This window comes from Rhinolophus sinicus, chromosome 4 (assembly GCF_057876585.1).
Source record: "Rhinolophus sinicus isolate RSI-liver-muscle chromosome 4, RSI-T2T, whole genome shotgun sequence".
In the NCBI taxonomy this organism is placed as follows: Eukaryota; Metazoa; Chordata; class Mammalia; order Chiroptera; family Rhinolophidae; genus Rhinolophus; species Rhinolophus sinicus.
Genome location: NC_142504.1, coordinates 66,506,621 through 66,650,799, shown reverse-complemented (window position 1 = coordinate 66,650,799; position 144,179 = coordinate 66,506,621). Strand labels below are relative to the sequence as shown.

The 144,179-nt window shown below is 41.7% G+C and overlaps 1 protein-coding gene and 2 long non-coding RNA genes across 4 annotated transcripts; 1 reads left to right on the top strand and 2 right to left on the bottom strand.

Annotated features, from left to right (window-relative positions):
* Positions 1-69,044: 69,044 nt before the first annotated feature.
* LOC148758398 (uncharacterized) lies at positions 69,045-95,049 on the bottom strand. The gene is made up of 3 exons (XR_016020985.1): positions 94,824-95,049; positions 72,290-72,364; positions 69,045-69,569 (listed from the first exon to the last, which is right to left on the bottom strand). It is a non-coding gene; the product is annotated as an uncharacterized LOC148758398 (long non-coding RNA).
* Positions 95,050-103,981: 8,932 nt separating this feature from the next.
* LOC141573073 (uncharacterized) lies at positions 103,982-108,459 on the bottom strand. The gene is made up of 2 exons (XR_012498642.2): positions 107,164-108,459; positions 103,982-104,243 (listed from the first exon to the last, which is right to left on the bottom strand). It is a non-coding gene; the product is annotated as an uncharacterized LOC141573073 (long non-coding RNA).
* A 9,579-nt stretch (positions 108,460-118,038) lies between these two features.
* On the top strand, positions 118,039-133,587 carry LOC148758397 (uncharacterized). Of its 2 annotated transcripts, XR_016020984.1 has the most exons (3): positions 118,039-119,428; positions 130,994-131,185; positions 133,297-133,587. XR_016020984.1 is itself a non-coding variant. In XM_088797600.1 (2 exons), exons 1-2 carry the CDS (start codon positions 118,749-118,751, stop codon positions 130,995-130,997), a joined length of 684 nt encoding a protein of 227 aa, XP_088653726.1. In that variant the 5' UTR covers positions 118,039-118,748; the 3' UTR covers positions 130,998-132,419. The 2 variants fall into 2 exon arrangements, 1 of the variants encoding a protein (XP_088653726.1); XM_088797600.1 differs by lacking the exon at positions 133,297-133,587 and having other exon boundaries at positions 130,994-132,419.
* The last annotated feature ends 10,592 nt before the right edge of the window (positions 133,588-144,179 follow it).

Genomic DNA, 144,179 nt, shown 5'->3' with positions numbered 1-144,179 from the left:
GGCATGGTGGTCTCTGCCCTCCTCCTTTTCCCCTCCACATCTAGGTGCTCCATCTCAGGGGTCCAGCAGCCCCGACATGTTCCAGACCCACTTTGGAATCCTACCCCAGGGAAGGATACTGGTATGACTGAGCTCAACTTGTATCAGTGGAATAATATGAGCCAATCAGGAACCCATTTATAGTATTTATTAATTTTTCCATTTCCCCCACTATTTATAATATAAACAGGAATACAATAATGGGAAAGTTTGTCAAGTGTTGGATAAATCCAGCATCAAATGCCACAATGACCAGTGGAATAGTAACTATTTTCATAGTTTAAATATTACAGCAACAAAATATATTTAAAACATTATCAAAAATTTGAGGGACTACTTGAAAGACAACAAGCAATCACTGTGTAGATTTCTTCTCTCTCTGTCCGTCTGTCTGTATCTCTTTCCTTCATTTGTTTTACGAACTTTTAGGAGAAAGAAATAAAGAACAGCAATATAGGCAGAGTTTCTCCTTTGGCCTCTTGGAAAAGCCTCACGATTTCCTGGGACAGAAGCATCACAACTAGAAGCATCGCAACCAGAAGGCTCCTCCCCTGGTGGCTGACAAGCTGCCGTGGGCAGGAGCAGCGCCTGGGTGCCAGTCTGGGCCTGCATGTTGTGACTGTGAGCCAGAGGGGCATGGGGCCCTCACGGACGGAGCAGAAGCTTCCTTCCAAGGTCTAGACTGACTGGCACACTAAAGGAAGCAGAACATAGCAGTGATGCTGTTTGCTCTAACTTACAGAGCTTTTCCTGGGCAAAGACTGAGCCTGTTCATCTCTTTCCTTTAATTTGTAAGTCATACAATTTTAGGACATTTATACCCTGTGAATCATTTAGTAACAGAAACAAAAGCAGCAGTCATAAACCAAGCATTTAAAAAAAACAACAGGTATTTTGATTACAAGATTTACTGATATTCTAAGATATTCCAATTAATTAAAAATATTCAACATACATTTCTTCTATATCTGAAAAAAGTGAATAAAAAGAAGCTGGAGTTCCTATTATTCTCAGCCAAGGATAAGCTACAACTTTTACTTTTTCAAGATGGATTTCAAGTTATCCTTGCTTTCCTGCATTAAGTGCAACATTTTTATGATTTGTTGTTTTCTTTTTTTTTTTTTGTACTGTGAACTTAATTTCTCCATGTTTTATTTGAGAACTTTGCATATTTTCCTAAAAGTAACTAGGCCGTAGTTTCTTTGCACTGTACTCCCCTGTAAAGCTACTGGGGGCTGGTTCCTTAGGTATGGACTTTTGATTTCTACATCAGTTTCTGTAATAGTCCTGTGTTTATATGGATTTTCTATTTTGTCTTGAATAAAATTTGCATTCATATTTATATTTCACTTAAATTTATGTGTAACTTTATATTTTTCTGGAAAATTATCTATTTCTTTCAAGTTTTCAAATTTGTTGGCAGAAAGATTTTCATAATTTTTAACATCGTTAAGGTATTCACTTCCACATTACCAATATTAGTTGCTGTGTATTTTTCTGTCTATATGAGTCTGGCTACATGTTTGTCCTACTTAGTTTTTTCAAAGAATCGGCTTTTGTTTTTGTTGATCTCTATTACATTTTTGTTTTTCATTTCATCAATACCTGCTCTTATCTTTTTTTTTTTTTAATTAAATTTATTGGGGTGACAATTGTTAGTAAAATTACATAGATTTCAGGTGTATGATTCTGTATTACATCATCTATAAATCCCATTGTGTGTTCATCACCCAGAGTCAGTTCTCCTTCCATCACCATATATTCGATCCCCCTTACCCTCATCTCCCACCCCCCACCCCTCTTATCTTTATTATTTACATTCTATACCTTCTTTGGGTTTAGTTTATTATTCTTTTTTCAAGCTTTTGAATTGAGCAATTAGTCCATTAACATGGATTCATTCTTTTTGTTTTCAGGGTTTTTAAAATTGTTTTTGCAGGAATAACTGAAAATGGATCAAAGACTATTTTTTTTTTAAATTAAAGTTTATTGGGGGTGACAATTGTCAGTCAAATTACATAGATTTCAGGTTACAATTTTGTAATACATCATCTATATATCACATTGTGCATTCACCACCCAGAGTCAGTTCTCATTCCATCACTGTATATTTGATCCTCTTTACCCTCATCTACACCCCCTTCCCCTTTACCCTCTGGTAACCACTAAACTATTGTCTGTGTCTATGAGTTTTGTTTCTTCATTTGTTTGCCTTCTTCTTTTGTTGTTTTCAGTTTTATATCCCACATATCAGTGAAATCATATGGTTCTCGACTTTTTCTGTCTGACTTATTTCGTTTAGCATGATAATGTCAAGATCCATCCACGTTGTCGTAAATGGTACTATTTCATCTTTTCTTATGGTAGAATAGTATTCCATTGTGTATATATACCACAACTTCTTTATTGAAAGACACTTTGGTTGTTTCCATGTCTTGGCCACTGTAAATAAAGTTGCAATGAACATTGGAGCACACTTGTCTTTATGGATAAATGTTTTCAGATTTTTTTGGTAGATACCCAGGAGAGGGATTGCTGAGTCACATGGTAATTCTATTCTTAATTTTTTGAGGAACCTCCATACTGCCTTCCATAACGGCTGCACCAATCTGCATTCCCATCATCAGTGTATGAGGGTTCCTTTTTCTCCACAGCCTCTCCAACACTTGTTACTATTTGTCTTGTTCATGATAGCCATTCTGATTGGGGTGAGGTGATATCTCATTGTGGTTTTTATTTGCATTTCTCTGATGATCAGTGATGTTGAGCATTTTTTCATATGTCTATTTGCCATTTGTATGTCCTCTTTGGAGAAATGTCTCTTCAGGTCCTCCGCCTATTTTTTCATTGGATTGTTTGTTTTTTTGTTGTTGAGTTGTATGAATTCCTTATATATTTTTGGTATTAACCCCTTATCAGAGGTGTTGTTTGCAAAAGTCTTCTCCCATTCAGTTGGTGGCCTCTTTATTTTGTCGTTGGTTTCTTTTGCTGTGCAGAAGCTTTTTAGTTTTATATAGTCCCATTCATTTATTTTAGCTTTTACTTCCCTTGCCTTTGGAGTCAAATTCATAAAATGCTCATGAACCCAAGGTCCATAAGTTTAGTACCTACCATGTTTCCCCGAAAATAAGACCTAGGTGGACCATCAGCTCCAATGAGTCTTTTGGAGCATAAAGTAATATAAGACCCAGTCTTATTTTAATATAATATAAGACATAAGTGTTATAAAACCTGGTCTTTATAATATAAAATAATATAATATAATGTAATATAATATAATATAGGGTCTTATATTAATTTTTTTTTTTTTTTAAGATTTTACTGGGGAATGGGAACAGGACTTTATTGGGGAACAGTGTGTACTTCCAGGACTTTTTTCCAAGTTAAATTGTTGTCCTTTCAATATTAGTTGTGGAGAGCGCAGCTCAGCTCCAGGTCCAGTTGCCGTGGCTAGTTGCAGGGGGTGCAGCCCACCATCCCTTGTGGGAGTCGAAGAATTGAATTGGCAACCTTGTGGTTGAGAGCCCACTGGCCCATGTGGGAATCGAACCGGCAGCCTTTGGAGTTAGGAGCATGGAGCTCTAATCGCCCGAGTCACTGGGCCGGCCCCCTTATATTAATTTTTGCTCCAAAAGACGCATTGGAACTGATGGTCTGGCTAGGTCTTATTTTTGGGGAAACACGGTATGTTTTCTTCTATGCAGTTTATTGTTTCCAGACTTATGTTTATGTCTTTGATCCATTTTGAGCTAATTTTGGTGCATGGTGACAGATAGCAATCTAGTTTCATTCTTTTGCATGTGGCTATCCAATTCTCCCAGCACCATTTATTGAAGAGGCTGTCTTTTCTTCATTGAATGTTTTTGGCTTCTTTGTTGAAATTTATCTGTCCATATTTATGTGGGTTTGTTTCTGGGTTCTCAATTCTATTCCATTGGTCTGGGTGTCTGTTTTTCTGTCAATACAATACTCTTTTGATTATTGTTGCCCTGTAGTACAAGCTGAAGTGTGATACCTCTTCCAGCACTGTTCTTTTTTCTTAGGATTGCCTGGCTATTCAGGGTCTTTTGTGATTCCATACAAACCTGATGATTTTTTGTTCTATTTCTTTAAAAAATGCCATTGGAATTTTGATGGGGATTGCATTGAATCTGTATATTGCTTTGGGTAATATGGCCATTTTAACTATGTTGATTCTTCCAATCCATGAGCACGGAATGTCTTTCCATTTCTTTGTGTCTTCTTCAATTTCTTTTAAAAATGTCATATAGTTTTCAGCATATAAGTCTTTCACATCCTTGGTTAAGTTTGTTCCTAGGTATTTTATTCTTTTTGTTGCAATTGTAAAAGGAATTGGTTTTGTCATTTCCTTTTCTGATATTTCATTGTTATTATATAGGAATGCAATGGACTTTTGTATGTTAATTCTATAGCCGGCAACTTTACTGTATTCGTTGATTGTTTCTAATAGCTTTTCGGTGGAGTCTTTAGGCTTTTCTATATACCGTTTTTTCCCCCAAAATAAGACCAGGTCTTATATTAATTTTTGCTCCAAAAGACTCATTAGGGCTTATGTTCAGGGGATGTCATCCCGAAAAATCATGCTAGGGCTTATTTTCTGGTTAGGTCTTATTTTCAGGGAAACACAGTATATCATCATATCATCTGCAAAAAGTGACAATTTAACTCCTTCATTCCCAATTTGGATGCCTTTTATTTCTTTCTCTTGCCTGGTTGCACTGGCTAGGACTTCAAATACTATGATGAAAAGCAGAGGTGATAGGGGACAGCTCTGTCGTGTTCCTGAATGTAGAGCAAAGGGCTTCAGTTTTTCACCATTAATTACAATATTAGCTGAGGGTTTGTCATATATGGCCTTTATTATGTTAAGGTATTTTCCTTCTATATCTATTTTATTAAGTGTTTTAATCATAAATGGATGTTGTGTCTTGTCAAATGCTTTTTCTGCATCTGATTTCTAATATAATCATATGATTTTTGTCCTTTATTTTGTGTATGTGGTGTATCACATTGATCAATTTGCATATGTTGAACTATCCTTGTGCCCCTGGGATGAACTCCACTTGGTCGTGATGAATAATCTTTTTAACGCATTGTTGCATTCGATTTGCTAGAATTTTGTTTAGGATTTTTGCATCGGTATTCATCAGAGATATTGGTCTATAGTTTTCTTTCTTTGTGTCATCCTTACCAGGTTTTGGTAGCAGGGTAATGTTGGCCTCATAAAATTAGTTAGGGAATATTGTCTCCTTCAATTTTTTGGAAAAGTTCCAGCAGATCAGGTATTAAATCCTCTTTGAATGTTTTGTAGAATTCACTAATGAAGCCATCTGGTCCTGGACTTTTGCTTTTGGGAAGGTTTCGGATGACTGATTCAATTTCCATACTGGTGATCGGTCTATTTAGATTTTCCAGTTCTTCATGATTCAGTCTAGAAAGGCTATATGTTTCTAAGAACCTTTTAATTTTATCTAAGTTAGTGAATTTGGTGTCATACAGTCCTTCATAGTATTCTTGGATGATCCTTTGTATTTCTGTGGCATCTGTGATAACGTCCCCTCTTTTGCTTCTGATTTTGTTTATTTGTGTCTTTTCTCTTTTTATCTTATTGAGGCTATTCAAGGGTTTGTCAATTTTATTAATCTTTTCCAAGAATCAGCTCTTTGTCACATTAATTTTTTCTGTTGTCTTTTTGTTCTTTATTTCATTTATTTCTGCTCTGATTTTTACTATTTCCTTCCTTCTGCTGACTTTGAGTTTAATTTGTTCTTTTTCTAGTTCTTTAAGGTGTAATGGGAGGTGGTTTATCTGGGATTTTTCTTCTTTCCTGAGATAGGCCAGTAATGATGTAAATTTCCCTCTTAAAACTGCTTTTGCTGCATCCCAAAAATTTTGGTAGATGTATTTTGGTAGATGTATTTTCATTGTCATTTGTTTCTATGTATCTTTTGATCTCTCCTCTCATTTCTTCTTTGACCCAGTTTTTAGTTAAAAGTATGTTGTTTAATCTCCACATATTTGTGGTTTTTCCTGCTTTCTTTTTGCAGTTGATATCCAATGTCAAAGCCTTGTGATCAGAGAATATGCTTGTTATGATTTCAATCTTCTTAAATTTGCTGAGGCTAATTTTGTGTCCCAATATATAGTCTATCCTTGAGAAGGTTCAATGTACACTAGAAAATAATGTATAGTCTGATGTTCTATGATGAAGTGCTCTATAAATGTAAATTATGTCCATTTCATCTAAAATGTCATTTAGGGCTGATATTTTTTTATTTATTTTCTGTTTGGATGATCTATCTATAGCTGTCAATGATGTATGTAGGTCCTCTACTATAATTGTGTTTTGGTCAATTTCTCCCTTTAATTCTGTTAGTAGTTACTTGGCATATTTCGGTGCTCCCTGATTGGGGGCATAAATATTGATGACTGATATGTCTTCTTGTTGTATAGTCCCCTTTATCATTGTGAAATGCTCATTTTTGTCTCTTGTTACCTTTTTTATCCTGAAGTCTGTTTCATCTGATAGCAGCATGGTTTCTCCTGATTTTCTCTGGATACCATTTGCTTGGAGTGTCAATTTCCACCCTTTCACTATGAGTCTATGTTTGTCTTTGTAGCTGAGATGTGTCTCTAGGAGGCAGCATATGGTTGGGTTTAGTTTTTTGATCCAATCTGCTACTCTGTGCCTTTTTATTGGTGAGTTCAGTAAATTTACATTTAGGGTTATTATTGATATGTGAAGATTTCCTATCATTCTACCTTTGGTTTTCTGGTAGGACGTTGTCTCCATTGTTTCGTTGCCTTTTTGTTGCTGTCTATTATTTCAGTGTGGTGGTATTCTATGATTTTTCCCTCTGTCTCTTTTATTTTGTTATATATTTTAGTTCTCGGATTTTTTTTTTTTTTTTTTTTTTTTTAGTGGTTACCATTAAATTCATGTAAAAGAAAGTTTCATATTTAGAGTATTCCATTTTCTTCAGCATGCTTAGTTTCTCCATTCCCTTATGCCGGTTCAGACCTTTACTCCCTCCCCTTTTATATTTTTATCGTCACAAGTTATCCCTATTTGTGCTGGTCGAATAGCCTCCTTCAGTATTTCTTGTAGTGCAGGTCGTGTTTTAGAAAATTCCCTCAGCTTCTGTATGTCTGGAAAGGTCTTTATGCCTTCTTCATATCTAAAGGATATCTTTGTTGTATATATTATTGTTGGCTCATAATTTTTCTCTTTCAATAGTTTGAATATTTGGGTCCACTCCCTCCTGTCTTGTAGAGTTTTTGTTGAAAAATCTGATGATAACCTAAGGGTTTTCCTTTGTCGGTTACCATCTTCTTTTCCCTGGCTGCCTTGAGGATTCTTTCTTTGCCGTTAATTTTTGACGACCATGTGCCTTGGAGTAGGCCTGTTGGGGTTGAGGTAATTAGGTGTTTTATTTGCTTCTTGGGTTTGTAGATCCAGTTCTTTCCAGAAGTTTGGGAAGTTCTCATCGATTATTTGTTTGAATATGATCTCTTCCCTTCTCCTTTTCTTCTCATTCTGGTATGCCCATTATTCCTATATTGCTTTTTCTGATGGAGTCAGAGAGTTCTTATAGAGTTCTTTCATTTCTTTTAACTCTTAAGTTTCTCTCTTCTCCCATCTGTGTCATTTCCAGGTTTCTATCTTCGATGTCACTGATTCTTTCCTCCATCTGGTCAGCTCTATTACCTAAGCTGGTTATTTCATTCTTCATTTCTTTTATTGAGTTCTTAATCTCTTGAAATTCTATTTGGTTCTCTTTTAAAATTTCAATCTCTTTGGTAAAATATTCATTTTGTTCTTTGATTGTGTTTCTGAGATCATTAAACTGCTTGTCTGTGTTTTCTTGAATTTTGTTGAGTTTTCTTCAGAACTGCAATCTTAAATTCTCTGTCATTTGTGTCACATATTTCCATGTCTTTAAATTCATTTTCTGGAGACTTTTTATTTTCTTTCTGAGTTGTCTTGTTACCTTGGTTATTTATGGCAATTAGTGAATTATTATGTCTCTTCCTAGGCATCTACAGGAGTGGGTTCTGCAACAGGTTGGTAGGAAGTGGTCTTTCCTTTGCTTTCTAGTAGGTGTTGGTAGAATGCTTTATTTTCTTTCCAACTGCAGCCTTTAATTCTTTTTCACACTATAGTGTTATATTTTCTCCACACTATTCTGGCTTCTCACACAATAGGGGGATTTCCTGGAAGGTGAGCTCTCCTCTGTGAGCAGGTTGTCTGGGTCTCAGGGCACTGCCTCTGTTGGGGAATGTGGCAAGCTTCTGAAGTTCTAAAGCTGTTCCTGCACTAGATTCAGGGCCTGTGTGTTGCAGCGTCTCTGTCTACCCCTGTATTGATCAGCCCAGATGGGGGGGCGGGGCAGGGTGGGTTGTGAGAAGTGGCTGTAAACAATGGCGGCAACCAATACCACAGCCCCCAGGGCTCCCTAGTTCTTCACCAGAACTAGTTGGGCTGTGAGTCTGTGGCTGTGGGCTGCAGTTCTCAGAACTGCAAATATTCTGTTTTTTTGATCTGACACTGCTACCATTCCACTTCTAGCCCTGGGAGGATGAGGGTGGGGCTAGCTCTAGGAGGGTGGGGAGGGGTTGGCTAGGCTCTGTGCCTAAGCCTTCTGCCCTCTGCTTGGCAGTGAGGGCTTAAACCACTGTTTTCACCCTTCTTCCCTCAGCCTTTGCTCTGAGGTCTCTGTGGTGAACGTTGGGTTCAGCCATATTTTATGCTGACCCCTCAGGTGAGACTGTGGACCATAAGGGGAGCCCTAGAAGTCCGAGTTCTTCCCTCTTCCATGGCTAGGATAGCTCCGGAATACAGGGATCTCGGAGCTCCAAGCTAGGTCTATGTCCTGTGGCTGCGCCGGCTGCGTCTCTGCACTTCCTGATTCCCTCCTCCCCCACTCACCCAATGTGCCCACCTTTAGATGATTTCAGTTGCACATCTCTTATGGAGATGCTAAGGGAGTCCTTTGTGGAATTATACCTAGTTGTTCAATTTGGTGCAAATTTCAGGGGAGATTTCAAGAGGCTCGCCTCACGCCACGATTTCTATGACATCATTTCTTTTTGTTTTTTAATACATACTTGAAGGCAATAAATTTTCCTTTAGGTACCACTTTTAATAGGCATTGAAGTGTTTTCACTTCCATTCTAAATTTTGTAGTTTCTATTATAGGTTTCTCTTAACCTGGAGTTATATAGGGTGCAATTTTAGTGTTTTTAAATATATTTATTGAAACATTTAAATGTGGATTTCTAATATAATTGCAAGTTTGTCAGAGAAAAATTCTCTGACATTTATTAACACTTCTTTTGTAGTTAATGAGTGGTCTTTTAAAAAAAAATCGTTGCGATTTTTTTTTTTTTTAAGACTTCCGGAAAAATGGCGGCGTGAGGTGAGCCTCTGTAAAACTCCCCTGGAATTTACAATGAATCAAACAACAAAAACTCCACAAAGGACTCCCTGCACAGCAGACAGGCAAGATGAAGAGGCCCACTACCGACTGAAATCACCTACAGGTGGGAGATTCGCCCGAGTGGAGGGAGGAGGAAAGGGAGAAGTGCGTGGAGACGGAGCCGCGCGGGCGCAGGACGCAGACCTAGCTCAGTGCTCCGAGCTCGCTGCTTTCCTGGAACCACCGCAGCTGCGGGAGAGGGAAGAACTCGGACTGCTAGGGCTCCGCTTGTGGTCCACAGGGCTGAGGGGACAGCATATACCACGGCTGAACCCAATGCTCACGGCAGAGACCTCAGAGAAAAGACTGAGGGAAAAAGGCTGAAAACGGTGGTTTAAGCCCTCACTGCCGAGCAGAGAACGGAGCCTTAGGCACTGAGACTAGCCGCCCCCTCCCACCCCTCCCAGAGCTCGCCCCACCCCCACCTGCCTGATGCTAGAAGCGAAACAGTAGCAGTGTCAGATCAAAACAACAGAAAATCTGCAGTTTTGAGAACTGTGGGCCGCAGACACAAATTCACAGCCCAACTAGTTCCGGCAAAGGGGAGGGAGCCGTGGAAACAGGACCGGCTGCGGTGGTGGTTGTCGCCATTGCTCTGGGCCACCTCTCACAACTTACCCCGCCCCTGGCCCCACCTATCTGGGTGGATCCCTGCAGGAGTAAACAGAACTGCTGAAACATACGGGCTCTGAATCAGGAGCTGGAAGAGCTTTGGAACATCAAAAGCTCTCCGCATACCCACCGGGACACTGCGCTCTGTGACCTAGACGAACTATTAACAGAGGAGAAGCCCGTCTCCCAGGGAATCCCCCCATTGTGTGAGAAGCAGGAATAGTGCAGAGAAAACAGCACTACCATGTGGGAGAAGAAAAATAAGTTGTAGTTGGAGAAATAATAAGACATTCTACCAACAAGTACTGGAAAACAAAAGAAAGACCTCTTCCTATCAACCTGTTGCAGAAATCACTCCTGTAGATGTCTAGGAAGAGAAATAGTAAACCAGTAATCGCCATGAATAACCAAGGCAACAAGATAGCTCAGAAAGAAAGTGAAAAGTCTCCAGAGAAGGCACTTAAAGATACAGAAATGTGTGACTTAAGTGACAGAGAATTCAAGATTGCAGTTCTGAAAAAACTCAACGAGATACAAGAAAACACAGATAGGCAGTTAAATGAACTCAGAAACTCAATCAAAGAACAGCATGAGCATTTTACGAAAGAGATTGAAATTTTAAAAAAGAACCAAAGAGAATTTCTGGAGATTAAGAACTCAATAGAAGAAATTAAGAATGAAATAACCAGCTTAGGTAGTAGAGTTGACCAGATGGAGCAAAGAATCAGTGACATCGAAGATAGAATCCTGGAAATGACACAGATAGAAGAAGAAAGAGACTTGAGACTTAAAAGAAATGAAAGAACTCTACAAGAACTTTCTGACTCCATCAGAAAGAGCAATATAAGAATAATGGGCATACCAGAAGGAGAAGAAAGAGAGAAGGGAACAGAGAATATATTCAAACAAATTGTTGATGAGAACTTCCCAAATTTGTGGACAGAACTGGACCCTCGAATCCAAGAAGCAAATAGAACACCTAGTTACCTCAATCCCAACAGGCCTTCTCCAAGGCACATTGTATTGAAGCTGTCTAAAATCAACGACAAAGAGAGAATCCTCAAGGCAGCCAGGGAAAAGAAGACGGTAACTTACAAAGGAAAGCCCATTAGATTATCATCAGATTTTTCAGCAGAAACTCTACAAGCCAGGAGGAAGTGGAACCAAATATTAAAACTATTGAAAGAGAGAAATCATGAGCCAAGAATAATATATCCAGCAAAGATATCCTTTAAATATGAAGGAGGAATAAAGACCTTTCCAGACATACAGAAGCTGAGGGAATTTTCTAATACACGACCTGCACTACAAGAAATACTAAAGGCTATTCGACCACCATCAACAGGGACAATTTGTGGCAACCAAAACTCAAAAAAGGGGGAGAGTAAAGGCCTGAACCGGAATATGGGAATGGAGAAAGTAAGCGTGCTGAAGAAAATGGAATACTCTAAATATCAAACTTTCTTTTACATAAACTTAAGGGTAACCACTCAAAATAAATCCAGAATTGAAATATATACTGAAATAAAAGAAGAAACAGAGGGAAACATCATAGAATACCACCACACAGAAATAATAGACAACAACAAAAAGGCAAAGAAACAATGGAGACACAGCCTTACCAGAAAACTAAGGATAGAATGACAGGAAATCCTCACATATCAATAATCACCCTAAATGTAAATGGACTGAACTCACCAATAAAAAGGCACAGAGTAGCAGATTGGATCAAAAAACTAAACCCAACCATATGCTGTCTCCAAGAGACACATCTCAACTACAAGGACAAGCATAGACTCAAAGTGAAAGGGTGGAAATTGACACTCCAAGCAAATGGTACCCAGAGAAAATCAGGTGTAGCCATATTGATATCAGATGAAACAGACTTCAAGGTGAAAAAGATAACAAGAGATAAAGATGGACATTTCATAATGGTGAAGGGGACTGTACAACAAGAAGACATAACAGTCATCAATATTTATGCCCCCAATCAGGGAGCACCAAAATACACCAAGCAACTACTAACAGAACTAAAGGGAGAAATTGACCAAAACACAATTATACTAGGGGACTTAAATACATCATTAACAGCTATGGATAGATCATCCAAACAGAAAATAAATAACGAAATAGTAGCCCTAAATGACACATTAGATGAAAAGGACATAATTGCCATTTATAGAGCACTTCATCCTAAAACATCAGACTATACATTCTTTTCTAGTGTACACGGAACATTCTCAAGGATAGACCATATATTGGGACATAAAATCAGTCTCAACAAATTTAAGAAGATTGAAATCATACCATGCATATTCTCTGATCACAAGGCTTTGAAATTGGATATCAACTGTAAAAAGAAAGCGGGAAAAAACACAAATACATGGAGATTAAACAACATACTTTTAAAGAAGGACTGGGTCAAAGAAGAAATTAGAGGAGAGATCAAAAGATACATAGAAACAAATGACAATGAAAATACATCCTACCAAAATTTTTGGGATGCAGCGAAAGCAGTTTTTAGAGGGAAATTTATCTCATTACAGGCCTATCTCAAGAAAGAAAACTCCCAAATAAATAACCTCATGTTACACCTTAAAGAACTAGAAAAAGAAGAACAAGTAAAACCCAAGGTCAGCAGAAGAAAGGAAATAATAAAAATTAGAGCAGAACTAAATGAAATAGAGAACAAAAAGACAATAGAAAAAATTAATGTGACAAAGAGCTGGTTCTTTGAGAAGATTAACAAAATTGACAAACCCTTGGCTAGACTTACTAAGATAAAAAGAGAGAAGACACTGATTAACAAAATCAGAAACGTAAAAGGGGAAGTTATCACGGACACCACAGAAATACAAAGGATCATCCAAGAATACTATGAAGGACTATATGCCACGAAATTCAACAACCTAGAAGAAATGGACAAGTTCTTAGAAACATATAGCGTTCCAAGGCTGAACCATGAAGAACTGGAAAATCTAAACAGACCGATCACCAGTAACGAAATTGAATCAGTCATCCAAAACCTTCCCAAAAGCAAAAGTCCGGGACCAGATGGCTTCACTAGTGAATTCTACCAAACCTTCAAAGAGGATCTAATACCAATTCTGCACAAACTCTTCCAAAAAATTGAAGAAGAGACAGTACTCCCTAACTCATTTTATGAGGCCAACATTACCCTGATACCAAAACCTGGTAAGGACAGCACAAAAAAAGAAAACTACAGACCAATATCTCTAATGAATACCGATGCAAAAATCCTAAATAAAATTCTAGTCAATCGAATACAACAATGCATTAAAAAGATTATTCATCACGACCAAGTGGGGTTCATCCCCGGGGCACAAGGATGGTTCAACATACGCAAATCCATCAATGTGATACATCACATAAACAAAATAAAGGACAAAAATCATATGATTATATCAATTGATGCAGAAAAAGCATTTGACAAGATACAACATCCATTTATGATTAAAACACTTAATAAAACAGGTATAGAAGGAAAATACCTTAACATAATAAAGGCCATATATGACAAGCCCTCTGCTAATCTCATAATTAATGGAGAAAAACTGGAGCCCTTTGCTCTACGTTCAGGAACACGACAGGGATGTCACCTATCACCTCTGCTTTTCAACATCGTGTTGGAAGTCCTTGCCAGAGCAATCAGGCAAGAGAAAGAAATAAAAGGCATCCAAATTGGGAATGAAGAAGTTAAATTATCACTCTTTGCAGATGACATGATGCTATATATAGAAAACCCTAAAGACTCTACCAAAAAGCTATTAGAAACAATCAACGAATACAGTAAAGTTGCCAGCTACAAAATCAACTCACAAAAGTCCATTGCCTTCCTATATACTAACAATGAAATCTCAGAAAAAGAAATACAAAAAACAATTCCTTTTGCAATTGCAGCAAAAAGAATAAAATACCTAGGAATAAACTTAACCAAGGATGTGAAAGACCTATATGCTGAAAACTATAAGACATTTTTGAAAGAAATTGAAGAAGACACAAAGAAATGGAAAGACATTCCGTGCTCATGGATTGGAAGAATCAACATAGTTAAAATGGCCATATTACCCAAAGCAATATACAGATTCAATGCAATCCCCATCAAAATCCCAATGGCATATTTTAAAGAAATAGAACAAAAAATCATCAGATTTGTTTGGAACCACAAAAGACCCCGAATAGCCAAAGCAATCTTAAGGAAAAAGAACAATAATGGAGGTATCACACTTCCTGACTTTGGCTTGTACTACAGGGCTACAATAATCAAAACAGCATGGTATTGGCAGAAAAACAGACACACAGACCAATGGAATAGAATTGAGAACCCAGAAATAAAACCACATAAATATGGACAGATAATTTTTGACAAAGAAGCTAAAAACATACAATGGAGCAAAGACAGCCTCTTCAATAAATGGTGCTGGGAGAATTGGATAGCCACGTGCAAAAGAATGAAACTGGACTGCTATTGGTCACCATGTACCAAAGTTAATTCAAAATGGATCAAAGACTTAAGCATAAGACCTGACACAATCAACTGCATAGAAGAAAAGATAGGTACTAAACTTATGGACCTTGGGTTCAAAGAGCATTTTATGAACTTGACTCCAAAGGCAATGGAAGTAAAAGCTAAAATAAACGAATGGGACTATATGAAATTTAAAAGCTTCTGCACAGCAAAAGAAACCATTGACAAAATAAAGAGGCCACCAACTGAATGGGAGAAGATTTTTGCAAACAGTGCCTCCGATAAGGGGCTAGTATCCAGAATATACAAGGAAATCATGCAACTCAACAACAAAAAAACAAACAACCCAATTGAAAAATGGGCAGAGGACTTGAAGAGACATTTCTCCAAAGTGGACATACAAATGGCAAATAGACATATGAAAAAATGCTCAACATCACTAATCATCAGAGAAATGCAAATCAAAACCACAATGAGATATCATTTCACCCCAGTCAGAATGGCTATCATCAACAAGACAAATAGTAACAAGTGTTGGAGAGGCTGTGGAGAAAAAGGAACCCTCATACACTGTTGGTGGGAATGCAGACTGGTGCAGCCGTTATGGAAGGCAGTGTGGAGGTTCCTCAAAGAATTACGAATAGAATTGCCGTATGACCCAGCAATCCCTCTCCTGGGTATCTACCCAAAAAATCTGAAAACATTTAGAGATAAAGACACGTGTGCTCCAATGTTCATTGCAGCTTTGTTTACGGTGGCCAAGACATGGAAACAACCAAAATGTCCTTCGATAGATGAATGGATAAAGAAGTTGTGGTATATATACACAATGCAATACTATTCGGCAGTAAGAAAAGATGATATAGGAACATTTGTGACAACATGGATGGATCTTGAGAGAGTAATGCTGAGCGAAACAAGTCAGACAGAAAAAGCAGAGAACCATGTGATTTCACTGATATGTGGTATATAAACCAAAAACAACAAAAGAACACGACAAACAAATGAGAAACAGAAACTCATAGACACAGACAATAGTTTAGTGGTTGCCAGGGGGTAAGGGGGGTGGGGGGTAGGGGTGTGGGAGATGAGGGTAAGGGGGATAGAATATATGGTGATGGAAGGAGAACTGACTCTGGGTGATGAACACACAATGGGATTTATAGATGATGTAATACAGAATTGTACACCTGAAATCTATGTAATTTTACTAACAATTGTCACCCCAATAAATTTAATTAAAAAAAACAACAAAACAAAACAAAAAAATCTTTGCTGTGTATTTGAAAGAGTGTATTTTTCTTCCTTGGGTAAGTAATATTTATATTTATTATATAATATTATATTATGCTCTTAAGTTTCATTGCGTAAAACATTTATAGGATACATAACTTTTGTTGATTTAGCTATTAATTAATCTATTAATTTCTCAGAGAGGCATGTCACATCCCCTACTATGATTATAGATTTGTCAATTTCTTCATAATTTTGAACACTTTTTCTTTGGGGGAGGGCAATTATGTTGGTTCATGATTGCTGTATCTTTTTGATGGATTATATTATGATGCAAAATTAACTGTGGTTTTTGCAATTATTTTTAACCTTTTAAACTGCAATTACTTTTGCACCAGCCTAATACTTTATAATTTACAGATATGGTGTCCTTGTCACAAATGATTTATCGTTCAAACATTACATTTTTATTTCAGTGCCTGAATAAAAAAAGTCAACCCTTTTATTGGTAGTACTCAGCAGACAGAAATGGTGGCAAACATTGGGAGAAGGGGGACATTTGCTTCAGGCTACTCTGGGTGCAATAGATCCTTTCCCAGAGCAGGCAGCAACGTTTGTAATAGGCACTGTCACTGACTGACTTCTCTCTCTGTCTCTCTCTGTCTCTCTCTCTGTCTCTCTCTCTCTCTCTCTCTCTCTCTCTCTCTCTCTCTCTCTCTCTCTCTCTCTCTGTATCTTACTATAAATGCAGAGGCTCCAATAGGTTTCTGAAACATAACAAACCTTGAGTGGCTAGCGACCCCACACCCTTCTGGGATCAGAGTGGCCACATTGCACATGTGGGCTCCTTGATGGCCCAGGGCTCTGCTGCTGCTCATGTTGCTGTTGTTGGAGCCGGGAATCATCAGGGTTGTTTTCTCTTGGTAATCTTTACAGCCAGTGATACTATTTGGACACTTTGCCTGTTGAAGCATGGATCAGTTTTGTAGGAACTGACAAGATTCATTTCATAAGCCTGTCCCTTTGAGTGGGGGAAAAGAAAAGCAAGTCCATTGGAGAGTATCTGATTTGGCACTGGCTACTGTTTTGCTACAGCAGGGGCTGCGAAAGGAGGTCTCTCAGCAGGTCCTTAGTGAACATCCACAGGCCCAATGGGGAATGGTCCAGGATTCCTTACTTCTGTTATATTCGCATGGAGACTCTCAACTCATCGAGGTCCACTCAGCAAGCATCTTGGACAAGTGGTTCTGGTAGAAACAAGGACTCGACCAATCTTACGAGAGATGGAGCATTTTCAAATGACATAATGATTTTATTTTTCTTAAAATAAACGAAAATATTAACCATTTTTTATAAGGTATACTGACCTCAGACCAAAAAAATAAAATAAAATAAAAAGAGTTAAAGCAGATATTTCATGAGCATCCTTGATTTTGGTAGCAGGCTGTCTTGGTTTGGTTTCTCCTAAGATGAGATCTTGATAGGAGGACTTAAGTCCAATAGTTATTTGGGTGGGGTAGGGAATTCCAGGAAGGACTGGGGATGTGATACTAAGAAAGGGAGGCAGCCAACACTACTGAGCCAGTTACCACAGCTGATAGCTGGGGTGGCACCACAGGAAAACAGAAAATCTGGGGAAATGGTATGAAATTTACACCTCCTGCTGATCTGAGGTGGAAGATTCTGGATTAAGAGTGGCCTGTGAAGAGAAGCTTCTGGGGTTATTAATTGTCTGCCACCTGGGGCTGACACATACATGCTCTCAGATCCAGAACAAAGCTTTTGGGCACAGAGAAGCCAGTACTTGCCCTTGGAAGTCAGCTGAGTGCTGCGAAAGGTCCCCATGGTTTTGCACAGGCCCAAACGCAGGAGACTCACAGGAACACCATAAGATGGGTGCAGTATTCACCTGAAGATTGTTTCCATATGGAGTGGCCCGGGCCGCTTTTCAGATGTCTCTTTTCTTCTTTGAAGAAGTATCTCTCTAAGGGTTGGGTTTCTGTACCGGGTGGTACAGGCCAGATGAATTTAGTTTTGCCCAGCACACATTAATGGACTGGTCTGCACCAGCTCTGTGCTCCTACTCAAGGCCGGCAGGTGAATGTACTCAGGGCTGTGGCTGGAGGATGGGGCTCTAGTGAGGGGAGTGGAGGCATCTATAGAGGCGGAGTTTCCACTGTGGATGTGCTATTAGGGGCGCAGGCACAAGTGGGAGGATCACCAAGCTGACTAGAGAAGCCAGGGCAATAAAGACAGAGATGTTGTAGTGGTGGGAGTGGCATGGGCAAAGGCACAGAGGCAGGATGGTACGGAGCGTGCCAAGGAAATTGTGTATCTGTCACCTGGAGCACACAGAGCGGTGTCTGCAGTGTTACTGATGTGGGTGGATTTCTGTTCAGGAACCTGGCTAGACCTTGTGGGACACAAGAATAGTGAGGGGTCACGGTTAGATTTACATGTAAGAAGAACCATTTAGGGCATCCCATGCATACAGTTAGAAGGGCCAGACTGTTTGATACAGTCAGGTCACCACTCCAGATGCTTGGGCCACGTGGATGGGTGGCTGTACCAATCTCTCCAGCCCTGGCTGAAGACTACACTTTGGAAAACTTGCTCCCTGGAGCAATGTTGTGCTTAGGCCCAACAACTGGTGCTCTAGCCAGAACTCCACAGCTCAGAAGTCCCCCTCTGTTCTCCTGGCTGTGCTCTTTTCACAGGGCAAGGGGTACCAATGCCATGGAGGCATGCTCCCCCAGAGCCCATGCCCCCTCTTCTAGGCCACGGTCCTGGTCTTCAGGCCCGGAAGCCTCTGCTCAAGCTCCTCTGAGCGTACTTCTCCACCAAGCCACCCATAGGACTGAAAGGTGTAACCCCTCCTCCCTCCGTAGGTGCTTTTCAAGGGGACAGGAGGGACAGAGCTTGTGTACATTACCCTGAGCAGGCAGGATGGAGGAAGGCAGGAAGAAGAGAGGAGGACAGGCCACCACTAACTCTTGCCCCAGGTCCTGCCCACAGGAAGGGTGGGGGACCTGCCTTAGGGCTTAGGGGAAGGAGACTCTGCACCAGGGCCAGCCTACTTGTCTTCTTCCAGCCCTGGCAGTGCCACTTGCACCTGTTTTAGTCACAGTCTTTAGGGTAAGACACAGTTTGAATAATCACTCTGAGGCAGAAAAAAAATACATTTGCAAAACCACTGGGCTGAATAACCTTCCCAGGGCTTTTCCAAGTAGAAAACTCAATTTGAAAAGGTTTAGCAAGAGCTGAATAGGAATGTCATCAAAGCATCTCCACCCCTGCGTTTCTCCAGCCACTGCTGAATTTTTATCAACAAAGCGCGGCTTGTCTTCTCCACATTTCGGAAACATTTTGAGGAGCTTTTGATCTCATCGTCACCACCTTTCACTCTGATTTCTTGTCCCCTGAATTCCTTATGGTTTTCACAATTTGTCTTCTGTAGTGATTCTCTGTTTTTTTCTCAGTGTCAACTTCAAGTTGGGACAAAGCCCTTTTTCCTTCAAGTCCCCAGGCAACTGCAACTCAGGCTGCTGTGGCAGCACTGCGAATGTTGGGCTGATCCGGGGGATGGGTAATGTGTGAGCAGCTGAGCACCAGGGGTGGTAGGCATCAGGGTTCTTTCCTTGCTCACTCACCCCAGAAGGGATTATACACTCACTGACTTCCTTTTCAGGGTTTTGTCTGCTGTGTTGCTCAGAACTGCCTCTCTCCTCCTATTCGGCCACAAACCACCTTACATCTCCTGCCTTCTTCCTGTTTGCTAGAAAACTAATTTCTTTTCTTTCTTTATTCTTTATAACAAACCTGCTGTATGTTATCTTAAACACAAAGGCAGCTCCTGTGTGAGAAAGGCATTGACTCATCCCTGGAACACAGCATCTACCCTTTTCCATGGAACATTCCTTTCTTCCTGCCTCTGGGACCTGAAACCTCATGCTGACTGCTACGTTGTTTCATCCCCTGGTGCCCGTCACCCCTGCTGATGCCAGCTCTGCAGGTTCTCTCTCTGTGCCCAACCTGCTTTCTGGAGATGCCCGTTCCCTGGTGTTGATTTACTCCAGGTACCTGGGGTTTGTATGATGAGCCCTGTCTCTTCTGCCTAGAAAAAATAATTAAAAATTAAACCTAGCATATATATGCATAATGGAATATTATTCAGTCATAAAAAGGAAGGAGATCCTGCCATTTGTGACAACATGGGTGGACCTTGAGGGTTTTATGCTAAGTGACATAAGTCAGACAGAGAAAGACAAATACTGAATAATTTCACTTACATATGGAATCTAAAACAAAACAAAGCAAAACAAAAAACAAACTTATAGAAAAAGAGATCAGATTTGTGGTTACCAGATGCAGAGGGTAGGGGGAGGGGATATTGGATGAAGGTGGTCAAAAGGCACAAACTTCCAGCTAGAAGATCAATTAAGTACTGGGGATGTCATGTACAGCTTGATGACTATAGTTAACACTGTGGTATATTTGAAAGTTGCTAAGAGAGTAGATCTTTAAAGTTCTCATCACAAGGGAATAATTTTTTTTGTAATTATATGAGGAGATGGATGTTAACTAAATTTATTGTGGTTTAGTTTTTTTGGAATAATGTAGGTCAAGTCATTATACAGTACACAGTAAACTTACAAAGAGCTGTATGCCAACTATATCTCAATAAAACTGAAAAAAGTTAAACCTAGGGTGGGAGCTCATTTTTGGAGCTGAAGGCAACGCATCCAGGAAAGGGCCAAAAGAACAATGGAATCCGGTGTTTTTAAAGCCTGTCAGGAGTTAAACCCTGGTTCTAAACTCCAGCCCCTACCAGAATCTCAGCAGCAAAATTTACCTAAAAGGGAGTGCAAATCCTCTGTATAAAATGCTAGAACTGCTAAAATTCCTCTCTTTGCCAAAACCTCTATTACCTTTCATCTATTCCTTAAAATCTCTCTGGTCCTTCTTCCTTTCAAGGAAGATGCCTCACATACTGTTCATGCTCATCCACACCGAGACACATTTACTGTTTGTACGCATGTACCACAGCCATCCTGAGTGGCACTGCCAGACCTGTGGTTCCCATTCTCTGCAGCTTACACCTGAGACCTCTGGAGCCACCTCCCATGTTAGCACAGTGCTGGTGGGAGGGGCAGTCCAGACTCCACAGAGCAGCGTTTGGGGTCTTAGTGAAGTGCACTCCTCACCAGCACCTCAACTTATAGACTGTTTCTTTCCTCCTGGAAAGTTGTCTGCTTAAACACAGCACAGGGAGCCCCAGGAACATGAGGAAGAATGGCACCCTGTGTCACGAACGAGCCCAAAGGCCAGCGGGGAGATTGATGACCCCCTTATTACCCCCATGTCCAAGCTCTTCTCAGTACAATCTGGGCTTGCCCCTGTGCCCTGGCTTAGATGACTAAAGTCTGCCTTCACCCCAAGCTCTGTTTCCCTCACCACTCCCAGAATTGATAGCTGGAATTTTCTGTTGCTTCCTGTGCCTAAGGATTGGTCTTGGGAACATGCCTGAGCCCCAAGTCCTTGAACTAACATCCTGCCCTGTAGTTTCCGGGTTCCACTCAGCCCCCTTCCCAAGACAAATTTTATTATACCCCAGCTGGTCGTTCTGCCTCCTACTTTATTAATCTATCAACACCCCACTGACCAACGAATCTTCATAAAACCTCAAAACATAGCCTTATGTCAAGAAGGCATTTTAGAACAGAACCACCCTAGCCATTATGATCCTGCCTTTTTCCTGCTCAGAAATCTTCAATGCCCTCCCCTAGTCAACCAACTAAAGCCCAAATCCCTATAAATCAAACAGGCCTTCAACAACCTGATTTTCCTGTAACTTTATCTCTTTGTAAAGTTTTGTTGTAATTAATCTGGTGGCAAAATATTTTGCTGCAGAAAACTGGATACGCATAAAGCATCTAGAAAAGTGCCCAGCACAAAGAAGCAACCACATAATTGTTTATTAGCACAGCTCCACAATCCCTTATTTGAAACCCCTGTGTTTCAGAATTCAGAAATTTTCAGATTTTAGAAAGGGAATATGATACATATGACATATATTATATAGAACTTACAGCAAGGTATGGGGCTTCACCCCATAAGCAAACATGTTAATATTTCTGCAGAGAAACGTATGGATGGTCATACTAAGTAGGATATATAAAGACTATAAATAGCCTCATGGTGATTCAGGTCCCATTTTGCTGCCAAGTGAAGTACGAAAATCTGGTGTTTCAATACTTCGTGAATTTCAGACTGCTGGCAAGAACACCATGTGTGTGTTCCGTTATTATCACTGTGAGCTGGGAGGCTGAGGCAGGGTGGCCAAAGGGAGGTGAAAGGACACCAGCTGGGGCTTAAAGGATGGTAGGCCCCAGATAATGGGCAGGTCAGAGAATGTTCTGGGCAGGGGGCCTGGAGGACAGAGGGCTGAGGGAGGGCAGCTGCTCATTGGGCAAGGGCCCATATGCTGGGGACCAGGAAGGCGCACCAGAGATGCATTGTCTTGGGTAACCAGGGTTACTCTGGGGAGTATAAACATTTGGCACAGCCAGGCCCTGCTGAGGGATGCTTGCTGTGCCAGAGACAGGCTGTTCTGGAGAGCCAGCATCTCAGAGTGTCACTTGGCCATTCAAAGTTTGGTTCTTTTCACAGAGTGGCTGGATTCTTCCCATATATATTAAGAGAACTTGGGCAGAGGGTGAAGTCACTCACCATCAAAACAAGACCAGGACATAAATGGTGCTGCCAGTGACAGCCCAGGGAAAACCTCATCCTGCCAATGCCCAAACCTCCCTCCTTCGGAGTCTGACCCCATCTGAGTCTGCTGAGTTTTATGAATGTGCAGAATTGACTTTTCTTCAGTCATAAGGCCCACACTCTGAATATCAGTTTTAGTTATTAGGGGATACATCATTTTGAAATATGAATTCAAGTCAGTCTTTTTAAGTGTATTTAAGTTATACCTTAGTACCAAATTGTCTTTACATATCCTTTCTTATCTCATTCTAGCAGAAAGTTCTAAAGAACAGCTTGTCCTCCCCTTCCCTCTCAAAGAGAGGAAAGATGTTTTTTGTCTCCTTACAAGTAGGCCAGGCTACTGGGTTCCCAGTACAGGAAGGGAGGGGGCCTGGGAGAGTCCCAGAGCGTCTGCTGTGCAGGCGCACACACCTGGAAGGTGTGCTGAGTGGGGGAGGGGGCCCGCTAGTCAAATCCGATAGATGGGGCAATTTGGCGACCATACAATTTAGTCTCCAGCTCTTTCATCTTATTTATGTACTTGGCATTTCAAAAAATGCATATGCTGCTTCTCATTAGCAACATAGCTAGTAATGAAAACGCATGGGTTGCTGATGAAAGGCATTAGCATTCATGCCTCTCATACTAATAACAACCATAATACATAAGCGCACTTAAACTCTTGCCAACAATTACAGCAAACGTGCAAGAAGAGAGGTCAAGCAGCCAGAGCACATTCATCTGCTGATCACCGTGTTCTAAAAGATACGGTGTCATGGCCCATGAGGGACCTCCCAGGGAGGCAGGGGCCTAGGGTTCTAACCTGAGTTACTGGCTGCATATTGGAATCATATGGGAGACAAGTGAGAACAACAACAACAAAACATCAAACAAAACACTGATGACTGAGTGTTACCCTCCAGAGATCATCATTTAATAATTAATAATAAATAATTGTGAGTTAATAATTAGATTGTGATTTAATGATTATTTAGTTTGGGGTGGGTCCCCCAAATGGAAAAATATAAACACTTTCCAGGTAGTTCTAACAGACTGCCAAGGCAGATACCCATTCTTATTTTTCTTATTACCTTGTTCCACAAAGTGAAGTTCAGGCTTGATGTGTCAGAGTTGATTGGCCTAAATGAGGGATCAAAACTTAAAGTCTGATGTGCCATCACTATTGTAGCGTCACCAACTAGCCCTGTTTGTCTGGGACTGAAGGCTTTTGAGATGCAAGACCTTCAGTTTTGAAACCAGGACCCCAGCTCGGATCTCCTTGAACAAGAACAACAGTCTTGCCTTCAACCAGGTGGTGCTGTGGCTTCTAAGAGCTACTTCTCTTTATGTGTGTGGCATCTTGAGGTTCATGATGTACTTTAATCTATATTAACTTATTGGATGCTTGTTACAGCCCAGTCAGATACACAGTGCAGGTAACACTGCCCTCATTTTACAGATGAGGACACTGCCATTAAGTGACTCCCACCAGCTAGACAGACGGCAAATACTCAAAGCCAAATCTCTTCATTTATATCACATTTTCTTTCTACTAAACCACAGCTCCACCATCTCTGAGACTCTACACTACTAGCAGTCCGGTCTGTAAGTCATTAAAGCATTAAATGTCAGATGCATGCCATTCTAAAAACGAAAAACCCACAAGCTTCCTTTTTTACCTATAACTATATAAGACACTAATAGAAGCTATTGCACTTACAGGTGACAGAGTGTGTTGCAAACGTAGAGGTCCTTTGTAGGGAGAAGCTCTCTCTGACCTTCAACGGCTGAGTTAGGGACCTCTCATATAATGAGCACCTCCGACTTGGCCCTGTGAGGGCAGAGCCCCGGAAAATAGTTTCCAGGCTCTCGGCCTCACATAGACAGATGCTGGCTCAGGTAGTAAATGGCCATCAACTGTGATTGGATGGCCATCAGCTGTGGCTAGTTGGCCGTCAGCTGTAACCAGTGAGCCATTGGCCACTAATATAACTGCTGTGGCTACGCTAGCAGAGAGAGGAGAAGAATGGGGGCTAGCAAGAAGATGGTGGCTGGGCTGGCAAGCGCGGATGGTGGTTTGCAGAAAGTGTGGATCCAGCCTCCAGTGAGAGTATAGTGCCGCCAGAGAGAATATAGTGGTATGACTCCCCTACCTATGGCTCCGTGGGTGTTCCTTTTTGGCCTCACCATATCCTGCGTTCTCTTGTGGGGAGCGGGAGCAGAGACCTGGCAGGCCGCCCTGCACGACACCCTCTTGAAGAACTTATCACACTGGTTACTTGTTCTCTTCTCTCTCTAGAATGTGAGCTTTGTGAGGGCACAGTCTCCCTTGCTTATGGTTTTATTCTAAGTGCAGAGTGTGGGGTGATGTCAGGTCTTGGTGACCAACATCTCCCAATCTCTCTCTGTGCTGAGACCACACTTAACAGAGTCTCCACAGGGCCCATCAGCAGTATTAGAAATAGTCTTTTCTCTCCATAGTCCTTGTGGGGACAGAGCCCCAGAGAGCAGTTTCCAGGCTCTCGGCCTCATGTAGAGGGGTCCTGGCTCGGGTAGTAGATGGCCGTCAGCTGTGGCTAGTTGGCCGTCAGCTATAACCATTGAACCATTGGCCACTAGTATAGCTGCCACGGCTACGTTGGGGAGTCGAGGAGAGAGAGTCGGTTGGTTGGAAGAAAAGTGGACTGTAGGTCGCACGTCGTGTGAATCCAGCCTCCAGTGAGACCATAATGGTATGACTCCCCTACCTATGGCTCCATGGGTGTTCCTTTTGGGCCTCACCACATCCTGCATTCTTGTGTGGGGAGTGGGAGCTGAGACCGCACAGGCTGCCCTGCGTGACAAATAGTGCAGCGAGCAGGGTGTGGTGGCGGCCGAAACTCTCCAGAATGTACTGGAGCAGTTTACACGTATAAAAGCTCAATTTCGTAAGCAGGGTACGGTGCCAGCCACAACCTACCAAAGCATGGTGGAGCAGTTTGTGCGTGTGAGAGCTCAGCTTCGGGAGGCCCATGAGGAGCGACACCGGGAACGGGAGGCGAGGTCTGTCTGGGAGACTCAAGCCTCCAGCTGGCACACCACCCTCTTGGCCATAAAGGGCGCTGTCTTCATTTTGGTGATCTGCTGTGGCCTTAGGCTCCGAGGGCTGTGGACATCTTACATGGAGGTCACCACCCACTCAGACACCTGGCACGGTGAGCAAAATTCTGACCAGGTAGGAATGGTGTCTGACTCTGGGCAGGAGGACGTGTGGCCCACACACAGTGTGTGGTGCCCGGTGGCCACTGTTCTCAGGAGTTGGACCCCCAAGGAAAGGTGGGAGGACATGGATGGCTCTCCGGCCAGTGTGGAGAGGGCCCTGCAGGCTCTGGCTGAGCGGTTGCCGAAGGACACGAAGGCTACAGCCGGTTGCGTGGGCTGGATGTTCCTCACGGCCTTGAGTCTCAACATGGAAAATGCGCCTAATGAAATGGCCCAGGTGCCGGACCAGGTGTTCTGGTTGGAAGCGCTGGAAGCCCGGGTCCGACTATTAGAAGAGGGACCCCACAGTGGAGACTCTGAGGCAGAGGTGGAGGAAGCAAGTGGAGACAATGTAGCTCCCAGCTCCGAAGCCCGGCCAATCTTGAAGCAAAGGGTAAAACATGAGCAACCTTTGGGCCCCGGGGGCGTTGCTACAGGCAACCCAGCTGTGACTGAGTTCACAACCTACACCCCTTACACTCCCACTGAGTTGCAGGAGCTGGGGAAGCGGTACCGACAGAGCCCTGGAGAGCCAGTCTCGGCTTGGCTATTACGTTTATGGGATGAGGGAGCAGACAGCATTCTCTGCTCCCCAGGTAAATGGAAAAGCTAGCCTTCGTGACAGTGCATCCATCCCTGTGACAAAGGTTACAGAACTGCCATAGGTTGGCCCACGACCAGGGCAACCATTCTCTAATGGCGTGGCTCACGGCTGCGGTATGCACCGTATGGGAACAGGCTGGCGAGCTGCCAGACGCTGTGAGTCAATGGCAGTCATATACGGAACTTACTCAAATCATCTGTGAAATGGGTATGAGACATGCTATTTTTAACCTTAACATGCAGGGGCTGGATGACGAGCTTTTTACTGCCAGCATGAGAGATCTGGTTTTGGACACTGCACCTGTGAGTGCTTTTCGATCCTTGGTTGCTATTCTTACACCCTATGTAGGGCGACAGATCCATGAAGTTACAACTGCCATGGCCACCCTAGGGGATGTTGAAAGCCGGAGGCGAAGGAAGTTAAGACAGGAGGTCCGCACATTTGAGACCTGGAAGCCCAAATCAAAAGTAAAGGGGCGAGGTCGCGGGCCACAGAGAGTAACACGCGCACAGATGTGGCGTGATCTCGGGGCAGCAGGGTCGATGGGAAGAAAATAGACCGACAACCCAATGCACTCTTGTTGGAACTTTGGAAACAGTTGCATCCAGAACAACAATTCCAGAGGAGCCTAAAGGAGAAGTCTGGGAAAGCGCGACCTGTGTCCCTCCAGGACTTCATGCAGCCGTTTGAGGCCAACCGCTTTCAGCTTGATTAGAGGTGGGGCCAAGGTACCTGGTCAGAGGGGATGGGCAGGGACTGGAGGCCCCACGTGGAACTGTCCATACATTGGTCCCCTTCTAATATGCAGAGGGTTTTGACCCTAGTTGACACTGGCGCAGACTGCAGTCTTGTGTATGGGAACCCAGAACTGTTCCCCGGACCAGTAATCTGCATTGATGGTTATGGGGGAAAGACTGTGACTGTGAAAGCTTTCCTTACCACTGGGTATAAGAAGGCTTCCCCCTTGTACCTACAAGGTTTATGTCTCCCCCGTTCCGGAGTATATTCTAGGGGTCGATGTGCTACGTAGCCTCAGCTTACAGACATTGGTAGGAGAGTTCTCTCTCCGGATCTGGGTGGTGAAAGCGGTGACACGCGTGCATGCTCACCACCCTCCTCAAGTGTTGCCACAGCCCTGGCGCGTGGTTACAGTGCGACAGTACCGCCTGCCAGGAGGACAGGAGGAGATTGGTCGTACAATATTGGAATTGGAGAAGGCACATATTGTGAGGCCAATGCACAGTCCCTTTTACTCCCCAGTATAGCCTGTCAAGAAGCCAGATAGGACCTGGCAAATGACTGTGGACTATAGGGAGTTAAATAAGGTGATGCCACCGTTGCAGATGGCAGTACCTTCAATACACGATTTGATGGATCATCTGACTGTCAACCTGGTAACATCACTATGTAGTGGACTTGGCCGATGCTTTTTTCTCCATTGACATTGCACCCGAGTATCAAGAGCAGTTTGCTTTTACTTGGGACAGGCAGCAGTGGACTTTTCAAGTCTTTCCACAGGGATACTTGCACAGCCCCACTATCTGCCATGGGCTCGTGGCCCAGCATTTGGCACAGTGGGATCGCCCATCCTCTGTGGCCTTGTTTCATTATGTTAATGACATTCTGTTAACCTCAGATTCTCTTTCTGATTTAGAGCAAGCAGCTCCCTCTCTTCTCTGCCACCTGAAGTCATGCGGCTGGGCGGTGAATGAGGAAGAGATCCAAGGCCCTGGCTTATCCGTCAAGTTTTTGGGTGTTGTGTGGTCAGGTAAGACAAAGGTTATACCTGAGGCAATTATTGATCAGATACAAGCCTTTCCCTGGCCAACCAAGGTCTCCCAACTGCAGACGTATTTGGGTCTGCTAGGATATTGGTGGGCGTTTGTACCCCATTTGGCACAAATGGCAAGGCCCTTGTACAATATGATAAAAAAGGGGGCCTCATGGGATTGGACAGAGGCTATAGAGCAAGCCTTCATTGCCACAAAATGGGCAGTGCAGCAGGCACAGGCTCTGCAAGTAGTGGACCCCGGCCGCCCATTTGAACTTGATGTTCACGTAACCCAAGAGGGGTACGGACGGGGGCCTCTGAAAACGGCAGGAGCGTCTCCAGTTGCCAGTGGGATTTTGGTTCCAATTATGGAAAGGAGTGGAAGTCCGCTACTCTCTAATAGAGAAACAGCTGGCTGCTGTGTATGCAGCCCTAGTGGCCACAGAAGCCATCACAGGAACGGCATGGGTGTTGGTTCGAACAACCTATCCTGTCCAGGGGTGGGTCCGTTCGTGGACCCAGGGACCCAAAACAGGGGTGGACCACCACCCTCACCAAGTGGGGTGCTTACTTGGAGCAATGTAGCACCCTTAGTTCAAACCCTTTGAGCACAGAGCTACAGCAAGTCCTGGGGCCTGTGGAACTTGTAACCCAGGCTAAGCCAAGTGCTCTGACTAGAGGCGAGGACTTGGAGCCCTCGCCCTACAAAGAAGGACAGTCCCCAGTACCTGAGGATGCCTGGTTTACTGATGGTTCTAGCCGAGGGGCTGTAGCTATTTGGACGGCTATTGGTGTGTAGCCCAAAACAGACACCATTTGGTTTGACACTGGGACGGGCCAGAGTAGCCAGTGGGCTGAGCTACGGGCTGTGTGGATGATAATCAGCCACGAGCCCAAGCCCCTAGTTATTTGCACTGACAGCTGGGCAGTGTTCCGGGGCCTAACGTTGTGGCTCCCTACGTGAAAACACCAAAACTGGTTGGTAGGACACCGTCCATTGTGGGGTCAAGCCATGTGGCAGGACCTCTGGGACCTAGGGCAGAGAAAGGAGGTGACCCTAATGCATGTCACAGGTCACTCCCTCTTAGTGTCCCCAGGTAATGATGAAGCAGATGCCCTAGCACGGGTCCGATGGTTAGAATGGGCTCCTGCCACTGATGTGGCCTATTGGCTGCATAGGAAATTGCAGCACGCTGGAAGCTGAACCATGTGGCAAGTGAGCAGATGCTGGGGTCTGCCTTTGAAATGGCAGGAGATAGCAGATGCCTGCTATGACTGTGCCGTCTGTGCCCAGGACAGCCCCCAAAGGCGGAGGCTCCCCTGGGAGACACAGCAGATTATGCGAGGGAGGGTGCCCCTCACTCGCTGGCAAGTGGGTTACATTGGACCCCTGCCTAAGGCCTGCAATGTGATAAATGTGTTCACAGCAGTGGACACTGCTACGGGGTTGATGTTTGCTTGGCCCTGTCTGGCTGCAGATCAGTGACATACAGTGGTCGCTCTTACATGGCTGTGCGCCCTCTATGGGCGCCCCCAAGTTATTGAAAGTGACAGGGGTACCCATTTTACGGGGCAAGAAGTGCAGCGCTGGGCTGCCAGGATGGACGTGCGATGGTTGTTTCACACCCCGTATAACCCACAAGCAGCTGGCATGATTGAACGCTATAATGGCCTTTTGAAACAAGGTCTCTGGGTGTCAAAACACCCTCCCACAATGTGTGACTGGGCCTCGCGTCTGTGGGATGTCTTGAGAATCCTGAATGAGAGACCACGGAAGGGAGGGCCCGCACCAGCAGAAGCTCTGCTACATTGAATGGCCGCTTCCATTCAATTACAAGTTACCACCAGTGAGACTGTTAAAGCCAGGCTACGGCAGAAATGGAAACATTTTGCTGCCAGCACCCACATGCTTGGAAGCAGGGAAACGACAGCAATGGACTTGGCCCTGGCAGGTCAAAAGCCCCCACTATCGATGGTTGGGCATGATAGCCCCACGGGGGGCTGGTTTGACTCATGATTTGCAAGTGACGCCAGGGGTGGTGGCTGAGTGGCCACTGCAAGTGACTGTAGTATACAGAGGTCCTGACATCAGGATGATTTTGTGGGGAACCTATGTGCTCTCACTATGGCCTATTATGGGGTCCCCTGTTCTGTTACATGTTGAAACTATGCAAGGGACCCCAAGCACTGCCTTAAAGGTCTGGTACCACAAACCGGGAAAGGTGCCAGTGGCAGCGACCCTCCTTTCCCAGGACAAAAAGCTGGCGTGTATCCTCCGAGATGGAAAGGATTTGCTATTGTTGGTTCCTAAGACTACTGTTTCTTTTCGTCCGTAGGTGCTGATAGGCTAATATGGCACAGGGACCCTCACGGAAGACGCTTGTCACGTAGATTGTGAGGCGAGACCCTGTAGGGGTGGAGTGTGGGAACAGCCCCAGAGAGCAGTTTCCAGGCTCTCAGCCTCACGTGGAGGGGTCCTGGCTCGGGCAGTAGATGGCCGTCAGCTGTGGTTAGTTGGCCGTCAGCTGTAACCCTTGAGCCATTGGCCACTAGTATAGCTGCCATGGCTACGTTGGCGAGTTGAGCAGAGTCGAGGGAAGTCGAGGAGAGAGAGTCGGTCGGTTGGCAGAAAAGCGGACAGTAGGTCACACGTCGTGTGAATCCAGCCTCCAGTGAGACTATAGTGATATGACTCCCCTACCTATGTCTCCATGGGTGTTCCTTTTGGCCTCACCACATCCTGTGTTCTTGTGTGGGGAGTGGGAGCTGAGACCCCGCAGGCAGCCCTACACGACAGTCCTACTGGGGCAGTCTCAGGTCCTTCTAGAGTTTTCATTCTGCCCTGGATAGTCCAGTGAGAGTGGTGAGCTCACATGAAGATATTCTTGATGTTTGTGGGAGAATGCCCTTCAGTCATTGGTGCTCAGATGAATCATTTCTCCTAACACCTATGGTAGCTTACAAAGGGGTTTTTAAGAATGGTGAGAGGTTCTCTGCCATTCTCTCAGTAGAATCTGATGTCCAAATGGTGCACGAACTGATGCCAAGCCATGTGTATAGCAGGCCTTTATAGTTACTCCCTATCTGTTTTCTTCCTCACACTTCTTACAGCTATCATGGTACCCTCAAGAAATATTTTCCCAAGGCACTAACATGACAGAAGACATTGTAACCAGAGGTTCTCACTAACATTCTTGTGAATAAATGAGACTGTGTGCTTCTCTTTGTGCAATACATGTATTTCTGGAAAGGCGTTTGTAGGTAAAACTTTAAAAATATGTATCATTTCCCCAGTAATTGATCATTTATGAACTTTCCTTGGGCCCCTGCGGGGACAGAGCCAGGAGTGCAGTTTCCAGGCTCTCGGCCTCACGTGGAATTGTGCTGACTCAGGTAGTAAATGGCCATTAACTGTGATTGGATGGCCATCAGCTGTGGCTAGTTGGCCGTCAGCTGTAACCAGTGAGCCATTGGCCACTAATATAACTGCCGTGGCTATGCTAGCAGCAAATGGGGGCCAGCAAGAAGATGGTGGCCGACCTAGCAAGAGCAGATTGCAGTTAGCATGGCAGATTGCAGCTAGCAAGTGGGGTTGGTTGGCAGAGAGAAGTGGACGGCAGGTTTCAGATAGTGTGGCTCCTGCTTCCTGTGTCTCCAACCCAGTCGCCAGGGAGACCATAGTGGTATGACTCCCCTATCTATGGCTCCGTGGGTGTTCCTTTTTGGCCTCACCATATCCTGTGTTCTTATGTGGGGAGCGGGACCAGAGACCCCGCATGACACCCTGCATGACAGCCTCCCAGTGTCAAAGAGACATGAGCGAACCCCCATCGAAGAAGACTGAGAGGGTAGGAGGCCAAGGCTATCCTCTCAGCTGGGCGAGCACCTGTCCAGGCGAGGGAGTGCTAAGGTGCTGTGCCATGTGCTGGACACAGGCTCATTGTCTTGGGGCAATGGGGAGTCTTCAGTCTGGTGACCCGTAGGGGTGTTGGGGGCTGTTGGCACAGGGGCCCCAGCGCTGCTCAGTGCCTCTGAGAAAGAGAGCACTGCTTTCCTCCCCTGAGTAGTTGTCCATTGGTCTGAATGAGAGTTTGGGCAAATGCCTCAGCTTCATACCTCAAGGTGACTCTGAGGATGGCTGCATCCCATAGCCATTCTTGTTCTAAGGCATTTAATGAAATATAAAAGGCTAAGACACCTGGTGAGAAATTCACTTGGCAGGAAAGGTGGCACTCTCCAAATATATTAAATCTATAAGAATTCAGATAAATGAGAGAAAACAATTCTCTAAGAGAAAGATAGGGTTTCAGTGTATTGTTGAAATATAACACTTTTCCTGACTCATTGCCATTATTTTTTCTTTACTCTGACCCCTTCAATTCTTTTCCGTTTGTATTATATGCCTTGCTATAAGCTGTATCAAATCCCTTGAGAAGAGTGGCAGAGTGTAAATGAGTAAGTAAAGGCTCTTCATATAGGAATAGCTATTATGTGCTCAACTAAAAATAATCACAACACAATGTAGCTACCTAGGAGAGAGGTAGCATGGTGTGATGGGAAGACCACAGGGTTTGAGGTCTGTATTGTATTTTTTTTATTTGAACCCCAGATTTTTAATTTTAGAGGTTTGTCAGGGGTTGGCAAACTTTCTTTGTAATGCACTCTACACCTGAATCTGAAGTAGAATAATATTGTATGTCAACTATAACTATATATTTGTGTGTGTGTGTGTATATATATATTCATAGGATGTGGAGTATAGCATAAGGAAGATAGTCAATGGTATTTTAACAGCTATATAAGATATCAGAAAGGTAGTAGCTTGGGGGGAGGGGTTATCACTTTGTGAGGGGTGTAAATGTTTAACTATTACGGTGCTTTGTATACCTGAAACTAAAAGAAAAACAAAAAACAAACAAAAACCCCCTTTCTTTGTAAAGATCCAGAAAGTAAATATTTTCTGCTTTGCAGGCTATGCAGTTTCTGTCTCAACTACTCAATTCTGCCTTTGTAGCACAGAGCAGCCAGAGACCATATATTTAAAAAATGGGTGTGGCTATGTGCCAATAAAACTTTATTTACAAAATCAGGCACTGGGCCAGATTTGGTCTGCAGGTTATAATTTGCCAACACCTGAGAAAGAGCCTTAGGTTTTTTTTTTGCCAGATGGATGAGGCATGCTCATAAGACCTTATCTTACAACATTCTTGTTGGGATCAAATGATCTAATGTATTTGGAAACTGCATAAATTCCCAAATACTTTGACATTGTTAGTTTTTATTTATTTATGCCCCAATCCCTATATTTCAGTTTTTACACTCACTAAAATTCTGTGTGATGGATAGGAGCTGCCCATGGTAGTTCATGTTATCCAGTGGGTACCAGTGGGTTTTTTGGCCAGTGAGTAGTAGGTGACCAACTCGGTAGCAGGTTCTTAAGGGTCAGGCAAAGGCCATGTCACCCATGGCTCAAAGACAGCAGCTTGAGAGGCCAAGAGAGACACTTCAGCTGGGATAGCTTGGGAAGAGTGCCTGTCTCAATGATGAAACTCTGAAGACTAGAGCATGGTGTGCCAGCCAGCCAGCCCATGGGCAACCCTCTTGCCACAGAGCAGAGCCACATGGCTCTATAGGTCTGCAGTGGGATGGAAGGACCAGCATCTTGCGTCTGTGGGTTGGTTTGGCTGTGGTCCTGCAGGATATCTGCTCAGACTTCTGCTGGGGTAAGATCCCATAGCCTCCTACCGTCCTTGGGGAGGTCAGTCTTGCTCATCCACTTGGTAAGGGTAAGGTAGAGGTCTGTGATGCCGGGACTGAGATACAGGGATCCTGAGATGACTTTGGTGTCGCAAGGGCCAAGTGGATTTGGGGAGCGTGCTGCCCTGGGTGCTTGGAGCTGTGTATGCTGGGTCCAGCTTTGATGTGAAAGATTTTTATGGTCTCAGACAAGTCAGTGTCTCTCTGGGCTGAGTTCCTCACCTGTGTAATAACAATGTTTGAATTGGACCAGCAGTCAAAAAAGGTGGTCCAATCTGGCCTAAAGTCACGCTTGTTTGGTCTTCACATGATTTATTATATTTTAACTTTAATTTTTTTATTGTGGTAAGATATATATAGCATAAAAGTTACCTTTTAAATCATTTTTATATGTACAACTTGGTGGCATTAAGTACATTTACATTGTTGTGTAACTATTATCAGCAGCCATTTTTAGAACTCTTTTATCATCTCAAGCAGAAACTCTGTATCCATTAAAATCTAACTGCCATTCATTCAGGTCTCCAGTCCACCACACCCCTCATCCTGCCTGTGTAAAGGATTCCTATTACATGTCTGGCTCCTGTCGGCAGTTCAGTTGGATCAGACTATCCTATTCCAGCTTAGCCACTCAAACTTTTTATTTCAGTGCTCCATACACATGAGTCTTATGAGTGTGGACTGCCTGTTTGTCTAATTGTACTGTTCATATGGAAGAGAATGTCCTTGATTTTAGAAAATACCTACTGAAATATTCAGGGGTAAAGCGACATTATGTCTGGAACCTATCTTCAAACAGTTTAGGAAAATAATAATAGAGAAGTGGAGAGAGAAAGATAAAGCAACTGTGGTCAAATGTTAACATATGGCATTTGGGAAATCTGGGCAAAGTGTGTACAGGAATCCTTTGAACTATTTTTGCAACTTTTCTGTAAGACTGAATTCTTTCAAAATAAAAAGTTAAAAAATAAATACACAGATGCTGTCTGTAGAAAAGCCCACTATGAATAGTTGTTTTTAAAAATAAGACTATATATGCTGGCACATATATAATTTCTGTTTTGAGAGAACGCATGAAAAAACGTTAGCAATGATTATCCTAGGGAAGAGAGGTTTCACTTTTATTTAATAGCTTTCTCTACTGCTTGACTTTTCTGATCATGTGTATATATTGTTTTTATATTAAAAAATATATATATATCAACAGAGATCATCCAGGTAGAGAAAATATAGCCCATTAAAATGTCTTTTCTTCTTGGTTAAAAGAAAAGTCCCAAATAAATGAGGAGGGTCGTGACTGAGTCCAATTTGCCATGAAGGTGAAGACGGAAGGTATAAAGGGTGAGAGGAAATGAAGAAGAGAAATGCGCGATCCAGGCTGTGGTAGGGAGTGTTCTTTGAGTGGTGAGCAGCAGAAACTGACCAGCTAGCCCAGGACAAAGGCAAGTGCAGACTGGGCTTCGGAACCTGGGCACCTCACAGGATTTCTGTTTGAACAAGGTAGGAAATGTGGGCAGCACAACTCTCAGGCTTAGTGCCTCTTTCTTTCACATTCAAACTCCTTGCAGGCAAAATCTGACAGGGCTAGCTAGCTAGCTCTGCTGGGACTCCTAGCTTACTTGCTGGGGACTTAAAAAATGCCATCTGCTCTGGCCATGTGCTGGGTCAAAATGTATAGGCTTGGCTGCTGGTCCAAGTCCTGTGGTGTCTGAAAAGCCCATTCCAGAGACGGGAGGAGAGACAGAATCCTCCAAAGAGGTAAGTGTGCACCAGAAGGGAGGGAGCTAGCACTGGTGTCCTACTGTGACCCTTGGACCTGAAACCCTTTTGGGTTTAGCTTGGGCTTGAGCCTACATGAAGTAATCAGGGATGTTTCAGACAAACAGAACAATTGTGAATATTCATGCCATTAGAGAGAAGGAAGGGGAGAAAGATGAGAAGGAGGAGGAGGTTGAAGGGGAGAGGGAAAGGAGGGGGAGAAGAAGTGAAAGAAAAGGAAGCCGGCAGGTGTGAGATCCCAAGTCCAGGTGTCCATGTTTACTCCAGGAAATTGGTCTTGTGCTCTGTAGTTCATAGTCCATGCAGAAAGCCCTCATTATCACAAGTAGGGTTTGAATAATCAGCTTGATGGAACTGGGAAGCTAAAGATAAACTGTATTTCTGAAGTAATGGAATTTTGGCTTTCAATGCTCTCATTTTGCACATCAGATTTTATTTCATCATGCCAAATAGATATTTTCAAAATTGGCACAGAGCTTTTTCTTTTCTTTTTTTTTCAGTTTGCTATGTACAATAAAGGATATTTCCATGAGATTGTTTTTACATGTTTTTTAATTTTTAAAAATTGCTTTTTATTGTGTTGGCAGAAAAGAGAAAGATTTTAGGGTAATTCAGTATAACAATTGTTTGAATTTTCTAAGACATCATGTTGTTCTACTTTTATATTTGCTACGAACCCCAAGGAAACTGATTGCGGAGTTCTGTGTGGAAAAATAAAGAGATTCTTTGCAATGGGAGATGAAAAGATCAGTTAGGTAATTTTGTCCAATATGAGAGGGATCGCTCCTGGGCATTTGTGGACATTTTGTCTGGTTTCATTTTAAATTACTCAGCTAATGAACTTTCCATAACCTGCCTTTGGAAAAGTGTCCACAAACCTACAGGTTTTCCTGATTAGGAAACACTTTTCCTATTCTGATGAATTTTCTTGTGATTCCATGTTATCAGCTGACAATCCCTCTTCATGCTGCTATGGTGGTTTGGCTAATTTGATCTTCCCAATATGGTATTCTAAAATATTTTAATTTGTGTCTCTGTGATGTTGCACTAGCATAACTTTTTGATTGTTTTCAAGTATACCTCAAAACTCTTTTTGACTTGCTAATTGCTTCCCTACTACCAGAAGGCATAGAGCTAAATTCTGACTTCTAGGTGATCTGAGCTGAAGTTCACGGCTAGTGCTATGTTCCAATCAGAATGAGAATTATATAACTATTGGCATATTCTAGTGATGAAGGAGCCAGGGACTGAAGTTTCTCTCGTCAAAGTCTAGCCTGCCTCTCATGAGCTGCATGACCTTGAGCAAGTCACATGACTTTTCTGAATCAGTTTCCTCATCTGTAAAATAGAGATAATCATAAGTGAAGGATTACCCCATAAGCTGTTACCAAGATAACTATATAAAGTATTTAGTACTGGGTCTAACTATAGTAAATGTATACTAAATTTAGATATTACCTTTGCTGGAAATATAATTCAAGATCTTTAGAAGTCATTTTCTTGGAGTTTGGGGCATTAGCCATCTTGGTTGCCTTCCTCTCCTCTAGTTCATTCCCCTCTCTTGTGTAGAGTGGTCTGCTCCTTCTGAAGTAGTGATTATTCCAGCCTGACCCAGAGAATTTTGATTAAGACTGGCGTCTCATTACACCGGATCTTCTTACCGTGTTTCCCCGAAAATAAGACCTAGCTGGACAATCAGCTTTAATGCATCTTTTGAAGCAAAAATTAATATAAGACCCGGTCTGGGGTGGATGGGTGGCTCAGTTGGTTAGAGCACGAGCTCTGGGCAACAGGGTTGCTGGTTCGATTCCCACATGGGTCAGCGGGCTGCACCCTCTGTAACTAGAATGAAGAAAATGAGCTGCCACTGAGCTGCCACTGAGCTCCTGGGCGGCTGGATGGCTCAGCTGGTTGGAGTGCGTGCTCTCAACCACAAGGTTGCCAGTTTGACTCCTGCAAGGGATGGTGGGCTGCGCCCCCTGCAACTAAGATTGAACAACAGCAACTGGACTTGGAGCTGAGCTGCGCCGTCTACAACTAAGATGGAAAGGACAACAACTTGACTTGGAGCTGATGGGTCCTGGAAAAAACACACTGTTCCCTAATAAAGTTCTGGAAATACGCACTGTTCCCCCAATAACCCAATAAAGTCCTGTGCCTCTTCCCCAATTAAAAAAAATAAAAATAAATAAATAAATAAATAAATAAATAAATAAATACACACACACACACACACACACACACACACACACACACACATATATGACCCGGTCTTATTTTACTATACTATAAGACCGGGTCATTAATATAATATATAATATAATATAATACCAGGTCTTATATTCATTTTTGCTTCAAAAGATACATTAAAACTGATTGTCCGGCTGGGTCTTATTTTTCAGGGAAACATGGTACCAGCTGCTAAGCAAATGCCGCTTTCTCCACATTATCTCATCGGCTCCTCTCCTCTGTGGCCTCCAGATTAGTCATGTACCTGGGGTCATGGCTGAGGCTGCCCCTTGGAGGGCCAATCTATACAGTCTGGAGACACCCTCCTCCCCCGCCCCATTGTCTCTGAGGACTAGAACCTGTCTCTCTGTCTCTGCACAGGTAACGTGTCAGCTGATCCTCTCTTCTACTTCAGTGGTTTTTACTCCATCATGGTTGGGAGAGTTGTCCTTCTCTCCTCTCCTCACTGTTATCTTCCGCTCTTAGGCCACCAAACATGCTGCCTCTGGACCTCAGTGTTATGTGAATCCTGGTGCCAAAGATTCATCCTAATTAGCTCTCTCACATGCCTCTGCTTTAGGACACCAAAACCACTCCAAAGGGATTGGGTGGGATCCTGGGGCAATTGGTGAGCTCTCACCTCAGCTCCAACTCTTGTTGTCACATCAGGAATGATTCCTTACCCTCTACAAGGTTGGGAAAGGCAAAGACTCATCTTGACCCCAGCAGCTAAAAGTTCTTAGCCTCAGAGTGTTAGCCATTGATCTTTAACCTGGGACACCTGGGTACCTCCTGCTGCCTCCAGCTATGCTTAGACACGTCTGTATTAGCAGAAAAATCACTTTTCTAAGTTTACCAGCTCTACTGTTTTCATCTTACAAGGGAAAACCTGTTCTCTTTCTGTGACATTTGGACACTGTATCAAGAGAGTTGACCTTCAACTTTTGCAACAGAGCTTCAAATTTTCCTGGTTGTGATTCAAATTAGACAGGCAGAAATACCTGAATCCAGGTGTAGCCATCATCATCCTGGATCAAGATCACTGCCAGTGCAGGGTCTTCCTGGGCCAGGCTGCAAGTTGCAAATCTTTGGTTATGGTACTGGTATTGTATTGGGGCTGTTCCGATTCAGTCATCACTGAGTAAACTTAGTCTTACACCCTTATTGAACTGTGTTTGGCTAAATCTGCCACCACTTCCTGTGTGATATGCCAACGTGGTTTTGGTTCCATATGATCTTTTGGTTTTCTAATGCATTTACTAATATTCATTCTTGTGAGAGGAGTCATGGTAACACCTTAGTCATCTAACTTGAACATTGATTCCTCATGGAAATACATTAGGACTATCCTTTTGTGTTTGAAAAAGCAAACTAATGTGAGCTTTCTCATGTAATCTCTAAAGGGACAAATATTCATCTCTGAAGGAACAATGCACTCAAAGTAGTCTGTAAAATATAATTAGCTTCTAAGGTGTTTCTGCCTTAGAAGCTCATCTGTCCATCTGTACATTGGAGGACAGTCCACTTGATATAAACACACAAATGTGACAGAGTAAGAACAAGTTTTCCCTTGAAGGTAAAAGCAGTAGAGCTGGTGGACTCAGAAGTGAATCTTCTGCAAATACAGATCTGTCCAAACATGGCTGGGGGGCTGCAGGAAGTGTTTAAATAAGTCCTGAGGAGAACATGGAGGACAAGGTGAAGTGCTATTGGCCTTCCACCTCCTGGTACCTTTGTGAGGGCAGGACAGCTCTTGTCTAGTGTGTGTGTGTGTGTGTGTGTGTGTGTGTGTGTGTGTGTGTAGTTTCAAGAAAGTTTGAATACCATATTCAGTTCTATGAAATAACTAGAACTCTGTGTAATCCAAAATGACTCAGGCATGATTCCCATGTGTGAACAGTGGGTTCCAGGGGATGAATCCCTGCATATACTTCCTTTATTTGGAGACTTAACAAATGATATTTCTCATACTAATCTCAGATATATATATAAATACAGTTGTAATTGATTAATACAAATCCATTTTAAAATTCATGAGAGCTTTTTGTCATGATTGTCATCGGTATTTTCCAATCAGTGTATCCTAGAGATATAACTACCACTGTGTAGAGTACACAGACATATTTGTTGTTCAAGTGGGATATTCAAGCTTAGAAAGTTTGGAAACTCCTGCCTTACCTTATTTAACTCTTCCACCATTCAAACGAGCAAGTAATTGTTGTCTCACTTAACAATCCTTTGTCTAATTATTTTGTTTCAATATTTTGGTGGGACAAATCAGCAGTAACCATTTCATTGGCTGACCTTGCACAGGAATGGCCACTCCTGCCAGTCTACTACATTTGGTGACTATATTTGGTGAGCAAATACCCTGGACCTTGTCCCTAATGCTCTTGACCAAGGCTTCTTTACATCTGACACAGGCACTTGAAAAGGAATCCAAAAATAAGACAGCCATGGTCCATCTTCCCCTCCCTGTCCGAATCACCATCCTGGGCCTCCTGGGAGAAGTGGAAGGGTGTTTCCAGGTGCCGCACCCTTGGGCAGAATTAGATTCATTTCCTTCCCCTCCCTTGGCATCAGAGTCAGCTGGAATGTGGGTGGGAGGTGTAGACAGTTAATATACACTCCACCAGTGCTACTTTGTGGATTCCACAACCTCACACAAACTGGCAGCTGGCTAATTTCAGACATGAATCCATTTCCCTGGGCTGCTCTTGAGCATTCTTGTAGATAGCAAACCAGTCCGTACACATGACCTTCATAGTATTGCACATTCAGGCTCTGAGGTCATTTTTCATTCTAAGTTTACTTTCATTTCTACAATATGATGAAGGGAACTTTCTGAACATCGTTTTCTAACTTGTTTTTGGATATCTCATGGACAATATTCCTTGCTGGGTGCTTGATAAGACACGGACTACTCTGTTGAATCTCCAGTTCTGTTCAGCAACATATCTGCAAGAGTAAAAACTAAAACATTACATCACTAACTTATATTTTCCTAGAAGGAGGCAAAGGGGCAAGATTGTAGGGTAAGAAAAAATATCTTAAGCACCTACACTATGAAGGAAGTGGTGCTGAGATATTTGACTTCAGCAAATCAGTGGAAATGCTGTATTCCCCAATTTCCTTCAGGATTAACCCATTCCTCTTTTCCTATAAAGTAGGTCATGATATAGTAAACTTCAACCATGATTCTAGATACATTTTTATTTCTAATAATTTCTAATGAAACTACCTCCAACTGCAAACCCTGATTCATGTCATGTTCCCAGGTAGAATTTTCTACTTTGATTTTTGAAAAGTAGAAATGCTCCCTGTACATTCCAGGACATTCTAGTTTAACATGTATTATGTGTACATGATCTCTAAATATCTCCAGAAAGATATTTTATCTGTCAATGAATATTAATACCATCAAAAGGATTTGGAACTTACAAGGAGATTTATTCTAAAAAGTGATAGAATTGAAGCCCAGAACAAAGAATCTGGATGATCATGTTCATAAATATTCACAGTCTTTATAAAGCTTTAAAGAAAATTACTTGGAACCACGGAAAACAAAAGAAGGTGGAGTGAGCTTTGAGCATAGGAAGCAGAATTAGATGGTTACTCCTCCTGAATATTGGAAGAACCACAACATAAAATCCACTTCCCTGCTGATTGGTGAAAGTGTGACCTGCCCAGGTGTCCGGGATGGGCATGGTGTTTTAGTCAGCTGTTTCTAATAATCAGGAAAAGCTTTTTTCCTTTAGTCCAGTATTTTATTTATGCAGAGTACTTTAGATTCCCATGGAAAAACATTCTTCCTAGAGAAAACAAATGAGAATTATACCCATGGCTTGGTAAAGAGTTCAAATGAAGACAGCTTATGCAAGTTTGATTGTATTTTCTTGGACCATGAGCAGGGCAAGTAAGCTAAAGCTCGTAGGTATTGAGAATTTGCTGTGTACTTGAAAAATCAGCCTGGTCATTGTGTTTCAAATACACTGTGGGAACCAGCGATACTGTATAAAAGGGCCACTGGTGATGGATACTGCTTTCTTAAATCTCCTTTTGGGGGGAAAAAGCAGTAAATATGAATAAACAACTTTGATTTAGCTCAGTCACTGAAACAAACAAGAAAATATTTTACTCTATTTGAGTGACGTGCATTGAACAAAGAATTGCTCTAACTTTGGGCTTCCTGAAAACCCCTCACTGGCCTAGACACTGAGCTGACAGGACTGAGGTGCTCTGAGGGGAGGCAGGGCCATGTCCTCACACTTCTGGGGAAACTCCCCTCATTGTAAGAGGCTGGAGACTTATGGCCTTTCTTGACCCTCAGCACTGGGCTTCAGTGGGTTGAAGGAACATGGCCCAGAGGGTGCAGGGCTACAGGGTGAACCTGGATGACCATCCTGGGGGGTGCAAAGTTGGAATTTTGGTGTCATCTTTAGTTGTCACCTTCAGTCTGCACCTCTGCAATGTTGTCCCTTCCACTTTTGGAGTTGAAATCATTACCTCTTCTCTAGTCCTCTTATCAAAATAATTCTTAAAACAGCCCACAGCCATAATTTACACATTGATGCAAATATAAATTAGTGGGCTCCCAGCACTAGGCATTTAGACCTTTGGGGCATGGGGAGGGTGTTTTTGTAGGTGGCAGTTGTGGAGAGGGACAGTGCTTGGAAGTTTCAGAGCGCAAGGAGAGGCTGACTTGCCTGGGCAGGCTTTGGGGTGAGTTCAGTCTCTTCTAAAGAGCCTGGGTTCACCTGTACTGGTCCTTGAATGACTGAGACCCACACAGAACTCACACTTCCACCGAATGGGGTCCAGCCTTGATTCAGGCTGGCTGTGGACTCCTAGACTAATCCTGTTGGATTCACATCTCCAAGGCAGCTCTGGACCTATGGGGAAGTGGAAAAGACTTTGCGGCCTCATCAGCTGAGAACAGCAAAGCATAAACCCACCCACCCAAAGAAGGTGTCAGACCTGATGGCAGTTGAAACAAAGAGGCCCTGGGGGGAAGCTGTGGAGTGGGAACAGTTTTGCCTTCTCTAGTTTCCTCTTCCACATTCCAACACCCTCAGCTCAGTTGGCCCTTTCCAGGGAAACTTAGAGGAATAAATGGAGCTGCTACCTACTCACTTCAAAAGAAAGAGTTTCTTTTATCTTCAGTGGTAAGATTAGGAGGCCAGGCACATTTACTTCTGTCTGAATACTTTAAACACACTCTTGGGAAAACATAAACAGGATTTATATGAAACGCTTTAATCCCCCCCAAAGAGCAATGAACTCTTATGAAAGGGCACCAGCCATTCTAAAGTTGAGTGAGATAATATTTGCTTATGTCTGTTTCTCACCTGTGACTTGGTAGTAGCCTAAATGCAATCACAAACATCTCCCGAATACCTCTTGGATCCAGGTGCTGCACTCGGGGAAACCAAGAGAAGCAGAAATGCTCTGGGACTGTTAAGGGCTCAAGATCTCATATTTATAAACAAACCTCACTTTTTGATTTTTAATTAATCTGACTTTCTTCTGGCGAGTCTAATTGATTCTCAGTAAGTTCCTTATAGGATTACCATAACCCACATGTTCTTAAAAATACCAGTATGAATGCAGTTTTGGCAGGTTCAATCATTGATCAATATGACCAGTATGAGTGCTGGAAGGTGGACCCTGCCTCCTGAAATACAAATGGCTAAAGGTCTTTCTGCGTACAGGGCTCTGACTGCAAATCCTTAGGAAAAGAAATGAACCCTTCACATACCTGTTTAGTAAATCAGGACTTTTTCAGCCTCCTAGAACTTACAGGAGAGTGGATTTCAAGATTGTCTTCTGCAAGGGGCTTGTTTATGGATGAGAAAACTGGTGCTAGGTAGGTTGAAGGCTCTGTCACACAGCAGCCGTAGTCATGTCCAGGCTGTGTTTAAAGCAAGATATTTTGTGTGTAGACCCAACATCGTAGACTGTGATCATGCACTGGAATTTCTGCATCATTTCAAGGGACAAACTAAGGCTAGCAGTTTACAAACGTCATGGTAGGAGAAAAGATACACATGCGTGTGTGTACCCATACGCATTTAATTTTACACAGGAAAAGGAAATTGGGAAAAGAAGAGTTAACTCCAAATCTCACATCCTTAGAAGGGAGGGCAAGTCCTACATTAATTAAAAATATCTGAAATATTAATTTTGTTTTCCTAAAATTGCTTAAGTTCTTAAAATAAAGTGGAGATCAATTTAAAAGTCAGGTGGGACAGAAGAGGAAATGACCTAAATATCTATTTTTCCTCCCTATGAGTTAATGTCTCCGTTGTCCATGTTCTATTATGTCTTTGGAAACAATAACACTGGAGGTTTATTTTCATTTTATTTATTTATCAGTTTATTTTTTGGCGGCTCTGTCTGTCGTCTGTGGCCTGTGCTCACCGGGACTCGGGACTGGGCGGAAGGGCTGCAGAGAGAGTGTTGTTTGTTTTCTGCATCTGAATGGACGTCTGCAAGAAACTCCCAGCCTGGAGTCATCTATTTGTTTTTAGAGTGTGATCATTATTTTTTTTGTCAAATGGCAACCCCCACCTCCTTCAGCCTGAGAGATTTTTGTCCCTCCACATCAGTGATAATGATCCAGGGCACCCCCGCTAGCATTTAGCATTTTCTTCTTTTGATCCAGGGGCCTCTGAGCTGTTCCTGATAGAGTGATGGTGGCTGGCAGTCATTTAGTGTCACCCTGGTTTCCAGGGATGGAAACAAAGCCAGAGGACCCTACCTCACAGAGACACAGTTCCTTGGGCTGTGTCCCCAGCACTAAAACATAAATCACAGCATGACAAGTAATGCAAGTGGGACAAGCCTTAGAAAGGGTAGCTGGGGTGCCAGTGCAGCTGAGCCCCTCCAAGTGGGAAGGGCTTATCTGCCTTAGTACAGGCCTCTGTGTCACTTCAAATGGGACTGAAAAGCAATGCTCTAAATGGATTAGGCCTAGAGATTAACTTGAGTATCCTGTGTTGAAAGGCTGGATCTCACTCTCCTGTGAGTCCCTAAGGATTTTCAAAGGACCAGTGTTTCCAATACTTTCACAGCAGCTGAGAGATGGGGAGAAGGAAGGAGGACACCATCCTTTCACTCTGGTTTATCCACTCACTTTGTTGTCATCCAGAACTGACCCATCCTTATGTCCCAGGTGACCAGGCTGCTGTTGATCATTCCATCTTGATGAGCAGGATGAAAAGGAGGGGAAGGCAGTAGCCAAGAGAGACATTTCCTGATTTCTTCAGGGTTTTTCTTTCCTGGCAAAACCCAGAAGAAGAAGGAAAGGGACTCTTTTCTTCTCAGGGGTTGAGGATGTTATTGCTCTCAGATGCCAAGGGGGCAGATGTTATTCACCAAGATGGAAGCGGCTTGCTGGACATCCTGATGTAGATGAGGCCTTCATTAATTGTGTATTGTTTTCATAACTCCTACCGGAAGGACAAGAAATGGAAGGGTGCTAACATTCATCAAGTGCCTACTGTGATTTATGTCTTATAGGGGTTTTCCATGTAGTTTAGTCATATGTCTTCATAGCAACGTTTGTGGTAGAGAAAGTTAATTCCATTGTGCAGATCCCATGTGAGGAAACTCAGCAAACTTGTTTAGGATTACTGCTAACAGCTGACAGACCAAGGATTTGAACCCAGAATTTTCAGCGTTTACCCAGGACGGACTTACTGCTGTGATGCCGATACTGTACACTTATCAGACTGAGGATGTGGATTTTCCACTTCAGTTGTAGAATCAACATTTGGCTCAGGGAAGACCAGCTCCCTCCCCCGTGCTTCCTTTTGCACATGGCAGCCAGCTGTGTCTCCCACTCTGGGTGGAGATGGAACAAAGCCAAGACCGCACATCAAAGACTAGCAGGGAAGTGTGCACTGCTTCTTCCTGGCTCTGTTCTCAACTGCATGCTTTTTGGGCTCTGAAATTAACCATGGCAAAAGGATTGGGAGGTGGGGGGATCCTGTGGTAGAGGACAAAAACTGTTTACCCAGCTTTGTCCAATCCAGTTAAACTGGTGATAGGTATGCAGGTAGTGGATGGTGAAAAAAGCTGTGGAGGTTTCTTTTTACTGAGTTCTTATACTTTCACTGGAAAGAAAAGAATTCTGACCAAACAGTTAAAACTGCTTAAAATTAAAACAAAACAAAACAAAGCCCCTCCCCCCACACCCGCGAGATCAAAGTAGTGTAAATTCTTAGTCATTTAGCATTGTCATGGAATGGGATAATCTGACCAATTTTTCAAAGAATTAGAAGAGCATAAAATATCCTTAACAAAATTCTATGGAATATAATAATTCAGAATAAAAACCCTACTGAGCACCCACACTGTGCTTTATGTAAAAGGTGCACAAAACACCAGAGAGCTATCGTGGAGTGGGAAGACAGACACTTAAACAATTGTATCCTCAGACAATTAAGACTACTGTTGAAGTGTGCACAAAATGCTGTAGAAACAGAGGGATGGATGACTATCTTTGGGGGAGAGGGGAAGATCTCAAAGTCTTCCCCAAGATGACGATATTTTAGCTGAATGTTGAAGGATGAGTGGAAGAGCAGTAGTGAGTAGGATATTTCAGGCAGAGCAGGAAACATATGCACAAATGTGAAAGCAAGAAATGGCCTGATGTATTTGGGAACTGGCTTCCAGACCATTATTTTGAATACAAATGATCATTGCTCCTTACTGTAAATGTAGAGTATAGAATTCTAATTTATTAGAAGATAAAATAAATTTTATTATATAGTATCAGGATGCATAGGCTCTGGATTTCAAAAGACTGGATTAGAATCTGGGCTCTGCCATGGCATGCATGCATTCATTCATTCATTCATCTATTCATCCAACTACACAGTCAGGTCATATGCTTGGTCCTAGACATACAAAAATGAGTGAAGACATAGTGGCTGTTCTTAAAAATGTGACAAGTGTTGGAGGGGAATAATAATGTAGAAGGGTACAGAGCAGGGAATTTTCTTGAGGGTTTGTGAGGGCAAGTGGTGGAAGGGAGGTCTTCCTAAAGAAAATGATCTGAATTTTAAACCTCAATGAAACCTGGAAGGTTAGAGGAAGGGGACAAAAGGGGAGGAAAGAGTATTCCAGGCAAAGGGAAAAGGAATGGCGATGAGGAACAACCCATGTGTAGGAGAAACTAGAAACAATGTTCTTGGAGTAAGTAGGGAAGGGCAACAAGGAGGTTTAGTGACATCTTCAGGGACAGGTGATGGAGGGATCTGTATAGCATGATCTCTATGTTCCACTCTGGCTGCATATTAAACTCATCTGAGGGAACTTAAAGGTCCTGACTGTGTTGTTGTTGTTGTTGTTTGTTTTTTAAGTTGGGTGACTGACGTGCACTCAGGGTTGAGAACTGCTGCTGGAGGGGTTGGGGAACCACTGAAGAGTTTACAGTAAAGAAATTAACATAGTCAGCTTTGTAACAGAGAAGAGTCTTTCTGATAGAAGTCTGAAGGAACTAGCAACATGAGAAACAGAGAAAACACTTTGGAAATCATCATCCACACTAGGGATGATGAGGGCCTGAGTTGGGGCAGCAGTTGTAGAAATGAAGACAGACAGGTGGAGGTGTTTTTGAGAAGTATTCAGGAGGTAACATCAGCAGGAGTTGATTGATGATGTAGCGATGGGAGGATTTGAAGACAATTCCCACACTTGTCTGGTAGGATTGCCAAATCAAATAGAAGACACCTAGTTCAGTTTCCATTTCAGATAAACAATGAATACTTTTTTTACTATGAATATATTCCCATGAAATATTTGAAACAAATTTATTTAAAAAAGTATTATTATTATTATTTTAAAATTTGACAATCCTTGTCCTTGGGTTTAAGGTGAAGACATCAGCTAAAGAGAATATAGGAGTAGGAAAAACTTTGAAGTTGTTTTGATGATAAATTCAGATCTGGACTTGTGATCTTTGCAATATGCAGATGGAGATATCCAGTTGGCCCTTCGATATATAATTCTGAAGTTTGCAGACATATTCAGGCTAAAATCATCAATATATTTTTGTAGAAGTTGAAACGATGAAATGTGGATGAATTTTCTCAGGCACATTAGATAGAGTGAGACAAGTGGTAGCCCAGGGTGGAACCAAGGTTTCTAGGTGACTTTGAGCAAATTATTTAATTTCTCTGAGTTTTAGTCACCCATCTGTAGAATGGAGAATAATAAAAGCTGTGTCAAATAATTAAGTATAATACCATTTAAAAGATCCTTGTTACTTTGCATGGTTCTTATTATTACCATCAATTGTCATTGTCATTATCCGTATCATTTAAATAGATCATACAAGCCAGTGAGCAAAGATAAATCAGTGTCTATAAAGACAAATGTCAAAAACACTACCAAAGTAATATTCTTATTAAAAGTAAAGAAAAAATTCAATGAAAATAACCACAAAGCCCTAAACTGTGAATTATTTTATGCAGTTCAAATAGGATAAATCAGAAGGATAAATCCTCTATTACAAAAATATCAATTTTTGTCAATTATATTCTCCAAAGGGTGAAGTGAAGAAAGATAATTTATACCTTGTAATACCACCCTACCAACAGTGTCTTTAGTAAAGAATTTATTTTCTTTAGCCTTTCTGGGAAGCAAATGTTTAAAGATATAAGTGATACTCATTTTCTATAGCAGGAGAAAGAATAATTGCCTGAATTGGCACACAAATATATACAGATTGTGCGTGCGCACACATACACACAAACATACACACACACCCCCGATCTCTCTTCATACTTTGTCTGGACACGTTAGCCACACAATGAGTCACTGTTTGTTCTGTACATACAGAAAGAAGCAGGACCACCAGGGCTTTTTAATCTTGTACCAAAGGTAGGAAACTAAAGCCTTGATGAAAAGGAAATGGAACATAAAAATGTTTGGAAAAACTCAAAAAACTAATTCCTCAAAGGACACCCTTTAGCTCATCTTGCATACTGTAAACAGGTTTAGAGAAATCTATATTGATACATCTCAAACACTTATTTCAGGCTCTATTTGATATACATTTTCTGTTTGTATTCCAATAGGTAACAGAATAGTACCCTTTCCCATTCCATTTGTCAATCAAATAGCCAAAATTTATTAAATAACTTCATAGTGCCTTACTTTACTGTAATAAATTACTATCAGGAAATAAAGAAGAAACACAAGACTCAGACGTAGTCTCTGAGATTCTGTGTAGGGAATGAGGGTGGGGTTGGAGGAAAGAGAGTGGTTTAAATATATGAAAACAGTTTCAAGGTCCTTCCATACTAATGTATGGAAAGAAACACAGAAGAAACAGGTAGCTCATTTGCTCATTCATTTCATACCAATAGGTATTAAAGACCAACCAGGGCCTTGTGAGGTGGGAATGGGGGTAGACAGACAGGTAACCACCTTCGTATTATACAATATGATAGGGTTCTACTTAATATAAAAAGAACAAAGTGCTGAGAGAAGACCCTTGGATTAATTCTGCCTGGGTGGGTACCACAGGGCTTATCCTGAGTTTTCCAGTTGGTTGCTCATACAGTCTTGAATTTAGAGGATTTAAAAAAAAACATTGCCTGATTCGTTATGGTTCAATACTCTCCTGGCAGAGTTAGCCTCTGCTTCCCCTAGGCAACCCCCACTCTTATTTTTTGCCTCCACAATGGCTGGATTCCTTTGTGTCTGTCTACATGGTTACTGCCAAAAGCGCAGGAGTGTGCTTCACTCACTTTCACCTCCCAGCACCTTGGTACAAGGCACACAGTAGGTGTTTCTTACACTTTTGTGTTTGCATGAATGAATGCCAGTGAGGAGCCACTCTAGACACAGGAGTTCGCTGGTGTAGGGATCCTTTCTCTCACCTCTGCCTCCACTCACGTTTTGTCTCTGCTAACTGAAGGCAATGCAAACATCTAGAAGTTTCAGGAGTCAGAATATTTGATGTTGTTAGTTGTCAGTTTTGTCTCTTTGCTGTGAAGATATAGCCTGGAGTAGGGGGTGATATGATGGATTCCAACAATGGCAAATGAAACATGAGGGACTAATTGGCTTAACCAGTGAATTAGAATTGTAAGGGGCCTTCTTATTATTCCAACTGTCATGAACCATTGATGGCCTACTAAGAAGACTTCCATCCAAGTGACTGATTCTCAGTCCATGAGCAGGCTTCATTAAGGAGGAATCACCATGTTGTATTGTGTTAAGTGAAATAAGTCAGACAGAGAAAGACAGACACCACATGAATTCACTTATATGTGGAATCTAAAAAAACAAAACAAATGAACAAACCAAACAAAACAGAAATAGACTCTCAGATACAGAGAACAAAATGATAGTTGCCCCAGAAGGGGATGGGGTGGAGGCATAGGTGAAAAAGGTGAAGGGGAATAAGAGGTGAAAACTTCGAGTCATAAAATAAATAAGTCACTGGGACGTAATGTACAGCACAGGGAATATAGTCAGTAATATCATAATAACTTTGTACAATGATGAATGGTTACTGGACTTGTCACAGGGTATATAAATGTTGAATCACTATGTTGTACACTTGAAACTAATATAATATTGTACGCCAACTATCCTTTAATAATAATAAAAAAGAAGTAATAACCATGTTGTGAGCCCAAGAAGCCATACTGTTGCTTTTCTACTCTTATTCTCTTGTCTCTTCTTACCCAGGCCTCTAAGCATTCTTTTGAAACACACACACACACACACACACACACACACACACACACACACACACTATAATAAAGTAAGCAGAATTCAATAAGGGCACATAAAAATTTAAAAACAAGCAAACACCCCAGATTTTCCTTCATACATAGTGGTTTAAAAAAGCCCAGTCTGAGAAATCCTTTGGGAACTGTAATCATGTCAGCAATCATTTTACTTGGTTTAGCAGAGAAGCAAAACATAGTCTTTTAGACTGACTAATTAAGCCACGTGGAAGAAAATACGGCAGAGAGAGAAAGGTGATGGTAGAGACTCAGAGCACATACCACTTCAGTTCTCTCTGCATATTACATGTCTTCTTTAATTAGTCCTCTGATGTAGCCATAACAACTCTGTGTGGAACCAATAAAAAGTTTCCAAATATCTTCAGATCTACAGTTTATTCTGAAGCCCAGATATCATCATCTCATGTGTTCTGTGCTTCTTTCTTAACAGAGTTAAGAGTCTGCACTTTCCAGACTTCTAGACACAATTCAACACGGGATGTGAGGAGAGGAAAGAGCTGGGATTTTCCCACACTCACAGAGGAAGATACGATTTTCATCTTGGGCCAGGTCCTCAATTTCAACACTTTTTTCCCATCTCCCCACATTCAAAAAGGAAGAGAAAGAAAATAAAGAGAAAACTTAAAGCACTGAAGTCAACTTTACAACCGGGGCAGAGGCAGCATGAAGAGCGCTCTTCCTACTACGTTTGTATTTATTATCTTTCTGCCTGTAATGGGGTCCCTGCGTGGATCTCATCCTCCTTCACTCTGGCCTCCATGTATTGCTGCCAGGACAGGGAATGTGCTTTCTTAGTCATCAGCTGCACAGCCTCCTGCAGACCTCGCTCCAGCCATGACATCCAGGTCCCTGCACATGCTGAAACTTACCCAAAGTGTCATGCTCTCCTTTCGAATTCCTTTGCACATTCTGTTCTGTCATGTTGAAGTGGTTTTTCTTTCTTCCTCTCTTGTGGTAATAGTTTCTAGACTGTGTTTCAGGGTTTCCTGAAGTCTGTCCTTTCACTTCTGTTCCTAATATGTCGCAGCCCAGAGACCAAAACAACTGTTTTCAGGCAAAGCAGTGAGGGGGTAGTGCATTTCTATGGAACGTGCCTACTCAGAATCCCAGAATGTCAGTTATCAAGGTCAGATAGGTCTTCTTTATCCAAGTGTCTATGTTAAAATCATCTTGATGGACTTTGTTAAATTAAGACTTAATTAAGAAAGCCAAGATATTTGTTATTCATGAATAATTGAAATGAACTAATGAGTTCATTAACTAATGGTTAAAGCTAACCACCAACAAAATACGTCAGCAGCAGCAGATTCATAGCAATCCTCTAAAATCTTCTAATCAATATATACATTTAATTTAGAATTGAAAATGCCTTTTTCCATCACTAATAAGAACATTTCCATATTAACAGAGGAAACATTAATTTACATATTTTCTACATGTTATATATGCATATTACATATATGCACATATGTGTGTGTATATGTATATATACACATTATTATAAATATGGGTGTGTATATCTCTTCCTTTGGAAAATAGAAAATCATTATTTTCATATTACACTTCTGACTTATTTTTAAAAATATATTCTCCAAATTAAAGTTTAGTAACCTACAGTAGTATTAAAACCTTTATGAAGATATTTTATTTCATAAAATAATAAGTCTTTAATACAGTCAAATATCACCAGTGTTCAAATTTCCAGTTTTCTTAAAATTGTGTTTTTCTTTTATAGTATCTACTCCCCCCCCCCCCCCCTTACATCAGTTTTGATAAACAATAGTTTTCTGGCCTTGGATCCATTTAATCTAAAGTTCCAAAAATATTGATATAAAGATGTTCATAAAACTTTAATTATCTTTTTAAAAGTCTGCAGGCTCTTTAGCAATACTTCCTTTTCCATTTCTGATATTAATTAGTTATACCTCTTTTCATTTCTTAGTCTCACTAGAGGTTTGTCAATTTTATTAACCTTTTCAAAGAACAAACTTATGGCTTCATAGATACTCTCTTGAATCCTTTTCTATTTTATTAATTTCTACTCTCATATTATTCTTGGTTTTAAATTGCTGTTTTTTTTCTAATTTCTTGAAAGAGATGACTGATTTTCATCCTTTGTTTTTCTAATATGTGCATATAAGTCTATACATTTTCTTTCTTTTTTTAAATTAAAGTTTATTGGGGTAACACTTGTTAGTAAAGTTACAAAGATTACAGGTGTACAATTCTGTAATACATTATCTATATCTCACATTGTGTGTTCACCACCCAGAGTCAGTTCTCTTTCCATCACCATATATTAGACCCCGTTTACCCTCTTCTAGAGCCCCCCTCCCCCCTTTCCTTCTGGTAACTCCTAAACAATTGTCTATGTCTATGAGTTTTTGTTCCTTCATTTGTTTGTCTTGTTCTTTTGTTGTTGTCAGTTTTATATACCACATATCAGTGAAATCATATGGCTCTCGACTTTTTCTGTTTGACTTATTTTGCTTAGCATTATAATCTCAAGATCCATCCATGTTGCCCCAAATGGTACTATTTCATGTTTTCTTACTGCCGAATAGTATTCCATTGTGTATATATACCACAACTTCTTTATCCATTCATCTATCGAAGGACACTTTGGTTGTTTCCATGTCTTGGCCACCGTAAATAAAGCTGCAATGAACATTGGAGCACACGTGTCTTTGTGTATAAATGCTTTCAGATTTTTTGGGTAGATACCCAGGAGAGGGATTGCTGGGTCATATGGTAATTCTATTCGTAATTTTTTGAGGAACCTCCACACTGCCTTCCATAACGACTGCACCAGTCTGCATTCCCACCAACAGTGTATGAGGGTTCCTTTTTCTCCACAGCCTCTCCAACACTTGTTACTATTTGTCTCGTTGATGATAGCCATTCTGACTGGGGTGAGGTGATATCTCATTGTGGTTTTTATTTGCATTTCTCTGATGATTAGTGATGTTGAGCATTTTTTCATATGTCTATTTGCCATTTGTATGTCCTCTTTGGAGAAATGTCTGTTCAGGTCCTCTGCCTATTTTTCAGTTGGGTTGTTTGTTCTTTTGTTGTTGAGTTGTATGAGTTCCTTGAAGATCTTGATTAAACAAATTTACTAGACTGGTGGCCATTGTTTATCCTTATAGAGACTAAATGCAATACAATTACAGTAATTTTCTTTGATTCAATTATTCAGAATTGAACTTTAAAAATCAGGTTTCTACTTTTATCTTCTAATGAAGATTTTTGAAGATTTTAACTTCAAAAATGGTTTTTAGAATACTGTAGATTATTAATATAGGTAAAAGCTTATTGCCATGGATAGTAATTCATGAAAGGTTTTAGGGACTATTTCCACGTACCCCTACCTTCAGGAATGGTACAATAAGGGATTTTGTTGTTGTTGTTCCTTACAATAAATAACTTAGCTTTCTCAATTTCTCTATGTTCAACAGTCATTCTGAAATAACTTAAGATTATGTGGCACTTATCAAAGGATAACTAGTAAAACCAAGAAAGGTATTAAACTGAGTTAATTTTTTGCATGTATATGTTTGCTTTGAAGTAAAACTAATTTTCAGATTTTCAAATATATCAATCAACCACATATACCACCTATCAGAAAATGCACATGCATTCTAAAGCCACATACAACAAAACAACAAAAAAAATAAATATGACATAATCCCGATGTTTAGAGAGGTGAATTTGTTTGATTCCTCCATCTTTGCACTTGAGGGTTTTAAATCTTACTTTTTACTTCCTATTTGTAACTACCATTAATTGAGTATGTAAAGGGTAATCTCTAGCAGAGTAATAATTATAATATAACTTGGGAATTATAAGCTATGAAAGAATCTTGGAGAAACACACAATAGTTTGGTTACCCTGTGAAGTTCTTTCAACTGGAGTTTGCCCTCAGCACATGGAAAACCTCAGGAAAGTGCCAAGGACTCAGGGATAAAGACAAAAACTATTCTGCAAAATGCCATCTCTTCTTTTCAAAAAAGTAGCTGCAGAAACTTAAAATAATAATTAAAATAATCTCAGAAACTGTGAGCTAATGTTGGATCTAGAAATTTGTGTTTGCTTTTATATGCACACAGAATCTGTAGATATCCTTCTTATCCCCTTTCCAAGATAAATAGATTCGTGGTTATCAACACTCGTTAATTAAATTAGGAATTATATATTCAATAGAATCAATTGTTTTCCACTTAAATGGAATCTTTCAAAATCTGAGATACAATGAAACTATTTTTAATGGCTCTACATAAATATCTAAATGGTTTTATATTAATTTAGTATAGTTCTACTTTATGATTTTCTTGTGTAAATGTCACTAGACATTTTTAAAGCTCTGAAATATTTTCCTGAAATTTTGCATTTATAATAGCTGAGAAATTTTATTTTTTGGACATAGAATACATTTTATAGTCATTTTCATCAGATAAGTGTTATGGATAAACTCTAAATCAATTAAAAATACTCATGTGGAAGATATATTATAAGCTGCCATGAGAAGTTTAGGACGACTCAAGGTTTAAATTGTAATCTTGATAATCAGAAGACAGTCAATTAAAATCATGTGGAGTCTCAGAAATAGACTAGCAAAAAATTCTTTTCAAGGAGGGAGAGTTAGAGGTGGTATGACTTTTAGAGTTTATTTTCAAAACACCAGAAGAAACCCAGGGGGTCACTTTAGAAAAGGAAGAAAAAAAAGCACAATGTTACAGACTATGGGAGATAATCCTCAGCAAATCTTCAGTTAGGAATGAAATGAGATCCTTCAATTTCATTGTCACTTCTAACTCTTACTCGTATGTGAATCTGACAAGTTATTTAACCTTCCTATAAGGGAGAGAGCTGGATTCCTTGTTGCTGCAACATTCTATTGCCCCATGACTCTGTGGCTGAATCTATACAAGAGAGTGAGGCCATGCAATTCTACAGGCTAGAATTAGCCCAAGTTGATGTAACCCTGCAAGAAGAGTAAGACAAGTACTTGTATTATGCTGGAGAAGTGAATACCTGTCAGGATAAAGATCCTGGTTTTAGAATAGCCGAGTCCCAGTCCCTTCACCTACAGGGATATGACCCAAGAGGAGTTCTGTGGTCTCTGTGCATCCATGGCCTGGTCTATCACATGGGAACAACAGCACTATGGCCTTCAAGTGTGATGATTGGATCACACATCTCAGGAAGAACCTGTATGAGAGTGCTTGCCATATAGTAAGTAACCAATGCATAGATTAGGAACAATTTCCAAGTTCAAAGGAGCCCGTCAGTTTTGCCATGCAGAATGCAGACAGCTAGTCTGACTCGGGCTACTTGGTTTCAGGTCTCCTGTCAGTTCATCTCAATTTCCTGGCTGTGCCACAGGCCCTCACGCCTCTGTGTTAAGACGGCCATGTCAGTTACCACTCGATTCGATATATGCAGAAAACAAGGGTAAGGTGATATTGACTTGGGTTCTGGAGGTTTTTAGATGGGGACAGATGTCATGGTATTTGTGTTGTAGGAAGTTCATTGGGGTGTATGTGGAGAGTGACTCCATTCAGGGAGAAACTGGGGTGGTGGGACCTGTGAGGAGACTGATACAGAAGCCTAGTGAAAAAGGGTAGAGGGATCTCCTTCAAGGACAGAGAGAAGGTGCCAGACTGGAGAGAGCTGTTTGTGTGGATGCAATTAGACACTGGAAAGGGAGGGGAGGGTAGAGCCTCAGAGCTCCTCTCCTTCATCCTAATCCCTCCTCTCTCCAGTCCATTCTCCACACTGTCACTAGAAGTGTCTATCACCTCCCAATTCAAAGCTTTTTACAGCCCTCTGTTGCCTTTCTCATCATCCTCTGTTACGCAGCCAGTATGGACGTCGTCTCCATCAGATTGGGTTGTTTCTACTTTCTGATTGTAGACTTTTCCTGAGCTTTGCCTTTTTTCTCTGGGGGTCTTTAGTGACTTCTTCCTTCTTACCTGTTAAAATACTACTCACTGTACAAAATGCAGTTTACAGCTCACCTCCCAAACTCACCGGACTCCCACCATCTTGCTGATCAGCATGAAAGGATTTGTTCTTTCATACTTTGTTCACAGAAATTGTTGAGCTATGTTATAGGTGGTAAGATATGTGGCTTTCTTCTATTCAGACCAAGAGGTCTTTAAGGATAGGGCCGTGATCTTATCCTTCTGTGCATCTTCCACACAGAGCCAGAGCTCGAGAAAGTTGGTAGAAGGAAAAGAAGGGAAGTCAGACACTAGAGGGCAGGCCTCAGCCTGAGCAGGGAGGACTGTGGGATGCCCCCTTTCCTTTATGGACCAAGTCTGTGTGGTGGTGGTGGAGGGATCAGGCTGGGGTGGTGGTGGTGGGGAGAGAGCAGGAAGGGGAGTGTAGAGTAGAATAGGCATGTTGAAATCTAGGCTGCTCCCGGTGTCGTTAGAACACACTGTAAAGATAGACGTAGGGGTGTGGTTATTTGTAGATAGAAAAGGAGAGAAAGAAGGACTTACAAAGGCTATTACCATAGTGTTATTACTTGGGTTCTCTGAGGGCTCTAAAGGTGAAAAAGATGCTCTGAAGGAGTTTATAACAGACTGCCAAAAACTGGGTTGTTTATGAGGTCAGACAATTAAGTTCATGAACTCATCCTAGAAAAAGTGCTACATACATCATTGCTGAATATCACTACAGTCACCTTCGAAGTACTCCCCTTGGGAAGCTATGCACCGATCCCAGTGCCTAGTCCACCCTTCAAAGCAATTTTGGAACTCTTTTTGTGGAATGGCCATCAGAACTGTCATCCTATTATCCTTGATGTCCTGAATGTCATCAAAATGTCTTCCTTTCACTATTTTCTTTATCTTTGGGTAAAGAAAGAAGTCATTGGGGGCCAGATCAGGTGAGTAGGGAGGGTGTTCCAGCGCAATTATTTACTTACTGCCTAAAAACTCCCTCCCGGACAGTGCAGTGTGAGCTGGTGCATTGTTGTGATGCAAGAGCCGTGAATTGTTGGTGAAAAGTTCAGGTCATCTAACTTTTTCACTCAGCCTTTTCAGCACTTCCAAATAGTAAAATTGGTTAAATGTTTATCTAGGTGATACAAATTCATAATGAATAATCCCTTTAATATAAAAAAAAAGCTTAGCCATATCGTTGCAACAAGTTCACGAACTTAATTGTCCGACCTCATATAACCAACAGAAATTTATTTCTCATAGCTCTGAAGGCTGAAAGTCCAAGATCAGGGTGTCAGCATGGTTGGGTTCTGGTGAAGTCCCTCTTCGAGGCTGCAGATACTGACTTCTTGTTGCATCCTCACACGGTTGAGAGCAGAGACAGAAAGCAAACTCTTTTTTAACTCTTATAATGGCACTGATCTCATCATGAGAGCTCTACCCTAATGAACTGATCTAACCCTAAGCACCTCCCAAAGGCCCCCACCTCCTAATACCATTAAGGGGTAGAGTTTTAGCATATGAATTTGAGGGGTCACATTTAGTCCATAACAAGAATCTACCATGTTTCCCCGAAAATAAGACCTAGCTGGACAATCAGCTCTAATGTGTTTTTTGGAGCACAAACTAATATAAGACCCAGTATTGTATTGTGTTGTGTTGTGTTGTGTTGTGTTGTATAGTATTGTATTGTATTGTATTGTATTGTATTGTATTGTATTGTATTGTATTGTATTGTATTGTATTGTATTGTATTGCATTGTCTTGTTTTGTATTATATTACATTACATTACGTTACGTTACATTACATTACATTACATTATATTATATTAAATAAGACCTGGTCTTATATTATAGTAAAATAAAACTGGGTCTTATATTAATTTTTGCTCCAAAAGATCCATTAGAGCTGATTGTCTGGCTACGTCTTATTTTCGAGGAAACATGGTAGAATGATGGCCCTAAAGTTTCCTTTTCAAGATGCAATTTCACTTTAGTCAGCCATACCATTACATAATCCACTGGGCATCTCCTCTCAGATTCTTACCCTAGACATAGATTTCTTAATAAAACTTCCAAATTGGTCTCTCTGAAGTAACTAATTTCAATTTTAATTATCCATTTGTATCCATGAAGCCTCTCTTGTTTTTTTAGAGTATACTGAAGTGGGTTACGGGTAATATATATGTCAATAGTCTGCTAGGAATAACATGACAATAACCCTTTACTCTTGAACTTTCTTGCACAGCAGACAGGAATGGCTTTGAGCTGACAGTCCTTGCAGGCTTGAACTGCTCATTCCTGTGGAAATCACCAAAGTTAGGGTTATACTCAAAATGATAACTTTCTTTCTTTTGGGTTGGTGAAAGGAAACAAAAGATTAAAATCCTAGAATATTTAAGTCACATTTGTCCCTCTTTTTCAGAACGTATAATGGCATGTTGTGAACTATTATTATGTTTAAAGAAACACTGGCGACCCCATCCCTTCGTTGAGACAGCTGCTTAAGAAGAAGGCCCGAGGAGAGTCCAGCAAGGTAGTTTACCCCAAGTGTGATTTATTAGCCCAGACTTACAGCTTGTCTCGAACCTGATGGGTGTGAACAAAGTTTTTACTGTTATTTTGAAACACCAGCTGTCACTTGGACTCCTCACACGGTATTTTCTCTTTGTCACAGAAAAACACTTTCCTCCATGATTTGTCATATGTCAGCACCCCTGCCCTAGCTTATCTGACTGAAAGACTTGGGAAATAGCAAATATGAGAGGACAGAATGGAGAGACCGGAATGGATCCAGAGTTCTGCCTACACAGACCTCCCTTTATTTCTGTTTATTTATTTCTCTAATAAAGCCAGGCTACTCCCTGCCATTTCTGATCCCAGTACTACAGGAAAAGAAGAGTAGGTATCATTGGAGCAGCCACATCCAGTTCCTGACTCAAATGGAGCCTTGCTGTGATTCTGTGGCCCCATCAGGTCACAGGGTTGTTGCAACTGAACTGCTGTTCTGCCCTCCTGGCAGCCAGACATTTTGTAGGTCTTATGTGGGCATTCCTGCTGCACACACGGCTCTCATTACATGAGACTACATCCCTTTGGCACTGTACCTGGCACCCTTAAACCCCTAAGCCTGGCCCATATTGTTCTCTCCCCCTGGAATGCCCTGGCTGATACGTCTTTGTAGAAATATGAACACCCTCACTATGGATTTTCCCCCAAAACATCATAAGAATTCATCTCTCCCTCTTCTGTGTTTGCAGACTATTTCCTATATAACACTTTCTTGTTCCATGCAGACTTGTTTGTTCTTAAATCATAAGCCCCTCTTGGGTGGAGACCATGGCATATCTTTGTTTCAGTCATCAGCACCAAGCACCCTGCCTAGGACACAAGGTCTGAGCTGGATAAGTTGTGGTTAAAGGTTGGTCATTCCTCCTACTCCTGAATGGTCTGTTTTCTTAATTAGCTAATTGTGAGCAGAAATAATTTTGTGTGTAATTACACTGAGTATTGATACAAATAACAAAGGGCTTATAATTACCCTTGAAATATATGAGGTGTGATTAAAATATGGTGAATGTTTAAATTAAAAAGGACACACTGTCATTAATCCCCCTCAAACATACTCCCCCTCACTTAGAACACACTTATCCCATCGTTCTTGCCACTTTCTGAAGCAGTTCTGGAAGTCCTCTTTCATGAGTGTCTTTATTTCATCCTCCATCATGACAATGCTCCATGTCACACATTACTTCTGGTATGGCAATTTCTGTCAAACAAAAATATTACTGTGTGTCCTCATCCACCTTACTCACCAGATCTGGCACTGTGCTCTTCCCCAAAGTCAAAATGACCATGAAAGGTAAATGTTTTGAATTAATTCAGGACATCGAGGCAACCATGACAGCACAACTAAAGATGATCATGAAAGAAGACTTCCAGAACTGCTTCAGAAAGTGGTAAGAATGATGGGGTAAGTGTGTTTGAAGTGAGGGGGAGTATTTTGAGGGGTATTAATGACAATGTGTCTTTTACTGTGATAATTTTTTTTTAATTTAAACATTCACTAGAACATACAGTTCACTAAAAAAGAGAAAGGAGAAGTAGAGCAAATAAATACTACCATATTTGTTGCTTAAATCTTGTATTTGTTGAATCTGATATTTTGTCCACTTGCTTTCACCTCTCTCAGGCTAAGAATTTTAGGACAGGTCATGGAGCTGAACAACCTCTGTTAGGGTAATTCTGGGTAGGCTCTCTCCAATGCCCTACAGCAAGTTGCTCAGCCTGGGCTGCTTAGAGTGGGACCAGGGTTCCTGTTCCATGATGCAGAGAAGCCCACACCTTCCCATTCACTAATTACAACTAAAAACTCTGGCAACACACAAAAACAACTATTTGAGGGCTCTGAAAAGTAAACAAAAGCAGGCAGATTGTGGAAAGGTGTCAAACTTGGAGACATGACCCCACACGTCAGCAGGTCCCAGTCATGGAAGCCTAAAACTTAAATAGAAACTCTATCTCTCTTGCCAGAAGAACTAGGAAAAGGACCTCTGCAGATGAAAAAGGGGGCCTTGAAAGGAAAACCAAGACAAGGATCCCCTAATCCTATGTATAAATCTATACAAGCTTCAATTTAACCCCTGAACCACTCATGTGAAGGATAGATCCAAACTAGTATAATGGATGTGTTGGTTTCCTGGGGCTGCTGTAAAAATCACCACAAACTTGGTGGCTTAAACTAATAGAAATGCATTATCTTCCAGTTCTGGAGGCCAGAAGTCTGAGGTCAGTTTTACTTGTTATTAGCTAGACTTCATCAAAATTAAATTCTGTTTACTTCCAGAGATACCATTAAGAACATGAAAAAGCAAGCCTCAGACTGGAAGAAAATATCAGACAAAGGATTTGTATAGAGAATATATTAAGAACTCTTACAAATCAATTATAAACAACCCAATGAAAAAAACGGGCAAAAGATTTGGACACTTACAAAAGAAGATACTCAAATGTCTAGTAAGCACATGAAGTGATGCTCAACATAACTTCTATCAGGGAAAGACAAATTAAATGTACAATGAAATACCACTCCTTAAATTGTTTACAATTTTAAAAACTGAGCATGACAAGTGTTGGTGAGGATGTGGAGCAACTGGAACTTTCATATTCTGCTTGTGGGAATGTAAAACAGTGCAGCTGCTTTGGAAAACATTTTGGCAGTTTCTTTAACAATTAAACATACACCTAGTTTCTGACCCAGCTCATCACTTCTACTCATAAGTCCTTATTCAAGAGAAACAGAAACATATGTCTAACATATGAATGTTCACAGCAGCTTTGTTTGAAAGAGCCAAAAACAAGAAACAACCCAAATGTTCATTGTAAATGTAAATGAAAATTATTTTATTTATTTATGAAGGGCAAAGAAACCATTTCCCCTTTATCCTCATCTTAAAATGTTTTCTTGAAGACATAGTTGTTGACCAAAATCAATTTTAGACTGCAATAAAGAATCAAAAGCATTTATTTGGGCAAAAGGAGTTGCAACCCAGGAGGTAGCAACCTAAAGGGTACTCTGAGGAAGACAAAGATGGAGCTTAGAAAGGCAGAAACCACAAGCTGGAACAAAGGAAACTTTTCCTACTGCGCATTTAACATAGCTAATGCAAAAAGGATTGGGCAAGTCTGAGGTAAGTGTAGACATGGAAACAAAGGGGGTGGGCAGGTTCCAGGATGTGTTTCTACTGTAAGCAGAAAGTCCAAGAATTCCAACCTGTCTGGCTGTGGATGTGTGTAAGTCTGGCTCCCTTAATGACCTCCTGACTCCATTTTAGGGTCTTGTGTTATTAGTGACTCTGTTTTAGATATTTTTGTTCTCATAGTGAATCTGAGTCCTGGTTCTGTTTGGAATAGGAGTACATTTCTCTAGGGAGTGAGCTGGTCTCCAGCATTACAACATAAAGATATTTCTCCAGCCCTACCAAATAGACAGAACTTGGGAATTTGCTCCAGGCTCTCTCAGGGGAACTGTGGCAAGAAGTGGTTGTTTAGTCTTTGAAAGATAAGAGAAGTTATTGTTCTTTCTTCTCCTTTTGTGCACAAAATATGTCAGATCTTCCCCTAACTTTGGTCATTTTGGGCTGCCTTATATGCATATAAATTTATTAATATTTCCTCAATAATCAAGTGTGTTTTTATTTTTCTATTGATATGGAGGGGTCTTTTTGTCAGCCTGATTATTTCCCCAACATTACCCACAGATGAACGCATAAGCAAATTGTTGTCTATTCATGCAATAGAATACCGCTCAGTATTAGAAAAGAATGAATTGTCTCATGGAACAGCATGAATGAATTTTAAAATAATTATGCTGGAGTCAAAAAGTGAGCCAGGTCTCTCAGTCCCATCCTCTGGGCTCTCGTTTCAGCCTTAGTTGTCTTAGTATCTCCCAGCACAGAGCTCTTGGACCAGAAACAGTCATAGCCAAAGTGGAATTTGTAATTGGGGGGAGGGGAGAGGAAGGACCTCAATCTCATTATTTTAAAAACATGCAGGGCCACGGGCCAGGGATCTTGGAATCAGGTCTGAGTTAGCAAACAGGGTTAACTGCAGAACTGCCTCATCACCACCAGGGGATTTTCCTAAAAATAGCTTCTAGGAAGTGTGATTTAATCTCTGTGAGGTGCTGCTGGAAATCTATATTTTTATGAAGAGTCTTAGGTTATTCTAACATGCAGCAAAGTGTGGGCACCATGGCTGTGAGGGTAACTTCATTAACTGGAAAAATCCCATCTTTTTCTGCTGTTCTTTCTTTTGCCTTCATCAGCTGGCTGATGCCTGAAAGTGTCTCAAAGGAGCTTACAGCAAACTGCAGCACAACTGCCAAAGGCTACTCACAAGCTACTCCCATTATTTTTGCACTTGGTTTTTACTTTTTTAACTAAGTCCTTGATGTCTACCAAGATGCAAAATCACTTAGACAGATGTAGTGAATAAGTGATGGCCAACATTTCTTTGCCATTCCTCCCACCGAGAGGTGAGGTCTATGTCCCCTCTGCCTTGAATTTTGGATGACTAGAATATAGCAGAAGCAATGCCATACCCATCCCTAGGACCAGGCCTTAAGAAATTGGCAGCTGCTATGCCATGACGAAGCCCAAGAAGCCCCCTGGAGAGGCCCACATGGAGAAGCTGGGCTACCACAGGAGCCAGCCATCTTACAAGTGGATTATCCTGCTCCAGTGGGTCAGCCCAGCTGATGCCACGTAGATTAGAGAAAGCTGTTCCTGTTCATGGTGTGACCATGGGCAAGTGGCTGATCTTTACGAACCTCAAATTTCTGCATTGTAAACGTAGGGAAAACTGATATAAAGATGCTTAAGATTCGATGATTTTGTGAAACTTTTATGATTTTTATTTTCATCTATCAAGCATTGGTGAGTAAATTTTTTTAGGGGGTAGAGAGTGTGACAAGGCTTTCATTTGTTGAGGAAATCTTCCCTGGTACCCCACCCCACTGCCTTTGGGACAGGTGTGGGTCCTGAGTCAGCGCACACATTTACCATAGGATTTACTACAGTCTGTTAAAATTGTCTCTGTTTATCTTCCTCTAGAGCAAAGATCATGATTTATTCTATTCTATCTCTCTAACACCTTGTACCCAGCTTAGCAAGCAATAAGTACTTGATAAATAATTGCTGAATGAATAGATGCATGTAGTACAGATAGATAGATGTTGAAAACAGGTGAAGTAAAAACCATTAATAAGAAAAGGGATAGAAATCCTAGCACAGTTGTTCTTAAGGAGGGGTAGTAGATAGTGCCTAACAACTCATATGGGTTTTTAATCACAAAGTTTGTTTTGATATTTAATAAACCCAAAAGGAGTGTATAAGATATTGAGTCATCTATAGGAAGCATGTTGTAAAAAGAAGTAGAGGCATAGTGTTCTAGCTACTTCAATTCTGCCTGGGGCTGGCCCTATAATTGCTACCTTCTGCCTCTCAGTCAGACATCACTGTGTTACCCCAGATAAGAATTTCAGAATGTCTGGGAGAAAACCTGGGGCAGTCAATCTCATTTACCAGGCTACCTTAAACTGCCCCAGACACATGCTGTGGGACTTGGCCTGAAACAGGTTTAATTCTTTTATTTAGTGCCATTGAGGGCATGGCAGGGGGGTGTCCACCTGGCCTCTAACCAAAGAGAACCACATAATAAGGCTTTTGGGTTCAGGTGCTACTGTTGCCCCAGAAAGGAAGTTGTTCCCAACTGTCCTGGAAAGGGCAGCCAGAAAGGCTCTCATTTGGTCTGTCAAGGTCGAATGCAGTTAATAGTCGGGGGATTTCCTGTCTTAAGAGTAAAAAGGTATAGCCGTGCCAAGTATAATTAAACACTTACCCTCAGATGCTTTTCAGAATTTATCCACAACACCAACATGTGGTTAGTGTCCTACTGGGAATTTAAGGTTATTGAATTGAGAAGGAGGGAGAGTACTTTTTTAGCCCCTGAAATTTCTCACTTGCTTCTGAGTTGTACAGTTTTCAACAGGAAAGACTGAGTTTCATAATAACTTCTGAGATGTCACTCCGCTCTCTTCCTTTTTTTTTCCCCTAACATACTGAGGGATTCAATATTTCAAGGCTACATGGAGTTTGGTAGTTACTTTCCAGTTTGTCTAAGAAGTCTGTCCATTCCTCTCTTCCAATGGACTTAAATTTCAGACTGATTAAGATTTTGGGGGTCGGCCTGGTGGCTCAGGCGGTTGGAGCTCCGTGCTCCTAAAGCCAAAGGCTGCCGGTTCGGTTCCCACATGGGCCAGTGGGCTCTTGGGTTGCTGGTTCTGCCCCCTGCAGCTGAGATTGAACATGGCACCATGAGCTGAGCTGCTGCTGAGCTCCTGGATGGCTCAGTTGGTTGGAGCGCGTCCTCTCAACCACAAGGTTGCCGGTTGGACTCAACTCCCGCAAGGGATGGTGGGCTGTGCCCCCTGCAACTAACGGTGGCGACTGGACCTAGAGCTGAACTGCGCCCTCCACAACTACGATTGAAAGGACAACTTGACTTGGAAAAAATCCTGGAAGTACACACTGTTCCCCAATGGGGTACTGTTCCCCAATGGGGTACTGTTCCCCAATGGGGTACTGTTCCCCTTCCCCAATAAAATCTTTAAAAAAAGAAAAAGATTTTGGGAACCCCCCTTTCCTTTCTGATTCCTGAGATGAACAAATGCTACACATTCTTTCTCTGTTTTTTATTCTAGACAAAGTATTTAAGACTTTTGGGTTTAAAGTATTTCTTTTATATCTGTGTTGAACATTCCCTTCTTCATATTATGCTCTCCTATCTTTGCTGAAAATAAATGCCAATTATTTATGTTAATTATAAATACAAATTCATGTTTATAATAAAGGGAAAAAAATGAAACCCAGGTGAGCTAGAGGAGCAGAGTAAGAAAAGTAAATGGAGATGTGTGAGTAAACAGCTGAAACCAGGGTTGAGACACAGAAATTTAGGACTGACACACCATGTGTATCACTCAGGATGGGCTAGGTTATGCTGTGATAACAAACAGCCCCACTAATCTCAGGGCCTTCAAACCATATAGGTGTATTTCTCATGCATTAAAATTCCTCTGTGGTCTGGGTAGCTTTCTAGAGCAGTCATCCGCATGTCACATTTTATCAGACAATGCAAGACCAAAGCCTAATTTCAAGTGTGTGGGGATGGACAATCTTCCAGTGTTCTGGGAGCAGAGAAGAACTGGATATCAGTGAGCAAAAGTAATGGTTGCCAGGGAAAATAGGAGGGAAACTTGAGAAGTGAAGATAGGTAGCAAACCAAAGTAGAGACCCATTCAGGAGCACTTTGGGGTATGGAATCAAGATTTTTGCGTATGAGGACTCAGGGTACCTTTGAAGGGGCCTAATGAATGTCACCCTTTTTCCTACCCAATTTCCAATCAAATTGAGAAATGAGAAGTGAGAACCTGCTGATGGAGAACTGAAAGATCGCTTTCATTTCCAACAAAGCTGATTCTGAGGACTGATTAGCCTGTCCTTGTACTGAGCCCTGGAAGGAGGGCTCCCACCCTACTCATGTACCCACCCCACTCATGCACACACCCACTTGTGCAGCTCAGAGCAAGCGACAGAGCATAGCCTCTGAGGGGCAGACAGGGATAGGGCTTGCTACACACTTTCACCCGTGTTAGGCTATTCTTTTCCCATTGGGAGGAGCAAGTGTGGAAGTTGGGAGAGGCAAGTATGTTAAACTAATGCAGATCCCTCCAAATGAAGGAAATATTGGGAGGAAACAAGAATCCCTTCTCCCCAGCTGAAACTTGGAGAAGAAGAAGCCAGCTCCTAGTGAGGTGGTTCTGCCTAAATGTAAGTGTGTGCATGGGCCTTGTTTCTCAAGGACAGGGGCAGCTGAGAGAGAGAAAGTGAGACAGACAGAAGCAGATAAAGACAGAGATAGGAAGAGTTAGGGAGAACAAAAACAGAGGAAGAAACACTCAGGAAAAGAAAGAGTTAAAGGAACTGATGAGATAGGGAGAGGGAGAGAAATAAGGACTCAATGAGAAGAAGAAGGAGAAGAAGGGAAAGAAGCAGAACGGGGAGGAGAAGACAGGGGCAGGGGGGAGAGAGAGAGAGAGACAGAGAGAGAGACAGAGAGAGAGACAGAGAGACAGAAAGAGAGGCTTTCTGGTGAACCAAGGCGATACAGATAAGCCTTCTCTGGCTGGGTTTGGAGGACTTAGGGTGGCTGGAAGGCAAACTGAAGGTGCATGTATTATAGTTCGTCTGTATACCCGGTTTGTCCTCCAAAATCTTCACCTTGTAGCATTCTCTCTACAAAGCTCTAAGTATGATGTTGTAGGCAATTCATTGACCAGAAGATAATGAAGGGCCTGTCCCAAGACAGGCCTTGTAGGTTAAGAGTAAGCCTTTCCTTGGTTCTTGGAGGCCTGGTCTGGAGGTGGTGAGTGGCCAGGGGAGGCAGAGCAGCAGGCCTCCTGGGGTTTTGTCAGCACTTTATCACTTGGCCACCTGGCTGTGGAGAGCGCCTCTTTGGGTTTCTCTTTCATCCATTTTGTCAACAACCTTTAGAAAGATTGCTAAAATTTGGCGTGATTAAAACAGAATCCACTTATAGCCACACAACTTCAATAATTTTTATTTGCTTGTTTGTTTATTTGCCAGTTAAAATCATGTAGCAAACCTTTGCATTGATTCTCCCATTTGATATTTTTCAACTCAGAATTTAAAAAAAAGGGGGGAGGTGGAGTGGGAATGGATTTATCACAGAAAACACTGAGTTAAATTCTAGTTTCCCGTGTTTGATAACTGTAGGCATCTTGTCTGTGTATATTCTTTTTGGCTGTTTTCAAAAATCACTTTCCTGGCCTTAGATAATGCACGAATGCACATCATCTTGGTGAGGTTCCCAAGCTGATACATTTGCAAGACCGTATACACAACCCCATAAAGCACTTGCCTTGAAATGCTTGCTCATTTGGCATTTAGAGAATATCTGAAGTAGTTTATATCCTTTTGGCCTTGACAAAACCCATAATGTATTTTCTCAAGCACTTTGCCCCTTCATTTTTAAAGTGATCTACTTTCTCAGGGAAATGCAATCCATATGTTTCTGACTCATTTACACTTAACTCATCAGACTGTTGTCTGGTAAAGGCTATTGGTGTTCAAGGCGCCGGAGGAAGCTGTCACCGAGCTTCATGGAGTATGGGACACACAGTGGCTGTCTCATCCTGAGTCAAACCAAGACTCCTCCCCTCAGTGTTTAAACTCAGAACCTAATTGTCTTGGGCTAAACTAACTGCATCTCTGCTTTCCTAAAATTTGTGACTGATCCCCTCTAAATCCTCATAAGGACTTAATAAGAAAAACATGGGCTGATTTCCCACCTCCCACCTCTCCACTTCCCCTTTCCTTAGGAAATGCTTTGTGTTACAAATAAATTTGGGGAGACAGATGGCTTTAAGGAGTTCTGGCTTCAGTCTGATTAGTATGGCCCAACTTGGTCTTGGGTTCAGCTGAAATTGGGTTTCTGCTATTTATGCGACTTTCCCTCTATTTGGAAAAGATGAATGTGCATCATAAATGAAAAATAAACAAAACCTGGATTAACTAGAAGCCAACCTTCCACTGGGAACACAGCCAACCCCTACACATAGTTCCCAATCTGCTTTGATAAGTAAAAGGCAAACCCTAGTAAAGTGCTTGATATCAGAGATTTATTTAAAACAAACAACCGACAAACTTGTAGGGGTCATGCCTATTCCTGGGTCTGCAAGAATTTTCACATCTGCATCTAAGTGCTGAACAATGAGAAGGCTTTACTCTCAGAATGATTGCCCAGGGCACTGTAAGATCCTTAATCATTACAGAAAAAAATCAATTGTGTTCAGTTCTATGGCAAGAAGATAATTGCACCCATACATTTTAGAAACATCTTCCACATGGAGGATAGAAATAACTAGAATTTTCTGGTTAAAACAAACAACCCCCCAAATTCAAGTAACCACAACAAACCACTGCCTCCAATATGAAAAAAAAATGACAAAAGTCACCATTTATTGATTGCTTATCATGAATCAAAAACTTTACGAACTTTAAGGGTAATTCCTTAAGCCTCATAGTTCAACCACTTTCAAGGTTGACATCGCCTCTGCTGTATAGATGAGAGAATTGAAACTCAGATGGCACTATTAGCAAATGGTGATTCAGGACTCAAGTTGTTTCCTCCACATCACTCTGCTTCTCCCAAGACATTTTTATAGAGGCTTAAATTTCTTCACTCAACTTCTGTTTCTGTTGGAAAAGGGATTCCAAGTTTTATTCCAGGGTGCCATATTTCAGCCTTCCTCCCCAGTTTAACCCAGGATTAAATCAGACAGCAACCATCCCAGGAATCAAGGCTGAACTCTTTCTTTGGTGGGTGCAAGGAGAAATCATGGAGAACTAGCACAAGTTTGGAATTTCCCTAATACTTCCCTTAAAAATGATTTCAGAGAGGCAAGAAGTGGGGTCGGAAAGCAGGGCCCCCTAATCATGGGGGCTGGGTGTGTGAAGGGTGACACGTACACTTAACTGTTAGAGGAGGCCACTGGATTTTAGAGGCAGCCTCAGCCTAATGTTCTTTCATCCATCTAAGGATGGGAAATAACCATACCCATTTTGGGGGCTGCCCTAAGGCGTAATGAGATAGCATGCAAAATGGCTTATCGTAATGCCTGCTCAGGGTCGTGGGCCCTATATGTTGAATCTGATTCTGTAAACAGTTTAACTTTGACCAAGGAAATGTTTTTCTCGTCATGGAATGGCCATTTTGGTTTTTCAGTATGGCAATCAAGGCTCTAATCAAGGCCAGTCTGTGGACAGGCTTCTGGACAAGATCATTTTCCTCCCTTTCCTTGGTTTTCTGGGCTTCATTGACATGAGTGATAGAATTACACTGAATTTAAGCACACTTTGAAACTGGTCTGCACACAGTCTGAAACTGGTCTGCAAACTCAAGCTTTAACACACATTGAGGATGGTTCTTAGCCTTCTTGTTGCTGGTCTATCCAGATGCCTTGCTCATCCTGCTTTTAAGCCTGTTAGAGATACATATGTTCAGATACACGTGCTCCAAAAATCAGACTAAAAGAAAACCTCTCTGAACAATTTTTAGTCCCCTAAAATGTGTGTGGGTTTTGAAAAAAAAGTAAAGAGCTGGTTTTAATACTGGCTAACTGAGGGAAACAGTTATAGTTGCTTACCAGCCCAATTATCTATCAGTAGGAAACTAACTCAGAGAAAAATTCATGGCCACCGTAAGGTGCCTGGAGATTGCTAGGTAAATACCAACATTGTATTCACATTTTGAAGCCTCTCTTCCCCAATGCAGTGCAATGCCAGAGAACTCTGCACAGTCTATTTCCCATGTATGGGTGACAGATTCTGCTAGCTACTTACAGTGCAGGAAGTCAACAAGGAGGGAAAATTGATACGTTAGTTGGGTTTTTGACATTCTGTTCTAACTGGGAGAGGTTGAGCCACCTGTAGTGTGTGTGTGTGTGTGTGTGTGTGTGTGTGTGTACTTGGTACTTGTGTGTGTGTGTGTGTGTGTGAGAGAGAGAGAGAGAGAGAGAGAGAGAGAGAGGAGAGATGGATTCTGCCATTCCCAAAGATATCCTCAAAACATGTGCTCTGTCTGTGACGGTCTCAGAGCCATGCGGTGGCCTCTATTGCTTTATAGTCTTTCAGATGAGGTCCAGATGACAAAAGCAGACATGGTTTGAAGCCTTGTGGAAAGCAATGTCACTAGAACGAAGAAGTGAAATGGGAATTAAAATTCGCAGAACCCGTGACCCTGCTTGATCAGCAGGAAAGTCCCAACTTGGCCCTAACCTTCAAATGTAAATTTGTTGGTACTCATTTAACAGCACTCTGTGCAGTGCTTTGATCTTCTTACATGAGAAGAGTAACTTAAATTATAAAAGATTACTTCTTATGAAAGGAATAAAATTGATCTGCTTCCATTGTGCTGGGCTTTGCATCCTCCTGTTCACATCCCTGAGCACTGAGCTTCTCAACAGGTATTCTAGTGCTGGCACCTCAGGGGAAAGATGTGTGTGAAAAACCAGATCTGAGCAACAGGAGGCTGACAGCAGATTCTCCAAGTTACTTTAATTTTAATTTTGAACAAGCATAAGGAAATGCCTGGTCGTGTGCTTTCCAGCCATATGTACTGATGTACAGCACAGAAAATAAAGTGCCAGCACATGTTTGGGTGAGAGAGTTTGCTGCTGAGATGAAGAAAAGTCTGAAGGGAGGTGGGGAAGAGGAGGAGGGCAGATTAAAACAGAACTTCTAAGGCTCTTTTAAATTGTACCATCTTGAGCAAAGAAAAGTCTAAATTATGTAAAAGCTGGCCAGGTGCCCACATCTGGCAATGGTCAGATTGTTTTGTAAGCAGGCAGTTTCCACACAGCACGCGGAGCCAGGTCCGCTCTGGAAAGAATGATGAGTCTGAAGAAGTCCCTGGGACCTGGCGGCCAGACGGGTACCCCAGGCCCGAGGGGAGCATTTCTGGTCATTTGATCTCCCAGTGCAGCCAGGTGAGATGAGTTATGTCCTTGCTGCTAGGGCTTCATCAGGATTGTTTCAACCTCATGCTCATTCCTGTGTGAATTGAAAACCATGCCTCAGCTCTGGTGTCAGGCTTTGAAATCAAATTTTCTCCAGATCTTCCAAAGGTTCTTGGAGGAAATAAGACACTTTCCTGTTTCTGCAACTTTAGTCTTTCTGAATAGACCCCTTCCGTGCATTCCATTTGTTCCTCCTTCCCCAGGCTGCAATGGATCAGTCCTGAAAGCCACAGTCCCAATGTGGCCCATGTGTTGTGAACTATCTTCTGTTTGCTGCTGTTAGGCCTGGACCCTGCCAGGTCTCATGGGAACCCTGAACCAGGGGTCTGAGAGCACAACCAAGCTGCACCCACCTGGGTTTTGTAGGTTGAGCGGCCGATCTTGCAAACTAGTACTCACCTGACCCAGTTTCTGCAATTCGGACCCAACAAACCAGCTGTGGTAAATGCAGAAGTTAAGATGTGCATTCTTTTCCTAGAGGAACAAAAGAAGAACATGTGTCAGGGAGCACTTGGTGAACGATTTGATGCAAGCCTGTAGCCTAGCCGGGGCTCTCTGGAGTGACCAGAGGCAGCCACAGACAGGAATGTACCAACTGCAGGCCAGGCTTGCACATGTAGAAGCACACAGCTCTGTAAGAGAAAAAGGTCTTGGGGCCTCTTTTCAAAACCAACTCTGAAGTATCCGGTTTGATTTACATTTGTTCATAAAAACAATTCAGTTGTTTCCTGTTAAGTCAATAGTTTGTTGGATTGCTTCTCAGATATTTTAGCTTTTCTAGTATCCTTTATGACATTGCTGCATACATGCTGCATCTCACAAAATCTGGCTAGTTCTACTATTTTTCTTCTTTCCATCAGAGAACAGATAGAGAGACATGAGTTGAGAGTATACTTATCCAACTCTGATTTTCACTGCTAATCTCATACTTCCATGCTGAATGACTTAGCTGCTACTTTAAAGGCCATCCTCTGTATTTTCTCTTTCCTACAGTTTTTATTTCCTATAAAAACAGTTTTGGAATGTGATGTAAGCTTTAACTCAATAGGCTTACCCCCACAGGGACCATTTTCAATGGCCCGGTTAGAGCCCCCAAAGGGAACTACATTACAAATGAGTAGTCTCAAATGTATGGAGTTGTCTACCACACATGGTGATCCACTATGTATCTATGCCTGAATGACACGTGGAAAAGGGTGAAGGGAGATGGGTAATTTCCTCAAGAGCTTCACCACTTTGCTCTGGGAGTTCTATCAGTCCATGTAAAGACTGTTTCTCTTCTGGAGGAAGCTACAGTGTAAAAATCATTCAGTATAATAGGAATTAGGATTCCAGTGGCAAAGCAGTAACAGTGAGCAGCATTGTCTCAGCTTTCTCAGAGGCAGGTCAATTGACTGGAAAACCAAATTAGGCCACAGCTAGATACTCATGAATCCACAGTAGAACTTCATTTTTTGGTTTTTGGAGTCACAGAGATCCATTTCAATAATTGGTAAGTTTAAAGAATGCTTCAGAAATACTAGCAGCGTGTATTTTCCTAACAAATAAAGCAAATTGCCTTAAGTCCGTGCAAAGGCGCTCAACTGGTTTGCGCTTGTCATCATCTGTACTTTTGTGACATGAGAGAGTATGGCAGAATCTGCCAATTGGCCCCCAATGTTCATTCCCCCCTTTGTTTTCTTAGTAATAGAGCTTCAGGAGTTTTGTTCTGGGCATATGGCTGCTTAGACAGACGACCTCTCCTGGAATCTCATGGAGCTAGGGGTTGCATGGAGCTAGTGCAAGTGATATGTACAACGTGGTCACCCCATAAAAGAAGCCTATCGATCTCCACTTCCTTTCTGGAGGGCTGGAGAATGGATGGTGGTGGTCAGCTGGTCTTTTCTGTGCAGAGGGGGATGACACGCAAGTCAGGGGCTCCTAACCTAGGTCCACATTCCTATGGGAAATTCATGAACTTGGATGGCAGAACCACATCTTGACTTTCAGTAATCCCTACCTGAAATTTAGCATCTCCTTCATCCTTGGATACAGGCAACAGAACCTGTGATTTTTACCATCAATAGAATTAAGATAATTTCATATCGCAGTTCAGTCTTTACAAATATCCTGAAATGTTTACGCTCATCGTATCTTCAAAATTACAATTGTTGTGAGGTCTGCTATGAGACCCTGTTACTTAATGTGCTAGTACAGAAGCACATAAAATTAAACACGCAAGATTACAAATTACACTGAAATATAGTTACCGATATAATTGGTTTCCTTTGTAATCTTATGAGTTTAATTTTATGCACTTAAAAATGTTATTCTGAAATGGGATCCATAACCTTTACCATACTGCTGAAGGGACCCGTGGCATGTGTATGCACACGCACACACATCCCTTGCCTAAGGGACAGTAGAGAACATGAGAGAGATCTGGGCCTTGGGGGGACTTCCTGATCTACTTACTCTGAAGACTACTAAAAGTAATAGTATAAAACTGCTATTTGGGGGAGTTTCTTAGTCTGTGCCCTGATAATACAGAAATTAATTTTAGCTTCAGGAAGTCTGTGACATGTTGTTTTTAACTTTTAGACTTCTCCAACTTGAACAAGGTTTGCATGAATATTAAGAAGCCTAAGAGTAGATACTGGAGGTTGGCTTGCTCCCCACCATTCATCTTCCTCCGAGCTGGAAAGGAGTTACACACCATAATTCTCACATTTTGCAGCTGAGGTGTTGTATGTGAATTACATTCTACCAAATTATTGTATTGGTAGGAGATTTGGAGGGCAGAGTGAGGCAGAGCCATTTCCTGTCCCAATTTAGATGTGTAAGAGTAAGCAATGTGTTGAGATTAGATTGAGTTTGTTTGTTGAATAGCACCTGCTCCGTTTCTATTCCAGCATCCGGGTTTTCAGAACCCTCAGGGGGTGGGCAACAGAGCTCCAGTGGGACCCCCAGAGATAGAAGCTGTATCATTTTGTGTTCTGAAGTCCTTCCTGGATGCCCAGCCAAGAACACATCCGTTCCAACAGTACCATAAGTGCCCAAGTTTCTATACTAAACCCTACTTGCTGAAATACCTAGAGTGGTTTCTGTGTGTTAAGGGTGGGAGGTAAGGGATGAGTATGTATGTCTCACTGAGCCCGAATCATAAAGAGTGTTTAGTACTTTTTCATGTAAGGAGAGTATTACTTTCATTATTTTCTTCAATCAGAGGCCCAATTATACTTGTATATAATCCTATCACCTGACTTTTATTATGCCTCATAGTTTTTGAACATGTTTACATATCATGTGGCATCTCATCAATAGCCCCCTGAGAGGCAGGGCTGATTTTATTTCACAGGTGGGAAAGCATGGTACCTATAGGTATATGTCACCTCCAAGTAACAGCATGATTGTCAACTTTTGACCAGACCTAGGATTTTGGCTTCTTAGAATGGTCTTTCTCCAGCCAGTTCTGAGAACAGGCCAATTGGCAGCTTTCTATTCAGAAACAATCCCTCAGCTGGGACAGGACTCCCCCAGGTCACTGGAATCTGGTAATTTTTCATATCTCACAATTTCATGTGAGCAGTTAGTAGCCTAGGTTTTTTCAAAAGTCACTTTAAAGAGGTTAAACTCCATGCAAACCATCTTCTGAAATCATTTCCTGTGGTCATCCCTTCCTTTGGGTGAATGCATCATGAAGGTTCAGAGGAAGAGAATGTCCTGGGGAGGAAAAGCTGAATGACTCCAGTTTACTGGTAAATGCCCTGGAGTCCCCTGTTTAATTTCTGTTAGCTTGTTTACCACTCAGGGAAATTGCCAAATGCTCTTTTCCTTAAAATATTTTTTCCATGAACAATGTTGACAACCCCTCCAATCGAGGATGTTGAGTGTGTGTCGTATGTCCAAATTCCAGAAACTCTCATTTGGCTTCAGGCAACTCTGTGCAAAGATAGTTCTGAGGCCTCAGGCTTGCAAGGCTGGCGCCTTGAGCTTCTTCTCCCCCTGTGGGGCTCAGCTCTCCTGGCTCCTTTCACAGAACATCTGGGGAGCATTGCAGGACACTTTGAAGGATTTGGAGAGAAGGTTATCCAAGAGGGCAGGGCTGGCCTGGTAGAGACAGTGGGTGAGTTTTCTACAGGTCCTAGTGCTTGTCAGTCAAGACACAAGACATACACTATGTAAAGAGGACACTGGTGACCTCACACTTTACCAGAAGAGACACACAGGCACCATTATGATGCTGTGAACATTAAAGACAGAATGTAAAGTAACACAGCCAACAACAGCTTCAATGAGAGATGTGGTCCAGGGAAAGAGGCCTGCAAGTGTCAGCATGCCAAGGCCACTTGTCCCCGAGAGTCAGTCTGTGGTTCCTTGTCTGAAAGATGGAAAGCCTGGTCTGTGTGGTCTCCAAGGTCCCTAACAGCTCTTATGGTCTATAATGGGAACATTCCAGTGGTAAAAGGCAGTGATAAGACGGGACCCTCAGGCCCAGGCACCAAAGTTAAAAGTTAATCTTTCACTCCCCTCCCAAATACAGGTTGTCATTCTAAATTCAGGGGTAGCTTGGACGGGGGAATGGGGAGCACTGTAGAAAGCAGGTCCTCGGCAAAAGTCCCTTCAGGCAACTGGCTTTGCAGAGGACATCTTAGGGCTCCCTGAATACAGCCTCATGACTAATACCCCATCATTTGGCTCCTCCCACTCCTAGATCAAGTCCTGCTTCTGACTCAAAGCTTTCTCTGTTGAGATTTTAGCCTCACTGAGAGGCTCACCACTCACCTACAGGTTGGTGAAAAAGCTCATCCAACAGGCCATGTCATGAAGGAGTTTCCAGGGTGGGAGGGAACCCTGATGAGAAGAACAAAGCTGGAAGTGGCCCCAAGGGACTGAGAAGGAGGTCTGCAGTGGGGTTCTGCCCAGAGATGCCTGCTCTGAGTTCAGGGAGGGGAGGCTTGGCCAGCAAGCAAAAAACAGGCCAAGGGCGGCTCTGCTCACCCAGAGACACATATGGTTCCATTCAGACCACTGTGGATAATAATGCAGTTTTTCTTTTGTTATTTGGTTGGTTTGTTTGTTTTTAAAGAATTCACATTTCCTGTGCCCATGGTTTTCCAAATACCCCAGTGTACTGCCCTTTCCAGATGGAAAGTCCTTTGAAGGAGTCCCGATATTCCTTTCCCGCCCTCACTTCCCCATTTCTCACCCCAAGCTGCAGCTCTTGGTAGCCTTACCAATGGTTTTATTTTAGAGCATTTTCTGTTTTTCAGATTTGAGAGGACTTGGAAATATTTCTCCTGGTGGGAGTGCAGTCACTTGAAGGACCTTTTATTTTGAAAGGGAAAAGTCAACCAAGGAAAAAAGAACAAGTTTTTCCAAGTAAAATTCAGGGGCTCAAAGATGCCAAATGAGAAATTAGAGCCCTGTGAAAAGGGTAATAAGGAGAGCTGCAAGCTTTTGGCTCGATGAGAAGATATTTGGGGAGTATCATCAGTATTAGAACACATTTTGCAGCCCCTAACTCAGATAGGAGAGGAACTCTCTCCATGAAATGTTATCTACACCTACCTTTATTACTTAGATTAACTATTTGCTGCATAAGAAGTCCAAAGATAGAAGGCAATGCTACCAGGAGTGACACATTATCTTAAATGTTTATGTCCATTTTATTCTGACCCTTAACAGTATCCCCACTCCTCCTGGCAATTTCAGAGAGAAAGCACTGCCGGGGGCAGTGGGCTCTGCATTCCCTCATGTTAGGCACTTCTGTTCCCCCACCCTGGAGACTCAGCTCTGAGCAGACATCAGACACAAGCACTTTACAGACTCCAGCCCTGCTCATTTAAAAGCTGTGGGCTCTGCAACTCTCAACTCTCCCTGCACAGCCTCCTCTTATCACTGCCCGTCCTGCCAGGAGTAAATTGGATGTCAACACAGGGGCTGGGAGAGAAATGTGGAGGGACACTGAGGAGCCTGAGACAGATGGAAAGGGCAGGGAGAATGAAGCCCAACAAATGCCACGTGTGTGAGGGAACAACGTCTTAATGACAGTTTTGCTGTCCACTCCCTCTGAGCACTCATTCCTAATGATTCTTGTGTCTATTTGAAGGGAACTAAAATCTCTCTTTGCTAAGAAGAGTCATTGTGCAGTTACCCTGTGCCAAAGAGGAAAACAAATAATCAATAAACGCACCATCACCAGCAGAAGCAGCCATCTTCTCCCTGTGCTCCTGCTCACCCACAAGATGAGAATTCTGTCCTTTCAGTGGTCACTCCTAACTCTGTCTGTCTGTGTTTCATTCTCACCTTAACCTACTGCCAGCTACAAGCCTTCCCCCATCACCTCACTTCCAAGTGGTGAACAAACCTGGGGTTACCTGACCCACTGCCCTCGCTCATGGGCTCCTGGGTACTGTATTCTCAGCAAGGTGCATGGCAGATCTCAGTTGTCCATATGGCTATTATGCAGCTCTATCTCTTCCCTTGAATGTATTTCAAAGTCTCAGCTTAAGAAAAAGGCATTGGAAACTGTTTTGATCTCCATCCCAGCTTTACTTATAACCTTCTGATATTTGCATCTCTGTCTGATTCCTGTGCCTATTTCTCATTTGGTTCAGAATCTGCAGAAAGACTGAAATTAATAATGGCTAAGATTTACTAAGCATTTAGTATGATCCAGGAAAGCAAGTGTTTAGATAATTTAAATAAAATGCACCAAGTTACTGGCTGGTCTGTGGTGAGCCTGCATGAACCCAAGCTCATGCTTTGAAGCACTCCATGGAACAGAGTCTGTGAAAGATGGTGGAAAGGAAACTGCAGAGAGACACACAGAGAGTCAGGGAACTGGTGCTTGGAGCCCATCAGACAGGTGCAAATAAAGTTTCTGTTCCACACACTATAGCTGATTTGCCAGCACTCATTGCTCTCAGCAGAGGTTTTTAGACCATACGGACTAGACTTTCTGGGATCTTTCTGATTTCAAATATTTTTTTTTTCCACTGCTAGATACTTCCAACATAGCTCTAAAAATAGAATCAATATGAGTGTAGACATTTTGGAAGCTTGAACCATCTGTCCAACGTCATTGTTCAAGGATAAAAATTCATAAACACAGTTCCAAAAAATAAATTTTGCCTCTCTCACTTGTTTTTTGTTTGTTTTTAACCAATATACAGGGTATGTGGAGTAAGGGAGATGGAACTAAGAGAGAAAACATAAATTAAAAAACAAAATCACCAGAGCATTTCAAAGGCAGTGTTCATGTGATCTACAGAGTTGAAAGGCAATGCCAGAAGCTGAACTCCCAGCCAGTCACAGACCCCTGCATGTAGCCAGGACCGCATGAAGCTTCGGGGCCACCAGAGTCTGTGGCGCGAAGCGGGGACGTTTCCCTTGGTAGATGAGGTTGTTTCTATCTTGTCTGTTCTGGGAGCTGGAAAACGATACGACACTGTGCAAAACTCCACTCAGAAAGCTCTTACCATCTGAGAAGTGTGGCTTTTCTACTCGAACCCCACTGTCTGAAATGCTTGTGAACACTTTGCTGTCCCAGGAAACACTCTTCCCAGACAGTCCGACTAAGGCTTCATTTGTAGAAGGGAAATTAGTACTTAGCTTTAGAAGTGGTTTCAATATCACTAGCACCTAACTTCTGGGAGCTTTTGTCTTATTGAACTAGAGTAAATATTTTGGGCAATGTGCAGTGAAAGTAGATTGGAAAGGAAATGGAACCAGTCCATTTGAGCTTTAGGCCAAGACTTGCAGTCCATCATCTGGCTTCACCTCTTCCGGTGACTTGCTTAGGGAAGCTGCCCTGGTTTCCTCCCGAGCAGTTAGATCCCCTGTGGGAGTGAGCCTGACCATGTAAGGCTGACTCAGTTTCCTTGAATGGCTCAATGGCCTCTTGAACAAGCAGAGTCCTTAAAATTCACTTTAAAGCAGACGCTGTGACTTCGAATATCTCTCATCACTTGACAGCCCTTTACCGCCAAAAGGCTCCTTAACTTTTCTTACAGCCTTGCTTCAGCCAATGCATCACTTTCCTTCTACATCCTCTCATCACTACAGCCAATTCTAAAATCCAGGCTGAATGGGGGAGACGGAGGAGGGCTCAGAAGATACAGAATTTTTGCTTCTTCTGTTCATTCTTTTGTAATCTATTGCTACCGGCACCAACTACCAAGTAGCTCTCTGGCTCTTAGAGAACCTTTGGAGATTTTCCCACTCTCACATCCAGGAGGTCCAACTCCCAGGTTAAGAAATCCTGGATTAGTTAGTGGTATTCTACTAGGTTTTCGAAATAAAGGAAACAAGCTACACATGAAATTTTTACCCACAGAAAAGCTTTATGACAGTCTCTTTGGAAACATTCTTTGAAGACTATGTCATTTACCAGGAAGCCCATTCTGGATAACACCATAAAAAGGCTTACCTTAGCTCATATGCCAAATCCTTAATCAAGTAACAGTGTATAGTTGGAGCCTGCCAAGACTTGCTGGATAAAAGCCACCATGATTTCTCCCTACAGAGCTGTAAGCAGATGAAATCCAATGTATTCCACACAGTATGAATGAATAAAGGAGGGAAGAAAGTTCCTTGGTGAATCTACTATAAGGACCTTAGATGATAAAAAGACTGTTTCTTCATATTAATATTTTATTTTCAAGGAGTCATTGCCAATTGGCTAGGCTTGCTGCTTGAACGAACAAATGTTGTCATTCTGACCTCAAATGCCGCTGCTTTTAAGAAATCCCATGCACATATGCTCTAAACCAATCACAGACCAGTCATAAATAGCATTAAGTAGGCAACATTTACAGGCTGAAAAAGCCAGGAAAAAAGTCCACAATTATGCCAGAAGGAAGAAATAAAAATAAAGAAAAATTGTGTTTTCCGTGAAAATATTATCTCAAACTCAAGATGTGGATGAAACAAAACTAAATTTCAAATTAGATTTTCTAAATGGAAATGGTAAATGTTGCATGAGATCTTCTGTTATTTGATTTTGTCGGATAAGTCCATATTTATGAGAAAATCATCTCTATGGTTTGGCTTTGGCCTGAGCAGTATAAATTTCTCAATATGGTTCCTTGGAATGTTAGTTGGAGATCATAGTTGATCATTTGGAGGGTCATCCAGTCTAAATTCTAAACTGTTGCATAGTCTTCAGAGGGCGACAATTATTCTGAAGTTTCTAGGGTTATGATGAGTAGGTGTAGGGCTACTGAAGACCAGCATCCATCCTTTCACCCTCACCATCCAAATGTTCACCAAGAGAGGGTATTGATGGATGTCTTTGAATTGGTCTTAGAAAAATCTGTCCCACAGAAAGTTAGAAGTGACTCTTTCACTGACAGGAAATAGAGCATGATACATTCATGAAAAGGATGGACTTCAAGGGATTAGGACAGAGTCCCCAAGCCACCATGACTCTCAGCATATGATTCATATGTTGAATGTTAAGTCAAAAACTGGCTTGAGGCTGATGTATGAGCTGCTGGAGTACCCCAGAAGAGCATCAAAGAGAGTGACCAACCAAGGGTTTCCCATGGGACTGCCATATGAATGAACATGGAGAAGGCAAGTGGCAAAGGAATCAAAAGGAAGTTATTCTCTTGTTTTCAGCCATTGCTTAAGAAGTGGGGGACACTAACAACTATCAGGAATTTGATGGCTAGGGAAAGGGGAATTTTCAGATTCATATACCAACTTCTTTGTCAATGCTGACATACATTGTTTCATGTTAATTAAATAATATCCTTTGCCAAAAGATTATATGAGAAAGGGTACACAGGGGATGAAATACTATCTGATTCAATTTAGTGTTTAATACAAGTTAAATATGTAGCAAACTGGGTAGATTATTCATAAGATAATGAATCAACTTTTCATGTCTGTAATAAGTGTTAGCATGAAGGTCATGCATTCATTCAGCAAATATTTACTTATAGCAGGGGAATTTTTTCTGTGCTGCCTGGGGTAGCTCATGCTGCTTCACCAAGGCTGATGTCATGTGGAAAATGGCCAGTGGTTTCAGTGTCCACTCTAGAACATTGGAAAGAAACATCGATTCATGCCAGACCACGGAAACCATCACAAATCCACTGCCCTTAATGGTTCTCTAAATAAGTTATGATGATGCTGGCTGCTGTAACCTCCAAAGCTGAAATGCCAGTGGCTCAACAGAATGAAGTTTACTTGTCTGCCACCTAAAAGTCCCGAACAGATTTTCAAACTTCAGCTCTTTTCCTCTGATGGCACTTCATTTTCAACGTTTGGCTTTCAAGTTCTCCATGTTCATCTGCATCGAGCCAAAAGGGGACAAGGCATTGAGGAAGATTTGCAGGACATGTCAGTGGGTCATGCCTACCATCACACATCACTGCCACCCACTTCCCACTGGTCAGAAGTCAGTCAATACAACCCTGCTAAACTACACCTGGAGATGCTGGATAGTCTAGATGTGTGTCAACAAGGAAGAACACAGTAGGCTCTGGGACAGAATATGACAGTTCTTGAAAGCTTACAATGTGCCAAGCACCGTGTTAGGTGTAGCAGGTTTGACTGGTATCCACACACTTTACAGAGAGCTTAAGTCACTCATCAGATTCACAGCTAACATAACGAGTGGCAGAACTACGATTTTGACCAGGCAGTATGATTTCACAGTGTACACTCTTCACCACTACACAGTCCACTCTACTCTGCGCTCCAACCCTGCCCCCACAACAGAAACTGGGCGGGGAGCTTCTCTGAGCACAGCACACAACCTCTGTCCACCAAAGAGGTGAACATGTGGACACAGTCTCTACAGTCAGTATTTGGTGAATGGTGAACGAGGGGGTACTGGTGCCTCAGGTGAGATTCTTTTCAAATTCTGGAGATATGTTAAATGACACATAATTTAGGAAGAACTATTGAAGAGAAAGAAAAATCTCTTCTTAAAGCCCTCCAGTGAAGGCAACCTCACAGCTGTCTTTGATAATGTCTTCATCTATAACCAGATTAGGAATTTCCTCTTTTTATCTTATATCTCATGTTGTGGCATAAATTCTAGTTCCCTCTTCACTAAAGATTGGGAACAGCTGCTCCCTTTCCAACTTATTAGACATGATATAAGATTCACTTTTATTAAATTTCTCCTGTTTTTCCTTCTCCAGGCTAAAACTATTTCAGTTCCTTGCCTCGTCTCTCCTCATAGTGTCGCTAGTCTAGAGCTAACAGCATTTTGAGAACAGCTTTAGAGTCCCTGTTCCATTTTGCCAGGGAACCTAGGATTGAGCACAGAGTAGTGACCTGGGCCAGGAGAGCCCGATGGCAGAGCTGCCTCTGCCTCCAATTGTGTGGGCATGTGACTGAAAATTTCTGAACCTGAGTGAAAATTATCTGAAAGTGAAATGAATAGGATAATTTAATTCTAATTTTTTCAACTCTTAAGCTTCTTATTAATCCTATTCATTCTATTCTTTTCTTTTTTTTTTAGTCTTGACTTAGAGTATACCAACCCCAACAGGAAATAATCTTTGTTAAAGTTCTGAAGGGTCACTAATCACTTGCTTTTGCACTTTTTGGGTGCCAGAATCTTGATTCTACTCATCGAGGAATACTCGTCCAGTTTAGATATCTATATTTCATCACCCAGTGTGTGTGTGTGTGTGTGTGTGTATTTAACTCAGAACTTTTTTAAAATTTATTTTTAGTAGTCACATGATTCAAAAGTCAAATATAAAAGGGTGTAGATTGAGAAGTCTGACTCCCATTCCTCTTCCCTTCCACCCTGTTCTCTATCACCTCATTACTTCCTCATAAGGAGCCACCTCTATTTGCTGCTTGTATATTATTCCAGTGTTTCTTTATGTAAATATGTTCTCGCCCTCCTCCATTTCTTATATCGTCTGTACCTTTCCATTTTTAATTTGTTTTTTATTGAGATATAATTGACAAATAATATTATGTTAGCTTTATGTGTATAACATAATGATTCGATATTTATGCATTTGAGAAATGATCACCACAGTAAGTCTTGTTAATATGCAACACCACACATACTCACATTTCTTTTCTTGTGTTGAGGACTTTTAAGATTTACTCTCTTTGCAACTTTCAATAATGCAATACAGTATTACTAACTATAGTTACCAGGCTGTACATTATATCCTCAGGACTTACATATTTTAAAACTGGAAGCTTGTACTTTTTGACTCCCTTTACCCATTTCACTCTTACCCTCACCCCAGCACCTTTCTTTTTGCACTTTAGTCTCTTACATCTTTCCACATCTCTCTTTAGATTGTGTCCTTATCATTTTTTCACAGCTGCATAGTATTCCATTGTGTAGAGGTATAATTTATTCAACTCATCACTTGTTCTTGTGGGGGAGTGGGGGAAAAATGAGGAGTGTTCTCTCTTTCAGGGTGGAGGGAGTTGTTCTTAGGGTCAGAGATAACAATTCCTGCAACCTTGGAGCTTCCCAGGGGCTTGCAAATATTCCCTAAGTCAACTGCAGAAATACCTGGAATGAGTATGGAGGTGGAAGTCTGATAACTTTGACAACACCCCCTTCCTGATCCAATTTACAGAAGATGCTTCATAACTGCACCGAGTTGGTTCAGCCATTCAAATAAAGAATGTTTGATGCAAAGACCAGTCATAATCTGCTCACTTATCAATGTCCTCTGAAGGGTATCAGGGTCAACTCAACCAGGAATAGTGATTTATTAAGTGAACTTGGGGAGAGTAAATGAAAATTGTATTTGCAAGTAACTGATCATTTTCCATTTTTTTTCTAATGTATTAATGACACCAAAGTTTTGTTTCTGACCACTTCTATGACTTGGAAAGACGGCATTAAGAACTAAAAGTTGAGAAAACTCTCACTTTTACTGTCTTCAAAGATGCAGACTTCACTCCTGTGAGAACAGTGACAACTTCAATCCCATGAAGAGAATGGTTCCCTCTCCTCTCGCTGTCACCCAGAGGAATTGTCCTCTCTTTCATGGATGGCACTAAGGCAAGTCAAGTAAATGTGTGGAGACACTAAGAAAGCCAGTGAGCAGGGACGTTTGCTGCACCATAATTGCCAGAAATAACTGTGGAGGCCCTGGGGACTGCCTTCCCCAAAGTGGAGTCCTGACCTGGGAGTTCTCAGCAGAACTAGTGTCCTTTTGACCAAAAACACTCACAAATGAGACCACAAATTTCAGTGGGCTGTACTGTGAATTAGGAAGTTTCTTTAAGAACTGGGAATATGTGAAGTTGTATCCGGGAGTCATACCAAAAAAAAGGGGAATTTTTGAAATCAGCATTTTTGAAGCAATGGGGAATGATTTACTTTCCACCATGAAAGTCCCCAAAAAGATGGCATCAAAGAAATCATGTTATAGAGACAGATTTTCATTTGTTGTGTTTCTGGAGGGAAAAAACACCAGACAAGCTAGTTATTCAGCATCACAGATTCAAAATATCGTGTTTCCCCGAAAATAAGACCTAGCCGGACAATCAGCTCTAACGCGTCTTTTGGAACAAAAATTAATATAAGACCCGGTCTTATTTTACTATAATATAAGACCAGGTCTTATATAATATAATATAATATAATATAATATAATATAATATAATATAATATAATATAATATAATATAATATAATATAATACCGGGTTTTGTATTAATTTTTGCTCCAAAAGACACATTAGAGCTGATTGTCTGGCTAAGTCTTATTTTCAGGGAAGCACAGTAGTTATATTAGCTGTATTTAAAATATTTTACCTGATTGTTTGGTCACCCACAATGCCCAGACCAAACATTGGTCTAGTTTTCTTTTAGTGACATCCAGAAAAATTGAGGTTTTTCTCTACTTGGCCTCTTCTTGACCTCCCTTTTCCCCAGTGCTACTTATCTGAAGGCAATCCTTTCATTCCAAGTAATTACTTTGTAGTACCAGACACCACTCTTTCCCACAGTGTGTCTCCTCTTCTGTGTGATTTTGAGACAAAAAGACAAGCAGCATTTCTTAGAAAAGAGCTGGAAAATTAGAATCCAAAGAAGTGTGCCACACGGTGACTGGAAGGTCTCAGAAGGTGCCAAATCCACTTCCTGCCACCCAGGGTTTTCCTTTTGCAGTCTCCAAAGAAAAATCCTACCAATGTGATTTTCTGCATCTCATTCCAAACTCGTGAAGTTTCTCATTATATTTTCAACATGAAACCTTAGCATTCAAAACTAATCATTTCAGAATGAAATTAAAAGATATGAATGGGTCGGTCAACTGGAATAATTAGAAGGCAGAGTCTCAAACTGCTTGTCCCACCCCCTCCCCTAGACTGGACCCCGTGAGGCTGGTTTATACTCAGAACCTTCCTCTGCCTCTTCGAGAGCCCCAGCCCAAACCACCTTCTGTACTGTTCTGTAGAGCCCCTTTTCCCTCAGCAGTCTTGATGGGAAAGTCAGGGCTTAGGAAGCTCTTCAGGAAGTGGGCCAGTGCTGACGCTTTTCAAGTTCATCTAGTCTTCTGATTTCTGTAAGGAAATGAGCAGAGGGAACCCTGCATTTGAACAGTGCCCGAGGGTTAAGCTATGTCACATTCAATGGCTCAACATTTCTGCCTGCCAAAGAAGTTTCTCCAGTGTTTAAATTAAATGGAATTTCACAGAACCAGCACACCAATAGGTTTGCAAGTAAAATGTCTTTCCAGAGACACTTGGAAATTCATGTGGGGAGATGCTCCCTGAGCTTTTCCAGGGAGGAGCTGGCCTTGTACCCAGCCCAGTGGAATCCAGTCTGGCCATGTGCAGAGGTTAAGGCCAGCTTTTGGCACAGCACAGTGAGACTGGGAATTGAATAGTTAGCCAAACAGGTGTTATTTCGTCCAGAATTATCATGATCCTTGCTATTTGCATCACAAATGTGCACCCTACCTCATTTACTTTTCGTCATTAGAAACCTCCTTCCCCAAGGGATCCATTACTGGGAATAAGAGGCCGATTTCAGATATGGGAACTGCAGGAGGTAACTGATCGCCTGGTCTACTGGCCAAGGTGCAGGCCCACGGGGAAGCTCTGGGGACGAAGCCTTCACAGGAAGGACAGACTCCAGGGACACTAGAGGCTGGGTCACATCATAGACCTAAGAAAAGCACGGCAGAGACCACCCAGTGAGGACAGCACCAGGAGGGGCCTTGCCACATGGGATCATACAGTTTGCAATCAACAGAGAGTGAGGATGTGAGGGCCCTTGATGACATTTTTGTTGGGGATCAGACATTGGATTTATTTTGTATCACCACCATGACAAGGCAGAAGTTTTAACTTAAGAAGTAAAATTCATCAACACATGGAGAGTAAACATAAAAATAGCAAAGTCTGAATAAACCTTGGGAAGGTCACATTGTGCAGTTAGTTATTTATTTATTTTTTCGAAGCATGAGCACTCTTTTATTCCTAGCCCTGACACTTATTGACAGTAAGAACTGGAGCTTTGAGTCTTTGTTTGCTTGTCTTTCAGGTGGGAAAACTACACACACTTCATTAGGCAGCTATGAATATTTAATATGAAACTATCACTTAGTATAATAGTTTCTCAATAAACACTAGTTCCCTTCCCCCTGTCTTTCAATGAGTGGACCAATTTTAAGTTCAATTTTCTGCTTAACTAGGTCAAATCTCCTTTGGTTCACTTATTACTAAAAAATCTTTCTGAAAAGTATTAGTTCATTAATTCTGGCTTTCGTTAATTTACTCAACGATTCAGCATCTATCATTCCTCTATTGTGAATATTCATTCTTGTTGTACAGTACTGGGAGTGAAGGAGATATTGAAAATTTGGATGGTTATGAACTATAAGGAACTGTATGAGGTCTGACAATTAAGTTTGTGAACTTGCCACCATGCACTTACATTGATAGCACTGTACAAATAGCTCGGTAATGTTCCGTAACCTTGGTATATCAATGCCCACAGCTATGTTTGTGTCGACATGTGGCGGGGTCTTGCTGAGTGGTGTTCATTATTATTGTTGCATGTTTTTGTGTGCCATCTGTCATGAGAATGTCTGAGCTTGAATTAGAGCAACAAACATTAAATATCTTGTTAAACTTGGCAAGAGTGGAAGTGAAATTAGGGACATGTTAGTCCAAGTTTATGGTGATAATGCCATGAAGAAAATGGCAGTATACAAATGGATTAAATGTTTTTCTGAGGGGAGAGACCATGTCACTGATGAAGAGAGGTCAGGGGGACTGGTAATGAGCAGAACTGATGGAAACAGTGCTAAAATTCATTGAATTGTGCATCAAAATAATTGGCTGTCTGTGAGAAGCATAGCAGACCAAGTAAACATCGATAGAGAAACAATTAGGAAAATCTTAACTGAAAATTTCGGCATGAGAAAGACGTGTGCCAAAATTATCCCGAAGGATCTTACCGATGAATAAAAGCAAAGGAGAGTTGAAGTTTGCCAAGACCTTTTGGAGAGGCAAGATGAGGTTTTGGGCTGTGTTATCACTGGTGATGAAACATGGGTGTACCAATACGACCCTGAAACAAAGCGTCAAAGCGCACAATGGAAGTCAGCCAATTCTCCACGACGAAAAAATTCTGTTAATCCAAATCAAGAGTCAAAATAATGTTTCTAACCTTTTTTGACATCAGAGGGATTATTCATTATGAATTTGTACCAACTGGACAAACAGTTAACCAAGTTTACTATTTGGAAGTGCTGAAAAGGCTGTGTGAAAAAGACAGAAACGCCTTGAACTTTTTGCCAACAATTCATGGCTCTTGCATAACGACAATAAACCAGCTCACACAGCTCTGTCTGTGAGGGAGTTTTTAGCCAGTAAACAAATAACTGTGTTGGAACACCCTCCCTACTCACCTGATCTGGCCTCCAATTACTTATTTCTTTACCCAAAGATAAAGGAAATATTGAAAGGAAGACATTTTGATGACATTCAGGACATCAAGGGTAATATGACAACAGCTCTGATGGCCATTCCAGAAAAAGAGTTCCAAAATTGCTTTGAAGGGTGGACTAGGCACTGGTATCAGTGCATAGATTCCCAAGGGAAGTACTTCGATGAGGTATGTAGCACTCTTTCTAGGATCAGTTCGCGAACTTAATTGCCATACCTTGTAGATATTTTAACATTTTGTTGCCAGTTTTTGTTCTCATTTATTTGTTTTTCAAAAAAAAAGTCATCTAAATAAAAACATTAAGGAGTTTTTATTATTTGAGTTTGTTAGTTGAGTTTTTGTCATAAAAACCATCATTGTCTGCCTGCCTGATATTATATGCATTTATCATGCATCTAAGTCTATCAACTGGTATGAGGCTATGCTTTGGGTACAATTTTGATTATGTCCATGTGTCTGTAAGTTACTTCATAACGTTTGCAAACTTGATTTATACATCATTTACAGAATGGAAAGATTTAAAATCCATAGAGAAACGAAGAATGCATGTTTTCTCATTCTCTACAGCAACATCTGCTGAGTCGCACTGAGCTCTCTACCCAGAACCTCAGATCTGGAAGTGGTGATGGTTATGAGAGGGTTCCTTTATGTATTTCATCATTCCAACCACGAGCACATGTGCTTGTGTAAATGCCTTCTTCTAGGGTTCCTATAAAAAGAAGGAGCCCAGTGGGAAGCCCTGATTGGTAGATGCAGTAGGAAAACATGGTCACACCATTATCTATCTGATCTGACTGGCTGCAAAGGTCTGGGCAAGCCTGGAGGCTCTGAGTAGCCCATGAGAATATGATGTCTGTGGGTAGTGAATTGAATGTGTGTGTTCCTCTGACACTCAGGGTTTCCAAACTCCAGGTCATGAACCATTTGTGGGTAATAAAAACATTGAAAGTGTAGTGACTAGCTTTTATAGAAATGAACACTAGAATAGAAAATATTCTAGTGACTCTCATGTAGTAAGGCTAAGGATTATTTCATGAAACTTGTATTTCAGCTGTGTATATGAGTGTATGTGTGTGTCCTGGGTCATGACATAAAATATAATTATTACTGCAGGTCAAGGTCAAGTAAGATTAAAATGTCTCTGTATTGGCAGTGGGTTTCCCAGTGGAGGTGGTTAGAATGGTGTTTACCACATTTGAATCATGATTCCAGATTTTGAAAATTTCAGATAATTCATATGCTAATCTTGCACAACATTCCTCCATATCCTCTTTGAGCAAAAACAGGGAGAAAGATTATGACTGTCAGAACATTGCTGTCTATGAAAATAGAAGAGCTTAACAGTTCAGAGTGGAGGACATGTGCTAGTGACCCAAAGTCTACCTATAGGGGAAAGACTTTCTCTGTGGGGGAGGAGAGCAGGAATAATCCTTTGTTTTCTATGGCAAGTATTATCATCCAACATCTTGATCAATCATATACTTTCTGACATCTCCTTGAACGCACTGCTCCAAATGCCAGAATGCCCAAACTTTTTTCAAACTGGTTTTAAACCTATATCTTTTTATTTAATGTTGGTATTTCCAACAAAATCCTGGAATCATTTCAACCTCAATTCCAGACATTAATATATAAAATTCTCCTCTCAGACACAAATAAGCTAATAGGCATAGAATGAAAATAATTTAGTCCAGGGATGCCTGGATGGGAAGCAGAAGGAAAGCCCAGAGCCTCCACCCCTACTCCCTTCCCTGTGTGTCCTCTGCCAGTCATCTTCCCTTCTTGGATCCCTTGCCCTAAGCTACAAACTGAGGAGGTGGGTCTACTCTGGACCATCTAAAGCCCCTCTCAGTTGCTACTCTTTCTCTCTCTAGTCAAGTTAATTCTTCTCTTAATGTTTAGGAACAGCAGGACTCATCTATGTTCTTCCTTTCTTGCATTTTATACTTGAATGTGGTTTAAAATACAGGCTTATTCTTATCTCTGGGGCAAAATAAGCTACTGATGTAGTAAAACACATCTAATAGCACACATCAAGGCCATATGTATTGCTTTGGGGGTTGAATAAATATCAGGATTGATTTAACCGAGTTATTTGGAATAGGAGAGATTGTCTGTATTTACAAATTACTTAATATTGATAAAGTATCTTTTCTCCCGAAACATAAACCTTAAAAAACATAAATTTTTTGCAAGCAGCTCTCCCATTGTCTCTAAATTTACTTAATCTCCTTCAGTGTGGACAAACTCCAAGGCTCTTGACTCCAAGATATGAAAAGATAGGAACCTAATAAATGCCATAGAATGTCAGGCTAGTGATTCTCCCATGTCAGCATTTGTCTCTGACATTGGTGCTGAAAAAATGTGTGATAGATCATTATTATGACATTGATGTCAAAATACTAATGATGCCTACAGCTTATTCCTAACTTTCCCTTAAGATTATATTAGTAGAGTCTATTATGCATGAATTTATCTGAATCCATTTTGAATCTATTTATAATTTCCTCTTTCATCCTCAGTATAATTTGTTCCATATATTTACAAAGCAGTGTAGTAAACAATATTTCCTTCTATTTGTCACCAAGACAACCTCCCTCAAACTGTAAGAGGTCTCTGTCCTTCAGTTCAGTGTTCTGAGATTTTGTGACCCAGCCAGGCTCTCCCCTGGCATCTTCACCCTGTTGTTCCATGGCCTCTGCTTTCCAGGCCCAAGAGTACATCTGTAGTGGTAGACCCTCCATCCATGGCATGATGGGATCATGGGCTTGCTCATCACTCTCTGGACTTCTCGTTACGTGTTCTTGATGCTTATAGGCAGCATTAGCCACAGCATTCTAGAGACAAAACATGGTTGTGTTGACATTCACTCTTTCAGAAAAATACACTCCTGTTCTTTGTGAACTGGGCTTCTTCAACATCATGACCCAGAATAATGTCTTGGCTATCAGTATAAATTCATGTGAATTAAACACAGACCAAAGTCGAGCTAACACTTGACCAGTGAGGGCCCCCTCATCTATTCAAATGAGCAAAAACACTCACTGAGGACCTATTGTAAACCTAGTCTAAGAGAACTACCTACTTAGAACAACCTCATATTCTAGCTGCAGAAATCACATACACACACACCTGAGAAAAAAGTAGTGAGTAAAATGAAAACAAATGTCTACATAGTGACACAACTGTGCGAAAATTAGAAAACCATACTGTAATGTTGAGAAATTTAAAATAATTTGAAAGACATCAGAGAAGGAAATGATATGAGCTTCATGAAAGAGTCAGGGTTTAACTAGGTCTTAAAAGACATGGCAGAATATAAATCAACAATAAAAGAAGAGTAAAGAAGGCGTATTTATTAGGTGTTATCTAATCTTCATTGCAACAGTTAGAGGTGGGAATGATCATTTCCATTGGTGAGGATGGGACCACACTGGGTGAGACTGAAGGTCTGTTCAGGGCCTGGTCCTGTCCATGCCTTTTGGCTGACAACGTAGGAGCCTGTTCTCTGAGGCCCTCACATTGGTGGCAGAATTCAGCGTGAACCCTTTGCCCTGACCTGTCTTACACCCATTTCCTGAATTTTCCTTGATCTTACAGGCTTCTGACATCCTAAATCGCTTTCCCAGTTTAGGTCTTGCTGCTCTGTGACCTGAGGCTGAGTTTCGCACTCCCCCATCCCCTTCCCCAGTGTGCACTCCCTGTGTTCCTTCCCTGTCACAGTGCAGACTCCACATGTGGATGCCGTGTCAGGATGGTCAGGCCCTATCTATCCCTTCTCATGGGCCCCCAACTTTAGTTCCAGAAATGGAAGTCAAACCAATTGGATTGGAAAGTCTGTGTTTTCCCTTTCAATCCACATCACCTCCAAGGGAAAAATGACAGGGCATTTCAGGCAGCAGAGGAAGGCATAACGCCAGCCCAGGACAAGGCCTCCAGCACTCACCCTTAGGAGCATGTCTGTTGTTCCTCATTCTCTTTCATAAGCGAGACCACAGAACAGGAAAGAGTGCTCATGAGGATTTCAAGTGGAAACAATGCTTGATTTCTTTTTCTAAATCAAATAAAAGCTGACTTAATTTATTACTCAGGAAGCTTAGAAAAAACTTCACTATCAGTCAAGCTTCAGGGCTTTCTCACCCTCTATCTCCTTCTCCCGGGCTACCACTCCACCTTTGGCTTGTACAGCAACCCAGAGCGGACTCATTCTATGGCACCCACTCTGCTGTGGCACTCTGCTCAAGCTCATTGATCCACGTGGGGGTGTGTGATTTTGAGGTCACCCCTAGCCAGTCTCAGGAGATTCCCTCACAGCCCATTTGGCAGACACTAGAGACTCAGCAATCCTACTTTCTCCTTCTGATACATGTACATCCCAGCCTGAGTTTAGGGTTAAGGGACTGTTTCCACCAATGGGATGTGGCATAAATGACATACGTTGCTTCCTGAAATGATACTCTACACCAACTGTCCAACAGAACTTTCTGTCATGATGGACATTTCATGCCTACACTGTCCACTATGATAGCCACTACTAACCTTGTGGGACTGAGGACCTGAATTTTAAATTTTATTTAATTTTAATTAATTTAAACTTAGCCACATGTGGCTACTGGCTACCATACTGAACAGTACAGATCTGTCTTCTCATTCCCCGTCTGCAGTGACCTTGGAAGCCATGTGGTCTAAAAGGCAAAAGATAGAAAAAGCCTGGGTCCTTGGGTCACTGCATGGAGACTAACTGCCCACGAAAGCTGGGAACTTACAGCAGCTTGATTCATTTTATGTGTTGTGTGATGCCTGGCAGTTTCAGGATGTGTTCGTTAATTCAGCAAAACCTGGCCTTTCCTGACCACAACAGCTCCCTCCTGTCACAGGTCCCCATACTTTCATCTCATCCAAGTTAGCTCCAGCCCAGATATTTGTTCAGCATTGATCCCTGCCCTCAGGAGCCCACATCTGTACCCCTGCCCACTGCTTCCTCTCCTGCATCAGTCAGTCCCTCCTCTCTTTAGCCTGCAAACTGTCAGACTTCATCCACATCTGCTCTGGGACAACCTGTGCTAATTATCCTCAGTGAGCCTAAACCTTGGGGGATAAAAACGTCTACTTTGGTTCTTTCCTCTTAGGCCCTGCCTAGCAACTTGTCTTTTTTCAGCTCTATTCTTCCCTAATGAGTCTGCCACCGTGAAAAACAAATGCAAAATTTCTCAATACATACTATGCTGCGTTAAATTATTAATAAATCATCTAGGTTTAACTACAATTGCAGAGCTCTGGAAGTGGAGATAAGAGAGAAATTATTTTTCCTTTATTCATGCCAAGTTGGCACTTTTGTCAAAGGCTTGAGATCCTGGCATGGGAAGTTCCACAGAAACAATTTATTTAAAAGTAGAACCCAGCTGGGGCAGGCCACAGAGAACTCAGCTTTTACTCCACACCCACCTGAGTCCAAAATCAGCATCCCCATCCCATAAAATAAATCCTATTCCCACAGTGCCTTAGGAAGAAATTCATATTTTACTGAAACCTTCAGTAAAGTTTCCTGGAGAGACGGAGAAGAAAAATTGCAGCTCATACCTCAGAGTAAATTAAACTCTCCATCAAGCATTTATTTTATTCCCCCCAAAGTTTCTCTGCCTTGCCAGCTTGTTGTTACTCATCTCTCGCCCTAGCCTTTAACAATCACTCGTAACACCCTGAAGAACTTTGCTTTCTCTCTCCACTTGTGTCCCTTACTCAGCAAAACAAATCTCCTGGAGTTAGTCAAACAGTGAGGATGTTTCCTCACAAAGGTCCCTGGTGAAGGGGGCTCACCCACCACCAACCCAAAGCAGTTCAACAAAAACAAATAATATGATCACCCTATTGTTAAAGGGGGATGTAACCATTTTAAGCCACAGCCTACTCATCTGCCTTTTTCTTCCTTTCAAATGGTCTTGTGTTGTCATTCATGTGAGGGAACACCTTTCCCCAGCAGCAGCCACAGCTGAAGTCATCTAAGCCCTAAGATCTTGTCCTTTGAAGGGGGCCTGACTTACTTGACCTGCAATGTTTGTCCTCCCGCAGTCATAACACAGCGCCTGCCAGTTTGCTGGCCCCGGTGAACTCTCTACTTTGACTGCAGCTGGGTGGAAGGAAGCTTGCTCTCCCAATGTCACTGTTTCCGTTCCAGTGCTCATTGTTTCTAGAGTTGGTTACCACATTAGTGGTTCAAAGCAATAATCTTCTTTTGCTCTCATTTTGGAGTCCCATGTACTTTCCCCATCCGCCTCTATTATCCCAAGTGCCTTGTTTTTCCTCTTGATCCAAACCAAACACTGTTTATCAGTCATAGGAAGGGCTTTGCAGGGTTCCTGCCCACAGTGCAGAGTGATACACAGAGCTTCCTGTGCAAACACGGCCCCACTCCAACACAGTAGAACAGACTTCAAGGCAGATCAGAGTCTTAAACTGGTATCGTCTGTGCCAGGGCCATGGAGACACATCTGTCCTTTTTCTGCCTGTGTCACTTATGACCAGAGAGAGCCTCAGATACCAACTTCAAAGCCTGGGGTGATTGGACCTTTCTCAGGGAGTACCCAGTGTACATTGAGGGGGGCTCAGTAAAGAACAAGAGGAGTGACTCTACGGAGCAGTGTAAGTCTTAGGAATGTTGATACATCCAAAGCTGCTTTGAGCATGATAAAACATGCGGGGATGTCCTGTCCTTCCTGTTCCCTGGAACCTAAGGGTGTTGGTGCAGGTTGTCTCCAAAACTGCCCTTAGAGGGGAAAGTTGTCAATGGACTTTTGATTGATGAGGAAGGAGGAGACCTCCTTCCAACCCCAGTGCCCTCATTTACTAGGCATGTGACCTGGTCAGTTTCCCTTGGCTGCCAGGGTCTATTTCCCTATATGTAAATTGGACTCAAGGTTCACCACTCTGTGAACTATCTCTATTATGGGAATTCTGTAGAGTAGTTATACTAGACCAATCAGAGAATATTCGGAAGGTTTTCTCACAGATCAAGTGATGGCTCTTTACTGAGCCACTCCCATGTTGTAGGGATGGTGCTGGCCACTGGAAATACAGGACAGCTAAGATAGAGCCTTTACCCTTGAGAAGCTCACAGTAGCAAAAGAACACACAAGTAAACAAATAGCTATGATTCCATGTGTAAGTGGCATACTATATGGAGGTAAATACAAGTGCTATAGAAGAATAAAGAGGGGGTGCTACCACTGCCCGGAGAACCTGGGTGGCTTCCTAGAAAAGTTTGATTTCCCTTTTGATGAAGAACACTTTGCCAGGCAGAGAAGGGGCTGAGGAAGGCAGTGGAAAGTGTGTTCCAGGAAGAGGGAACTAACTGAGCATAGAGAATTGTACTTGGAAAATCTCTCCACCCACCTACAGTTGCCACTCCTCACATCTACACCATCGCGGCCCAGCCCTAGTCACGGCTGAGTGGATCAGGGGTAGACATCTGATTTCCAAGCAGCCTGTTTACAGCTCGTTCAGGGTTCTGTGACTTGTGAACTGGATTGAGAAGATGACTAGCCATGTCTGTCATTGCTCAGGGTTTTAAAATAGGAAAATGGAGACTACTGTAGTTATCTGGGGGGGACTGAGGGTGAGCTTGTATGAATGTGGAGTGCTATGGCAGTGTTGGGATTGACCCCGGGTGTACAAAGTCATGGGGGAGAATGAACCATGGGAGAGTGGAGGAAGAGAGAAAGATGCGGAAGAAGCCATGCAGAGATCTTGCATATCGTCTTTCACCCTCTCACCTTATGGAACCCCAAGAGGGGACCTGCCTCCAGTCCCAAGACCTTTCCCATTTCTGTTCTCAGGAGGCTCTGTCATTTTATGGGATTCTTTTCTTCCTTATTTTATTCTTATAACGTTAAAATATAATAATTAGTTACCAGAGGGTAAGGGGGTGTGTGTTAGATGAGGGTAAAGGGGATCAAATATATGGTGATGGAAAGAGAACTGACTCTGGGTGGTGAACACACAATGGGATTTATAGATGATGTAATACAGAATTGTACACCTGAAATCTATGTAACTTTACTAACAATTGTCAACACAATAAACGTTAATTTAAAAAAATATATGTATAATAATTACATAGACAAAATTTTAAAAAACACCTATGTAACTATTACCCAGAATTAGCAAATGTTAGAAAAATGTCATATTTGCTCTAGATATATACATTATAAAATGTATAAAAATTACAACTAAAATTTAAAGTTTAATATTCCTTTTTTTCCTTTCCTAGTCCCTCATTCTCTTTATAAGAGCAACCAATTAAAAATTTGGCTGGTAGCCATGAATGTTATATAAAGGGCAATGCCTATATCAGGAAGGAAAAATATTCCAGAATCCTAGCTCCCATCTATGTCTCACTGACTAGAATTTTGTCATGTGGCCACTCCAAGATCTGAGGGGGGCTGAAAAGCAGAAGTGGGTTTGTTGTTGTTGTTTGTTTGTTTGTTTAATCTGACATAGTGCTTGAAACAAAAAATGATTTTGTTAAGATGGAAAGAGAGAGTGTATTTGGGTAGCAACCAGCTGGTTCTGTCAGTGAGATATTTCTATCAATTTATAGTTGTGGCTTTGGTATATTTTATGATTTTTTCTTTGTCTTTAGGGTTCTGCAGTCTCACAACCACAAGCCTGAGAGTACTTTTATTTGTATGGATTCAGAATGTTCTTATACTTTTGAGAACTTCTGTTGCCAATTTTGGAAAACCCACTGTCTAATTTATTTTTCCTTCTAATTTTATGAAGTTTCCCTTCTAATTTTAGGGATGCCAGGTGTATAATGTGTGCATCTGAGACTCAGGTCCCTGCATCGTTGTTGTCATTCTCCAAGAATTCTTCCCTGGCTGGTGCTGCTTTCTGTGTGACACACAGATTATCGGGCTTCAGCAACGGCCCCATAGGAAGGTTCTGCATTTGCTTCTGCCTGGCCTAGTGGGTTTCACTCTTTAGCTTTTCTTGTTGGATTCCTGGCATCATGTGGAAAGTTGAGTTTAGAATCTGTGCATGGCATAATACTGGGCTCTGACTTCTACCAGATAATCCCTTTTCCAACCATGAGCCTGGTAAATGGCAAGCTTCTCTGGTGCTTATCCAGGCCAATGGGAACAATTTTGGTCATTATTTTCTCAGCCCTTTATGACTTCAAGCAGGGAGCTTCATGCAGTTAGAGAAGGTCTAGCTTCCCTCAGGCTGGCCTGCTTTTCTGTATCCCACGCCCATCCCACAGGCAGCAGAATCATAGAAGCCTATCTGGCTGAACTTCCCCTGAGTTTCATCTCCTACTAACTGCTCGGAATCTGAGTTCCTTATTTCTGGCACCTAAGGAATTTCTCTCTTAGTTTTTAACATGCAGAGAGACACACAAAAAAAGTTATTTTATTACATTTTACTACATTCCATATTTTGGGGCCAGAATAAGGAGAGTGGGCTTGGAAGTCTGCTTAGGTCTGGACTTGGTCCAATGTCATTGCCTTTCCAAGAGCTCTTGGAATCCTTGCTCTAAACTTCCCCTTCTCTTAAGCTAATTTGAGTGAGTATCTGTACCTTGCAATCAAAAGAGCTCTAACTAGAACAGGCATGATGTGGTCAGGGAAAGATGAGATGATAGAACACAGATGATAAGCAGTTTTATCTCTGGGAGTCTAGCAAAAGTTTTAAGCAGGGGAGCAATGTGACTGATTTGTGTGTGAGAAAAGCATAGCGTGCAGCACTTTGGAAAAAAAAAACTGCTTGGGGTTGGGGGTAGGGAAGAGAAGAGAGGCAGAAAGACTCTTTATATGGCTTTTGCAATAATCCAGGTGAGAGGTGATGAAGTCCTGAACTAAGGCAGTGGGAATGTGGATTTTAAGGAAAAAAAGAGATTAAAATTTGTGAGTATCTGGTTTGCCTACACCAGACATTTTCCATGTGTTTTCCCATTTACTGTTTGCAACACTCTTGGGAGTTCCATGTTTAATTATTATCTGTATTTTACAGATAAGAAATTAAAAGCTCAAAGAGATTAAATAATTTAATCCAAGCCATATAACTCGTAAGTAGTTGAGTAAAAATTTGAACTTAAGTCTATAACACCAAAGTCCGTTCGTGTTCCTTTCATCACATAAAGGACCTTTTAATAAGAATTGGTGATAACCTTTATGTGGAAGATGAGTAAGAGGGAAGAGTAGAGAAGGGCTCTTGAGGTTACTAGTTTGGGTAGCTATTAATTAGGGGTGCTAGAAATTGAGAGAAGGGATACAGGAGGCAAAACATGCCTAGGGAGGAAGGAAATCAGCCCATTTTGTACAGTGACTGAAGGTCTAGGTAGAAATTTCTAGTTTATAGTTGGAAATAAGAGGCTGGAGCTCAGGTGAGAGTTCAGCTGGAGATACAATCTTTGAAGTCATTGGTTTATTTCTTGTTATGAAAACTAAGAGAGAGGATCTTCAGTGAGTTGGTATAGTTAGAAGAGAACCAAGGAGAGGGCATAGATGGAGCCAGGTAAGGAGTTGAGAAGACTGGGGAAAAAGGTAGGCAGATGATCCATAAGGAGTAGAAAAAATAAGAGATGAGTTTTGTTTTGTTTTTGTTTTTTTTAAATAAAGAGGGAATTTTCAATACTAACAAATGGAAAAGAGGTCAAATAGGGTATAGACTGAAAAGAAGACATTGAATCTACCACTTAAGAAGTCATCAATGACCTTTGCAAGGACAAAGAAAGGGAGTGATTAATTCTGCCTGGGGCAGTCAAGAAAAATACTTCAAAGAAGAGTAATTGACATTTGAGTTGGACCATGAAGCATGGTGGGAGTGTGCCAGCCAGAGAAGAGGGTAAAAAGGCATTTCGGGCAAAGGGAACACATGAGGGAAAAACAAAAATCCAAATTAACAGACCATTTGGAATTTATTTGGAGGTCTTTGGATTTTCATAGGCAACATCAAGTTGGCAGCACAAGTGTATTAAGCCATGTTTTGCTTTCTACATTCTGGAGAATCTTATGGTTTCTATTTCCACTGTAGATATAATAATTGAGATTGGGAAATATGATTGGTGTCTTCCAAAGGGACACAGGGTTCAATCCTTTATGAAATAGAATTCTAATCAAACAGAGTAAGTGGGAAGATTCAACAGATATATCTCATAGAGCATGTCATGACTTAGAAAGGTAATAAATAAAAGCTTTTATAACAAGTAGCTCCAAAGCTCTCAGCAGTGTAACACAATGGTTTCGTTCTCACTTAGAGTCTGATGGGGTCCAGCAGCGCTTCTGGGCAGCTCTCCTTCACACAGTGACTCATAGATCTGTGTTTCTTTTATATGTGTTCTACAACCTCACACCCCTTCACTCCTAGTCATATAGACAAAAAAAGAATCCATAGAGAAATCATACTAGGCACTTAATCACCCCAGGCTGGAAGCGGAACCTCATTGCTGTTCACTTTCTGGAAGCCATATTTAGCCAAATGGCCAATCCAACTGCCAAGGAGACTGGAAAATGTATTTGTGAGCACATTGGTATTAGTGAACATTAACTGTATAATTCCATTGATTATTTGATATTAAAATATTGATTATTAAAATTTTTTTGCTTCCCTTGGGAAATGTAAATAGCTTTAGGCCTTGTCCATTTTCTACATTTTGAGGTAAACCTGGTTCTCTGATTTCGGGCCTGCCATCTCAGTCTGTTTTCAAAAAGTTTTTTTCTTGCTTTTCATGGGAATGTAAATTTGTGCAGCTACTTTGAAAAACAGTATGGCGGTTCCTCAAAAAAAATAAGTATAGAACAACCATATGATCTAGCAATTCCACTTCTAGATAGTTAGCCAAGAAACAAAAAAACAAAATCACTGTCTTGAAAAGATATCCCCACCCCCATGTTCACTGCAGCATTATTTACAATAGCCAAGACATGGGAACAACCTAAGTATCCACTGATGGATGATTTTATATATATATATATATATATATATATATATATATATATATATGTATCGCCACACACACACACACACACACACACACACACACACACTTGGGGGGGGGTCCCAAAAAATGTATATACATTTTAGGAGATGTTATCTATGTATTACTTTTCAAAGTTGAATTGAATTACGGTAGTAATGTTTACTCAAAAGATGGCGTTAATCAATTGAATGCTAGCATCACCATGGGACAGGCAGGACAGCCAAAGAAAATGGCGGAAACGTTGTTGTCATTCACACTTCCACCAAGACATGAGAGCTTACTTCGATGAGAATTTGCCAGGACAATGGATAGGATGACGAGGTGCAGTTGAGTGTCCCCCATGTTCTCCTGACTTAACACCCCTTGACTTCTGCCTATGGGGGACCTTAAAGGATGTGGTGTACCGTAGAAAACTGGCTATATTGGTGGTACTTCAGGAAGAAACTGAAACAGCATGTGCAGTGATACAAGTGGACACTTTGATCAACATTGCTCAAGCAGTAGTTCGCCGTAATCAGAAGTGTCTGGATGCTGATGGTAACCACTTTGAGCACCTCTTGTAACTGCAGAAGTCAAACGTGACTTGTGTTCATCTTTTGTTGTTGGTATATATTGAGTATTACAATTTTAATACTGATTTTTTCCTTTCGTAAAATGTGTAAACATTTTTTTGGCACCCTCTGTATATAATGGAATGTTATTCTGCCATTAAAAAAGACATCTTGACATTTGTGACAACACTGATTGAACTTGGTGGCATTTACTAATTGAAATAAGTCAGACAGAAAAAGACAAACATTGCATGATATCACTTATATGTGGAATCTAAAAAACAAGAACCACACTCATGGATACAAAGAACAGAATGGTGGGGATGGGGGTAGGCAAAAATGGGTGAAAGTAGTCAAAAGGTACAAACTTCCAGTTATAAGATAAATGTCTTGAGGATGTAATGTACAGCATGGTGACTGTAGTTGCTAAGAGGGTAAATTTTAAAAGTTCTTATCACAAGAAAAAAACGTTTAGTGATGTGTGATGATGGATGTTAATTAAACTTATTGTAGTAATCATTTTGCAATGTATACATATATCAAATCATGTTGTACACCTGAAACCAATATAATGCTATAAGTCAATTATATCCCAGTTGAAACAAAACAAAACAAAACAAAACAAAAAATTTCATGGAACTAGAACTCTTCCCTTAGACTGTGAGCAACTAGTGTACAGGGTTAAAGAATGTAGAATTATGTTTATAGCTGTTTGCTAAAGTGAACTGTATTCTCAAGATAAATTCAATTCAATGGATTCAAGGTGAATCATTGTATTTAAGGTGAATCACTGTGGTTGACAGTGTGGCGTACATCACAGTGAAGGTGACCTTTTCCAAAGACCTAAGTCAACTCTGTAGGCTAAGCATGAAGTGAGATTTATTTCATGTCATGATGGTGCAATATCAAGACCCTATTTTTGCATATTCAACCAAGAACATCTTAATTTTTTTGTGTGTGAATAACATTACAAAAATATTAACAATAATAATTTTAAGAAGGAAAAAATACCTACATATCATTTCTTTTTGATTTTCCTACTTTTCCTTCTAGTTTGTTTAAATATGCATGTAAAATCTTCATAGAGTGGAGCTCATATCGCATGCTGTTTTTATCCCTATGTTTTCACATGTCACATTGTCTGCCTTTCTGAATCAACCCTTTGCCATGTTCACTTTGTTCACCTATCCTGGGCACATTGACCTGTCCAGTTCTTGACCTATCAAGCTCTTTCTACCTCAAGATCTCTGTAATTGAAGTTCTCCCAGATGGTCTTTCCCAAGCTCTTTGCATGATTGGTTTACTCTCATTTTCAGATCTCAGCTTGAATGTCACCCCCTTAGAGAGGATTTCCCTGAGCATCCCATGAAAAGCAACCTCCATTCTTCTCTGTCATGTCACATCACCATAATTATTTGTATCATGACATTTTTCACTATTTATTTATTTATGATTTTGTTGCTGTAGCCCACTAGGATGTAAGCTTCCATAATGAATGTGTATACTTTTTTCTTTTTTGAATTTTTCCTGTGTGCTCTTTTCCTGAATAAATTCTCAGAAGAGAGATTATTGAATCAAACATTGTGAACATTGTTATGATTCTTCAAATGCAGTTGCCATGTTGCTGTCCAACAGTTGTACCAAAATGTACTGCTGCCAGAGAGGTAATTTGTGCCCATTTTACCTCATTATTGTCAATATAGACTCATATATATAACATATAACATATAATATATATATACACACACCTTGAATATACTTATACATATATACACATATATGTACATATATATACAAAATTTGGCAAATGACTAAGTATAGTCAATGATTAATTTATAATTTATGAGACATTAATGCCTGAACATGAGATAAAAGCCTATATTTTTAATTCTTCAAGCCAAATTTTGAAGAAAACATTCTCTTTTATTAGCCATTTTTTAAAAAGTTCTTTATGCCTTGTGAAATAAAGAAGCTTCCCAAGGAATATTGAGAGAGAGAAGGGTGCAGCATTCCTAAGAATCATGCCCCTCTCTCTGCATTTACTTGTCTTTGACTTCAACAATCAGAGAACCCAATCTGCAAATGCAAATGCCTGAGACTAAGCAGGTGTGATATAGTATAACTCCATTAAGCCTATGAATTATCAAAATAAACAGATTAGATTGATAGAAAGTTATTAGGATCTCTGTGGCTCTAAGCAGAGTACTAAATACAATTCATCCAATATTAGGAATGGCAAGAAACTTACTGCTTAACAGCTAATAAGAAGTAAAGATGCCTTCCTTGGGCATGGTTTTAGTTCCAAGGAAAAGAAGGAATGAGTAAAGGAACAAATAAAGAAACAAATATAATTAGGGCATCTTGCACAGACCAGTTGTTATAGAGTGCTAAGAACTGGAGGAGTGTGTTTAACATAATCTCTGCATCTAAGGCCCAAATCAAGTGAGAAAACAAAACAAAAGAAGGAAACCCAGAGGCCAAGGCCACCTCTTTGATTTTTCTCAATTTAACAAACATGTATTATTCACACACAATGTTCTAGGAGCATGGGGCTATAAAGATATGGCTATGGCCCTTGAAAAGTCTTTTTGCTTCCCTGGATTTCTACACACTCATGTTTCATGAAGCTTTAGTGATGGCGTAGCTTCCAGTTCTCAGTAATTGACAGAAAGAGATTTAATGCCATTTTATTAAAACACCTGAGGATCTGGTTTCTCCAAGGTAGCAAGTCTGCTGGAAGGAAGCAGGGTGGGAGGCCGTGCTGTGCAGAGGAAGTGCTGGATGGTTCCGCTTCTCCACAAGGCTCTGTCCCTGACTTGCCCTGTGACGCAGGGAAGCCTCGTAGGAGGTCTGGGGCCTCAGTTGCCTCCTCTGGACCATGTGGAGGTTGGGCTATGTTAGTGGGTTCTCAGTCACCTCTGATAAACCTAGGGCTTAGATAAGAGTTCAAGATTTTCCAAACACTGAAGTTTTAAACTGCTTAAAGAAAGATTTAATTTTATCTGTTTTGATCTTTCTATAATTTCACTTAAAAAGGTTTTTGTTTTCTTTGTTTTTAATTTTTTTAAAACAGGTGGTAAACTGCTTCATTGGAACAAATCTAGTGATTTCCCTATCTAGCATTTTCGGATGTTAGAAATACTCCATCAACATGAGGCTCCATCCAGCTCCAAGGTTTACAAAACCCAATAGACCAAAGGGTTTGTCCTCTATCTTACTCTCTCTCTTGTCTTCTCTATCATATCTCCTCTCTATTTGAGCTAAATCTGCTTTGAGGCCGCAGGTGAGAATCGTGTGTGTGCATTGCAGCAGGCAGCACCAGTTTGAGCAAAGGCATAGAGACCTATGAAGACTTGGGGGTCTTCCCAGGATGAGAAAAGTAACATTTGTTGACACTTCAAGTCAGCTTGTGAGGTGAGTCCTGCTCTTAACAAGAGGGTCAAAATAAATTATGTGGTAAGCCCAATGTAATGTTCACTCTTTCAACGATCCTGTCTCAGTTTAACAGAGGACTTTCGTGAGAAGCCACATTGGCTTGTAAGTTCTGCTTGTTCAGAGGCCTAAGCTATAGGTCTCAGTAGGACAGTTGGATAGTACTGACATTGATAAACACAGATGGAACTTGTGAAGATTTTTAGAAGACTTACAAAAAAAAAAAAAAAAGACTTTTCCCAACATTCTGCATTGGGTCTTGTGTTAACTTAGTCCATTGCTCCAAATACTATGTAAGAGAAAGAATACTCAGAAAATTGTGGAGAGCATCTCAATTTATAAAATGCACTTAAGAGTGTGTGCTGAGGTTATTATAAAATCGGGGGCTGCAGGACTTGCTGTGGTCAGATCACCTCCATAAGTCAAGAGCAACCTGACTAACCCGGTGTATGAGCGCTGAAATACCTTGGGAAAACACAGAGTGCTCCATACTCTGAGCTCCTCCGATTTCCCACTTCTCTCAGGGCAGGCCAATTGGCCTGAAATGCCCTGTTTTTCAGTAGGGGTTTTAGAATCCTCAAGGGACTAACAATAATGAAACTTTAATTTTTTTTCCTCCTCCACAAAACACTTAGGTATAAATTCTGAAGCTGTATCTGTTTCTAGCTAGATGAAAATAATCTGGGACCGCTGGATACCTAGGAGATTCCTTTTAAGCCAAAGTCATAATGGGAGGCGTCCAGAGGGTTCACCTCAGGTCCTTGAGCCCTGCCCAGAACAACTAACAGCTTTGCCCATCTGTCATCACCAAATAAATATTAAATCATCAGATTTTAAGACATGATTATTCCATTCCACATGCTATTGACATATGATCAATGTTTCTCTAGTGGAGAGTTTGTGTCAATTAGCAGTTGGAACTTTGGAGTGCCCTTGACTTTTGAAAGATCAAATCTTACAGCAACTAAGAATCTGTTTGTATTCCTTGGATCTTACCATCAAAACTCCATTATATAGTCAAGTATTATTTGAAGCACAAAAACGCTGTTGAAGTAAACAGTTTGACTTCTTTTTGAAGGTAACATATGAACTGCATCAAATGTAAATCTTGTTGATGTGGTCATTGAACTTTTTCACACTTGTAGTCTGCCTTTCTCTTGAAATGGATTGCTTACTCCAAAGAGAAATTACTGGAAAGTCATTTTTGTCAAGAGAATCCTATTTCTTTGTTTTCTTATAGGGTTCCCTGCTGCTGCTGAAATCTTAGCAGCTGTAGCATCTACTTTGTCACTCATGGATTTATTTTAGGTTACCAGTGTTTTCATTAGAATCACCATAATTCAGTACTTTTGGAAGTCTCTTTGGGGTGGTGGGTGGTATAGGATTCTCATTCCGTATGAGCTGCCAGCAACCGGAGAGCAATAAAAGTCCAGATCTCCAACACTCCTGATAATTACAATCAGCCTGACAACTCCAGAAATGTCCCCAAAAGGTGGCTGAACACGCCCCGATGGTCCTGCACCAGGATGGCCAGTGGGGCAGGCCCAGCTTGCAATGCCTGGCAGTTAAGTTTGTGAGTCCTCACTAGTCTCGTCGGCATGTGATTTTAGGTTTTAATAAATGTATTGGAACCTAAAATGTATTTGCTGCTCATATTAGCCAATTGGTTTTTGTTCTTACAATGAACAAGTCTGAGTCAGCATTGTCTAATGAATTTATTTAATTATACAGCTTTTCCCTTTTTCCTCTGCATACTTCTCATATAGTCCATGCATTGAAGATGCTGCTTCTTTACAAACTAGGGAGCCAACATTTATTTTCCTTCATTGGTGTATTAATCTTCTAATTGCAATCAAATAGTATCAGAAATTATTTATGTTCTGAGATAAACTGCTATAGCTTTACAGGGCTCAGCTTTGTGCCTTGCAGGACACTGGAGGCACTCTGCCTGCCACCCCTCACCCTCTACCCCCCATTCTTGTTCTCCTTCAAACAGACAAGGCCTTCTCAGCTGAAATGAAGTGTCACTCAGACTTGGCTGCAGTGGATTTTAATCTTGCCTGTTTTTGGCAGAACCATTAGGCTGTGTGAACAGGCAGGTGATCAGTTTGCCAATTCTTGTGATGTGGCATTAGGCAACCACATATTATAGATTCAAATTTGGCCACTAATACTTTCATTTCCTTGAGTTAAAGAGGCTGGGTTGAGAATTTTAAAGCAATTCAAAACAGACAAAATTTTTTTTTTATGTACTTTGAGTTATTTTACTGAGTTTACCAGGAAGACAGAGAAACATACAAAAAGTACGTGGATAGAGCTCTCTACCTAATGGAGGCTCCTCTCAGCCTCCAGCGTTTCACTCTAGCCTCTAAATTGTCACCACACATCAAGCTGGTTCTCCTTTACCTTTAGTGAACTTACCAACCGTAGTCAGGACAGAAACTTGAACCCGGTCACACTCCTTCCAGGGTGAACCAGGTGCTATGGACCGACCGAGCAATGCAGCTTGAACAATCCATTTGCACTTAGGAGAAGAATGTGTGCCCCTGGAACGTGATCCTCCATGAGACTTGAAAGCAAAGCTGAGTTTTCACATCGCCTTTATGTTTTATGAGTGTTAGGAAAATGTTGGCTGTTTACTAATTATCAAAGCTGTTTTTATGACTTCCCCCAAAGGAAAACAAGAAAGGAAAGGATCCAAGTGCATATTCCTTTAGGCTTGGGATGAAAGCCTGACCTTTAGTGCTCTCGGGGAACTGCATGGTTTGGAGGACTGGAAAATAAAACTCGGAATGCATGTTCAGGAAAGCGAGAAGCTTTGAAGTTGGAAGCCAAACAGGAACAGCTGTCGTGATTGGTGCAGCGTATGGTGGCTTGACGTGCCAGACCCTTCCACGCACTGTCCCTGTGGCACAGTGGATACACTTTCCTTTCCAGAGGGGCTTCTGCTGGTGTCCCAGGGACACTCAGCTTTGAATAATGAAGGACACAATACAAGCCCATAGACCTCAGGGCATCTTAAGTATCTGCCCAGAGGAAATATGGCCATGTTCTCCACACAGCCAGTCTTGCATGGAAGCCTCAGACACAAGGAAAATAGAAGCACAGAACATGTCATCATTATTGCTGAAACTATAATTATAATGATTTATCACTATCAATCAAGTTTGACTGGAACAAAAACACTTCTGACTTTTTAAGTTTCGGAGGCCTTTGAACTGGCACCAAGCAGAAAAATATTTTCTTCATGGAAATTTTTATTTTCTCATTGTGATCTACATATTAGGCTAAATGTCATCAATCACCATTCAAAAATTAGCATAAAATATTTTTTTCCCAGAGAGGATGTGAAAAATCTCTGAACTTGTCAGTTACCATAACCACTGGGTTCAAGTATTTGTCTGCATTCTTACTTTGGTCTCTTTTGAATGGACAGGCTCTTTATGGCTTCCTTCCTGTTTCTATCAGCGGAAATTGAACAGTAAAATGGTAAATAAGTTTGTTCTACCAGTTCCCAAGATATAAATTCTTTCTTTTTATATTCTCTTAAAAATCAATTCCACTATATCACTTTCTAAAAATAAAATTTAGGGCTGCATTTATTGTTCTCCTAGCTTTGTGTTAACCTATTTGAAGAATTTATGACAATGTGCCATTTCCATTGAATATCGTTTGATTCACATTGCCAAACACTAGTGAATTTGTGTTTGCGGCAGAGATCAGTTCTGATTTTGAAACTTACAATTAACTATAAATGCTCATCAAATGTAAATTCACTAACAACTTCTCCCAAATGATAATTTGCATTGGGATTACTTTTGCACAGGTGTCATGTTTCTCTTCATCACATCAATGGAGTATTGGATGCTGCAGTTGTTACCCAGAAGGCAGAAAGAAGAAGATGGTACCAGAGATTGAAACCAAAAACATGGAAGCCATTGTTGGATGATTCAACAACAACCATGACCACAGAAACAAAAACTGCAACAATTAAGCTAGATTAGCAGTGGGGCTCCGTGGCTTGAGTTACAAGAATAAGAGCTGCCTGTTCAACACAGACTGTGTGGAAACACTGGGACTAGACAGTCTCTGAGTTTAAAGGGCTCAGAGTTGTTGGAGCCCTAAGGCCCTTTGGGTTTCCATCTATCACTGCGATGACTTTACCAGGCAGTCGAAGAGCCCGCGCCACAAATAGGCTAACACCCATGCAGAGGACCAAGAGGAAAATGTTTGTTTAAAATGTGAATCAATAACATTTGTGGGCCCTTTGTTTTTTATGAAGTGCTCTCACCTGCATTATCTCGTTTACTCCTCACAAAAGTCTAAAGGTGCAGGAATTACTAATGGTGTTTTATAGAAGAGGAAGGAGAGACTCAGAGCACTGAAGTGGCTTTACAAAGGCCCCAGCTGGCAAGTAGCAGTGCTACCTTTCGTTTTTCACTATTTAAACAAATGCTTTGGAAAGAGGGTGGTGGTGGTGATGTGCAAGGGGCACCTGGAGATCTTATAAAAATGCAGATTCTAACTCAGTGGGTCTTGGGTGGGGGCTGAGATTCCACATTTCTCAGATGCTCCTGTGGACAAGGAGATGATTTGGTGTCTACTCTCAGCTTTATCACTGTGGTTTTGTCCTGAATTGACAGAGTAAGTGCCTTTACTGCAGCAACCTATGCACCTTCACTAATGCTCTACTCAACACTCTTATGCAAAAGTAACTACAAACAATATTTTGTTTTTCTAAGCCTTTACTGTGGGTTTCAATCTCAAATGCTAGTGTCCCGAGATTTCTAGTCAGTAAATATCCATGTGGTCTTCTTGTTTGCATTAACACTCAACTTTCACTGAAATTGGACCCCTACTTTTTCTTAAGGAATTCCAATTCTGCAAAATCCTTTCCTTTCCAAATATTTTAGAAGGCACGCCGGAGATGTAATCCACATGTCCATTGAGTGGTCTTATGGTCCCTCACCATCACATTGATGGGGTTTCCAGTGGGTCCCTAGACCCTACTCTCAGGTGAGGCTTGTTTCTCCCTTGAGAGGAGGCCACTCTGGACACCAACTATTCCCGAGGCTGTTTTCTGTGGCTAACAGTCTTCTGAGATATAAGAGTGTGTCTTCTCTCCACATCACACTGACACGGGGTGGGGTTTCACAGAACATTGGTTTAAGATAGAAGCTGTTTCCAAATTTTGGAAAACTTGTTTAGTGAAAGAGCTTAGGGTACAGCAAAGAATACATGAGCTTTGGAGTCTGACATGTAGAAACAAAGTCTGATGGCAGATGACACTTGCTAGATGTGCTGGAGTAAATGATAGTGAGGAGAACCCAGGTGTACACGCAGAGTTCCTGGGATGAGAAGTCAGGCCTTTGGGCTGTGGGACTTTTACACGCCATGATTACAGTGGCATTGGCTCCTCCTCCTCTGGAGAGGGCAGGGGCTGGGAACCAAATTTGGATTGGCAGTTGTAGGATGTGGCGAATTTGCAGCACAGATTGCTCCATCATTGCTCTCTGTTGGAAAGCATGATGGTATGTATTTTCAAGTGTGTGTGTGTGTGTGTGTGTGTGTGTGTGTGTATGTGCTTATGTGTGTGTCTAGGGGCCAGGGTCCTAGTTTTGGAGTTGACCAGGATTGATGCCCTAGGCATTTGGCTCTTTTCTTGTAAGAGGTTACCCTGTATTTTGGCTAGCACAGATCTTTAATGGTGAGATTGGAGGCACCTTGTTGGAGTAAGAGGACCTGCAGGGGCTGGGAACGGCTGTCCGAGAGTCTCTCATGTGACACCATAGGGATGATTAGAGGCCTGGCTCCCTGGCTCTGACTGGCTAGTATGTCCATCCACAGAACCTGCTTTGCCAAGGAGAAGCCACAGAAGCACCTCCCTCTGGGCCAGGTCTAAGAGTCACCAATCATAATGTGAATGAAATGCTATGTGACCTCTCTTGTCAGTGTTGACAAACTCTGGGACCTGTGATAGAAACCCTCTTGCAGCAATATATTCCCAGCAAGCCTTGTTTCTCCCAACAGCACAACACCTTTTTTTGTAAACCAAAGTTTTGCATATACGGATTATAAGAAGCCAACAGCACTATGAGGCTTTTAATGAAAAAACAACAGTTCATCACTCCATCCTTCCTACTCTCGACTCCTGCTCTCCTGTGGAAACTTCTGTCAACTGCATTGCCTGTTTCTTCGGGCATTTAACTCTATGTATCCAAACTTCTACAGGCCTCTGTGGCCATTTAGTTTTCCATTTTAAATGGAATCGTTGATGAAAAGTTTGCTTTCTTACAACCTCCCACATCCTCTTCTCCCTCATCTGCATGCTTTCTCTCCTCCTGTTCTCTCAACATTATGCCAGCATTTTTGGTTGAATCAATATTTCATATGTTTTTTGGACTGTATTACTTTTATTCACAGTTGTCATATATATAATATAATCACTTTTCCTTTTGTACAAGTTTTCCCTCTTTGAATTAATAATTACCTCATTTTCTTATTGCTTGCTTAGCTTTCTAAATATCTAGCTTCTGTTCATTCTAAAAATCTTCAACAGAAACTAAATTTCCTTTGAATACTTCCAAGGCTGTTGTGTGTTTTATCAGTTTTATATAATGTATTCTTATTATTATTGTCATTACTGCTATTCTGGTGATACCTCTGCTAGAACCTTCTGACATCCTGCTCCAATCTGGGCCAGGCTGTTTTTGAGGCCTGTTGCTCAGCACTCATTCCAGGCTCCCTTCCACGACTGTCCCATGAGCTCCCTTCATCTTTCTCCTGTCCCCATGCTGTGCTTTCCGATCTCATGTCTTCTCCTTTCTGGCTCATGACTGCCTTGGGCTGCACACCTTCTAAAAGCTTCCCAAGGAAGAATGCCAAGGAAGAAAAATGTCTGAGACCTTTGCTGCCCGAAGACGCATGTATTCTGCCGTCACATTTCATCGAGAGGTTAGCTAGATCTAGAATTCTAGGGCAGAAGTCATTTTGCCTCATTGTTGAAGGTATTGTTTCATGGGGTAGCAATTGAGAAACTGGATGACATTCTGTTCTCCAAAGCTTTTATATGAGACAAATTTTGTTTTTCCCTCTGGGAAGTTTCAAGATGTTTTCTAAAATTTCATATGGATGTGCCAGTCACCTCATTAGGGTAATGTTGTGATTGGTGGAAAGATGCCAACAGCTTCACTTGAAAAATGCAAGTGGACACAGCTTTAAATTTCTTGGAATTTCCCATGGCCCAGTGTGGGATGGGAGAAACCCAGTGACACCGAGTGTCCAGGAGAGACAGAGAAAGAATGAAGCAGTCCACCAGCCTGGAAGGGACTTTGTAAAGGACTAGGGACACGTAGTGGCTACTCATCTGAGCCAGTGCTAAAGACCAAGCAAGGTGACAGTTGTCTCAGATGTCCATGAACACAGATGGGGCACTGATGTCTCCATGCCCAGTGTCTTAGCACTGTGCACAGCCTCGAGCCCTTAACCTCAACCCCAGGAGAAAAAGGAAGAACGACAAATTTACTGGGATTGATTTTCTGCCACTCTGGAAAATAGGAACTTAACATACAAATTAAATGGAGTTACAGAAAAGATTAAGAAGTAATGTTATTTGCACATCTAAAAATATGAACAGAGGCTTTTTTTCCCTCTGCTATGAAATTAAATATCCTTATATCTATTTCCTCTGTAAACTTCTTGAGGGCAAAAAACGTCTTATTTATTTTTGATGTGTCCAGAGCCTAGTTCAGAGTCAGACTTATTGTAAGAACCAAGTCAATGTTTACTGAACTGACAAAAGAAGAGATATACACAGCCCTTCCAAAAATGGTACAAAGGATTCTGGCTCCTGGAATCGCATTTGTTTGGTACATGTGGTTTATGAGTTCATGGGCTCATGTATTTATTTGCCTGTCCTGTCCTGCTATGGTGGATGGGCTGGACATCCAGGAGCAGGCTGGGGCTGGGTCACTCTGTTCTCATCAGTTCCCTACTGGGGTAGGACCTCATGCCACTAGCCCAGGTGGAGTGTGAAGGGGACCATTAGCACCAGGAGCACAGAGACCAGTGATGCTCCACTCACCAACCATGACTCTCACCTGTCCCAGAAGTGTTTCAAAATGTTCTTTCCCTGTCACCTTCACTGGAGCCTCCCTAACTGGGAGGCAGAGAGCTTAGCACCTGGCACAATGCCCAGCTCAGAGCCATTCACAAATATTTCTTGGATTAATTAATCATTTCATTAAGCAAGAGAATATAAATTATTCCTCCCAAGGACACTGATACTACTCAGTTTGTGTGCGCTCCCTAACATTTCCACAAGGCAAAGTCTGCTAAGAGTAACCATGCTGAGAGTGAGAGGCCAAGAGAAAGAAGGGAGGCCTGGGGAGGTTGGTTGGAGGAGAGAAGCCATATCTCTGCCCAACAATGAGCCCTTTTCTCTCCTACTCTACCCAGCAGATTCAGTGCACAGAGGCAAAAGCCCTCCTCTGACATCAGCAGGCAGGACCATACCTTCACCCTCGCCTGCTGGATCTCAGCAATGTGAGCCCCATAACTGGAATGGAGCAGCCCATGACCAGGATGTCTCTGGTGCAGGACTTCCCAGGGGACAGCTCTGGGCCAAGCCCCTCAGCCATGGGGGGAATCTTAGTTGGTGGGTGTGATACAATAGGTTAATCTGTTTCTCATACACTAACGTCACCAATTAATGACTTTACATGTCCAAGGACATGTCATTGACCTCCTTTAGAGCAGGATTCAAAAGAGATTAATTGGCCGTTCCTGAAATAAAGAGCTAAATTGCATTGTATCATCCTGTGGAGCTCCCAGAACTGCTAAAGGGGACAGCCCCAGTATACTTAAGAGAGAAGTTGAACCAGGCTATTCCCCAGCTGGGAGTGTAGCCTGGCTTTCATGTGGAAAGCTGACTGACACACCATGCTCTAGCTGGACTCTCTGGGCAGAACAGTACCCCCAAAACTGCTTTTCCTGAGCCAGCAAACCACACATTCCACTCCAGTGGAAGGTTGGAAAATTGAGGCCTGAAAAATCCCCCTTAATCTTCTGTCCGTCTGAAGAGTTTCTGGGAAAGTACCACTGGTATGGCAAGAACCTGTCTGAAGGAGGGACTTTCATCCTCTTGTGACCAGTCATCTTAGAAATACTGTGCTGCCACGTAGGAAATATCTTTGCACCATGTTTAGAGATGCTGGAAAACTTTTATATTTTTTTCATAAATTCTTAGTTTCCTGTGTAATCTCAGGATTTTAAAGACTCTTGTTTGACTTAAATGAAAGCCTCTGGAGAAGTTGGGGATTATGCCATTAGTGACGCCACAGTGGGCCCTCCAACTCCTGGTGGCATTAGGCTTAGCTTCCCCAGAAGCACTCAAGAACAGACCCTACCTAATAAGACCTGACATGGTGCAAGTGTGGGCGCAGCCACCAGCCTTATTCTGTTAGGTGGTGGCTCACCTTGTATTCCACCTGCTATGAGGAAGAAGTCACTTCCTGGCTTATGGGAGAGGGCCAGCTTTTAAACATACCGAGAGGCCCTTGGTGGCTTTGAAGAACAGTGTCCTAATGACTTCATGTACAAGTGAATTAGCACAGACCCCGCTGAACTTTTTCTGGAAATGAAAATGTATATTGAGTTGTCCAGCTAAGGAGAGACTGGCTAATGTGTACTGTTTTCTCCAGTGCTCAAGAAAGGGGGATTGGGAGACCTAGGGTCCATTTTGGAACCCCCCTGCTAAGGAGACAGATGAGCCAGCATGGTCTGGGCATTTGTCATCAGTCATTTGGAGGGTACAACTTGCTTCATTTAGATGTAGCCTGTGCAGGGCCCCAAGCCAGATTCTTCTCCTGTGCAATTGTTATAGGAATTCTCTCATGGAGTAACAGACCAAATGCAAATCCGTTCTGTAACCCCCCAGCTGTTACCTTGGTGTGTTTGTCATTAGGTTGTTTGCCACTGTTTCCATGTTATGGTCAGGTGTGTGCCCTCTAGGAGCTTCTCTAAAGCTTTTCTCTCCTCTACCCCACAACCTCCTTTCTCTACCTCTCCTGTGGGGAGTGTAGTGGGGAAGCCCCAGTCACTTGTGAGCATGGTGACTTTGGGAAAGGGATTTCACTTTCTTAAGCTTCAGTTTCCTCATCTGTAAAATAAGGAGAACAAAATGCCTACTTAAATAACCTAATGTATACTAACCCCTTAGTATAGTATCTGCGTGTGCTACAGGAACCCTCAATTTTAATATTACGATTTTATTTTAAAGAAACAGGCCTGTTGGGAGCATTTGAGTAGAAGCAAACTGCCCTTGGAGTTAATACTCTTCAGATGTTAAGGGGACTCCCCAGGGTGAAGCTCCTGCTGTGGATCGTATAAGGATCCCATTGCCATTAAATGGCAGCAGCCCCTTGACAACAAGCCTCTAGATAGACCAGTGAATGGATGGGCCATGAGCACATGAGCAAAAGGCTCCTTCTTCTGGTGCTCCCACCTCTCAGGCATCTCCAGACCTATTTCCAATTCTATGAAGCAGGTAAATGATGTAACTGCAGTTTCATACCAGGAAAGGCTTTATTCATAGGGGGACACTGAAAAACCAAGAAAACTATGCTTTCTTGAGAACATCTGTATGCCAGACATTCTGGTTAGTGCTTTCATGTGTTACCTCAGTTCCTGTGATTTAAGAAATGTTCTTCTGCAAGATATACCTCTCTTCTTTCCATTTCCACTATATAATTCCAGAAATGCTTACATTAGTTATTTCTTTGAGTCGAATCATTGAAAGCCTTTACTATAATAAAATGCAAATTTTATTTGGAAGAAAAAATTTAAAGTGGAATTATCACCTGCTGAGATTAGCAAGAGATTTCAAGCTATCTGTTCACCTACAAAATTGAGAAGGAATGGGCATAGTAAAGTTTTATGCGAATAAGAACACCGGGAAATGCAGGCCTGAGGAGCAAGAGTAAACATGATAGTGATGCAATTGTCCTCCCTCTTCTCTTCCTTCTCTCTTCTCTTTCTTTCTTCCTTCCATCCATCCTTCCTTCCTTCTATAATGGAGGAAATTGATACTGCCACCATCCGTTCCTATAGCCAAGGGAGAATCCTAGACATTAGGAAGAAGTAATGATTTAAAAAATGCCCTTTTTATTTGATTCAAGAGAGCTTTGTAATAAAATCCAGGCAGGGAGCATGACAAAGATAGGATTCTTAGTTCACTAGAAGTAAAGTCAAAGCCAGTTTTATAGGAAGAATGGGAATACCTTGTTTAGACTAGAAGGATGCATGGGGCGGTTAGAAGGAAATTAATTTTGAGCCAAATGATATTTTTGATTTTAGATACTTTGGGAAGAAAGAAACCACAATCTGGAGCACAAGACCTCAAACTTTGCCCCTCCCACCAGAGGACAGAACCCATCTTGCTCTCTTCCTGCTATCCCTCACAAAGAAGTCAGTATTCAGCCAGCAATGGAAGAAAAGTCATCCTAGGGGTTTCTGGAGGCTGTGAATTGCCCAGAGGCTCTAGGGCTCATTTTTGTTGTCAGGAGAGGCACTGGTTCTGAGGAAATGGGAAGTCTTTAGAGAAGCGGTGGTATTTAACAAACTTAATTTAGACTTGGTGATGTGGGAGAAGGTCATCCTAGCAGAAGGACCTTTGTGAATAAAGTCACAGGGGCAAGAACCAGTGTGGCACTGTCTAGAAATTGTAGGAGGTCAGTATGTTGCAAACAGAATTTTAAGAGGGAAGTAGGGGGAGGGGAGGATGGGCAAAGCAGCTAGAGTCTGCTCCTTGTAGCCCAGGTGCACTATGCTGTAAAATTGCAGAGAATTATTGAAGAATTTTCAGAGAGACAGAGAGAGAGAGAGAGAGAGAGAGAGAGAGAGAGAGAGAGAGAGACAGAGACAGAGACAGAGACAGAGACAGAGACAGAGAGAAGAGATTCTTCTGGGAGATTGCCTCAATGGCAGCATGTGGACAGATTAAAAGGGTGGATGTGGGAGGCAGGGAGGCCAGGTGAGAGATGATAAGGCTTAGTTTTAGGCGCTGATATCAGGCATGAAAAGGAAGAGAAAGATATAGGAGAAATCAAGAAGGAAGAATTGTTGGGCTCTACACTTAAATATGTCAGAGGTGGGGAAGAGGAGGTGAATGGGGTGAATTCAGCATTGCTGACCAGAATGATCCTATGAATGGTTGCTGCCCCTGACAGTGATGGGGTCCTAGAAGAAAAGCAGGATTAGGGAGTGGGGATAAAAGGATACAAGCTCCACTTGGAGTAAGTTAATTTTTAAGTGACTGCTGAATTTCTAGGCAGAACTATTCAGGATGTAGTTGGACAAATGAGTGTGAAGCTCAGGGAAGCAGTACTGACTGGGGATTATTTCTTGGTATCACACTAGTACCTCCGTTTTCAAACATCTCATTGATGAGCATTTCGGTTTACAAACGCCGTAAACCTGGAAGTAAATTCTTAGGTTTTCAAACACACCTCTAAGTCGAACATGTCACGCAGCTTCTGCTGAGTGCAAGATCCTGAGGCCTAGCTGTCAGCTGTTGAGTCCTGAGCACCCGCGCAACGCGGAGATGATATTTGTGCTTATTTCGTGACTGTGCGCAATCAATCTGTGCTCATCTCCTCTCAGGAGCACTCTTGCAACCAATTTATTTTGTGACTGTGTGGAACCCAGTGCATAAATCTGTGTTTATCTAATCTAAGTAGCCCTCTTGCAACCAATTTGTTTTTGTGACTGTGTGCAATCAATCTGTGTTCATGTCATCTCAGGAGACCTCTGCCAATTACACCTTGTTGTGAGAAATGGATAAAAGCTGGAAAGCCAAGAGAATCATTAACAGAACAACAACAGAGGTGAAGAAGGAAATTATTTCCAAGCATAGAAGTGGTGTCCGTGTATGTGATCCAGCAACGCAGTTTGGTATTGTCAAATCTACAATTTGTACCATCTTAAAAAATAAAGAAGCCATTAAAAGAGCCAGTGTTGCAAGAGGTGTTAAAACATTTACAAGACAAAGAACACAGACAATTGAAGAAGTGGAAAAATTGCTTTTTATATGGATAAATAAAAAACAGTTGGCCGGTGACAGCATTTCTGAGAGCATAATTTATGAAAAAGCTTTACATTTGCACACTGACTTCATCAAAAACACCCCTGGAACAAGTGTTAAGAGTGATATTTTCAAGGCAAGTAGATGGTGGTTTGAAAAGTTTAAGAGGAGAAGTGGCATACATGAGACATGGTGAAGCTGCCAGTGCTAACAAAGAAGATGCTGACCAATTTGTTTTGGAATTTAAAGATTACGTAGAGGCAGAGGGTTTCCTTCCCAAACAAGTTTTCAACTGTGATGAGACAGGCCTCTTTTGGAAAAAAATGCCAAAGAGGACCTACATAACAAAGGAGGAGAAATCATTGCCAGGACACAAGCCCATGAAAGACAGGCTAACCCTTTTATTTTGTGGGAATGCAAGTGGGGATTTTAAGTTGAAGCCTTTGCTAGTCTACCATTCTGAAGACCCTGGGGTATTTAAGAAAAACAGTGTCACAAAAAGCAAATTGCATGTGATGTGAAGGGCAAACAGCAAAGCTTGGGAAACCAGGCAATTTTTTATTGAGTGGGTTTATGAAGTGTTCGGGCCAAGTGTAAAAAAATACCTCCAAGACAAAAATCTTCCAATGAAGTGACTGCTTATTATGGATAATGCTCCAGCTCATCCCCTGGGCTTGGAGGATGAGTTGAGGGAAGAATTCAGTTTTATCAATGTAAAGGTTTTGCCCCCCAACACGACTCCTCTCATCCAGCCCATGGACCAGCAGGTCATATCTAATTTTAAAAAGCTTTACGCCAAAGCACTGTTCCAAAGGTAACTTTGGACACAGAGCTAACCCTCAGAGAGATCTGGAAGAATCATTTCAATATCCTATGTTGCTTACATCTCATAGACAAAGCATGGAGGGTTGTGTCTCACAGAACAATGAAGTCAGCATGGAAGAAACTGTGGCCAGACGCTGTCCCTGAACGTGTATTTGAGGATGTTGAAGAGGATGCTCCTATTGTTGAGGATGTTGTGTCTCTGGGAAAGTCCATGGGCTTGGAAGTGAGTAGTGATGATGTGGAGGAGTCAGTGAAGGACCACAAGTCTGAACTCACCACAGAAGAACTGCAACACATTCTGACGGAGCAGCAACAGGTGGCAACTGAGGAATTGTCTTCGGAGGAGGAGGGAAGACAAAGTGTTTCTACTGCACTGATCAAAGAAATGTGTGCAAAATGGGTTGAAGTGCAAATTTTTGTTGAAAAATATCACCCTGATAAAGCTGCTATAAGTCATGCCACTAACACTTTCAATGATGATGCTGTGTCTCACTTTAGACAAATTTTAAAACATTGGAAAAAGCAAATGTCAATTGAAAAATTTTTAGTGAGGAAAAGATCCAGTGAGTCTAAACCAGGTGTCAGTGGTTTAAAAAAATCAAGGGAAGGAATGGCAGGAGAGGAATCACCTACAGTGATTATGGAAGAGGGCTACAGAACACCTGAACAACACTTGCCTATTGCAATTCTGGAAGAGGACCGCAGAACACCTGAAGAACAGTCACCTATTGTGATTATTGAAGGGGACCCCCATCTAAACCATGACTATCATCATTGCAGGTAAGAAAAAATTACATTTTCATTTTTATCATTTACAGTATTGTTTTTACATTGTGTTTATTTATTATTGTTTTTACAGTACAGTATATTGTGTTTATTGCTTTCATTGTGTATCATTTTATGGACCTATGGTATCATTAGATAGTAAAATTCATGCTAAATTGCTGTTTAAGGTGTTGATTTAGCCAGTGAACATACAACTATATTGGAACAATCTCCCTACTCACCTGATCTGGCCCCCAGTAACTTCTTTCTTTACCTGAAGATAAAGGAAATATTGAAAGAAAGACGTTTTGATGACATTCAGGACATCAAGGGTAATACGATGACACCTCTGATGGCCATTCCAGAAAGAGAGTTCCAAAACTGCTTTGAAGGGTGGACTAGGTGTTGGCATCAGTGCGTAACTTCTCAAGGGGAGTACTTTGAAGGTGACCGTAGTGATATTCAGCAATGAGGTATATAGCACTTTTTCTAGGATGGATTTGAACTTAATTGTCCGACCTAGTTTTTTAATCACCCCAAAAGAAACCCTTACCAATTATCAGTCACTCCCTTTCTTTCCCCACCCCAGCTCCAGGCAACCACTAATCTACTTTTTGTCTCTAGAATTTGCCAGAGGCTAGGCTTTAAGTTCAGCATCTGCATCAACATTGAACTGGCCCTTATGCTGGACTCCTAGATGGTTACCCCAATGGGAGAAGTTCTGGTATTCTGTTCCCTACTTTATCTTCAGTGCCTAGAAAAAGTCTTAACATAAATAGGCTTGTAAATGGATACTTGCTGAATGGTGACAAGAATTGGACTCTTATTTGAATTGTAAAGACTCAAAAGGTAAGAGGGAATGGCTATGAGCTGTGAGAAGATTTAGTGCTTTCACTATTTGTCCACATATGGTTTTGCTTTGTACTCAGAGTTGCACCATAATGCTACCAGCTCAGTCTAGATAGGTCCATCTCCACTTAATTTAAAGGCAATGCCCTATACCGGCAAAGTGGACATGTCCTAAAGAATCTGTGGCAGCACAAATCAGGTGTCAGTGAGTTCAACTTCATGGAAGGGACATGTTCTGAGGATAATTATGGGGCATTGGATGACACATTCCTATTGATAATTAGATGAGAAAGGTCTTCTATGGATTGACAGTTATTGTAGGGGTAATACCCTGTCTAAGCTCTCTGGTTTATCCTATGTGGCTTTTTCTCCTGTATTTTTTTATACACCCAGGGCAAGATCTGATTTTAGAACAATCATTTGTGCGAAAGCAAAGTTACACAAATGCCAGAACATGCCTCTTTCATGACCATATGGACCATTCTCTCTTGTCTCATCAACATGACTGTAGTTTCCTATACTGTCAATTGTGCAGACTCCTTTTTCCTAGTGTCTCTGTGCTGTGATGGCACACTGTGTAAACATGACAGATCCATTAACCATTGTGCAAACCTGACTTATCCACCTGTGTGATTTGTTCACCTCACCCTCAGCATAGCAAGGCAATTTGAAGACAGCCAGATGCTCGGGAGAAGGCACAAGGACATTCTCAGCCCTGTTCCCTCTTCAAGGTTGATTATGACAGTCCCACTGCACTCTGAGTAGTCTTCTAACAAAGATATCCAGTTGTCTTTCTCATTTATGAGTCTGTATTTTTGTTGTTGTTGTTGGTCACTTGTTTATGAAATTTAACAATTTGGTGTAATCTCATCAAAGCCATAGTGATGGTGCACAATGCTACAGCCATGCTAGGAAGGATATGGGTAGCTATCACTTTGGGTGGGAGAGGCCATTTTAACAGAAAGCAACACAGGATTTGAATCTTGTGTGTCATTGTAAGGCTGGATAAGAATGTGCAAGTCTTCCTATTCAAAGTGGATAGTCATAGGTTTCAAAGCAGCAGAGGAACATGAGTCAATTTGCTTTAGGAAGATAATTCTGGTGAAGATAAGAAGCTCAGAGGCTGTGCAAGATGCTCGTGTTTGTAGAAAGAATGAACTGCTCATGAAAGAGGCTGTGTTAGAGTGTGCCGGTGTATCTTCTTGTAGCCGCTCTCCACTTCTTCCAGTATTCTAGACATTTTAGCCAGGGCCATGGGTTCTCAAAATAAAAACTGCATTTTTCAGTCTCCCTTGGAGGTAAGTGAAGTCATCAGACTAAGCTCTAGCCGATTGAATTTAAGCAGAGGAGTTGTGGGGCTACTTCTGGGTGTTTTTCTTAAGAGATGCCTGGTACATGCCCTTTGCCACATTTTCCATGCCTCTGTTAAGGAGGAAAAATAATTTTCCTTCTATCTTAAGTTTTTCTGGTTGGTTTAATTATCACATTGACATGAGACAGATTAACATAAAAAATAACCAATTTACTATGTATGTATATGCAGAGGTTCCATAAGAATATGGGGGCCCAAGGACACATTGAGCAGTTGAGGCTTACATGCCCTTGTGGACTAAGGAGAGGGAAGCAGGGGTCTGGGACTTCAAAGGAAAAACAGGTAATTCACAGGTAGATGAGAAAGAGCAAACAAATTCTTGCTTGGTCACCTGAAATGAGACACAGAGGGGAGTCCAACAAAAAGACTTTGCAGGCTCCTCCCTGCCTGCCACATTTAGTTCATATTATGGTACTAAAGCAATGCTTCCTTTCCTTTAAGCAGGTTTTTCTATCTGAACTACTTTATGCAGGTAATGGGGAGGGCCAAAGTTTCTTTCTGAGTCTTCTGTTTCTAAAAAATAATCAGTTTAAAATAATCAGTATCTCAAAAAGGCATATTTTGGGATGGCAAACTCTGCTCTCCCTCACTCTCCTCCTTTCGCTGCTTACACCCTGGAAGCCACCATTTTGACCTGATAGGACTTCCAAGGATTCCTGGAGCCATGGAATATCTACCTCTGCACGTGTGTGAGTCACCTCCCTCTGTTTTAAGTCACTGATATTTGGAGGTTTTCTGTTATTTGCTCCAGACCCAGTTCTAATTAATAAACAGACCACTTGGATCAAAATGGGCCCGCCCTCCCTTCTGGAGAAATGTCAGAAGTCATAATGCCCCCAGCTGAAGGGCACCAAAATGCTCCAGTGTTCACCCTGTCATAGCAGCAGCCAGTGGGCTCAGGCTGCCATTCGCTTCTACCTTCCGCCCTAATCTTGAGCCCATCTCTGAACTACACACATCCTTTCAGCCACTGATGTCTTTATCATTCATCCGAATGGCAAAAGAAAACATTCATCCCAATGAGAAAAAGGATTCCTTCCATGTCATGCCATAAAGCTGGCTTTGTTCTTGGTCCTTTGTCACAGCTCCTGAGTCACAGCTCATTCCTGGAGGTGCTCTGGGTGGTCACAGCAGTGTCCTGGAAGTCAGGGCACACACCTGTGATCAAAGTGAGACAGGTTATGTAGCATGTCCCTAGGTAGACAGGGCAGTCCCTAGTGGAATAAACAAAGACAGCCATGTCCTGAAACTCCAGGTTTTGAAATCACTCCTTTGCTCCAAGACAATGTAACAAGGCCTTGAGGTTAATCATAAAATTCCTTTTGGCCTGACAAATGGAGCAGATCTGATAGATAAGAGTGGGTTATTTTGTTAATCTCTTCAGGATGGGCAAGCAGAACAAACCTGGTAGATGAATTTCATTAGAAGGTGCCAGCTCCCTTTTTCAAACAGCTCCCCTTCCCCAAACAGGCAAAGAAAGGTATAAAAGTAAGAGCTTTTGCCTCAGTCACTGGTCACCCCTATTCAGGATCCCCTCCTGCTCAGGAGTTCTGACCCTTTGTTTTCAATAAACTATCCTCTCTTTAAAACTCTTTGCCTCTCCTAGGTTTGTGTTTCCATTCTTCGGTCTCATGAGACATGATCCTGACACTCACTCACTCACTCCAAAGTCCCCTACATCACTTGGGGACTCACAGAGACATATTCCTACTTCAAAAGAAGGGCAGCTATGGAAAGCCATGTCCCAGGTGTGTGAAGGCATCCATCATGCAACTCAACACAGGGCATCAAGGATGTGTGGTCATTGTAACCACTGGCCAGTTCCTTCCAGAACAAAGTCATTACTGAGACCAGCTGGCTGACACCTGGTACTTGGCCACCCCACATCATCTCTTTAAGATTTTTGTTCTTGTTCTCCTTTTTTTAAATTTAAATGGCTTTAGGAAGTCATTCCATGTTTGTTGGAGTGAGGATGGAAAATGCAAAAGCTCTTTCAAGAGGAAAGGAAATAAGGAAGGGGAAAGGCCTAGTTGAGATGCCTTTCTTCCTGCCTCCTTGTTCCTCTTCAGAGGCTGATCCAGGAGGCCCTTGGACCAGTGCTTTCATTTAATCACCTTAGACAGTGGCTAAGCTCCCTTGAAGAGAAAGCATCCCCTTCTGCTCCTTAGTTAACTTTTTCACCATCATTTCTAATAAATGTTCCTTCATAGAATACACTTGACAGACAGCAAGGCCCTGCAAGTAGCTAAGGCCTGTCCACTCTGGGGCCAGTTCCTATGAGACACCTTATAGCACTGACCTCTGCTCTTGCACAAGAAAGATGCACAGACCTCCCTCCACCTGACTCACTGAGCTGTCTGCTTCTGCAGCAACTGTTCTTGTGAGCTCCAGAATATTACACTGTGAAGAAATATCCAAACATATCTCCAAAGAATGTAAAATGTAGTTATCAAGTTAAGACTTTTCAAACACATCAATATATTGAACAGATTGAGACGATATTTTTAATATCAACGAAAATGATCCATTCACAAAAAGTACCATTTGTGGTTCACTTTGACCATGAGAAAATGATGACAGCAATATCTGTGTGCCAGGTGCCCTGAGTGCTTGGTAGGTGTTGACTCACTCACCCCAGGTAGGGTGAGACTACAGAACGTGTGCCACAAGCATGGACAAGGCTGTGGTGGGAATGGGCAATGTAGGCCTTGGAGGCAGACACTGGCATTTGAAATTGGACTTCACCTTTCAGAGCTGTATGACCTCAGGTCCAAGTTATTTCACCTCTCTGTGCCTCGCTTTCATTGCCTGCAAAATGGAGATGATAATCACATTGGCCTCCAGGGTTTCTTTACCTGAAGATAAAATGAGTTATCTCTGTCTGTACTACACAGCTGGTGAGGCCCCAGGTGTGGGCGTGTCCGCCTTCTCACAGCCAGGTGAGGTTCTTTCACTGTGACTTTGGAGGCGGTAAGTTGGGCCCTGTGTCTTCAACCCTGGGGGTCAGTCATGTGCACTTTGCTAACAACTGTAGGCTTCCTACTGGCTTAATTCTCAATTAGTTTCTGATTTTCTGCTTACAGTGACATTAGCCAAAGTCCCAGCTCTGGTTCTTATCCTGAATCTGTTCTAGAAGATTAATTCACATATGAAGTCTCCCCTGGACACTGTAGGCCCCTGGTCCTGTCTTTGTGCTTTGGTTATCTTATTTCCTTGGCTCAGACACCCTATCTGTCCTTCCCAATCCACTCTGGCCCCTGTGCAGGCACTGATGTCTCTAAGGGCCAAGGTGTTCTTTCTGTTCCAGCCAGTAACGGTCACAGACCCTCTACAGCAATCAGAATTGATGGTACACAGATGTACGTGCACACACATACACACACACACACATACATCCACACACACACATACATCCGCATGCACACACGGGCACACAAATACATATAAGACACACACATACACATGTGCATGCACACACACACATATAATGTATATGCATGAGACACTGACAGAAATATGCAACTTTATATTAAACCTTTCCAATAAACTTAGAAGCAACTTGAGCTCAAGGACCATTGTTCAGACATTGGTAGACATTTATATCATGACTCGATGTGTTTCTAATGCTTATTTTATCTTATATATTCCAAGGAGAAGACCATTACGTCCTAGAGAAAACAAGACCTTTAGCTACTGTAGAAAACGAGAAATATCAGATAAGAATGAAGAAAAAATAGAAATTTTGAAATCTCCTACTTAAAAGTATGTACAAAGATGTTTTCAACAACACACACTATCTCATAAATCCTTATTTGTTTCTAAATGAGGTGATTTTTCCAAATGTTCTATCAAATGGTAATTGGGAGTTTGTTCCATTGGTAATTGATCCATTGACCCCCCAACGGATCTGAGCTTTCAGGAAGAAGGGATTTGAGTCCTTTGGGATGGGGGTGGGGAGGGTGAATGCTAGTGAAAATTAATGCCAGTTTTATTTTTAAGAGAAGAACACTCCTCCTTGAATGACCCGAAGTAAGCAGGAGATGGAGCGGGGAAGAGGTTATCTGTGCTATTTGTTTGCCAGGCAGCTGCTGTTAGTGACAAAGAGATGGAAGCAGGACAGGCTGGAGATTGTGTCCCACCATGTACCAGAGCTTTGCCCACATGCGCACCATGTGAGCTCTGCAGCACCACCCCATACTTTCTGAAGTCAATCCGTCCTCCTGGGAACAAGCTGTGGTTGATAAACCACACTGCTGTCCATTTGCAAAAGTATACTTGTACCACGGGGTTGAGATTTTAGAATTTTCTCTTGTTTGTTCATAGAACACTCTAGCATCTGCTTCACCAACAACAAAGCAGTGTACAAAGCATTGAAACAAGAGTGTTAGAAGCAAACTCTGACCTTACCTCTGCACTGTGTGTCTCTGGACAGATTGATCAGCATCTCTGGACCTCAGTTTTCCTCTCTGTAAAATGAGAAGACTAAACTTTTTCAGTAATTTTTTAAAACTTTTTTTTCTAATCAAAGGCATTCTCCTAAAAGTGGAAACATTAATATAAAGCCTTTGTGTATAGCAAACAAAGACAAGGCTGCTGGAATGTTGAGCTATCCTCAGGGTTCAATCTGTTTGGCTCCCTTTACCTCTAGGATGGGCCATGAGGTACCCAAGGGTTCACAGAGTTTGAGAATCTGTGCACTAGCTTATAATTATATCTGTGTAGTGTTTAGCTCCATATCGTCTCATGTTCACAGTGACCCAGAGTGGGGGATGGCTGGATAAGGGTTGTTAACTCCACTGCACAAGAGAGGAAAGGGAGCTTCAGAGATTATGATGACACTGCTATGGGGCAGATTTTTGACTGGGATCAAGCCCTTACTCCTAAGTCCCTTGGCAAGTCTTGCAATTCTAAAACACACGATTGTCTTTTACAAATAAACAGGAAAATGTCAATGAATAAGAGAAGACATTGGAGAAAATGTCAGTGTGTAGGTTCTTGTGGTTCTCCAGGCTTTCATAAGTGGGAAGGAGGCCTCCTGGGCTCATTAAGGTGAGAAGAAAGCCCATGTGGATGGTCATAAATGGCCTCCAGGGATTGTTCATAGGTGAGAAGTGGGCCGAGCATTTGAATATGACTGCTGATTTTGTATAATGGAGACATTGACTTTTATATATTGTTAACCTAAAAATAAAAAGGCCTTTCTAAGTGAGAGGCAATAAGCATTTATTTGAGTGCAAAGAATAGCTATTCGGGATGCACTGATTCGGCAGAAGCCTAAATAGTATTCTAATTAGGAGACAAAAGCAGTGGGTATTTATGAGAAAGGGAGGGGGGAACATTTACATCAATAGAAGGAAGGCATTTCTATTGGTGCAGATAACATAACAGTGGTGTGAATTCTAAATATTCACTTTCAGTCTGGTAGTCATCAGTCTAGTAGTCATAATAATTGTTTTCTTGTTATTTTTGCAATCAATTCTTTGGAGCACAAGGTAGCTTTAAGCCTAGTCCAAAAGTTTTTTTGCCCTGTTTTAACATTCAAAACATTTGAGGTATACGACATGCAAGGCAGTTCCTCTGGCATGGCAGCTCTGGCTCTATGTAAAAGTGTCTCCATTTACATTATTATTTATATTTCATACTTGCCATGCATTGCCTTATTCAATGGTTAACTTTTTAAAGTAGCAGGTCTCATCTTTCCAACCTGACTATACGCTTCTTGGGGAGGAAGATCTTGTAGGTGATTTGAAAAGGTAAGGACAACTGTCACTTGTGCAGGGCTTTTGGGAGCGAGGCACTCACAATGTTGTTTGGTCCTTGCTGAGGGCGCTTGGGCCAGGGACCACTGACCTTGCTTAGAAAGGTGAACTGAGGCTCTGACAGCTAATGGTTTTTCATCTTTGTGATGCTGAGTTTAATATACTGTGTGACATAAAAATGACATTTCGTTTAAAAAAAACATGGCTTTTGTTTTATAAAAATACAAAAGATGCTTAGACGTTCCAATACTTGGTCAGTTGTACAATTCCCCTCTTAATTGGAAACACAAGGAAGAGAGGAGGCATGGTGTGGTACTGGTGGTTGGGGAGAAAGTGGGTGTTGGACTGAAAATCAGAGAGCAAAACATAGCGCTAGGCAGACAGAACTGCCCTGAACAAAACCAGCTTGGTCCTCCCCCCCGACCCCACATAATTCAGTGATGTCACACTTTTCCTACCTAACCTACTGAAGTGAGCACTAACTCTTCTCTCTCTGCAACTATCTTGCCTCTTCTAATTCTTTCTCCACAAAGCAGTCAGGGTAAGCTTTCAAAAGACAAATCTGATCATGTCCATCTCTGGCTTTTAAGTTTTCTGGGGCTACTTCTAGGAAAAAGTCCAAGTTCTTAACATGCTTGCAGACCCCTGCCTAACACTGAAGCATCATCTCACACCTACTCTAGGCCTTTCTCTGCTTTCCAAGCATGCTGGCAGGGCTACATGATCTCTTAGCTTCAGAGAGGATCTTGGGGGAGCACATCATCCATATAAACTCCCCTTGCAATTCACACCTAAAGCCCACGATGGTAATGGTGGTGTGGGTAAGTAACCTCGGCTGGGTTCTCACTATGCTCCTCTGCTGCATTAAACATTCTGTATTCTTTACTTCACATAAACTTTCAAGGACCCTGGACAAATATCATTGTCATTTCCACTTTTTATACTAGAAACCTGAGTCTCAGAGAGGAGAAACTATTTGTCCAAGGTCATATACTTGTGTAAGTGTCAGAGTCAAGACTCAAACCCAGCTGGGTCTTATTCCTGACTCATGCTCTTTTTAAAAACCCGGTGGTGCTTCTGTGACAAATGCAGACATCTTCTTATACACCTGCTCTGACAAGTAGTGCACTACTTCCTAGGTCAAGCTGGCTAATTTTCACATCTATTTATAAAGTTTTCCCATTTGGCCAAATCTTTCTCTGAGTGACTTCTACCACATTGTTCCAGCTCTTCCTCTGAGGAACAACATAAGTATATTTTGTTACACATTTGAGCACAGCTCTTACCTTCAAACTCTTCAGGTTTGGGGTGTAATAGCTTGGATTCTAGCAGGTGTAGGAGAGTTCAAAGTCACATACAGCTAGAATTGAAAGGGCTGATGGGAGTCTGGGCTGGCTCATAGTGGGTTGAAGAAGGGAAGGGAAGAGACAAGGCCTAGGTCATATATGAACCAGCTGAGGAGTCCTGGCCAAAACTCAGATCACCCCATTCCCTGCTCTGCTCAGACCTTGAGCCTGGCCCTTGAGGAATTTCATTAAAAAGAGAAAGTCCAGTTTTCAGGAATGTCCATTGCCCAGTCAGGAGTGCAAATAGCTTCAGAAAGGAAATGTAGACTAATCTATGCAAGGAGATAGGAGTCATAAAACGAAGTCCAAGTCCTAAAGCTCCAGTTTCTTAAGGTCGACTCCACAGAAAAGGCCCGCTTAAGCGGTATCTATGACCCTGTTGTAACAAGTCCTCAATGTGAACTCGACAAAGGCAAACCATGCCGTCTATCTCCAGGGAGCTCACCATCCAATGGCAAGTTCCAAGTTAAGCCCGCAAGTGGGAGCCACTAGGCTCCAGGGCTCAGTCCCCCAGCATTGAAATCCTTGTGTGTGGAACCTCAGACATCAAAGCAAAGAGGGGGAGGGGCTGTTCCTGAGAGCTGGTGCACGTGATTCATTTCTACAACAAATGGTCCCTGACTAATTTGGCAAAGCACATACAAGGGGCTAGTTTTGCAACATTTGATGTCCTCTGTGTCTAGTGTCTTGCATAAGATTTGTCATTTCACTTCATGTGAGCATGTTGTGTAAGCAACATCTGGCTGGGCAAACACTCACTGTTACACCCAGAAAGCAAAGTAGCTGAAGTCCTGCGAGATCACTACCCTACCCCGAAGGGCTCCTTGGGCACATACTCATGTGTCCTGAATGAGACACACGCCTCTCCTGTGAGAATGTGCTAGACATAGGAAAGTACCTGTGTTGTAACTTGGAGGACAGTGAACAGACATTCAACTATTTGTCTAAAAAAAAATTATGTATTATGTTGCAGCCATAGTGAATGGGCACTGCAGACACGGTGGTGAATGAGGCATGTATGGGCCCTACATTCTTGGCACTTGCAGTTTTGCAGGGAGATTATGAAAAGCCTGATTCTGGCCCCATAATTTGGGCAGGTGCAACAACAGGTTTGACAACCAGAGCTCTGGGTCCTGAAAGTTGTACTGAGATGAGATGGTCTGTTTCCTACCTCCTGCCCCAAAGGTCACTGGCTGTGTAGCCTCTTGCCCTCTAGTACTTGATGTCTTGGTTTTTCGAAGTGACTGCTTCACTCATGTTTCTCCTGAGCTTGGGCACACTGCACTTGCACTTATTAGAAAGTAATGTCCTTTGAAAATATAAGGTAATCAATATAGACAGAAATGTAAAAATGTATAGAGAATAGATGTATAGAGAAATGAAATAGATGTGTAGACAATCTATATAATTGTCTGCTCATTTTTAATGGGTTATTTATCTTTTTATTTTTGAGTTGTAAGTTACTTTTTGTTTTTTTAATAATAGACCCTTATGAAATATATGATTTGCAAATATTTTCTTCCATTCTTTAGACTGGCTTTTCACTTTCTTGATTGGGCCTTTAGAAGCACAAATGTTTTTAATTTTGATGAAATTTAATTTAATTTTTCTTTTATTGTGCTTTTGGTGTTATATCTGAGAAACCACTACCTAATTCAAAGACACTAAAATTTACTCCTGTTTTCTTCTAAGGGTTTCTAATTTCAGCTTTTAAATTTAGGTCTATGATCCATTTTGAGTTAATTTTTGTATATGATGTGAGGTAGGGGTCTTACTTCATTCTTTTTGCATGTGGATATCCAGTTGTCCCGGCACCAGTTGTTATAAAACCAATTGACTGTAAAGGTTAGTATGTATTTCTAGACTCTCAATGCTACTAAATTGATATATACGAGGTCCAGTAATTAAGTTCATGAACTTGTTGCACTGATGTTGCTAACCTTTTTTGATATCAAAGGGATTATTCATTATGAATTTGTACCAACTGGACAAACAGTTAACCAAGTTTACTACTTGAAAGTGCTGAAAAGGCTGCGTGAAAAAGACAAATATGACCTGAACTTTTCGCCAACAATTCATGGCTCTTGCATCACGACAATGTACTAGCTCACACGGTGAACTGAATTTTGTGAGGGAATCTGTGAGGTAATCTGAGTCTGTGAGGGAATTTTTAGACAGTAAACAAATAACTGTATTGGAATACCCTCCGTATTCACCTGATCTGGCCCCCAATGGCCTCTTTTTTTACCTGAAGGTAAAGGAAATATTGAAAGGAAGACATTTTGATGACATTCAGGACATCAGGTTAATACAACAACAGCTCTGATGGCCATTCCAGAAAAAGAGTTCCAAAACTGCTTTGAAGAGTGGACTAGGTGCTGGCATTGGTGCATAGCTTCCCAAAGGAAGTCCTTCGAAGGTGACTGTAGAGATATTCAGCAATGAGGTATGTAACACTTTTTCTAGAATGAGTTAACGAACTTAAATGTCCGACCTCGCATGTCTATCCTTATACTACCAATATCACAAGGCTTGATTACTGTCACTTTAGAATAAGTTTTGAAATCAGGAAGTGTGAGTCCTTCAACTTTGTTCTTTTTCTTTTCAAGATGATCTTAGTTATTCTGGGTGCTTTGCATTTTCATATAAATTTTAGGATTAGTTTTTCAGTTTCTCCCCAAAAAAGGCAACTGACATTTTGATAGCGATTGTGTTGAATCTGTAGTTCACTTTGATAAGTAACTGCCATCTTAACAATATTAATAGTTCCAATCCGTGAACATGGGATGTCATTCCACTCATTTAAATCTTTAATTTCTTTCAATGCTGTTTTGTACTTTTTGGTATACAAATCTTATACTTCTTTTGTTATACTTATTCCTAACTATTTTAGACTGCCTTCTTAAGTATCATCCTCTGGTTCTCAGATTTTCCTTTGGTGTCTAGTGCTAGATGTTAAACCCTGGCACTGTATCTGTCCTTATTTAAGTAGCCTTCCTGATTTCAAATCTTTAATGTCTTCAAACAAGACATTGAAATATTTAAACAAAATCTTTAAACAAGACATTTTTCAGAATCCTAATTCTCCTGGTCCCACAGTCAATATAAGTGAAGTAGTAACTGCCACTATAACAGATAACTGAAATGCCAAATCTAGACTTATTACATCAGCCTGTCATTTTAGAAGGCTGGTAGCCTAACTTAGTGGACAGGATGGCAAGCCATAAAGATGGTTATGAAGTTCAGGCCTTATTTTACTGCAGTCTTGTTGGCTAACATATTTCTTCACTTTCTTGATTGGGCCTTTAGAAACTGTATCTGTGAAAAATGAAAGTAAGACCTAACTGCACCAAAATTTAGTAGAAATGCAACAATTAAGTGTCAGAAAATTACATCAATATACAGTATCTGAGCGTTTATCTTCGTTATCATTTAAGTCATCTTTTGCTTATTGATACGCTCTTATTTCTCATTGGATGGATGCTATTATCAGGAGCTTCTCCAGCCATGCTCCCCAGTACACAATATCCTTTTGTTTCAATTCCAAGTCACAGTGCTGCATGATTTACATACAAAGAGATGCATCGTTCCTGGCTACTCCTGACCTTTTAAGTCAGGTTATCAGGCAATTTCCTGTGCAAAATGACAATTTTCTTTTTCATATTTGAGTGACATATCTACTTGAGCTGTTTGCTTTTCCTACCAGCTTTTTCTCTTTAGCTCTCCTCTCTTTATTGAGGTCAGTCCTTAGCACCATTGCTGTTCCTTGGAAACCCCCTCTTTTCTTGGTGAGTTTCTGAGTTTTGCTTTGCCTTCAGCAGATTTCTGTCATGTTCTTGGTTATGGTTTCCTTTTTTGTTTGCCTAACAGTTCACTCCATCCCTATGTTCATGAGACTGTTGCCACGCAAGCACACAGAAAGAGAACCCTGGCATCCTCAGAGACATCATTGTCAGGTGAATTTGTGTAGGCTCTGGTTTTCCTAGAGACTGCCAGTGTCCAAATAACACATGAGGGAGAGCTAACAAATGAGAGATAAAAGACAGAAGGAATTCCACAGATCACGTGTCACCCTGCCTTCTCTAAATGATGTTCTGAGATGCAGTGGTTCCTTCTGGCCACTATGGAGACAGGATGAATCAATCAGCTCTTATAGTAGTGAATCTGTGGCCAGCTTGGTAGTACACATCCTTCCATTTCTTTGTCCTTTCTCTTCCCCCCAACTCTTGCTTCCCTGTGCTTGCATCATCTAATAAGGCATTAGTACTTCAAGTTTTTCATTTGGCTCTGTTTTCTAAGTAACTTGGGCTAAGACAGGACCCTGATCATCAGTGCTAGAAGCTGCAATGAAAGGTAAGGAATACAAATTGACATGGACTTTCTATGCATCAGGTCTTTTATTTATGTGTCATTTTACCTCCATAGTAATTATATCTTTTGATTGGCCTAATACTCTCATTTTAAGCTGTGGAACTTGAGCAGTCATGCTGCTCATTTACAATCACACAGTTAGTGGCCGACCTAAATTTTAATATCCATTTCATCCTGCCCCTCCAGATCTGTGGACTGTCCTATCCCTGACATCATGGTAAAGGTGGAAGACCATGGCCTACTGTGGAAGGAAAGAAAATCACATAAGTCCAAGGCTAACATATATTTTGGACATTTGCAAAGAAGTCATCTGGTAACTACATGTCTGAGGTCTTCTGTAAATTTGGTTCCACACTTCAAACCCATCCACTATGAGTAAAAATAAGTAAATCATAAATATGCCACATTCTGACTGAATAACTTAAAATCTATGCTAAATGTAGAAAAAAATATTCTAACAAAAATAAATTATTATGGTCTTTTTTTTCCAAAATATACACTCAAAATAAAGTTATGAATTATTTTTTATTGTAAACACTGCTTCCTTTCTTTTTAGTCTTTCAATTCTCCCTTGAAATTCAGTTCTCTCTTTTTCACTGAACAGAATGATGTTGGAAGAGTGTGGGAAGATGAGAGAAGGAGGTCCATGATGAATTCTGAATAGTTAAATGGATTGGAAAAAATGTTTTTATACAGTGAAAATAGTAAAATTTGTTCCTGATGTGTAGCTGATGCTCAAACTGCTCAGCTCATTTAGCTAATAAGGAGTGTTCCATGTACTGCATGATGGTGAAGGGAGGCAGACAGGTGGTGTGATGGCAGAGACTAGGCAGCTTCCAGCTCAGCTCTGCCAGACACTGTGTTCCCCTAGATAAGCCCAAAGTCCTCACATCAATTTGCCTTCGGGTGCTTAGTAAAGCTCCCTTGACATTAGTAGGAGGCAGATGGGATGAGCTATAGATCTGGAATTCTTGTATCACCACTTGGAAAGAGAAAATTACCAGCAGCAGAGGATTTATTACATTTCTGAGTATAGGGCATCTTTCTCCAATAGGGAAAAGTGACTGCAGCCTAATAAAATCATGGGGAAATTTTCAAGGACTGGACCCCCAATTCTGTTCAAAGCAGACAAGGAGGAGCTGCAAGGTGGAGGCAGTCATGGAAGAGTACATATCACTGTTCTGCTGTTACTCCTTTTGTCCTTTCTTAAAACCAAGCCTGTGATTTTTAAAAATGTTTAATCAAAACAAGTTTTCCTTAAGCAGAAGCAGCTGGAGTTTTACTCTTGACCGCGAGTGTGCCCTTTGGTTGAAAAAGTCAAGAACACAGAAAAAACCCCCCAAATATGTGATCAGTTCTTTAGTTCTAGTTCAAATAATGAAATACAATTCACACAAATTCTATAGTGTGATGGAGATTATCAGGCAGCTGCCTTAGTTTGTCCCCTGTCTCACAACCTCTGTTCATTAGCTCAGAGCCTTGATCCCAGATCCTGGGAAGCCACACTGATTGCTTATTAGAGATCTCCCCTTGACCTGTCCCTCCATTTCTTTCTCTACAGCTCCTCCCAACGTCTGGACTGTTCTAGAATTGAGTCCTACCATAGGCTGTCATATCCTCTCCTCTCATCTAGTCAGGTCAAGTTTTGCATCTGGAAGTCTGACCCAAGACTGTGTTCTTCCAAAGACCTGAGGCATGACATTTTACTGACATTTCCCCTAAAGACCTCTCTCTAGTCCAATGAGAACTTTGCAGACTTCATTCATTACTAGGCCCATCTCTCAGAAGAAGAAGAGTAAATTCTCTTTCTTTTTAAACAAATTTTTGTTGAACATGTGCTATATACAATGCCTAGGCTTAGCCTTTGAAGTGTTTGTGGTAAATGGAGTTTCAGATTTCAGATCCCTAGCAATAAGGCCTTCAGAGAGATATTGAGTTATAGGAATTTCTGAGGGGGAAGTTTCTTTTAAAAAACAGCCATCCTATAATACACCATTTTGTTCATTGATCTATATCAAGTCATACCATATACAATAGAATCTCTGTGAACTGACCTCTATAAACCTGTGTGGTAGAATATGTTCTTGTTCCAGGTATTCACACCTCTCCTGGAAGAGGGTCATACAACCACTCCCTTTGAGGTCCAGCTTGTCCATGAGTTGCAGTACCTTCCCTGTGAGTTTTATTATAACTTCCTGATGAAAAGCTTGACCACATGACTCTTTCTGGCCACTGAAATGTGAGTGTAAGTGACACATGCCAGTTCCAAATAGAAGCTTTAAGGGCCACTTCATCGTAAATGACCACATCTCTCTTTTCTGTCTGAGACTGGCATGTCCCAGGTAGGCACAAGTCTTTTCACCTGGATCCTGAAACAAGAGCGTGGGTGCAGAGTTTAGCCAACATGGAAAGACACATAATAAGAAGGAGAAGTGAACCTTTGTTCTCATAAGCCAGTGAGACTTCGGAGCTGTGTGTTACTAGGTATAACCTACTGAAAGCTGATCGTACAACACAAGTCCATCTGTTGTACCGTCTGTGTGCCGTAATAGTTGCATGGACCACAGTAATTAGTGTTCTTTCGCTGGCATGCCTCTGTTCTCCCACATCTCTTAGAAAGAGAGATGCATGCTTGCCACTAATCGGGCATATTTTTTCCAACCTGTTTATTCCCGTTGTGCATGTCACTGCAGTTATATAATTTAACTAAATAGTATGAAACCAATGAAATACAAATATAGAAAAATTATTGTTTCTACTAAAACTTAGTTGAATGTTTGAAGAGACTCAATATAGGCAAACCACTTCACATAATGCTGTTGACTTAGGTAGAGGGTGAGACAGCTATAAAAGATTGAGGAAAATATTCTAAAACTAGAAGTTTCAGTGCTCAGATTTCTTCTCAAATGGCTTTGTTTTCTCACTTTGCTTTTAAAAAATCAAAATAGAAACAGAAATTAGAACAGAAATTATAAATGAAGAATTATGAGAGCAGTGTATGCACGGATAGACAAAGAGTTCCAGTCATCCCACCTGTTGCCCAAGAGAAGGCCTTAGCCCTACATCAAAGTGTTGGCAATGAACGCACAATCATGTGTTTTAAGTTAAAGAAGTATTTGAGGGATATATGTATCATTTTTTATCATTTTTTCTCTTTAACTGACTTTTGATTAACAAAATATCATTTGCAATTAGATGGATGGGCTGCATTTTATTAGACTCCACCTCTCATGCATACTTAATCCTATGGGGAGATCTATTTGCACATTGATGGCACACACCTTCCTGCCCCCTTCAGCTACCCCTCGGTCTCCGGTCCTGCTCCTACCAGCAGGACAGGGTTGATACAGTTGAGGAGTGGGGAAGGGTTTATGTGTTCCTGCCAACCCAAGAGGGCAGTGGGAGAGAGGCTATGGAAACACAAAGTAACAGCAGTTGTTGCTTCTGTGGCCACCAGTTTCCCCCAGGACTGGAGAAAAGATTTTTAGAGACCATAGGTTCTAAAATGATTATGGTACCTTCCACCATTGCCCCAGCATCAAAATAAAACAGTAACAAGCCATAAGGAAATACAGCAAAAGTCTGATTTTTCCCAGGACAACTTTTTCAGTGTGCTTTGATAATAAATATTAAAATCTCTGGGTGAAAAAGGGACCCTATGGAAAGTAACCTCACAGGGTTATCTAGTCATAAATTCCTAATTAGCCATGTCATGGTTGGTAGTCACCCCCCAGGCATATAACTTCTTTAGCTTTGCCTTAAGCAAGCCCTGCCCATTGTTTTTTAGGCATCTAGGTTAACACACCTTTGAAATAAGCCTAACACCCCTCAAGAGAGCACATAATCTTATTAACTATCCTGTAATCTATTCTCCACCTTGCTTTCTCCTACCCTCATGTAATTTCTTTATGTTCCCTCCTTAATTTCAAATGCATAAAATAAACCGCAAAACTGTCATTCTCAGATGCATTGGAGATCTTGCTTCCCAGCAATGTTAGTCAGTTTTGGCTTAAATAAATTCTTCCTTAGATCCTTATCACCCAAGACACATAGCCACTGCCTGCCCCCTTCTTCCCTCACCCACTCTTTGCTTTCTTCTCTCCTCGGTTCTCATGAATGATAGGAAAAGGCATTCTCTCCCCCTCTGCCAGGCCAGCCTGCACTCACGGTTTATTTTCAGCTATGCTGTCTGCACCCCTACTTACCAAGGTGGAGCTCCCAATTTATAGTTTAAATCCCTTCCCTTGCGGTCATCTGGGGAAGAGGTTTAGCATTGGAGTTCAGCACATGTATGCAGGTGGGTGAGTCCTGGCTGACCCTCAGCCCATTGTTGCTTAAGCCAAGTCACAGTGTACCACAATGAGATCAAGGTGCCAGGTGTGCAAGGAGCAAGGTTGGATGTCAGAGTTTCCCAGGCTCCTCAACCGAGGTCCCAGCCACCAGACCCCTTCTCACTGCCTTTGACATTCAGCCTGCTGGGTCATCCCGTCAGCCAGATCAAGCAGCTCCACTATTAACCTCTTAGATCAGCTCTGTTTTCTTCCCCAGTCAAGTCTCTCTTCTAAGGAGAACTGGATAATGGACATTTTCATATTAGTGTGAAATCCACAGTAAGGTTTTTTCATCCCCATAACATCTGTGTTTTAGTCAAGTCTTGGAAAAAAGCGTTGTCCTTATCAATGAAATTTCAGATAATGATAATAAAGTACACTTTGTATGTGTCAGTTCCAGTTTTGCTTCACAAAATAATATAGGCTAGCAAAAAAGGAAACCATAACCAAGAACATGACAGAAATCTGCTGAAGGCAAAGCAAAACTCAGAAACTCACCAAGAAAAAAGGGGGTTCCCAAGGAACAGCAATGGTGCTAAGAACTGACCTCAATAAAGAGAGGAGAGCTAAAGAGAAAAAGCTGGTAGGAAAAGCAAACAGCTCAAGTAGAATATGTCACTCAAGAATGAAAAAGAAAATTGTCATTTTGCACAGGGAATTGCCTGATAACCTGACTTAAAAGGTCAGGAGTAGCCAGGAACATGCATCTCTTTGTATGTAAATCATGCAGCACTGTGACTTGGAATTGAAACAAAAGGATATTGTGTACTGGGGAGCATGGATGGAGAAGCTCCTGATAATAGCATCCATCCAATGAGAAATAAGAGCGTATCAATAAGCAAAAGATGACTTAAATGATAACGAAGAATTCTGTCCTGGTGAATTGGGAGAGAATTTCTTCTTTCTAAGAATTAAGTTTCAAAGATTTTAGCTCTTATCTAAGAGAGGAATGTGGAGGGGATAAAGGAGATGTCACACCTACACTCAAAGGACCCGAAGGAGGGCATGAGAGGAAAAGGCTGAATTTCCAGAGGACTGTGGTTTGGTTAGTTTGTCATGTCACCATTAAGTTCTGTTCTTCATAGTTCTACTACAGATAGCTAAGATCTGAGCATTAGGAAGAAGGGAGTGAGGAGGTATAACATACCCTTAGACCTAGTTTTTGGAGGTGCATCTAAGGAAGGCTGGTGCCTAAGGTCTGTGAGCCAGGTGTTGCCTCACAGCTGATAACAGGAGAGTTGGCCTGTCCCTAGGTAGACAGGGAGGTCCCGGGAGGAATAAACAAAGACAGTCATATCCTAAAACTTCAGGTTTTGAAATCACTCCTTCGCTCCAGGATATAATGTAACAACAAGTCCTTGAGGTAAATCATAAAATTCATTTTGGCCTGACAGATGGAGCAGATGTGATAGATAAGAGTGGGTTACTTTGCTAATTCCTTCAGGATGGGCAAGCAGAACAAACCCCGTAGACAATTTCATTAGAAGGCTCCAGTTCCCTTCTTCAAACAAGTTCCCTTCTTCAAACAGCTCCCCTTCCCCAAGCAGGCAAGGGAAGGTATAAATGTAAGAGCTATTGCCTCAGTCATGGGGCACCCCCATTCGGGACCCCCTCCCGCTCAGGAGCTGCAACCTCTTGTCCTGCCTCTAATAAACTATCCTTTTAAAAAAACATTTTGCCTCTCCCTGGTCCGTGTTTCCATTCTTCGGCTTCATGAGAAATGATCGCGGCCCACACTCAGAAACTGCTAGCAAATCTAACATATTCTTACATCACAGCCCTGCTCACAAGCCCCTCCCGGATGCTACCAGCACTTGTACCCTCTCAAGCAACAACCTAATACACACGAACTTTAACAAAACAAAAACATCACATACAGAACAACACAGCAGAAACAGAGACACAGTGCACAAGGGCCCATACTCACAGCCCTTCCTCCATCCCCAGGCAGCTCCCCAGGCTGCAGCCTGCAGGGGCAGCCAGCAGGTAAACCCATGCTGGTGGTCCCACTATCGGCCACAGGACTCCTTTCAGGCCTCCTTCCCATGCTCCTTCCCAAGTTCCTTTCCTGCCACAACTGCAGTGGGACTATACCAGAGCCACCTCCCTGATGTCCTCTCTCCCACACTGGCATCTGGCAGAGGGACAGTTAGGTGCCCACGGGACAGGAGGTGCACATAAGCAGCAGGGGCTGCATGCATCTCAAAAACTGCCCCTGAATTTTTGTCTTCTTGGCAAAGATAGTCCTTGTAAGAAAATATCAATCGAGAGGTCAGTTCCAGGACCTCTCTATCCACTCTGTGTCCTGAGTCATATAAAGTACATACACTGTATTAGGTGGTTTGGGGTTGGGGCTTGGGCTGAAAGGAAGAGAAAGGGCACATCTATCACAATAGAAGTGAATTATCCTCAAAATTCCGGAACCATGTGAGATTCTCCACTTTCTATAGTACACACATTAATGATTCCAGCTCACTCTCAGTTTTAGATTTGTCTTGCAGGCTTCAGATCTCCACTGTTCCTGAGTTATTAGATGAAGGGACTACTGAAACCTCCAAACATTCAGCTAAAATAGTTCTCACCCTTCCCCCATACCTCCTTCCAACACAGCGCCATGACATGAAGCTGTGGGTGTCAACAGACCTGGGGCTTATTCTGAAAACAGTTTCCCTCCCTCCCTGCTGACACCTTCTCCCGAAACCACACCCCATGTTATGGAGCAGAGGGTAACAGCAGACCCCATGGCAACTACTCTCAAGATGCTTCTGGTCATTGTAGAATGAGGTTATACCTCCCTCCCCCGCACTCTGCTCCACCCCGCGGTCGTAGCTCTGGCTCTTGCATCAAGGAGTCAGTTACCACCTGGGCTCTGTGGCCAGGCGAAGCTGTGTGGGGGTGATCGGACGGCACCCTGAAAGGAAGAACCTGATGATGTGCCTTCCATCCTGTGATAGGAGACAGGCAGCCAACAACGCGGATGCACGAGATCTGTAGTATGTAAGGTGGTGATAACTGCTATGTTAAAAAGAAAAATGCAAGGAAAGTGTCAGTGGCGGTGCAATTTTAAATAGGGTTGCAGGGAATTCCTCACTGAGAAGGTGAGAGAGTGAGCTAGGCTGATAAATAAAGGGAAAGTGATCCAGGCGGAAAGAATAGGATGGCCTAAGGAATAGGATGGCAGATGGCCTAAGGTAGAAGTCTGTCTGGGGAGTCCGAGAAATAGCAAGGAGGCCTATGTGGCTGAAAGGAGCAAGAGAGGGAGCAGTAGGAGATGAGGACAATCATCTTTGGGTGCGGGATGGAATTTGCAGTGTTGCGGGTAAGACTGATTTTACTGTGTCCCAGGGGGAAGTCAGAGGAGGGTTTGAGCAGAGGAGTGACATGCTCTGACTGTGCTGAGAAGAGTGTGAGGAGGAGCAAGGCAAGAGCAGAAACAGAGACCGGGAGGAAGCCACTGCAACAACCCAGGGGACAAATGCAAGTCTCGGGCCAGGATGGCAAGGCAGCGAGAACAGGTAGAGCTGCAGGGCATTGCTGAAGGGTCGGTCAGATGGGAGTGAACAGTGAAGCAAAGAGTTTGGCCTCAATAACCACTTATTGAGCAACTACCCTACATTCATTACATCCACATGTTAGTATAGAGGCGCCATTAAAAATGTACATGGAGAAATGCAAACCTAGGAGATGGAATAATGTATCCAAGATCACAGAGGTCACTTCCAAACTTTGACTTTGAACATTCTCTTGCTACCTACCACCGTGTTTTGTTTTAGTATGAGGCACAAATATCAGAAGTCATTTTGGGGGTTGCTACTGGAAAGAATGTTTCATTGCGTAACCATGGACAGCAGTTACTCCAGAAAGTTCTTGATAGATGTCAGTGTGTTTTTCTGACACTCTGAAAGGAGAGGGCAACAGTGTGAACTTCGCTTCTGTACCTTATTTTAACTCTGAGGTATGAACCCATTCATACATATTCATATACAGTGCTATGAGGCGCTCTAGGAGGAGAGTCAGTATAAAAAGAAAACCATTTTGCTCTTCTGTAATGTTTTGTTACAATGTCTATCCCATAGACCTTGCATCCTTTTATGGTGTTTTCCAAGGAGTTAGAAAGGCATCATTTTCTTTCACGTAGGAAAGAAGAGTTTTTCCAAAGGTTGAGGTTGGCAGCATGAGTGAATGAAGTGAATGAAGTTCCTGAACCCTACTCTAATTACACTAAATTAAAATTTAGGGGTGAGATCTAAAATATCTGCATTTTTTTAAGTTTGAAAGCCATTGTTCTATGGGCAATAAGAGTGTAGAGGGAAACTTTTTTTTAAACTTTTATTTATTTATTTAAGTGTGTTTTTCCAGGACCCATCAGCTCCAAGTCAAGTAGTTGTTGCAATCTAGTTGTGGAGGGCGCAGCTCACAGTGGCCCATGTGGGGATCGAAACTGCAAGCTTGTTGTTAAGAGCACCGCTCTCTAACCAATTGAGATAACTGGCCACCCTGAAATATTTACATTTTAATAAGTTCTCAGATTATTATTTTTACTATTATTACTTTTTTATTTTAAAGTTTATTGGGGTGACAATGGTTAGTAAAGTTACATAGGTTTCAGGTGTACAATTCTGTAATACATCATCTATATATCACATTGTATGTTCACCACCCAGAGTGAGTTCTCCTTCCATCACCATATATTTGATCCCTTTTACCTTCATTTACCACCCTCCTGTCCCCTTACCCTCTGGTAACCACTAAACTATTGTCTGTGTCTATGAGTTTTTGTTTCTTTTGTTTGTCTTGTTCCTTTGTTGTTTTCAGTTTTACATACCACACATCAGTGAAATGATGGTTCTTGACTTTTTCTATCTGACTTATTTTGCTTAGCATAATAATCTCAAGATCCATCCATGTTGTTGCAAATGGTACTATTTCATCTTTTCTTATGGCAGAATAGTATTCCATTGTGTATTTATACCACATCTTCTTTATCCAATCATCTATCAAAGGACACTTTGGTTGTTTCCATGTCTTGGCCACCGTAAATAAAGCTGCAATGAACATCAGAGCACATATATCTTTAAGGACACGTGTTTTCAGATTTTTTGGGGGGTAGATACCCAGGAGAGGGATTGCTGGGTCATATGGTAATTCCATTCTTAATTTTTTGAAGAACCTCTACACTGCTTTCCATAGCAGCTGCACCAGTCTGCATTCCCACCAACAGTGTATGAGGGTTCCTTTTTCTTCACAGCTTCTCCAACACTTGTTAATATTTGATGATAGCCATTCTAACCGGGGAGAGGTGATATCTCATTGTGGTTTTTATTTGCATTTTTCTGATGATTAGTGATGTTGAGCATTTTTTCATGTCTATTGGCCATTTGTATATCCTCTTTGGAGAAATGTCTCTTCAGGTCTTCTGCCCATTTTCAAATTGGATTGTTTGGGTTTGTTTCTTTCTTTTTTTTTTCCTAATTAACGTTTATTGGGGTGACAATTGTTAGTAAAGTTACATAGATTTGTAGGTGTACTGTAATACATCATCCATATATCATACTGTGTTTTTACCACCATGGTTTATTTTTTTGCTGTTGAGCTGCATGAGTTCCTTATATATTTTGGATATTAGCCCCTTATCAGAGGCATTGTTTGCAAAAATCTTCTCCCTTTCTGTTGGTTGCCTCTTTATTTTGTGGATGGTTTCTTTTGCTGTACAGAAGCTTTTTAGTTTGATATAGTCCCATTCACTTATTTTAGTTTTTACTTCTCTTGCCTTTGAAGTCAAATTCATAAAATCCTCTTTGAACCCAAAGTCCATGAGTTTAGTATCTATGTTTTCTTCTATGCAGTGTATTGTTTCAGGTCTTATGCTTAGGTCTTTGATCCATTTTGAGTTAATTTTGGTACATGGTGACAAATTGTAGTCCTGTTTCATTCTTTTGCATGTGGCTTTCCAATTCTGCCATTATCATTTATTGAAGAGGCTGTCTTTTCTCCATTGTATGTTTTTGGCTCCTTTGTGGAAAATTGTCCATATTTATGTGGGTTTATTTCTGGGTTCTCGATTTTATTCCATTGGTCTATGTGTCTGTTTTTCTGCCAATACCATGCTGTTTCAATTATTTTTGCCCTGTAGTACAAGCTGAAGTCATGGAGTTGATATCTCCAGAATTGTTCTTTTTTCTTAGGATTGCTTTGGCTATTCGGGGTCTTTTATGGTTCCATGCAAATCTGATGATTTTTTGTTCTATTTCTTTAAAAAATGCCATTGGGATAAATGAAGGCAGTAAGGTGGGCTTCTTGAGTTCTCCTCTGGAAGTTGCCACAACTTGAACATCTATGAGCAGAGGAACCTCTGCTCATCACACAAAACAGCTAAGAGACTCGCATGAGGATTACTTGAAGGTGGGCAAACCAGGTGAGCTGGGGAAGAGGGAAGGGAGCAGTGTGGAGATGTGGCCTGCTTCTGTGGCTGCGGAGATGTGCAGCCCCAGGACGCAGACTGGAGATTGCAGTAGCCAAGCTCTGGGCTCTTTCCCTGTGCCCCACAGTCCTGCCAAGAATCAGCGTACCCAGCATTTGAGGCAAGCTGCACTCTGGGTCAGACAGAAAGCAAACTCCATGTTTGGGCCCCTCCCCCCACTCTCCCACAGCAATCCTACCCCTGACGTTCCAGAGTCTCAAGCTGGTCCCTGAAGTGAGGGGTAGTGTCAGATTTCAGAGGAACTGTAGCGCTCAGGA

Bases quoted from the DNA above. Each gene is read 5' to 3' on its own strand.
- LOC148758397 (XM_088797600.1), top strand. From the start codon at position 118,749: ATGAAGTCAGCATGGAAGAAACTGTGGCCAGACGCTGTCCCTGAACGT.